Source organism: Mytilus edulis, chromosome 6 (genome assembly GCF_963676685.1).
Source record: "Mytilus edulis chromosome 6, xbMytEdul2.2, whole genome shotgun sequence".
NCBI classification, from domain to species: Eukaryota; Metazoa; Mollusca; class Bivalvia; order Mytilida; family Mytilidae; genus Mytilus; species Mytilus edulis.
Window position 1 is genome coordinate 32,318,347 of NC_092349.1, and position 144,179 is coordinate 32,462,525.

The 144,179-nt window shown below is 31.5% G+C and overlaps 3 protein-coding genes and 1 long non-coding RNA gene across 5 annotated transcripts in view; 3 read left to right on the forward strand and 1 right to left on the reverse strand.

The window, feature by feature from the left end:
* Window positions 1-16,061: 16,061 nt before the first annotated feature.
* LOC139526351 (uncharacterized) lies at window positions 16,062-91,900 on the forward strand. The gene is made up of 11 exons (XM_071321486.1): window positions 16,062-16,166; window positions 21,485-21,622; window positions 68,263-68,361; window positions 79,659-79,757; window positions 83,530-83,729; window positions 84,258-84,603; window positions 86,069-86,260; window positions 86,581-86,843; window positions 88,704-88,953; window positions 89,331-89,655; window positions 91,827-91,900. Exons 1-11 carry the CDS (start codon window positions 16,062-16,064, stop codon window positions 91,898-91,900), a joined length of 2,091 nt encoding a protein of 696 aa, XP_071177587.1.
* Window positions 91,901-95,335: 3,435 nt separating this feature from the next.
* On the reverse strand, window positions 95,336-100,940 carry LOC139526352 (uncharacterized). The gene is made up of 6 exons (XM_071321487.1): window positions 100,929-100,940; window positions 100,548-100,677; window positions 98,856-98,885; window positions 98,074-98,151; window positions 97,641-97,785; window positions 95,336-95,348 (listed from the first exon to the last, which is right to left on the reverse strand). Exons 1-6 carry the CDS (start codon window positions 100,938-100,940, stop codon window positions 95,336-95,338), a joined length of 408 nt encoding a protein of 135 aa, XP_071177588.1.
* Window positions 100,941-105,634: 4,694 nt separating this feature from the next.
* LOC139527525 (uncharacterized) lies at window positions 105,635-128,059 on the forward strand. Of its 2 annotated transcripts, XM_071323030.1 has the most exons (13): window positions 105,635-105,738; window positions 115,443-115,557; window positions 115,767-115,865; window positions 116,215-116,313; window positions 117,208-117,407; window positions 117,945-118,290; window positions 119,456-119,647; window positions 119,956-120,218; window positions 124,700-124,949; window positions 125,544-125,868; window positions 126,461-126,502; window positions 126,848-126,889; window positions 127,666-128,059. In XM_071323030.1, the coding sequence occupies exons 2-13, from the start codon at window positions 115,468-115,470 to the stop codon at window positions 127,965-127,967; spliced, it is 2,250 nt and encodes a 749-aa protein (XP_071179131.1). In that variant the 5' UTR covers window positions 105,635-105,738; window positions 115,443-115,467; the 3' UTR covers window positions 127,968-128,059. The 2 variants fall into 2 exon arrangements, with proteins under 2 accessions (XP_071179131.1, XP_071179132.1); XM_071323031.1 differs by lacking the exon at window positions 126,848-126,889.
* An 11,917-nt stretch (window positions 128,060-139,976) lies between these two features.
* LOC139526060 (uncharacterized) overlaps window positions 139,977-144,179 on the forward strand; it is an 8,585-nt gene continuing 4,382 nt past the window's right edge. Inside the window, exon 1 of the long non-coding RNA XR_011665109.1 lies at window positions 139,977-140,088. This is a non-coding gene — a long non-coding RNA (uncharacterized lncRNA). The remainder of the gene's footprint in view (window positions 140,089-144,179) is intronic.

The following is a 144,179-nucleotide window of genomic DNA, read 5'->3' on the forward strand; positions in this document are numbered from 1 at the left end:
GCTACATCCCAGGTCCTTGACTGAATTAAAGCTTATGTTAAGCCTTGCTTTTTTGTACTCGTATTGTCATCTAATAAAAGCATGTTGATTATAAGGTGTTTTTTCTGTCTCATATCTTTCTATTTGAACCCGTCCAGAACTTCTTACTACAGCCGTAAACAACATCTTGTCTTGCATTGTATGTATTATTTTTGGTAAGGTTAAAACTTTCCGATAATAATACCTGTCACGGCCAGGCCGGGAAACTGGGTAGGCAAAACCCATATTTAATCAGCGAATAAAACAATGTGTTCAATGTCATTTAAAAAAAAGGGAAACCTAGTGTGTGAACAGGGTAATCGTCTCACATCATAGTGCAGTGACAGAAGCATATTGACAACAATAACAAAAAAGAAATTCAAAAGTATAATCATCCTAAGTTACATACGGTTAAACATTTTCTTACTTATAGACACACATGGCTTCTATATTTTTATTATATAATATACAAAGGTAACAAAAAGATAGGCCGGAAACAACTGTTGCCAGATAGATTTTATTCACAAGTAGTCAGGTCAAGTTCTGAGGCGATAGTCTTAGTGTATTTATATGAACTGTTATTTACTAGAGTTGTTTGGAAAAAAAATATTTATTGATGCTCAAGTAAATATTTTAATAAAAAAAAAGACAGTAAATATATCGGTGAAACAAAAAGTTCAAACCTATTTGAAATTTAAAGTGCCAATGAACTTATGTTTATGCAAGGTTGATTATATTCATAAAAAGAGTCCTGTAACAACTAAAAAGTATTCGTGAATCATCCAAAAAAGAGTCCGTGTAACACTCGTTAAAGTACTGATTTTCTATAGCTCTGTTTTGGGCAAAAGTCGTACAACAGTATAATTCCCAGTGCTAAATAATAACAATACGACTAATAAGATTTCAGATAGTTGACATAAGGTCAATTGGGATGTCCTGAAAAACAAATAGTTTGACTTTTTGTGATCTGCAGTTTTGGTAAAATTGTTAAAATTAACTTCATAGTTGATTTCAATACTATGTATATCAAAAGGGCTTAACAGGAGTTCATAATTGATTTACATAGTAAGATAAATACATTTAAAGTATGTGTGATGATAATAATCAAACCATGACAAATACAAAAGATTATTTAAACATAAAGGACTGTTCGACAAAAACTTTAAATGATTCATTATTTGCGTTGAAATTTCATACTGAAACAAACTCTGACGTATTGAAGTGAACAATAATAAAATGAAGTATGTGTTACCATATAATTTCTGTCCTTGTTAATTTATTGTGTACACTATTATGGAAATAGATATAGGAAGATGTGGTGTATGTATTCAAACATATTATTTGATGTTATTTTTTAATACGGTATTCAATATATCGGGGCAACTTGAGTAGTTGGAGATATATATTGCTAACACTGTATTTTGTTTTCTCGTAGTATAATTTCTATGCCAGAGCAATTGAAATGCCAACATAGTTTCTTTCCTCGATTTGTAATTGATGGTAATAATAACAAGTATCGTTGTGTGAAGCATGTTCAAGATGCAGAGTTAAAAGATTTAAAGTTAACAGTAACCTGCACAAAACGGTACTTATAAATATTATCAATTTGTATTTTATTTCATTTCTGTGATTCAATCAGGAAGAGTCACATGCAAATCTATATTTTCAAAAGTAAATTGAAAACGGCTGATACAGTCAGGGGCACTACTTAAACAAGTAACAATTAAAATTACCTATACAAGTAATGTTGAAAACGAGGCTTATTTAAATATAACTTATATAAGTTATTTTTCTGAATATTATTTTTATAGGTGTCCAAGAATACAGATTTTACTAGCTTTAAATAATTTTCACAGTTATCTGGTTATTTTTCCCTTGATATATAAAAACTAATTCTTCAGAAACACTAATTAACTTTCCGACGCACTTATCTTTCATACCGACGCTTCTGGGTCAAAGATTGGTCTCTCGGGACTATTAAATTATCATTTTCCTCTAAAATCTTGAAGGTAGACTGATATAAATAGATAGATACTTGTGAATTAATTAAGACCTGAAGTTATTTATAATTTGTAACCTAAATCAATTACATATGTGCCTTAGATAAGTGTAATTGCTATTTTTTTCAAAAATGTTTAAAATAACTTATTCAAGTAATATTTTTGTTATTATTTTCAAAGTAACCCTTCATCTCTATACTCCTCTCAAATTTGATAAATTCTTTATTTTATGATATAAAATGTAGTTTAAAATCATGAAAACTACATTTAGTCTATGTTTCTATTGAAAATTAAAATAACTCTATTAAGTAATTTTATTGTATTTAAAATAAAAAATTACTTACATAAGTAATTTAAAAAAATAACTTGTTTAAGTAACGCCCCTGACTGTGATAGAAAAGTGATATTACATAGTAATGTTTAGATTAACTAAAAATCGATAAATTTTGTGACGTCTTGTATATTGCAAGAGATTGTGGTAAGTTTCTTCGTTTCTTTTGAAGTGTTCATGCATGATTAATCATTTAACAAAATACTATTTTTCAATACATACGATATTTCAGATGTGCACAATGAAAGATAAATGAAATAACAACTAAATATTGTTACTGTCAATAGAATTCGTACAAAATTAAATGATCGAAACCAGAAACATACTTATCATGGTAATTTATCCTTGTAACGACCTGATATAAAGGCTGAAATTGTATAATACTAATATGCATTATAAATGTTATAAAGCAGGGTTGCCACGGTGATTTCCCTGTGATAGTTGAGAGTAAATAATAAATTAGATAGAAATGAAGAGGGTGGTTAATTACCAACCCTTAGACTACACTTTTACGTTAGATTCTTTACGACCAAAAGTTCACATTACTTAAACTGTATAACACGCTAATTATAACACGAAAAAACATGGTTTATATGGTTTGAACTTATATTAAAGTAGTTGTATGTTGACCTACAATCAAAGAGATCATTGTCAACTGATTCTTTATCGTGTTATTTCTATAAAAGATATTTTAACAATTATCTCGTTAAAGACGTTTAAATAAATCAGTAATAGTATATAGAGTTTTTAGATAAATATCATCGATCATTTTAAAAGGAATCTAATGTCATGTTTAATGAGAAGTTGCCAATTGATAATTAGAGTACTACAAACTGCATTCCAACACATAACTTCAGTATCTATTAACTTTGATCGGGCTTGCTACTAACTTAGGTAAGAAAAACTGAACATTTCAACTTGTTTTATGTTGTTGTCTTATTAAATGTAAAAACCATAATAAACAAAATGTCATCAAGACATGCAGTAAGAGTCATTGTTTCTAGTCATACTCGTGTATATTACTTATGAGCCTTATACACTTTTGATATTAAGTTTCTTGCGATTACCTCGAAGACAGCAATATAAAGAAGACTATTAACAATGCACAAATTATTTATATGCATAATGAAAAGTTGCCTTATAAGTATTTGCACCCATCCACCACTTGAATCTCTATTTTACGAATATTCACAAGAAATTAAAAAAAAAAACAATGTAGGTTCATTTTGCTTTCGACAATAAATAAACTTGTACCACTTAGGAAACTAAAAATTATTCCGACGAAAATATATGAAGCTATAACAAGTATGGCATTATGAATGATAAAAAAACGAAATTCATCTATATCATGTATACTAATATGACAGACAGAAAACAACGACATCCATAATACTACAGACCATAGACAAGCACATATATTTTGATAATGTGAAAGGATTACACCTACGAACCTTACCTTGGACAATTTGAAGAACTATGGTTTTTGACTAATGATCGATGAGATTGCAGGATATCACAAGCCCTTGAATGCCCATGTCTGTTGCTGGTTGAAATGTTACGTTTTGACATACAATCCATTGAAAATCTCAATTTTGTTAATGTACTAGTTGCTAACAATGTTTAAGTATGTGGAACACCAATTGTAGTTGCAGTCAAAGTTTCAGAACCATATCCATATTTGGCACAATTATCAATTGCTTGTATTACGGCCTTTTAACATTTTTAATAATTGCTCACTTGAAGACTTCCTAGTATACAAAAGGCACATGTGATGCATTTATATAATATTACCCTTGATTTAAGCACCACTGAATGAATATTATAGTTTATCTTTTTGACTACAGTTTCAAGAACCCCTAAATCGACAGTTCTACGCTAGTGAGTTTACTGTTTATGACATGTTTATAATTCTTTTCAATATAAAGGCACGAATCGCATTACCAGATTTTGAAACAAGTGATCACGGTTTTTTTTTTAATTTACAATGGTCTTCTAAAACTTTGTATTTGATTTTACCTTCCCACTATTTTGATGTTAGCATCATTCTATACTAGACAAAACTGGCCTGTATTTCACATGAATGTTCGGTATGCCTAATTCTAACCTTTCAAAACATGTTAAACTTGACATCACATGTTTCTGTCTTTGATTCATTGTGTCAATCAGTGTCTATCTGACTATCAAAGCATTTACAGGCTGACCGGTGCAGGTTGTACGCACACTTAAATGTTTAATGTTTAATATGTATATACAGTGATGAAGACATGCACATCTGATTTTTCTTACTGCATTATAAGCTAATGTCCATGTGTTTTGTTTATATATAAATGTCATACCGAGGCATAATTTTGAGGCAATTTGTAAGATTATCTGTTTATCCATCTGCTTATTGTACATAGAAATGAACACGACAATTGCAAAAACAATATTTTTTTTTAATATCACGATGCCTGAAAGGAAACTGTTTGCACATACATTTTGTACTTGTGGAGGCGCAAGAAGATAAAATCCAGGAATCTGTTTTATCACCCTCAGATATTGATGGCACCAACATGTTTGAAACTACTGGTGTAGTCGGCTTTAATGCTTTTTTGTTTTATTTTGACTTATGATCAACAAAGATTTCAAATCGAGCGCCACAAACAAGTCATATACAGTTGAATCGCACAACTTGTGTTATATTACATGAGCCAAAGTATTGATACCACTTAGCCGAATACACTGTAGAGTTGCGTTTCGCCCACGCATGTAACAAATGTTCAGTATTCTGCTTTACTTTTTCGATAGGTTAATTTTCTTTCATAATAATAACTGTTCCAACTGTTTCAAATGAGCGCTTTAGTGATACGTATACAACCGTAACACGCAGAAACGTGTCCTTTCCCCCCCTACATTTCCGATTCTTCACAAATGTTATTGATCTGAAAAACTTGTCTAGATTACATAAAAGCGCTAAAACCTTTCTTTTAAAAAATCCCCGATCGTGATCTTTAATTTTAAAAACACAATGCCACAAACGAATATATGGTCATACCCCTTATGTGTGACTTGAGAAGAACAACATCGTTTAAATCCTTTGTATTTGTAATTTGATGGATATATGTCTTATTGGTAATCGTACTATATTTGATTGGGTCTTCTTCTGATCGACAGTACAACCAATGATCATCAACGGAAACGATTCGTCTCTATGTAGCCGAGTCAAGTCAGAACGGGAATGGTATAAACAAAACAAATACACAGTGGCCTGTAGTTTGTCCAATTAAAAAAAAAAACCAAAGCTACCACTCTGGCATTGAACGGACACCATATATGACAATGTTTGCAGTAGATGCAAAGGTTGGCCTTAAAACATCCTGCTTCCAGATGAAATACTTTCGCTCTTACAGAGGATGATTTTTAACACAGAGTTTCGAGATAACAAAGAAAAAAGCGAAATCAATGACATAAACATTCCTAGTGATAGCCAACCATTTGAATGTATCGTTTGTCAAAAGCTAGCGTCAAATGCACATGCATGTTATAATTGTAAATCAACAGTGCATGTTATTTCTGGTAAAACAAATGGCGAAGTAGGTTATGGACATCTGTTTTGTTTTTTTGTGTTCAAATGAACAAGAAATTTAAACTGAGAGGACTTATACAACAACATGTACAGGAAAACAGGCAGAACGAATGATCGACAAATCGAACAAAATATTAGAGGAGACCGATACTGATTTTATTGTTCTGATACCAATTCCAAAATTCCAATTGTTCACCAAAAGACTGAGAAATATATATATATATATGAAATTTAGTACCCCCGGAAGTAAATTAATCCACAGTATTCTTTAATATTAAATAAAAAATTGATACATCATCTGAGTGATTTATGTAAGCTCCTTCCTTGATCTGTTTGATCGACTCCTTGACTTTTCGTAACTTCACTAGTTATATAAAATAGCGTTTAGTGGTCAGAGGAAAATCAAATCGGAAAGTCCCTAATCACATATCAAAATCATATGACACAACAAATCAAAAAAGAATGGGCAAGAACTGTCATATTCCTGACTTGGTATAGGCATTTTCAAATGTAGAAAATGGTGGATTAAACCTGGTTTTATAGCACTAAACCGCTCGCTTTGTTGACAGTCCCATCAGTGTCTTCAATAATATTTTACAACATTTGATATGTTTCCAGACATATGTTTACTGTATCTAATGCGCAATAGGATATTTTAGTAATTTTATTTATTACTGAAGCAAAAGGATTTATAATTCCAAATCTGAAACACACTTGTCATCTATGAATATACAAAACAGCCGTCTAAATTTACAACTGCGAACCCTAAACAAACTAAGAAACAAAAAAAGGAAGATACGGCTCTTTTCACATTTTTATATTTTGGCACACAGTTGTAATGAGAAACAAATATATATGTTTGTCAATACTTAAACCATGTAATAGACATGTTTTACTCCTCTCGTTTTGATTGCTATGAAACCTTTCATTGATGAGTTTTGTTTGGTATTATTTTAAACTTCGAAAACAAATTTGAAGTGCCGGAGAAAAACAAAAACACACACTTTAAGCATGGTTAAGCAAAGACAATTTGAAAAAATAAGAAAAAAGTAAAATCACTTCGAGGAAAATTCAAAACGGAAAGTCTCTAATCAAATGGCAATATTAAATGATAAAACACGTGAAACGAATGGACAATAACTGTCATATTCCTGACTTGGTGGAGGCATTTTCAAATGTAGAAAGGGATGGATTGAACCTAGTTAAATAGCGCTAAATTTTTACTTGTATGACAGTCGTATCAAATTATATTATATTTACCACGATATGTGGACAAAACAGATATATTATGTAAATTGTCAAAATATTGGTACAGCAGAAATATGGGTACAGCAGAAAAATATTTTCAGTTTGCCCCTGATAAATAAGACTAATCGTGGTGTTATTGGTATGCTTAAAGTTACTTGGGAACAATCCAATACTTTTTTTTAATCCATTCGTGTGGGTAATTACCAAATGGTATTTACCAGCTAGTTCTAGACACGTCTAACACAGATCACATATCTTAGGCTTAGTTTACCTCAAATAGATTTGACTGATCTTTGTATGGTCCTCTTTTGCATACACCTAACTGACTCTGATATCTGAATTTGAAAAGTTTAGTCTTTCATATATTATATTGGTTGATCGCGTTTAATCTAGTTGTCATTAAAGGTATTAAACAACACCATTGTATATGTCAATCGTTTAAAAATTAAAATGGTTACAATACAATCATTTGGTTTAATGTCAAATAAATAGTTTTGGTTACGATATGATATACTTAATTTAATAGGTAATATCACGATACGTTTTGGGAATTGTTTAGCAATTTGTATTTTAGTCATTCAAAACCAACCAAATTCTCTTACTATGGACTTCCGTATTTTGACTAAAGTGTTATATATGTAGGTTGATTGCGGTCAAGTTTTAGCACGCTGCAATTTTTTTCAGTGGAAATATACAAATTTAGAAAACTACCGTTTGTAAATTATGAAAATTAATTCTTTATGTTAATATAAAAAGTATTTTGAAATGCAATAACAAAAATGTAGGGCTTACTGCAATTGCGGTATATGTATGGCCTGTGGATTCATTTATATTTGTGGGTATCAATTTTCAAGGGTTGCGAAAAATCTGCATATTCGTTGATATTTTATTTCGTGGTTTTGGCAACGACTGCATACATTCCTTTGAAACATTTGCAATTCGTTGAAACTCTAAATTTATGGATTCCCTGTTGCCACAAAATCCTCGAAAATTCGTTTCCAACGAATATTAATGAATTCGGAATGTTCAAAGTGAGAAATAAACTTATCAAAGAAACCAGGATTTATATCGTAACACTTAAACTGCAAAAGGAAAAAAATGTACCTTGTTATGAATTTGAATGTGGTTTTTCCATGGTTTTATGAGTTAGAGCTTTTGCTTTTACCATATGCTAAAGGGAACTTCTGCTTTAAAATTTCATTGGAGTTCTATATTTTTTCTATTTCACATTATATAAAAAATTGAACAAGTCATTTGAAAACTGAAAAATGAGAAATATGTCAACGAGCAAACAACCAGACCAAAGAACAGGAACAGGCTGACGGCTACCGATAGGTCTTGAACACAGATAGAAAACAAAAAAAAGAACTAAACAAAGATATGTACAAGTTCTGTCTAGACGTCATACTAAACTCTAAAACATATATACGAACTAAATTAAAAAGCGTACAATGCTAACAAGAGGAAGAGGCTCCTGACTCAGGAGAAACGCAAAGTGTGGCTGATCAAACATGTTTATGTGCTCACACCCCTCCCCCTATACCCCTAGGCAGTGAAGAAAATAAACACACAGCAGCATGGACATTTTTCAGTTTAAAATAAGTCCGGGTCCGATGCCAAGAAGGCTAAAACAAAAAAAACAAGCCAAATGTCAATGATACATTAATTAACGAAAGGATTACTAGCAATTACTGCCATGCCGGATCCAGACCTCAGTAAAACTGATATAATAGTATGTCTTCATCATATGAAAATCAAGCACATTCCCTTTTGTTAGGGGTAACGTTGCATACAATCATCACTTTTATGAGAACAACATGACCCGTATCCCGCCAACAACTAGTTTTAGAATATTGTTTCAATATCTTTCCGATGCAAGATGATAAAAAAATATGTACAATCTTTAATGACCTGACAACAATATTATAACTATATACCTTGTGAATTAGCAGGTTTAAGTGACATATGAGCTCTCGAGGTAGATGCTGACATTGTTGTGCTTTGTTTACAATATAGCCATACGCCAATGAATTTGACATACCTGAACGGAGAAGGTGTCTGCATGTTGATTTGTTGTACTACTTTTATGAAAAATAATCAGCATGCATGAGTTCGATAAATTTTTTTTTTACTTTCTTTCCAAAACATATGTAAAACAAGCAAATCGTTATGAAAAGAAAACTTCCATGGGTTGTGCTGATTAGAAAGTAAAAATTACTGTTGTTTCATTTAAAAAAAAAGAATATAAAAAATTGTGCAACGCATACTTTTTTCGAATTGTTGTACTTCATGTATGTATTACTGTTAAAAAAAACTTTTCAGAGAAATACAATTTTTTTTTAGATTAATTGATTCAGAATTTTTATTATTTTCTGATGTTTAAAGGATCTACATTTCAATATGAACAAAGACTATGTTTTTTTCCTGTTGATGAGGCAACGAGGTGAAACAATCACTACAAAAGTCTAAAAGTCTGAAAAGACCAGTTTTTGTCTTAATTTGCATGAACTTTTACTAGACATTTCTTGACAAATTCCTGACATATGAATACTGTCTTGAAATTTCCCGACATATACTCGACATTCTTATTTTTTCTCAGTATGGCTTGACATATTCTGAACATTTTGAATTGTGTCTTAAATTTACTTGACAGTTCTGAGCTTTACAAATCATGCCAAAATTATGAAGTTAATTATTTTAACATAAAAACAAATTGAATAATTCCCAAAGATTAAAAGAAAATTATTATCTACTCCAGGAATAATGAAAAAACAAATGTATTTATAATGGGTCCCATCAATGATTTCTATAGAAATTATTGGTCTCATGAAACGGATCTCAAACAGACAGGAATAATATAAATCTAAACATTTTTTCTTTTGAGGAAGGAAAATCACAAGTATTTATTTTTGATAAAAAAAATATAAAATTACCCCCCCCCTTCTTTTTTTAGCCACAGAAACCCAAAAGATGAAGTGTTGGGTCCAAAAGAGACACATGGTCACATTTTAAAACTGCCTACAAGACACTTATTTTAGTAAAGCAAATTTGACTGGCAGTTTTGTGAATGGCAAAAATCTAAATGCTGTTTGTCAGTAACTTAGATTTATATTCCAAGTGAAAACAATTAATTAAATGTTAATTCAAAATAAATCAAAATTAAACTACATGGGGGAATATTCAGGGTATTCCAACTTAGTTGCAACTAAAGAGTATCTTACTATACAAAATTAATCCTTGATTCTTCAAAGTTTAGTTTAGCCATAATAAACAGGGGCCTGGTTTTCGAAAGTATCGTATGACTAAGACATGTCTTATGATGGTCTTAGGACATGTCATAGTCGTAAGATATGTTTTCGAAAGTGTCCCAAGTTACGATTTGTCATAACTTTTCTCGTAAACTTAAGACCCCTCGCGACATGACTTATGATGGTCTTATGATTGTCAGCTAAAATTTAAATTACTTTTCATGTATAATTTCATGTTAATTGCAATACAAATATTTGTTGTGTTTCTCAGTTAGATAAATGATAAAGATTTTATTTTTCTTAACTACGTTAATTAAAATTTGAATCTCCTGCGACACACAAATTGGAATTCTTTTCTAACTCATGGTTTTGTATAATAATATACATATTATTTCGTTCCTAGTATATTAAAAAGTACTATATTAACGTATTGCACGGTCATTTCGTTAAGCCGGTACTCGATGTACCAAATCTAAAAAGTATTCACAGTTAAATAACAATGCATCAGGCGCGGATCCAGAGGGGGGTAGGTTCCGGGGGTTGGAACCCCCCTTTTTTTGGACGATCAATGGATTTGAATGGGGACATGTAATTGGAACCCCCCCTTTTGTCCTGGGTTAAGACCCCCCCTCTTTTTTAAAATGGCTGGACCCGCCCCTGTCCATGCATAATAATACACAAAGGCGAAGTTCAAGATTTATTATACATTACAAACTATACTTAATCAAATTATCAACTCATATTTCAATTCCTTTTTGTATAAAATTTCATGTTCCTTATAATGAAAAAAATAAAATATTCGTAAATATTAAGAATGGTAATGATTAATATGTTCATACTATTCATTTTCTTGTTTATATTTATCCCTTTTTAATCATTATTTAAAATAATAGAAAATAATGTTCACTTATGACAGTCATAAGAGCAGCATAGCTATGACTCTCTTAAGACAGCTTTGATTTACATCCTATGACATATCATATGATAATCATAAGATAGTCATAAGATTTGTCCTAAGATATATCTTATGACATATCTTATGATACTTTCGAAAACCAGGCCCCAGGAGTATATACCAGAAATAGAATGTCATAAACAGTGCAGAATAAATCTGTTCACATTTCAGGCGAAATTTATACTGTTGAGATAGTGTCAAGACAAATTCAAGACTGTCAAGAATGTGTCGAGATATATTCATACATTATTTAGAATGTCAAGAATATGTCAAGACATATTCAGACATTATTAAGAATGTCAAGAATATGTCAAGACAGATCGAGACAAATTTAAGACAGTCAAGAATAGGTCTAGACTAATACACTCTTGTCACATGATACAGGAAGTGTCGAGAAATTTTAAACCAATGTTAATACTGTCAAGACACTTGTCAAGAAAAATCTTATTTGAAAAATTCATACTATGTCAAGAATTTTTTTAAATTGTTCAGACAAATTAAGAATGTCGAGTCAAAATTCATGCAAATTCAGATTACAGTCGCTCGTTGATTATCGTTTACGAATCCACTACTTCTTATCAATTCTCTACTACATAAACATACTTCAAGAAAAAAAATTTATGTGTGTTAAAGAGAAAAAAAAAACAACAACTGTGTTGTTAAATCAACTTTAAATCTTACATGCAACTTACCCTTTTACACATTTCTATCAAGTATTCGGTTACACAAATTAAACTGAGTGAATATAGCCTATACACACACTACACAACTTAATGGTAGGAACGTGAAAAACACTAAAGATTTAAACCATTTGTCAGACATAAAGCAAATACAATATCAAATTGTCGTATATTACAACGACGTTGACACATATCAAAAGGTATAGACATATTGATAAAGCAAATATAGCCTTTCAATGCAGAAATCGATTGAAAGATGTCCAACTTTAATTCTTAAAACAATATAGGTATATAACTGTATTGTTACTGCTTGTTATACATTAATGGAGATTAATCATGTTTAAGAGTATTCCAATTAAAATTTAAACTATTGACATCATATTAACAAAGATATAATCAAGATACGATTAAAAATGAAAAAACAATTAACTGACATATCGCATGTACAACATCATAATTCAACCATTGTTTTAATTCATGATATATAAAGAAACAGCAAAAAAAAGTAGTATTGTATTTGTATATTACGTTTTATAGCTATTAAGTGATTGGTAATAACGGAATGTGTGTCATAGTTTTATTTCGATGCTCAAAATGATGTTAAACATGTTTAAGTAACAGTTGACAATCATTGTTCGTGGTTCATTCAAGGTACAATAAAACAGGGACTACAACTAACGTGTTAATATTTAATATGCAACATATTCTGCATACAAATCTAAAGTACCTTGACCATTCAGAAGCTCGTGATGAAAAAGGGGGATGATTAGTTTTCTGTTTTGATTTTTAAATTGTTTGTCTTTAGATTATATATAATGCATCAACCGGTTCGATACTAATGTCTTGGTTATTGATATGCTTATACCAACTTGATTTGAGCTGATTGTTATATCACAGTCAAAAATACAATTCACTATAAAAAAAACTGAAAACACAATACATAACCACCAAAATAAAACAAAAGCTTATTATACAGATTTAAACACTATTGTTCATGGTAATGAATTATTATTGTGGCGAGCAGCTTTAACGTCCTTTGTGGTGTCCTGGTGTGCTTTTGTAAACTCATTTGAAGTATCCATTGGTTTTCTTGCGGTCTAAATGTTGTGATTAACAACTATCTTATTTACTTTGTGCTGAGTGTTCTTGTGTTTGTTTGTACAGTATTTCAATCAAATAGTGATTTCATAATAGCGGTATTTTTAACATGGCCTTCCATGTATTAATGATATACGCAGTAGTTTTGGATAACCATATAACCATGTTCAATATACCGTATAGCGGGTTATTTTCGCGGGTGTAAAATTTCGCGATTTTCATTGAATAAGGTATACGAAATATTTTGGCGGTTATTATTTTTGGTGAATTGAAAACTTATATCAATACCTTTGCATATGCATTTTTAAATTGGCGGAATTTATTTTGGCGATTGAGTTTATCCGCAAAAGTAAGCGAAAATTTACATAGTGATTTCATAATAGCGGTACAACATCATAATTCAACCATTGTATATTAATCCAAGTCTATGTATATTAGCGTTTGTTCCTGTGATAGTTGATAAGTTTATTTATCATACGTTGTAAACCGGATTTTTAATCGTAAATGATTCCGTACTTATAGTACATCTCGCCATCATATGATAGTAAATTTTTGTCTTCTTGTCATTTGTTTCTTCTTATATGCTTTTGTTATGTTATATATGTAAGACTCAGATCGATGTCCGGCCTCTAATCGACGTACATTCCTCAAATCCACGTCCGTTCCTTAAATCGACGTCCAAATCTGACGTCACATTCTCAAATCGACGTCCAATATTTTTATACTCTAATCAGACGTAATGTATTGCCAAAGCGTCGTCCGATTGATTGTAGTCGTCTTTAATTCATGTTCAATATCAATAAATAATAAATTACTGGACTTGATTTACACTTATACGTATACATGTTTTGTAGGGTTCTTATGACAACTAAGTTTTCAAACATTTATACATACTTTCCATATACATTTCTTCAAACTGTTACCTGAGGACATACATGCTCCCTTGATGAAGGCGTAACCTTGAACCATAATGGTTTACTTTTATAAATTGTTATTTGGATGGAGAGTTGTCTCATGGTCACTGATACCTCATTTTCCTATATCTACATTAGTGTTTATCTTGATAAAAAGTTAATACAATTGATCCACATTATAGTGTGTGATTCCTATTCAAAATAATAAATTACATGCATGTGAATATATGGCAATTAGTAAGCAACCCAACGACAAAGAAAACCAAACGAAATCTAGAATCTTTATTCAGTCTTCAACAATAGACAAGAAATTGTTAAGATGAACAGCCAATTGTTTTGAGAATATTATAATTCGGACTCTGTAAGGTTTTTTTTTCAAACATATTTTTTGAAATTTACACGGGAAATGAAACGTAAACGCAAGAAATTGGCATTATGTTTTGCTGTTACACCACTGTGTTAGATTAAATGCGGTGCTCACTTATATGTTTAACCCCGACAGATTCTGTATGGGCCTGCAGTGCATTGGTTTATCGATGGTTTATGTCTGTCATATTTGTTTTTCGGATTTTTTTTATATATAGGAGACCGTTAATTTTCTATTTTGAATTGTTTACATTATTTATGTCGCGGCCTTTAATAGCCTTTGTTGTATGGGTTTTTATCATTGTTGAAAGCCATATGGTTAATAATTGCTCACTTTCATTTTATTTGAAATATTGTGTATAGTTTCGAAATTCTCTCTGCAAATCAAACCAATCTCTAAAATTTATATAAAAATTGATATCACAACCTTTTTACATCCTTAGTCTAGTATGTATTAATTTGGAAGAAAAAAAACAACACACATTTCTTTTTAAATAGATTTTATTTGTCTCACATAATTAATATGTTTAAAGGTTTAAATGTTTCAGCTGCCATCGGTTCACTTCTGTTTTTAAGTTTGTGTCCAAAACGGACGTTGATTAGAGAAGCTCGAGATCGGACGTCGATTAGAGAATGCCAAAAAAAAGGACGTCGATTAGATAGACATAAAATTGGCCGTCGATTTGGAATGTTATTTCATATTGACGTAGGATTTGGACGTCCATTTGAGAAACGGACGTCGATTAGAGACCGGACGTCGATCTGAGTCTTACATCTATATGTTTTTTTTCTTTGTTGACATATTTTGTTTTTGTTTAAACTGAGATTAGGATCATAACACAATGTTGACTGCTGTGTAACATGTATAAAATTGAGAACGGAAATGGAGAATGATTCGAAGAGACAACAACCCGTTCAAAGAGCAGACAACAGCCGAATGCCACCAACGGGTATTCAATGCATCGAGAAACTCCCGCACCCGGAGGCGTACTTCAGCTGGCCCTTAATTAAACAAAAATGTATACTAATTCAGTGATAATGGACGTCATACTTAACTCCGAAATATACACAAGAAACTAAAATAAAAAGCATACAAGACTAACAAAGGCAAGAGGGTCCTGACTTTGTACAGCCTGGGTAAAACATGTTTTTGAGATATCGACCAACCCCCTTTACATCTAGCGTGAATCTCAGTTCAAAAGAAATCCAAGTCAGATGTCTGATAAGTAAAAAAAAAGGAACTACAGCCCTTGGATGGTATAAACTTCCAAAAACAACGTGTATGGTGTAATGGGGTATGGCATATAGTGCAATGGTGTAAGGTGTATGGTGCTATGGTGTATGGTGTAAGGGGAATGGTGTAGTGGTGTATGAGGAATGGTGTGATTGTGTAACGTGCGATCGGGAATGATGTGAATGATAGTGTACGACCTTTCATTGTTTTTTTTTATTTCATTTTTTCGGATTGTAAGCATAAACATAATAAATATTTTAATATTTAAAATTTAATAGCATTATGGGTAATTTCGGATTGTGTAGATAGAATGGGGAATGGTGTATGGTGTAAAGTGTAAGGTGTATGGTGCAAAGGTGTAACGTGTATGGTGTAATGGTACAAGGTGTATGGTGTAATGGGGTATGGTGTATGGTGTAATGGTGTATGGTGTTAGTGGGAAGTTTACACCATTCAAGGACTGTAAACACAATGACAATGATTCACAAATTAACAAAAGACCACCAGCAGTTAACTGACATAGCAGCTCAAGACTACAATTAAACATGTTAAATTGATTGAAGGATTATGTTTTCATCACATCAATATCAAGTACAATCCCTCCCGTTAGTATTATACAATCATAACATGTATGAGAACATAAACCGTATCATACGGTCGACAACTGGTTTTAAAATAAATGCGTTGGTTATTTCAGATGCAAAAACAGTATAAGTGAATCAATATTTAAGCCAAAATATGCAATTTGCAATGAATGACCTGTATCTTTACCATATCTCTTCTTAATAAGTTTGTATAAAGGTGTTGTTAGCTCTTTAGGTGAATGCCACATTTTCGTGATTTGTAAAGAATATAACCATGAAAAATAGGATGTGAAATACCTACTTATAAATGTTGAAATATATTTACAAATGATGTCCTTGTACCGATAATAATTCGTAAATGTTTTGACTAGTTTGTGAAATCGAAATCCCTGATGTAATAATTTTTCTGTAAAACACTAGTTCAGTGATAATAGACGTCGTTCTTTACTCCGAAATATACACAATAAACTAAAATAAAAAGCATACAAGACTAACAAAGGCCAGAGGGACCTGACTTTGGACAGGCTGGGTAAAACATGATTTTGAGATCTCGACCAACCCCTTTACATCTAGCGCGAATCTCAGTTGAAAGAAGGTTAAGTTCGATGTCAAATAAGTAACAAAAGAAACTAAACACAATGACAATGATACACAAATTAACAGAAGACCACTAGCAGTATACTGACGTGCCAGCTCAAGACTACAATTAAACATGTTAAACTGATTGAAGGTATATATATTCATCACATGAATATCAAGTACAGTCCCTCCCGTTAGTATTATACAATCATAAAATATATAAGAAGAACATAAACCGTATCATACGGTCGACAACTGGTTTTAAAATAAATGCGTTGGTTATATCAGATGCAAAAACCGTATAAGTGAATCAATATTTAAGCCAAAATATGCAATTTGCAATGACCTGACAACAGTATCGTTACTATATTAATTCTTAAATAAGTTTGTTTAAAGGTGTTTTTAGCTTTTGAGGTGAATGCCACATTTTTGTGATTTGTAAAGAATATTACTATAAGAACATAGGATGTGATATACTTACGTATAAATGTTGAAATATATTTACGAATGATGTCCTTGTACCGATAATAATTCGTAAATGTTTTGACTAGTTTGTGATATTGAAATTCCTGATGTAATAATTTTTCTGTAAAACATTAATTTCTCTCGCTAAAATTTAATTCGTTGTTACATACACAAACGAATCTTACACGGTGACAACGGAACGTTACTATCTAAAAAGGAAAAATTAAAGATAGGAATTGAATTAAGAAGGACATAAACAATGTTTTTGGGAATAGGTAAATAACTCTTATAAAGTAATTAACAATTATTAATTGGAATGAGTGTCGTAATATCATCCACGACTCACTCCATACTTACTGTATGAAATAGATAAAACGGGAAAAGGCTGACAAAAAAATCTTTAGACTCTTTTTTAATTCAGTAATGAAGATAGTTGATATACGTATTCAACATTTTAAAGAACATTTTACTATTAACAATCACCACAATAAACCTATTTCTCGTATCAAACATAAACTAAAAGAACTAGCCAAGGTATTTGTTTTTGTCCCGGCCGATAAAGCTGCTAATAATATTATTATTGTTTGACGTAAATTATACATTGAGGTTCTGAGAATGAAACTCACCAATTCACCAACATTCCAACTGACTCCATTTTCAGAAAACGAAATCGGTAACAAACATTAACTGTTAGCCACCGCTTTACAATCAGAGCCAAATACAATGAAAGTCTCAACTATGTATTGGCTTCCGAAGCTACACAAAACCCCTTACAAATATAGATTTATTTCGTCTTCAAGCCATTGTTCAACTACTAAGTTGTCTATTCTTCTTACCAGCACACTTGGTACAATTAAAACCCTGATAATAACTTGTTCAAATAAGGCCTTCGAAAATAGTGGAATAAATTACTTTTGGAGTGTCAAGAACTCGTTGGAAGTACTTGATAAATTGCATGCTTATATTAGTCATTTTGAATCTGTTCAAAGTTTTGATTTTTCTACCCTGTATACCACATTGCCTCACATTCTCATTAAGAAACAAATCACACACCTAATTAAATGGGCATTCAAAAAATCAGAATGTGAATATATATGTTCAAACTCTTTTAGGTCATTTTTTAGTAGCAATAAACAAAAAAACTATGTTATTGGACATGCTTTGATACTCCGTATATCGTCAGATTATCGGAATTCCAAATGGGGACTTACTGTGCACCACTTATTGCGGACCTGTTTTTGTATTGTTATGAGTTACAATTTATGACAAAAATAAGCAAAGACCCATCGAAACACCATCTGATAAACACATTTAATAATACTTTTAGATATTTGGATGATATTTTGGCTCTCAATAATGACGACTTCAGTATGTATATTAATTTAATTTATCCTGTTGAACTTACTTTAAATAAAGCTAATACTAACAATGACCACTGCCCTTTTCTCGATCTTGATATCTATATCACTAAGGGAAAGCTGAATACTAAAATTTATGATAAAAGGGATGATTTTTCATTTCCTATCGTTAATTATCCGTTTTTAGATGGTGACGTTCCCTTGTCACCATCTTACGGTGTTTATATAACTCAACTTGTACGATTCGCTCGTGTATGTAACAATGTTTTAGATTTTAACGAGAGAAATTTATGTATTACTGAAAAATTATTACACCAGGGTTTTCGATATCACAAACTAGTCAAAACATTTAGTAAATTTTATCATCGGTATAAAGACATCATTCGTAAATATAGCTCAACATGCAGACTAATACGTTCAGGTATTTCACATCCATTTTTTTATGAAAACATTCTTTATAAAGCACAAAGGTGTCAGTATTCACCTCAGAAACTTACAAAACCTTTGAATAGACTTATTAAGAAGGGATATAATTACGATACTGTTGTCAAGTCATTAAAGATTGCATATTTTGGCGTTAATATTGAGTCACTGATAAGGTCTTTGCATCGGAACTAAACACGTTTATTCTAAAACCAGTTGTTGGCATGACACGGGTTATGTTCTTCTCATATATGTTATGATGGTATGATACTAAACCCCTAACGGGAAGGATTGTGCCTGATGTTCATATGATGAAATCATAATCTTTCAGTCAGTTTAATTGAAGTCTGGAGCTGGCATGTCAGATAACTGCTAGTAGTCTGTTGTTATTTATGTATTATTGTCATTTTGTTTATTTTCTTTGGTTACATCTTCTGACATCAGACTCGGACTTCTCTTGAACTGAATTTTAATGTGCGTATTGTTATGCGTTTACTTTTTCTACATTGGTTAGAGGTATAGGGGGAGGGTTGAGATCTCACAAACATGTTTAACCCCGCCGCATTTTTGCGCCTGTCCCAAGTGAGGAGCCTCTGGCCTTTGTTAGTCTTGTATTATTTTAATTTTAGTTTCTTGTGTACAATTTGGAAATTAGTATGGCGTTCATTATCATTGGACTAGTATATATTTGTTTAGGGGTCAGCTGAAGGACGCCTCCGGGTGCGGGAATTTCTCGCTACATTGAAGACCTGTTGGTGACCCTCTGCTGTTGTTTTTTATTTGGTCGGGTTGTTGTCTCTTTGACACATTCCCCATTTCCATTCTAAATTTTATTATTTTAGTACGCTTTGGTTTCCATACCACAATACATATTTTAACAACCCGCTACTTAATACAACAGATCTTTTCATTATGTTGTTATATTTGACTTTGGAATTTTGACGGAAAACAAAACATTATTATACTTAGTCTATTAAAAACTAAATGTAATATGCTATTTGTGTTTCAAAATGAATAAAGACGATGGAAGAATATTCTCAATTAATAAAAGTAGAGAAAGTGCTATCGTTTATAGTGATTGTATTGTTTCAAAGTTTGGATTAATATCTATCAAATGTGTATTCAGATATGTTTGATTTCAGCGTGTATTACAAAGAGGATGTACTTATAGCAGCTTATAATAACGGCACGTGTTATATGATTATATATTTCAAAAGCAATGCCACCATTATTCGAATTTAGTATGTCTTTAGGTATAATAAGCATTGAATAAACGTTGCAATACATGTTGTTGTTGCAAAGTAAAGCCAGAGAATGAAGTGCGCAAACTTCCTGATGTTTCCACTTATATTGGGACCCTACTGTAAAACATTGAAAGTGACGCCAACCAAATTCTACGTTGATCTGATGTTTGTGGTAAAAACGATTGTGTTTAAGTTTCTTTTTGTAAGGTTAAGTCCGAGAACAAAAAGACATTTTTTGGACGTATGGATGGACAGTGGTAAACCATATTGATTCCGGGTAATTGCAATAAAAATTATATAGTTGGCCATTCACGTTACCTCCCTTTCCTGTTTGCACTCCGTATATCTCCACTCTTTTAGAAGATTATATTTGGGAAAAAAAATATAGTATTGCTTCAATGAGTGGATTCCTATTAAAAGATAACAAGTGTTTAAATGATTTAAAAGGGGTAAACATTGCAAACTGTGAACGGTTTTTGTTTTGTGATCAATTTGACATTATGAAAAATAAAAATTGTCACGATGACAGAAGGTTAAGTCATACGTCTCTAAGCCTTGTAACAGAAAGGCAGAATTTAAAACTACCAAACTAGTCATAACGACAACATCGAATAGGTGACATGTCTGTGTCTAAACTAGGTAAGGACAATTTTACCACGTCTTAGATTATGGTTAACCATTTACGGCGTCTGGTCATTCAAGTACAAAACGTGACCTATTCCCGAATATGACTGTTTTGCTGAGTGTGAATTCGCATTGCTATAAGATATGTTTCACTATTTAAACATCCAACATGTATTTAGTTATAATGTTAGGATTGATTTTTTTTTTTTTTTATTATTATCGGATATTGTTTTATGTCTTAAAGCGCGAGGTTTTGGCGAGCAAGAACACAAGGTTCAACCCACCATGTTTTTTTTTTTTTCTTGAAATGTCCTGAATCAAGTCAGGATTGTGGCAGTTGTTATCGAGTACGTCGTTTCTATTTATGTTGCATTGTCGTTTGTGTTTTATTGCACTTCGTCGTTTATGTTGTTTTCCTCTTATAGTTGATGTGTTTCTCTGGGTTTTAATTTGTGACCCAGATTTGTTTTCTCTCAATCTGCTTATGATTTTTGAATTATGTTATACTACTGTTGCCTGTATTTAAGTTTAATGCCTTTGTATCTTACAGTCGACTAGCTATCCCCCAGTGTTAAGGCTGAATCTTTCACTGGTTTTATCAACATTTGTTAATCTGGCTATCCCACCGCCGAGACAAGGCCACAGATTCTCTTGTAACAGTTCATCAGAAGACACTCTAAAAGGCACGGTAAATGAAAACAACGGAACATTTTATAACAAAAGTAAATATTTTCTCAGATTTGTGAAAATTGAGACTTCATTTCATTTGTTGTTGTTTCTTTTCTTCTGCGATAGAGAAAATAATAGATTAAGGACTCCAATTGAGAGGTATTGCTTTGCTGACATAATCTTATATGCATGAACAACCAAGCAGTAATTAGTCTATTATAAAGGCTGATTGATTATGATTCTTCCAAACAACTTTAGATAATATATAACATGCATGATCAATGCATCGAAAATTATAAAATATGAACATAAAAGATTATTATAGAATAAGAATAAAATATGTTTATTATAGTGTCACATATTGATTATAACAAGGCATTAACATAATGTTCGTATAAACTCAAACAACAAGCAAAATGCAGCCAAAAAAGGCTTATGAGACATTGATTAATTCTTAAAACCAAAACGTTTGCAATGTTAAATGTCAAGTGCTCGCCCATACCTACACCTTAGTATTTGTAAAGTTCACAATAATGAATGGTATTTTTTGAACAATTGAAAATCTGATCTGACCTTGCGATTGATTGATTTCGGAAATGTACTTTTTAAGTTTTGTTAATTTTAATTTTAATAGCTAAAGTAGCGCAACAGTCCGATACGACATCTAGCATTCGTTGTAAATTATTTTCGTCGGGTACAATCAAAACATGTCGTCTGCATATAGTAAAATGCTCAAATTAAAATCGTCAATCTTCACTTCACATAGTCTAACGCAGTAATGCGGTCCGCTAAGTCATTTATATATATATAAAAAAAAACATGTCGTTGAAATTATACATCCCTGTTTCATTCCGGTTTCAACGTAGAACAAGTGGTTAAGTCATTATAAACACGAACGGCACAGTTACCACCTTCTAACAGTGACTGAATGAGAACAAAAATATATCCCTAACTCCTGCACGTTGCAGTGTATACCATAAACAGTTTTAATTGCTCAACCGTATCAAAGGCTTTTCTCATGTCAACTAAGCATGTAATCTTGGATTTTCATGATGATTTACGATTATTGACGATTGAGTAAAGCAAATGTGTATGTTCCTGACAGCTTCTATCATGTCGAAATTTATCTTGTTCGTCCTATAACATGTTGTTATCTTCAAGCCAATTACTTAATTGATAATCTAAAATGTTACAATAAATTTTACAAGGCACCAAAATCAAAGATTTTCCCCTGTGATTGAGCGGGTTTCTATTGTCATCAGATCCGTATTTGAAAATTGGATTTTCAATACAACTTTTCCACTGAATTGGAACTTTGACGAAATTGAAATAGCTCCTAATAATTTGATGTAACAAGTTAAAAAGCTGTGTCATTCTGTGAATTTCTGTACTTTTTCGTGATTTGGCACGTATGACTGCTTCGAGAACATCTGCTCTTGGAATAGATGAATTAAGCGTTGATATATTAATTTCAGTATTTAAGAACCAAGAATCAAGTTCCGTTTCGGCAACGGTTTTAAATAATGAATGAAAATTAGTCTTCCACTTATTCATAACATCACTTCTGTTTGTATAAACTAAACCATTTTCATCAACAATTACCATCGAAATTAACGTTTTATTACACATTTGATTTTCGTTCATTTTTTTTGTACATAAATAATGCCGTTAGCTTTCTCGTTTTGATTGTTTACATTATCATTTCAGGGTCGTTTATAACTGTCTTTGAGTATGGGCTTTGCTCATTGGTGTAGGCCGTGGGGTGAACTATAGTGGTTAATTTCTGTGTCATTTTGGTCTATTGTGGGGAGTTGTCTCATTGGCAATCATACCACATCTTCTTTTTTTATAATCATCATAGATACCAGAATTACATATTGTATTTACGCCAGGCACGCATTTCGTCTATAAAAGACTCATCAGTGACGCTCGAATCCCAAAAAGTTAAAAAGGCCAAATGAAGTACGAAGTTAAAGAGCAGTGAGGACCAACAATTCTAATAGTTTTGACTTTTTCTATTAATATATTGTTTTGATTGGGTATATAAACATGATACAGTGTCTTGTTGCTAAAGTTGTCTTCCTGTTGTATTTTTGTTTTCTTTTTGTCGCAAATTGATTTCTTCTTGTAACTGAAATAATTTTTATCGCTAATCAATGAGTCGCCCGCCGTTATAGATGCATTACAGTTCGTAAATAAAAGTCAGTTTCATTCAAATGTGTGTTAAATTATTGAATGTGCATTTGTATTTTTGGATGTATGGAACAAACATTAATACTTTCATGCATATTTTGGGGTGATTAGATGATTAGATAATAAATTTATATTATTCATGATAACTATTAATTGAACTTACAAAACTTTTTTGGTATTATTTTAATGTGTTTGAAATGACTGTAGCTGATATAAAGCAAAAGTAAAAACAAATAGTTAGCTCGGTAGATGTTTCAAACACTAGAAAATATGAGCATGATGAAAAGCAATTGTTTTTGACAGCTTTACCAATATTCTAGGATTATTTGGACAAGTATAATATACTACAACACCAAAAATGTTAAAGGGTCTTGATGTTGGGTCCTTCATATCTGTTTTCATTAATTGTTCTCTATTCTTTACATGTGTTATTTATACTATACATATTTGACAGAATGGACTGTAAGAGACTTATATTGTACTTAAAACATTGTAAAACACGTCAAAAGGATGAACAACTGCAATCAAATACATTTTTTTAAGTTTGAAAATTGTTTTGTGAATTAACTTTCTTTACATTAAAATATATCCTACATGTTGGCCTCTTCAAACAGTAGCTCAACTTAATCAAAAACATCATCAACATGTATTACGAAATGTTGTTTAAGACTCAGGGTATAATAATCATGATTGTTGCGTGCGAAAGGACTATTCTAAATATGTTCCGTGATTACATTTGCATTCGTTTTGTGTTCCAAATTGGATAAAAAATCGAAGAAAGTGGTATCGTTATTACTGACTGTGCCGTTTCAAAATTCGGATTAAAATTTAATGTGCATTCATATATATTCGATTTAAGTGGGTTTTTTTTTTTATTTTTTATTGATCTTTTTGGTGTTCAAACTACACTGCACACATACGATTTTACAAGACATAAATGAATGACATGACATGTATGGCATTGTTATACTATTGATATTATGCAGATAAGACACAGTAAACATTTACAAGTTAGTTGTGTGAATACTCAGTATATGATACGTCTTAAGAATACTTTGGAATACATTATATTATAACCATATTAAAAAAAAAAATTAATTAAATAGCTTTCATAAAACCCCCCATCTGTTGACAAATGGCTCGTGTTTGTCTTTAGAAATATATAAATATTCTAATATCTCCAGACGTCTTTTCAAAATTTTAAGAAAAGCTTGCACATATATGAACAGTCTGTCTAAGTGTGTGTTCTTTACATAATATACATAAATGTAATATTTTGCCTGTAGAATGCAATAATTTAAAACTAAGTTATCAGAATTCAATACACCAAAAATGACACTGTCTTTATTCAAAAATAGTTCTACTCCAAATACTGAATACCACCAATTTGAAAAATCTCTCCAAAATTGTTTTATTTCTGTACATTCAAAAAATGTATGCTCTATAGTTTCTATTTCTTTACAACTGGCACATTCATTAGTTAAGGAAAGTTTATATTTTTCATGAAGATAATTTTGTGAGACTATTCTGTGTAGTAGTTTATATTGAAAAGCTTGTAGTTTGCTTTCTATAGTACATTTGAAAGCTAATGAATACATATTTTTCCATTGTTCGTCCCTAATTTCTATATTAAAACTTTCTTTCCATCTTTGTTGCGAACACTTCCCCGATCAATAAAAAGTGAATATACATCTTTAGTAAATAATTTACTAATAGGCATTTTTTTTCTCATGCTCAAAAACGACTCAAAATGAGTTGCTGTTAGGTGACATGTGTTGTTGTAATAACAAATCTTTCCAGTCACGTGGTAAAGCAAGCTTAATAGATAGAATGGTACAAAAGTGACATTCGGGTTATATTTTTTGTTAATAGCGTCATGAGACTAAAAATCGCCTTTATCATCCACAATATCATTTATGAACCGTATGCCTTTCATTTACCAAGATCTGTAAAACATACTCTTTTGATCAATTTTGATAAACGGATCGAACCAAATAAATTCTTTTCTAACATGAAATGCATTAAACGGGATGAAAATACCCTTGAAACGTTTCCAAGCAGATAGCACTTCTATATAAAAAAGAGGTGTTTTCAAATTCAAAAACTCAAATTCACATCTGCTCATAAACAAGTCCTCTAAATCAAAAAGGGAGAAGAATGCTTTGGAAACATGTTTACATTTGGAGTCATGTTCTGACAAAAATCTTTTTACCCACATAATACGAAAAGATAGCAGCTGTACTTCAAAATTTGTAGCTTTCAGTCCCCCCTCGCTAGGAGACTTTTGAATAACTTCCGATTTAACTTTCGGAGTACTACCATTCCATCAAAAAACTATTAATATCACGTTGTATTTAAATTACATAAGATTTTGTTACATGTGTAGATGAAATGACATAAATAAGCTTTGATATTGCAAGTGATTTAAGATTTACAATTTTTTCGATCAAGGAAAGGTTTCTGATCCTCCATAGTTTAATTATTGATTCCATTTTTCCTATGCATGTATCTAAATTAAAACAAACCATTTCTTCAAAAGCATTAAATTTTAAACCTAAGGTTTTAAAACCATCTGTCCATTTAATTGGAAGGGAACCTTCTTTGTTAAACATATTTCTTCCAATCCATGTTGCTTCGGTTTTAGAAAAATTTACTTTTAATCCTAAACACCTCTCAAAATCGTTTAAGGAATCTAATAAAATATGCGCGGAGAATACATCTTTCACAAAACAAACAAGTGGTATCATCAACCAACTTTGAAATTTTGATTTCAGTATCCCCAATTTTTATACCAGATACCTGATTGTTCTTACGAATACTTATTGCCAGCAGTTCAACGGCCAAAATAAATAAAAAAGGAGACAAAGGACACCCTTGTCGAACACCTCTCTTAATTGTGAATGGACTAGAACTAAATCCATTATTAATGACTAGACTAGATATATTGAGTATAAAATACATCTTTCAAAAAACAAGAGGTATCATCAGCTAACTGTGAAATTTTGATTTCAGTATCCCCAATTTTTATACCAGATACCTGAGTGTTCTTACGAATACTTATTGCCAGCAGTTCAACGGCCGAAATAAATAAATAAGAAGACAAAGGACACCCTTGTCGAACACCTCTCTTAATTGTGAATGGACTAGAACTAAATCCATTATTAACGACAAGACTAGATATATTGAGTATAAAGTTAAGACCCATTTCCGGAAATTGCTTCCAAAATTAAAACAAACCTATGCTTTTTGAATAAATTTCCATTCTAGCGTATCAAACGCCTTTTCGAAATCGACCAGTGATATATACCCTGGATAATTCTTTAAAGTAGTTAAAAATATAATACAGCAATGAGTCGTAGATTTTCACCAATGTATCTACCAGCCAGATATCCCGTTTGGTCCGGATCTATAAGCTTTGGAAGAAATAATTTTATTCTTTTCGCAATAACTTTGGCTAATAATTTATAATCAAAATTTAAGATAGAGAGGGGACGCCAGTTCGACAAGAGTGTTCTATCTTTATCTTTCTTTGGAATAAGAGTAAGAATATCCCGTCTTTGGTCTATTGAGAGGGTTCCGGTTTCAAAGGAATATTCATAGCTTTCTAACACATACTTTTTTATATCAATCCAGAAAAATTTGTAAAACTCAGCAGTAAGCCCGTCTGTTCCAGGACTTTTATTATTTTTAAATGTTTTTAAAACTTTAACGCACTCAGATTCTGAAATATCTGCATTGCATATATCCTTTTCCAGATCTGTAAGCTTAGGAATAAAATTTAAGTCAAAAAAATTAGAATCACCTGAATATATATCAGGGTCTTCTTTCGAGCGTCACTGATGAGACTTTTGTAGACGAAACGCGCGTCTGGCTTTTATACAAAATTGAGTACTGGTATCTATGATGAGTTTTTTTTACAACCACTGGGTCGATGCCACTGCTGGTGGAGATTTATTTCCCCGAGGGTATCACCAGCCCAGTAGTCAGCACTTTTGTACTGACATGAATTACCATTGATATGGTTATATTTATAAATTAACTGTTAACAAAAGTTTGAATTTTTGAAATACTAAGGCTTTTCTTCCTCAGGCATAGGTTACCTTAGCTGTATTTTGCAAACATTTTTGGAATTTTGATCCTCAATGCTCTTCAACTTCGTACTTTATTTGTCCTTTTTAACTTTTTTGGATTCAAGCGTCACTGATGAGTCTTTTGTAGACGAAACGCGCGTCTGGCGTATATACAAAATTTAGTCCTGGTATCTATAGTGAGTTTTTTTAGATGCGTACAAATTTTCATTGAAATGTCTCTCTTCGTTTAGAATTTTTTCTTGTGACATAATTTCAATGTCGTTTACAACTAATTTGTTTATACATTTATTTTTATAATTGCGTTTTTCTAGTGATAAGAAATATTTTGGATTTCCTTCATTGCCTTCACAGTGCTCGGCGTGTGATCGTATAATAGCCCCCCTTGTTTGATTATTTACTACTTGCTCTTTATCTTCTTTAACAGTGTCTAATTCAATCAAAAGATTATTTATATCTTTATCTAAATATGTACAAGAGAGAGTTTTCTGAATTTCGTCTTGTCCTTTTTTTTCAAACTAGACTCTCTTTCCCGTAATTTCATGTTTTTATATTTCGAATATTTGAGCGTTGCGCCTCTTATTTCACTTTTTATGGAATCCCATTTCAAATTTTTATTTTCTAAATTGTGATATTTATTATTACATTCTGAAAAAACATTTTTTACTATATCCACATAATTTTTATCTGTCAATAAACCCGAGTTGAATTTCCAGAAACCGGGACCTCTCTTACTAAAGTTCTCGCCGGACAGTGTCAATTAGTAAGACTATGATCAGTTTTTATAGACGGAAGAATGGATGTTTCGGTAACACTGCTAGACAAAAAAATCGATTTCAACCAAAAATCTAAGCGACATTGTATAAGAGGGGTTCTTTGACGCCAAGTATACAATCTAGAATCAACATTTTGTGTCCTCCAAATATCACATAACTCAAATTCTTCTATAAAATCTTCTAATTTACTCGTATATTTGGCAGGTGTGTTATATTTTGAACCACCCATTTTGTCTAAAAATGGCTAAAGTATCGTATTAAAATTTCCACCCAAAACGAGATTTTGATCTAACCTTTCGTTTAATAAAATCTTGATTTTTTCACTATATATACTATTTGTTCATTTTCAAAATTTTCCGTGGCCGCATAATAATTTACAAAAACAAAATCTGTGTTATCAATTTCAACAGTTAGAATGAGATACCTTCCGTTTTCATCTGCTATTTTTTTCTTCAATATATAATCGGTTGAGTAGTTAAACAAAATAGCAACACCTCTGGAGTTCGTTTCCTCGTGCAAAAAATAAATATCTCCACCCCATTCCTTTTTCCATATAGTTTCATAGGATTCAATACTGTGTGTTTCTTGTAAGAAAATGATGTCGCTCTGAAAATTTTTCAACCAAAGAAACATGGATTTGCGTTTAAAATCGTTTCCAAAGCCTTTTACATTAAGAGACGTTAAATTGATAAAATAATTAGCCATTATTTAGTTTTGGCTTTACAGTCTTATTACTTTCATAGTATTACACGTAACATAGTTGAACATTATATAACTAAGTAGAAAAAAATACAGAAAAACATATAAAAAATACAATACAATACAAAAAAAGAGAATTCTCTCTGTTCGGTCTGCCTGACCTAAACCATATGTTTAATATTAATGTTTCTAATATTCATTAATGACAACAATACACTAGTTACGGTTTAAAGTTCATGTAACTTTCATTCATACATAAAAGCAATACAATTTACAACCTTTACTATAGATGACCCAATTACGGTTTAAAGTACACGTGCACAAGTACATGTACACAGACATTCTTGTCTCATTATATTCGAAGGTTTATATAACGTATCATATCACCAAATGACCAACTCGGATCGAATCCACACAACGCGCATGGCCATTTTAGGAAATATTCTAAACGACGCTCACTGAGGCAGGTAAAAATAAATCCACACGATCCTACACAAGCAACTAGCAATGCTGATATATATAGCACAATTATCAGTGGATATAAAATTAGCAATATGACAAATATGACATTGCTTTTTGTGAACAATGGACCAGATAATCTATCTTCTAAATTAACACAAATATGACATTTATGTCGGTATGCGTTAAATTCAAGCTCGAAACAAGACACAGCAGCACAAAGAATGAGTAACTTATGCAGAGTTGAAATTTTCTCCAAATCTGAATATAAAAAAAAGATAAACGTCTTATTAAATATACAGTTATAATTTTGATGTTTAATTAAATACATTGATACACATCGATTATTGTAGATAATAATTAGATTTCTACACTGATAAAGAACAGAGACTACTTTAGTCAATTGCAGTGATTACGAATTCTTACAACCATGTCTGTATCATTTGTCTTGTTTGGTTGTTATATTGAGTATGGTTTTAACCACTTTAAATTGTCTGTCATAGTCGGGAAACCACTGTCGAAACGTTTCAAAGACATTGATTAATCAACACGTGTAATATTCAGCTAAAACTATAAACACGTTCTTAATTTGTAAATAACTTACTACCGTGTAAATCAATTCCGAGAGTTGAAAAAGATTGCAAAAAACATTGTAAAGATTGTTTCAGTTATATGATGACTACACAATGAGGGAGAGACTTCTATTAGACATGACAATACTCGGCATTAAAAACCCATCTGGGTGTATATCGGTCTAAACTTTGCTGCAAGCGAAGACTGCATGAAACGCTTGGTCGTTGTATACATTAATCTCTGACTTATATGTTTTTTTCTTTTTTCTTAATCGAATCTGAATTGTTATCTTACATCCTTTGACAGGTTGATAATACATACTGATTGATTTGAGTGATAATATTACTTTAAGTGACTTACATTTTTAGTTACACGTTATCCAATTCACCGATTTAATTGTTATTTGTATTCTTTCTTTTTAATGATTTATGACAACTATTACTTCAAAAGTAATGACAACTACATATAACGTATTTAACGTGATATACATAGTATACATGCATATTATCATTCTTGATTTATAAGTTATAAACATGGAAAGGCATGATATCTCAGTTCAACAGTGTAGACGACTTTTTTCCATCGTTTTATAATCAATTTCAACTTACTACTTTAAGAGTCAGAGACCAACATTTAGATCAGTGATACATTTATAAGTTGTTATGTTTTTTTCTGTATTTTCAAGAAACAAAAGTATTATTAACACATGACATGGGTAAAATCTCTCTCTTCTTACATGCTATAATCTGCATAATGCTCAGCAAATATGTGCATTAACTACCGCAGATATACTGCTATTCGAATCTATTTTAACCTTTAGGGGCGGTTCCTGGATTTTGAAAGGGGCGTTATTCTATAAAAGTAAAATAATATCACCGAGTGTAGCGAGACTTAAAACAATAATGAGATTTTATGCTAAACCAAGATATTTTTTCCTAACCTCCCGAATCTGCCATCTGCCTTGAAATTACGACAGAGATAAACTGTGTACAAACATTGAAAATTAAAAAAAAAGAAAATTAAAACAAAACAAAGGTTTCTCATTCCTTTTTTTTAACTAAGCTGGGACATCAAATATTTTATATGTATTGTGTGTAGAACGTTAATCTTAAATCAGTATTTTAAAGTCAGAAAGATAGTTAAAAAACAATTTTTGGTAATTTCTGGTTAATACGCGAGTAAAATATTTTTTCTGTTCAAAGTAATTTCAAATTTGTTGACGCCTTTTCTATTATATTCATGTGTTATGGTAAAGAAAATTAATCACCGCCTTCATTTATTAGATTTGATTTTGTTCTATATAATCTGTACGATGTTTTACGTTTGAAGTTAGATTCAAAACAAACCAGACACATATATAATATAGTTAATTGCTATTAATAAGTATTGCAATGTGTGTTTAAATGTAATATCAGTATTTAGTTCAATTATAATCTTAAATCAATCCTTATTCTATCTTATTTTTGGGATACAGATTTTCAAATGTGACGTAATTTTTGTGCGTTTCAGAAATTCAAATATGACGTAATTTTTGTACCTTTTCACCACTTCGTATGTGACGTCATTTTTATGACTTTTTGCGTTGAGGCCTGCCCTAAGTCGGTGTCTATTTTCTGTGTTGGTCTTTGTATTATGTATCCGGGTTTTGTTTTCTGTAATTAGTGAATACTTCAATTCTATCATGTATATCTTTTATATTTATTTGATAAAATTTACTGTTTGCAATAGCATAAATTGCTCTAAATAATAAGGATGTTCTTGTTCCAAGCAGAAAACCCTAGCCGCATTTGCCACAACCTTTTTCAACTTTTGATCATCAGTGCTGTACAACTTTGTACTTTTTTTTACTTTCGAACTTTTATATCTGGACGTTACTGATAAGTCTTGTGTGGACGAGTCGCGTTGTTGGCGTATTGAATTTTAAACCTGATGCCTTTTGTTATCTATTATTCATGTGTTTCTTTGTCTGTTTGTCTAATACGTTCCCCTATTTATTTGTATTGTAGTCCTGAAGTATTATGTTGTCATTTTAATGTTATTTTTAACATTTCCATTAAAGTGCGAGGTTTGGCATGCCACAAAACCAGGTTCAACCCACAATTTTTTTTCTTTAAAAATGTTCTGTACCAAGACAGGAAAATGATCATTGTTATATCATTGTTCGTTTCTGCGTGTTTAACATTTTAACGTTGTGTTTCCGTTGTGTGGGTTGTTTTTTCTTATATTTGAGTGTGAATTCACATTACTATAAGACGTGTCACGGTACTTTTCTATCCCAAGTTCATGTATTTTGGTTTTGATGTGATATTTGTTATTTTCTATCCCAAGGTCATGTATTTTGGTTTCGATGTGATATTTGTTATTTTCTATCCCAAGTTCATGTATTTTGGTTTGATGTTATATTTGTTATTTTCTATCCAAAGTTCATGTATTTTGGTTTTGATGTGATAGTTGTTATTTTCTATCCCAAGTTCATGTATTTTGGCTTTGATGTTATATTTGTTATTTTCTATCCCAAGTTCATGTATTTTGGTTTTGATGTGATATTTGTTATTTTCTATCCCAAGGTCATGTATTTTGATTTTGATGTGATATTTGTTATTTTCTATCCCAAGTTCATGTATTTTGGTTTGATGTTATATTTGTTATTTTCTATCCCAAGTTCATGTATTTTGGTTTTGATGTTATATTTGTTATTTTCTATCCCAAATTCATGTATTTTGGTTTTGATGTGATATTTGTTATTTTCTATCCCAAGTTCATGTATTTTGGTTTTGATGTGATATTTGTTATGTTCTATCCCAAGTTCACGTATTTTGGCTTTGATGTTATATTTGTTATTTTCTATCCCAAGTTCATGTATTTTGGTTTTGATGTGATATTTGTTATTTTCTATCCCAAGTTCATGTATTTTGGTTTTGATGTGATATTTGTTATTTTCTATCCCAATTCTTTATTACACAATTCTTAATGCTATCTATCTATTGATATTATAGAAAATATGGCAATTTTATATATGAACTTTGGTTGTTGAATTGTGACGTATAATAGAAAAATTCAACTATTTAGTTTGGGCTTCAAAACAGAGAAGATAACACAAAGTATCTTTGTATTATATATTATGTAGTACGATGTAGATTAAATATTGTATTAATCAGACTTATGAACAATTGGTCAATAGATAATTTTTATATGAGCCCGTGTAACAAATATTGTGGTTATTAGATAAAGCGAGGCCTTACTTTAAATGTAATATATTTTCACTAATAACACGATGATAGTCCGTCGGAAAGGAACGACACTTGACTCACCAATGTTAATAGAAAGTCATATCTATTGCACGTAAACATGGTAAAGGACACCCTTGTAGATTTCGAAAAAGAGCAGGATAATGCCGCTATAATGCAACACTCGCACTTGCAAAGTGGAAAGGGATTATCATAAGTTGCAATAACTTCTTTCCCAAACCACTATAAAAAGAAATATGATAAACTAAATAAAACACCATCAATGAGAAAGTAAGCATGCTCTTATAATATACTAGATTATGGAGTCTGTGTCCGAGCGAGAACTTCACTAGTTCATTACTTTAGGATGTCTGCTCTATGGTCGGGATGTTGTCTTTTTGTCACATTCTCCGTTTGTATTCTCAATTTTATGTTACAGGCATGTTAAAATACTGAAACCAATGACAAATGTAAATTTGTGGCATGTAGGCAGAAATGTGTATCAAATTTCTATCAAATAAGAATGACAGTCTTTAAGTTAATGTATTTTGAAATAATTCAGGGTTGATGTAAAAGTACAAATTAAAAATTTTGCCGAAATGCACCTCTAAGTTCACATAGCAAAGTTCCTTGTCCAAGCATTGTTTCAAAATTTTTGGTAGGTGTAATATACAATTCATATCGCACATTTTATGCAACTTTTTGGACAATACCTTCATTCAAATTAAATTGGACAAAACACATCAACACTAGAACGGACAAGTCACGAGATGTTCTGAAAACTATAAATGACATAATCCCCCATTTCCACTGCTAAAGGGTAAAAAAATACACCTACAAATTATTCAGCAGCTCTTCTTTCATTTTTAGCCTATAAAAACTAAAAAGGAAACAGAAAGGAAGGGGACAAAAAATAATGAAACAAAACCACTATACTAACAAGGTACATGGACATTGATTGTGGTCATGGGTTAATTGCATCAAGGGATTGTTTCAACATTATCGTTTCATTGTCATTGAAAACAATATATGTTGTCAATACTCATTCGGTTTCGATTATTTGTGTTGTAATGATTTGAGTAAAACATATTATCTCTTATATACGAACTCTTACGTTCCGTAAAATGTATTGTATTGTCTATTGACATGATTTAAAGATTCCATCTTGCAGAACAAGGAAATAAGAATGAATATAATTTGCAAAACAAAGTTTACCTAATCAATTCCAATGAAAGAAAATTCAAATCTGAGATATGTTAGATATCTATATCATTTACGGAAAGCTTAATACTTAAATAAAGGAGATGATTTCTCATTTCCTATCGTTAATTATCCATTTTTAGATGGTGACGTTCCCTTGTCACCATCTTACGGTGTTTATATATCTCAACTTGTACGATTCGATCGTGTATGTAACAATGCTTTAGATTTTAACGAGAGAAATTTATGTACAACTGAAAAATTATTACACCAGGGTTTTCGATATCAAAAACTAGTCAAAACATTTAGTAAATTTTATCATCGGTATAAAGACATCATTCGTAAATATAGCCTAACATGCAGACTTCTTATACGTTCAGGTTTTTCACATCATCTTGTTATGTTCTTTATAAAGCACAAAAATGTCAGTATTCACCTAAGAAACTAACAAAACCTTGAAATAGACTTATCAAGAAGGGATATAGTTACGATACTGTTGTCAGGTCATTAAAAATTGCATATTTTGGCGTTAATATTGATTCACTTATAGGGTCTTTGTATCGGAACAAAACACATTTATTTAAAAACCAGTTGTTGGCATGACACGGATTATGTTCTTCTCATATATGTTATGATGGTATGATACTAAACCCCTCACGGATGGATTGTGGCTGAAATTCATATGATGAAGACATAATCTTTCAATCAGTTTAATTGAAGTCTGGAGCTGGCATGTCAGTTAACTATTAGTAGTCTGATGTTATTTATGTATTATTGTCATTTTGTTTATTTTCTTTGGTTACATCTTCTGACATCAGACTCGGACTTCTCTTGAACTGAATTTTAATGTGTGCATTGCTATGCGTTTACTTTTCTGCATTGGCTAGAGGTATAGGGGGATGGTTGAGATCTCATAAACGTGTTTAACCCCGCCGCATTTTTGCGCCTGTCCTAAATCAGGAGCCTCTGGCCTTTGTTAGTCTTGTATTATTTTGAATTTTAGTTTCTTGTGTAGAATTTGGAGTTTAGTATGGCGTTCATTATCACTGAACAAGTATATACATTTGTTTAAAGGCCAGCTGAAGGACGCCTCCGAGTGAGGGAATCTTCGTTGCATTGAAGACCTGTTAGTAACCTTCTGCTGTTGTCTTCTCTATGGTCGGGTTGTTGTCTCTTTGACACATTCCCCATTTCCATTCTCAATTTTAGAAATAATATGCTTTTTGTATAAGTATTCGATTGAAAATTTAGGAATCCCTTTATTAAGTTTATCGAATGTCAGTTATCATTTAGACAAGTCTCTTTAGAATAACATGAACATTTAAAACGCATCTAAATATTATTTGACACGGACGATAAAAAAAGTGGGTAAATATTGTAATCATTTAACAGTCAGTAAAAACTAGAATTGACATATTCTTAGATTGGCAATTATCGGTTATATACGGTTCGTAAGCGGAGTTACGCACCTGTTGTATTTTATTAATAGTCTCTAAATATTTTTTTGATTTTTGTTGTTATCTATTGTATTATTATCATTTGTTTAAAAAGATACATGGTCTTTGTGATAAATGAATGAATTGCAGTACTAATGAACCTGACAATACATTAGAAAACTGAATCTCATACCATGTATTTATGGGATCACGTACGTATTATACTGCACAGGTAAAATCCAACAATTTAATGTTGTTAAATACAAAGTATAGTAATTCTTATTTTTCAAAGACTATAACAATCATGCAACTAAAGTTTCTTCCATATTAAAGATTTTTTAAGAGATAAACAATTATAAAATCATGTATTCAAATCAAGAATCACTTGACTCTAACCAAAAATGGTACTGTCATTACATCACGTATAAACACATATCTATGGCATATGATTGATTTGCGGTATCTTCCATGTTTTTGATATGACAATTACTTTTAGAGAATATTTTTTAATAAGTAAAAAAAGTGTGTTACTTCTAATAAAAAGTTGATTGATTTAAAAAAAATATCCGGGTATCTGTGGTGATTTAATCTATAAAGAATAACATTATAACATCCAGAAATACGACCTTTTGCATTAAACATGTCCACATGTGTGTAAACCAACTCCCTTTATCCTTTAGGAATATTAAAAAAAACAAGAACGTGTCCTTAGTATACGGATACTATTTCCGCACTATCACTTTCTATGTTCAATGGACCGTGCAAATAGGATAAAATTAAAATAAAAAGAAACCATAGGGAGCATGTATACTTTGTTTCAAGTTGATTGGACTTCCACTTCATCAGAAACTTCCTCGACCAAAATCTGTAACATGGAGCGGGACAGGCTATTCGTTAAGTTATTCCATCTATCTAGTGCAACGTTATAACATTAACGGTACCAATTTTTTCTGCATCAGATGCGCATTTCGACAAAACATGTCTCATCAGTGATGCTCGTGGCCAAACAGGATATTGATTTAATTTATATATCCGTGTACTGTATCTTAACATTTAGAGAACATTTGATCCACATATTTTAACATTAACAATTATGAAGTAGTAGATCCTGATCAAGTTAACTGTAGCCTTCAAACTGCTGCAGCTTTTAATCAATAGGGGATAATAGTATCGTTCTTTTTATTTATATAAAAATGCATCCACAAATGATACATGGTAAAAGGATTTAGGAAACATTTGCATTTTGATAGTTGATAACCACAACAAAAAAATATTTAGAGATACACATTTTATACAGTCATTTATGATATATGTGTTGCGAAAACATTGGATATTTCATATGTAATGTCCTCAAAATAGTGCTACTCATATTGCTGTTCGAGGAAAAACAAGCGACTATCAGTAAACGGGCCTTATTTCAAATACTTTTTCGTCATTCCATTCTAAACAACGACAATGTTAAACAATAATAGTGTTTGTATTTAAAAACAATTATAATTCTGCTACAAAAGTCACAACTAGTAATAATTTAAAACTAACTCTTCCGAATTTAGCCCAAGTTCTGCTACGTTTTCGCTTTTGTCAATTACCATATAACAGATAAGTGGGAACATTCCAATAAATGTGTATGCAGTAAACATGGTAAAGGATAAAAATTAATAAAAAATGTGATAATTCTTTTTTTAAACTTTACCAGCTGAGGTTATCTAAATAGTTATAATTGAACTTGTTTGTTTTTCTCTCTTTTCTACAGAATTTAAGTTCATACGTTACAATTATATGGGAGGTAATGACGTTTCTAACGTTAAATATTATGTTTGCGACGTCAAACTGTGACATTTTGGGAAAATAATCATTTTTCGACTGATTTATTTCTTTCATACTGATATTTACTTTTAAACAAGTTCATGAAACCTGTTTTATTAAAATGACATTTGGCTTGATTACGTAATAAGATTAGGTGTACCAAATTTCATGAAAAAGTCAATGATGATTTTTTTTTTTAAATTTGATAGATATACAGAAAAAATTGACGAATTTCTATATTCATGAACATTTGATAAATTTCAGTTACTTCGTAACAAATTTTTTTATAAATTTATAGGACACTAATATCAAAAAGAACTTATGAATAATTTAACAAACAAAACAGCTCGTGTTGATATCTTAAAAATAAAAGTTATGCATTTCTGTTGAGAGAAAAATACGTCCACAAATCCGAATTTTGAGCAAACATCTTAAATGTCGACCTCATTTAACTAAAAAAGTAGATAGCATGAAGGTATATTTTTATAACATACTTGATTTAAGCAATTAAAATATAGCCTACGTTTCTTCAAGGGAAAACCTTTTCACTGTCAGAAATAAACTGTGCCCTTAAATATGTGATAAATTGATTATAACATGTATTGTCTGTACTGACTCTGGCATCAATGTTATAACATATAGTCACATGTCTTTAAAGACCGTATGTTGACCTGCAGCTGTGTGGTTTTTTTTTGTTTTTTTTTTTTTTTGTGTGTCTGTCGCATTTCCTTTAAATATTGTTCATTGTTCATTTGTTATTAATATCATCAAAATGCAACTATAATTACAAGTTATGGTGAATATGATTTCACTACTATATCTGCTATAGCCGTAATGTGACGAAGATACCTCAGCAATCCATTGTCCACTATTGCTGTGAGTTACCTGCGAAAATAGCAAATAGCACATGTTTTGAAATTGCTGTCTACAGTTAAATATGAATTATGCCTTTTCCATATTAATTTTTTAATCGATTTGGAAGGCAACAACGGATGTTTGCAAACACACATTTTTGGGGTACCGAATACAAAAAATTGTTAATGACATAGAAAACCGAGGAGATTTACAATCAAACTTAACTTTTCATGAACAAAATCTGATTGCTGTAGTTATGCAGTAAATGTTTTTCTTTATTCTTCTCAAGATAACCAGGATTCGGATCCAACTTTTGAAGGAAAAAAAAACAGTTGTAAATGTTTGTATGAAGAACGACATTACATTATGTATTTGTTGCTGAGATTTACGATTACGATATTTAAGTTTTCTTAATTAAACTGGGATCACACATTCATGATTTTTACCGTCGGCATTAAAAAGCCCATTCCCGATTAAAATTTGCCAAAAGCCTGATCATTAATTGTAACTGAAAAAGAAATTTAATCAAAATTATAAAAACATTTATTTAATCACGACACCAATCATATATTGTTCCAGAAGCGTCTAAATATGGTCGTTTCAAGCCGAATTTGACCAGATTATCCCAATTTTCAATCTGAATATAATACGATTTGTATCTTTCGCATGATTGAAAACGACCGAATATGTCCCGACAGCGTCCCGAACCAAAAAAATGAGATTCTACAGAGATCAGACAGCCAACATACAGCCGACGACGTTTGAAAATTCCACCATATTCGGGATAATCAGTTTTTGAAGGAACACAATCCTACAGTGGAGATCACTTCTACCCTCTCACTAGAACTGTCAGAATATTCTGTAATAGAACTGTTCTAAACTGTCATATAACAGTTCTACCATAGAACTGTTCTAAGTAGAACTGTCAGAATCAGTTCTAGGTTTAACTGACTAAATCAGTTATAAGTAGAACTGCCAGTATCAGTTCTAGTGTAGAAAGAACTGTCTAAATCAGTTATAGTGTAGAACTGTTTAAATCAGTTCTAGGTAGAACTGTCCAAATCAGTTCTAACCGTAGAACTGTCAGCAGAACTAACTAAATCAGTCAAAACTTAAGAACAGTTCTTAATGACGTCACTGCAGTAAGGGCATCTTAGAATTTAGAAAATAAAATCAGTTGAAATTACTATTATAGTAGATTTTCTATATTTTTACTGATCAAACGTTACATGCAATATCAAAGCTGATAGAAAGGTTATCCTGTTTTAACAGGCCCTTCCTAAATATAAACTGCATTTAATTCATGAAATTTTAATCGTAATTTACCTTGTTTATATATGATTTAAGATTCTTCTGTAACAAACGTTCAAACGAAAACTGTACAGTGGAAGACCTATGGAATATTAATGAAATACGTGTTGTATATTAAAGTACATTTGGACCATCTCGTCAATTTACACAGACTTATCCATAACGACTATAAATAATACCTGGGACGTCCGAAAAATATACTCTATATGAACAAGAATGAAATAACTGCCCTTGGACGCAAGGCTACAAACAAAATCAATCATTCTACAAAATATAATAAAAGTATACTATTCCAAGAAGAGATCTTCTCATACTTTTCATTTAAAAGTATATGAATCAGTCATGTGAGTGTTGGATTATGCCGTTATATAGTTGTTAAAAAAAACCACCACGAACCACTGACTTTAGTGACAGTTTATTATTATGAACATAGAGAGGAAAAAAGAGCACTCTAAATTGGTGTGGATAAAGTTTTGTAGTCATGTTAGTCAAATATGTTCAGTTTTGGTTGATGCGGTTGATGGGAGTCTGGGACGTCAGAATTATATACTCGATCTGAGCATGAATAAAATAGTTGCCCCTGGACGTTAGGCTACAAACAAAATCAATCATTCTTCAGAATATTAACAGTATACCATTCCAAGAAGAGAACTTCTCATACTTTGCATTTAAAAGTATATGAATCAGTCATGTGAGTGTTGGATGAGGCCGTTATACAGTTGTTTAAAAACAAACCATCACAAACATATATATTTACATGATAAAAGTGTAAATATGTTCAGTTATGGTTGATGAAGTCAAAGAATTTTGTTAAAACAACTAAGTCTGATATATCGAAACTACTGAAATTTGGTTACGGTTCAATATTTTGAAGAAAAAAAAGAGGACATGCTGGTACTCTACTTTGATGTGGAATTTTTTTGTTGTCCTATATTGCTGTCATTTGTATTATTCAATCCAACGTGATATGTAAATATAAGTGATTTATTATGCATCTATATCTTTTTTGAGATTTACATACTAAAGTCCAAGTACAAAGCATGTATGGTCAGTTTTGGATGATCGTGTCACATACAAAACGTATGGTCAGTTTTGTTAATGCTGTCAAATATGGTCAGTTTTGGTTGATTCGGACAAATAATTTTGTTATATGAGTCAGTTTGAGATATTAAAACTACTGAAATTAGTGTACGATTCAAAATTTTGAATATAAAAGAGGATACGCTGGCACTATAAACTGATGCGAGTATAATTTTGTAGTTCTTGTTTTCTAATATTGCTGTCATTTGTATTATAAATCCATCATGATATAAAAATATAAGTGATTTACTTTACTGCTATTAAGATTTACATAATAAAAAGCAAATATTGTCAGTTTTAGATGATGCAGACAATTAATTTTGTTATACAAGTCAGTCTGAGGTATGAAAACTACTGATATTTGTTTATGATGCAATATTTAAAAAAAGGACATACTGGCTCTCTAAATTGATGCAAACAAAAATTTGGTAGTCATTGTGTTCCAATATTGCTATCATTTGTATATATAAATAAAAATATTACAGATTTACTTTGCGACTATAACATGTATAAGATTTACATAAAAAAGAACAAATATGGTCAGTATTTGAAGATGCGGTCAAATATGGTCAGTTTTGATTGATGCTGTCAAATATGGTCAGTGTTGGTGGACGCGGACAAAAATGGTGTTAAACGAGTCAGTCTGAGGCATGAAAGCTACTTATATTTGCTTCTGGTACAATATTTTGAATAAAAAGAAGAAATGCTGGCACCCTCAATTGATGCGAAAAAAAAATTGTGGTCATTGATTTCCTATATTGCGGTTATGTGTGTATTACAGTCCCTCTTGACCTTAAATTATAATTGAGTTACTGTGCTGCTATATAGATTTACATAGAAAAAGCAAATATTGTCAGTTTTGGTTGATGCGGTCAAAAGATATTTGTTAAAAGGGTCCGTGCGAGGTATGAAAACCACTCCTTAACATATATTATATTTGTAAAATTCAATATTTTGAATAAAAAGAGGACATAATGGCACTATTAATTGTTTTCCAATAAAATTGCTGTCATTTGTATAATCCATCCTTGCCTAAAAATATAACTGTATAGCTGAAGTGTGCGGCTGCATGCATATAGATTTACATGATGAAGTGCAAATATGGTCTGTTTAAGTTTAATTTAAAACATTTTTGTTTATAGTGGATTAATGGGAAACACGTTATTGTATTTGGTAAATGAGTTCAAATGTTATACGAGTCATCCTGACTCCCGAAATGACAAATGTGAAAATTCAAACTTGAAAACAAACGGCCTAATGTATGTACAAAAAATGAACAAAAACAATAATAACTTTTAAATCAACTCTAGCCGTAGAATTCATCAATCAATTATAGCCTTAGAATTTATAAATCAATTCTAACCGTAGAACTTTTCTAGTCGTAGAACTGTTCTTGAAGTACAACTGACCAAATATTTAGTCAGTTCTAGGTAGAACTGTCTAAAACCGTTCTAGGTTAGAACTGTCAGGATCAGTTCTAGGTAGAACTGTCCAAATCAGTTCTAGGAAGAACTGACCAAATCAGTTCTAGGTAGAACTGACCTAATCAGTTCTAGGTTAGAGCTGTTCTAGCAAGAACTGTCTAAGAGGTGTCAGGCTGACAGTTATACAAACTGTCCTAGAACAGTTCTCCTGGCATATTCTAACAGATTTAATGAGAGCTTATGACTTATCTCCACTGTATCACAGTCTACTATGTGATGTTGCAAATGGCTTTGTCTTTCTTAGTAGAAATGTAATTTGTAATTATCGGGGCTCTGACGAGGGTACAATTGCCGAGTGTCATACTGATAACGGAACTGTTCAGGAACAGTTTTGGTAAAGACGATTTGCATTCGGTAAGATCTGATTGCAATTTTGATTCAATTGGCAATATTTTTTGCAAGTCATGTCCGTTCCACATGACACATTTCATGAAACACAGAACATTGTAACGACTTTGATTTGTTAAAGCAAAACCTGTCACGACATAGTCACGATAATACGACTAGACAAAATAACGTATTTGACTTCGTTCCGACAATCATAAGAGATCATGGACTACTCAGGAAAGTAATCTGACGTTTCACTTTCCGTGACCTTGCGCTGTCTGATCTTAAACGGGAGCAGCAGTCAGCTCTGTTAATAAGCCGCATTTTACAGTAGAAACTTGTATTTTGCATGCTTTCAAGTTTTTATATGCTAATTTACTAACGAATTTGTTTGCAGTTAAATAAGGAACCGTTTTATAAAGATTTTGTGCTTAATCCAGCAGTCCTGGTATAATTATATTACCATATTATTGAATTGTTCTTTACTTGCACTTGTTTTTTTGTTGTTTTCAAAAATGAAATGATACTTACTTTAATGGTCATGTTTTTTGCGTCAACTGTTACAAGATATAGGATAGTTTGGTTTGCTGTATGTATCTCATAGTCTGCTCTGCATTTAAAACGTCTAGTCAGTAAAGAAACCAATTGCTAATATGTATTTAACAATTAAGTTCAGTAAAACATTGTTCATTTTTACAAAATTTAATTTGACAAATTTAAACGATCTAATAAGGAATTTCAAAGATTTATTGACACTATCCCAGGTTATATACCATATAAATTGTTTTGACAGTCATTTGAGTTAACTTGTAGTGTATCACTTTTAAAGTGCTAAATAGTCAATCCTTATCAAGAGTTTCAAAAATGTCACAGATTGATTGGTTGATATATATTTGGTGGTCAGTTTTAAGAGGAAGAAGACGCTTTAGTGTTCGGCAAAAACAATGACATACGGACATATGCTACAACACATTTTGTAGTTAGATGTCATTATAAATTTGTTTTCTCTTTTAGCATCATGTAAATAATTCAAGCACCAATATGTAGTTAACAACTTCAATTGTATTCAATAAGAAGGAAATAGTCATTAGTAAAAAGAAAACACTGACGAATAAAAAAAAAAAATTGGTGAAAATAATATTTTATCTCATAAAGATAAATGCACCAACTTTAGAACTATACGGAAGTGAAGTTATCAGCCGCTTCGTTATTCGAAAGTCGATACCCAAATTTTGTTGAATATATTCCATGTTAAAAAATATAAAAACATTAGAAGCATGATGGTCTGTGCAAAACACAATTCAAAATTTCGAAACATTTTCAAATTTTTGAGTTTTTACCATTGTTGATCAAAGTTTTGAAATATCAAAACTTCAATTTTATCTAATTTTGAAATTTGACAAAAATCAATAAATTCTTCATTGAAAATCTAATAGTTGAGATATTCAAGCCAACTTAAAAAAATAATTTGAAAATACGGTTTTGATCATTTCGCCTCTTGAACCATTGTTGAAAGTTTATTTTTTTGTTAAAATATAGGAAAGGGGAAAAGATTAAAAAGTCGATACCTCATAATAGTCCGCAACGAAAACAAATAGAAGGGAACGAAATGAAATTTACCAAAACGATTCAAAACGAAAACATTGTTTTCCTGAAATTAAATATAATAAGAATTTTAAACTAGAGCCTTACTTGTGATCTACAGAATTAATTATTACCAGGTTTGTTATAACATGAGGAACACGATGGATTCAATATGACGAGACGGGTCTGCTTACCCTTCCGGAGCAACTGATATTACTCCTACTTTCTGTGGGCCTCGTGTTGCTCAGTCTTAATTTTTCTATATTTTTTGTGTTCACTATTGTTTGTCTATTGGTCTTTTTCTTTTTTATCCATTGCGTTGTCTGTTTATTTTCAACATATGACTTTGAATATCCCTATGTTGTCTTCCGACTCTTTTTTGTTTTATCTACAGGGTGAAATGTGTTTCTAAAAGTCTAAAAAATTATTAGTCAGACCTGATTTTTACATACTATCTGAGAAAATGAAAAATATGCAGAAATAACATGTACTTGTCGACTTTGTGATTTCTGCTATTTTTGAATAGCGAATTAAAGGAAACGAATATTCGATTTTTTAAATAATAGATAGTTCCGTATTTGTTATTTTCGCTTTTGTAAGTCATTTTCCAACAGTAAACTTTTAGCAAAATAGAAGTGGTCAACTGCTTTCAGACATAATTGAGCCTATATAGAAAGTGTCACACTATCTACTCGTTATGCACCGTTGCTATAACTCTTTGAGAGGTTCTTTGTCTGTGTTTTTTTTTCTGTCCCTATCCAATATACCCTCATTTTCCAGTGGCGATCAACATTTGCCGACCTTCATTCTGAACAGACTCTACAACATGACCTTATCATTGTATTTTTTGTTAATTTTGTTTTCGTCCTGAACATGAATGAAATGTTTGCCACTGGAAACCACCAATCAATAATTCGAAAAAAAAGGCCGTTTATAAATGAATGATCAAGAAACTCAGGTTTCTTTACAATTTAAATGGGGTTCGTGTTGCTTATTCTTTCGTTTTCTATGTTGTGTGTACTATTGTTTGTCGGTTTGTCTTTTACAAACTAGCCAGGTTTCTTTTTCAATTGATGAGTATGAATTTTCCTTTTGATATCTTTCGTCCCTCTTTTTTCAAAGCCCTCGGGCAAAGTTACGCTCAAATTGATTTTGCTATATTGATTTCCCTTTTGGCCATAAAGGTCTGCAATTGTGTCAATTCTTATATTCACATGGCTTCCAAATAATTGAGGGTTCCGGATGTCGGTAAATACAGAAACTCGCTTTGGACGTATACAGTCGTTTTGTTTAAATGTTCATTGGATATTCCATTATCTTCAAGCGTTATTAGTACATAGGCACATACAGATTTTTGTAACTGTAATATAATTTACTAAGGGTAATTCTCTTATAGTAGATTTTTTTTAAGATTATTTTTGTTCTGATTTTTCAGTGCTATACTTAAGTTTTATTATCCTTAACATCGGAATTCATGAGTTTACCTCTGTGATATGTACTAACCATTTCATAATGTTTATTATTGAAAATGTTAGCACGAGACTGAATTGAAAAGATTATGAATCCCCTGAACTCGGAATTAAACTGTTTTAAAAAGCAATCAGAGTTTACTTGTATATCGTGTTACAACAAGGTAAGTGTATAATATTTTCAGTACAGAAGTTTATCGTTAAATCGTAAAGGGTTAAATTTCACCACTAGATAAATATATTTTGTGACGTCATGGGAATATATAAGATTGTTCTTCACTATAGACAACAATTGAAATAAAAAAAATAGCGTTTTTATTCCAAAGAATGCGTTTTCGTTTTCACATTTTTCTTTAAAAAATTGGACCATTTGTTTAAAAAAAGAAATTTGCTCTTAAAAAAACCAGAGCAATGTAAACATGGTAAAACGCTGATTTTTAAGTTAAAATTCAAAGAAACAATTTTGTCGTTAACATTTATAGCAATCAGATTAAAATGGTCAGTAAAGCTAGTTTAACACTGCCTATCAGACCAACTCGATCAATCTCGATCAAAACAAATTAAGGGATCGGGAGACTGGTCTGTCTCAATCGACAAACATGTTTGGGGTGGTCTACATTGGTCGTCATTCATCAAACTTTCTACCCGAGAGTTTTTGACATATCAAACCATTCAAGTAAGGATCGAGAAGCCAGTCACTCGAGAAAAGATCGATAATTCGTCGAATGGCGGTCACATTGCTCGGTAAAGGATCGTGTAGAGATCGAGTTTGGTCGGAATACAAATAGTTTACCGATCAGTTCTCGATCACTTCGATTTTTGCTCGACTGATATCTGCTCATTTTCCGATCAACGACAACCTGTACGATATGTGGTCAAGATACCTCGACCAATGTCCGATCGCTTCATGATCACTGCGACTTCTACATATTTTTCATCCCAGACCAACTCGACCAATACCCTATCTTTATGTGACCACATTCTACAACTCTTTGATCTCTACTCGGCCAAACACGAGTATACATGACTGCTACACGATTCTTAAAAAAAAATAGCAGCTCTGATTAACTCTGATAATTTCGCTTCTGCAAAAATATATTGTCACTATTTATTTTTAACTGTACTCAAATTCCATCATATACAGTACGCGTCTGTACTTTTGCAAGGAGGCGTAAAATTTTAAAAGAGTATCTGAGCTGTAACCACCTTCAAAAAATCAAACTGCTTTATTTCCATGTAGATACTTTAAATGTAAAAATTTGTTCAGACCTTCTGTGAACTACTGAACCTAACCAAATAAACGGGGAACGTGTCCATTGGACACAGATAATGCCCCAGATGGCATATTACGTTATAAACAGTCATTACTCAAGAACGGTAAAAGTGACCCCCCCCCCCCCCCCAATTCGCACTTGATCTGTGTGTTTTGATATTGCGTTTCATAAAATTTAGTTGAGGCAAAAAAAAATTAGAGAACGGAAATTATACGTACTTACGGACGGACAAGGGTAACACTTAATGTCTCCTCCGCTGCAGCGGGTGATATAAAAAATCAGATATTTTATACTGACATTTTACATACCCGACCATTGCCCGACTATCTCTACGATCCCTATACGATCAAGTCGATCTGGTCTGGTCGAGATCAGGCTGATATCGAGTATAGTTGATTTAGTCTAGATAGTCGAGTAAAGATCGTGTAGAGATCGTGAATTGGTCGACATAATGGAATATGTATTCAATTAGTGGTCGGTTTTGAGTCGTGATGGAATCGTTATGGAGACGGTTAAAGGCGTCTACAGTCTGATAGAAGTCGGGTAGAAGTCGTTAGCAGGCCAGATCAAAAATTTGTTCACACTTGGTCGTGGAAATTTGGACAATCTGGATCATCAAGTTGATCTGATCGGCAGTGTGAACCTAGCTTAATGAATTTTCAAAATAGCAATTAATCGAAAATACTATATTTCGACATGACGCTGTACCTATAGTTTAAATTTACTTGACATATTGAAATAGGACAACCAATAACCAAAATTATGCTAAATCAAAAAAAGGAAAATTATGTATAGCAAAAACGGACAAAGGAATTTACCATTAAAATTGCTCACTACAACCTTCTAAAATGTGTATGGAACTGTGTGGATGTAAACTTATAATACCTTAGGTTTTTTGATTTGTAGTTTTGTTTAACAGTGTTTTTTTCATTATATATTAAATTGGACTGGAAAACATGCTCAGTATCTGCGTTCAATAATTTTTTAAGCCGGTATGGATTAAGTTACTGTGGATTCGTCTATTTTCAGGGGTATCAATTTTCTTGAAATTTGCATTTTCGTGGATATTTGATTTCGTGGTTATGACAATCTCTGCATATTTCGTGGTTCACCTATATTCACGAAAATCACAAAAATTGACATCCAACGAATAATAATGAATTCACAGTAGCGAGAAGCCGAAAAGTACAAAACACCAAACTGATATGACTTCAAATTTAAGGCAGTTCACGTTTATTTATTAACCATTTTGGTTGAATCAGTTTTGCTTAACATACATAGACGTATTTACAAATCCAATCCTACCACATTATTCAATTTACCGTCAGTGTTCACTGTTATCCAAACTTGATGGGCGCTGTATGAAGCAAATGACGTTTGGGCAAAGGTGTAGAACAAAGAATATAATTTTTAAATGGGAGTAGATTGTCCATTAAGACTAGAAATCGAAAATTGCTGTTGTCTTTTGATTGTTTGTAATATCAAATAGTTCTAAATAAATTATCTGAAATGCTTAGATTCTGTTGGAGATTTTTTTATTGAAGGTAAAATTCACGTTTGATGGAGTTTGAAATAGGTTAGGGAATTGTGTTAATAATAGTTAAATTGAAAATTTTAGAAAAACTGATATATCAAATAATATCCGATTTGTTTAATGAAATAAAGCATCTTCCTTAAATATTGTTTTTGCAATTAATACTGATTCAAGTTTGTTGGTTTCTTTTTTATTTCTACTTAAGAATTACCTTACTCAAATGTGTCTTTCTTATTTTTTAATTAAGTCTCCGCTCTTAAGAAATACTAATTTGTTTTATTCAATTTTCTCCGCTTTTTTGTTTTATTTTTCACTTTTATTGGAAACTAAACATGTTGATTTCATTTCCTTTTATTCGATATTTAGAAATAGCAGAAATTTAAAAGTCGACAAGTACCTATGCATACTATTCATTTAGTTAGAAAATCAAAGAGTGTAAAAAGCAGGTCTAACTAATTATTTTCTAGACTTAAAGAAACATATGTATCTTGTTCACCCTATAGATCAAACAAAGGAGGGTGAAAGATAACAGAAAACTAAAATATCGAAATAAACAGAGAACGTACGCCAAGGGTAAAAAAAAACATCACCAATCAACAAACATTACTACACAATTCCCAACATAGAATACTAAAGACTGAGCAATACAAAACCTTTCAAAACCGGGGATGATCTCAGTTGCTCCGAAAGGGGAAGCAGATCCTTCTCCACGTGTGGCACCCGTTGTGATTATTATGTTATAATAAACACGATGATAAGTGATTCAGAAAGTGACAAGTTAGCCACTTATTTTATGATTTTTTAGAAACTGTTGCTTTCGCTTTGATTTGTAGAAGTAATTTTAATGTAGTTTCCTTTCATTTGTATTCCGTTCTTGTAACAGATGTTGACTTTTTAGACCACCTTTCCCCCTTTCCTGTATTCTAATAAAAAAAAATGAAACTTTCAAGAAGCGATATGATCATAACTGTACGTTCAGTTTAGTCTTCTTAAAGATTGCTTAAACATCTGAACTATTTAATTTTAAAAAGAAGTTAACTTATAATTTAAAAAAAAAATAAAACATTCAATTTTGATATTCTAAAACTTTGATAAAAAATCCAATTAACTAAAATTCAAAAGTTTTTTAGGGATTTCTGAGTTGATAAGTGTTACACTAACCCATGATACTCGAGTTCATGGTTGAAAAGAGTAAAAGATGGATATCGTGTTATGATCCTTCAAGCTGTCGTAAATTTTATGTTAGACTATATATATATACAGATGGTATCAAACGAATCTTTTAGAATAATGTCATTTTCGATATCTACGAAGGGCTTAAATTGTCATTTTTCAGCTAAATATCGTCAAACATTCAGGTCAAAAGGTACAGGACGGTGGCTCTACCATCTGATCTCTCATTTTTTTCTGATATATATATTATACAGATAGATAGCTAATATTCAGATACAAACTAGACTAACTTGAATTTGGTAAGACCTCTTGTTTTCTATGTTTAGAGAGATCTCAAAATTACCTTGTGCCCTTTGTCCTGATTTTTTTTACAATTATAATCTGAAAAGTTCAATCTTAGCACTCCGTAGATACAAAGTTGAGGTTATTGTGGGAAATCCTTTTGTTACAATTTTTATATATACAGAGTTGATGATTTCGTCGAATTTTCTGGATATTGAAAGATCAGGGGGCTCTCACACTCATTTAAGCGGTCTCCGGTATGTTTTCATTATACATTTCTTTTGTTGGTGCTTTCAATAAGTATATCTATTTATATTCCTTAAAGTTTATAGACTGATCTGGTTTTATTTTGTTTTAAGAAAAAGTATAATTTTTATGTAAAATCTAATCTTCGATGTCGTTTTATTGATAAAAAAATATATATTACATAGAAACAAATATGCAACTTGAACAGGGGTTTGCATTCGAGGACAACAAAAATTAACGTCAACTTAACGAGTTCATTAACCAGTTCCTACGTAATTGTTCACTCCTCTTAACTATGAATATCATGCTTGATTCATCATATATTTGCGTTGTTTAAGATTTTCATCTAAATTTGAAAAGACGACGTGCCCAAAGTTGACGGCTACAGTTAAATTTACTTATAAAGTACTTTTAAACAACCGTTTTTATTTTTTTTTAAATCGGAAGTTTTTGTTATGGTATAAGGATGAATGCTTTTCTTTAAAATCCACATTATTAATAAAGTTATCAAAATTGAATCTATAAAGTATGAAACAAACATAGAGAAAATGGTATAAATATGTAAAACTTGTAACACAAAATGTAGCAAAATGAGTTTTTGACCTTTAATTTATAAAAAAATCAGCACATTTTGCTGCATTTTCGCATATTACTCTTTTTTTCTCTCTTTAGATTCGTACTATCAAGTTATACAAAATTCACAAAAAAAAAATGAAGAAAAACAACCATGGTGGATAAAAGAGTTTGGAAAGTAGGTTTTTATGTGTAAGAAGTAGTATTTCGGAAGGATAAGTACCCGAATATGAAAGAATCGATAAGAAAAATGTGTATTTTTTTTTAAATTTCAAAATAACTTGATATTCCTAATCTGCATAACAAGAGGGTTAAAAAATCTGTAAAATATTAATGATTTTTCAATATGCAGCTATTCTGTTACAGCCTAAAGAAATGGCGTCTTAAAGATACATTAAAAAAACGGGTCCACGGTATAGTCGCTTATTATTTCGATTGCACTGTTCTTAGGAAATATCTATTTATGTTTCCAGAATGTGCATTTACTGTTTTTTTCTTCCGATATGTCAAACGTCTATGTTTAAAGTTACGTGGTAAAATAAGTCATGAAAGCGTTCAGTGCCTTTGTCAAATGATTAGTAACATAATGTATGGTTGGAACAACTATAGATAAAAGCGTAAGAAGAAAAAATTGATATGTAAATGGATATTGCATAATTGGGAATATTAAATAATTCAAATTATACAAGTATTTTGTTTCAGCATACTATGGTTTCAAATTGTAGATGACGACATCTACAGTACGTGTACATGTAGACCAGTAGCAATTATGATGCACGACTGTCTTCGCTCATAATATTATGGTCATGTTTTTTGGAAGAAACGTTTCGTCACACATGGCGGTCAACGGTATAGAACGATTATCGTAGAAAGTATTGATTATTGGCATTATCCGCGTATGCACTACATCCAGGTCAGGTGTTTGATAAAATCTGTAATGAACATATACATGTCTATGAGTATTTACAATTTCCTCCTTAGTATCTTTGACACACATGTTTGATGTAGTATACATGTTCCGTTATGAATCAATATATTTTCACTTATTCAAGGTTGTTTTCGAGGCCGAACAAGCATGGTTGTGGGTCATCTAATTCTTACTTTTTTTTATCATAACAAACGTAGGTTAACGGTCATTGATTAAACAAAAGACATCCAACAAATTAAATAAAAAGATAAAGGTCAACCTTTTAAGGATCCTTCTTTACATATATCTCAACGACATTGATTGCTCTTTATAATGTTAAACTTTTAATATATCACTTCATTAAAAAAATTTCCGACTGTATCATTTAGCTAAAATTATGACATGCATGTGTATTATACATACTTTTCTCTCATACTCCCAAGACTAAAACCAGCAGGACTAGTAATATTCAAAACTTTTCTAGACCATTTCTGTTCAGTGCATGTGCTGTCTAGTAGGATCCTGCCTTTATCATCCATGATAACAAACTCCCCATGTAGGGGGTACTCTGGAGAAAAAGTGGAATGATATTGGTAAAAGTGATCGCTGAAAAGCTTTGAATGAAACGAATTTGAAACATCGACAAATAATGTTTTATCGTTTCGACACTTAGTTGTATAATCTATTCTTTTTTTTAAACCAAAGTAGTCAGATGGAAATCATGCCATCAACTGCATTTAGGAGCATTACTTTACAAAAACACAGCAGTTTACAGTATTAGCCAGTGAAAAACCAACAAAATAAATGTCAGTACACTTGCAGTGAATCACTGATAGCTACGCCTTACAAGTAAGAAACCTTTAAATCAGAAAGTAAAGTTGTAGTTGATTGAACACCAAGTAATACTTATCTGAATAGTTAAAATCATTCTATCGTGAGACATACATGTAATTGTACAAAATACAAGTTGTCCAGAATTATGTTTTGTTATCAAGTACATGCATTATTCATATAAAAAATTGTTGACATCGATGTATACGTCTTATTTATTTGGTTTATTATTCAGTGTTATCATCAGACATCAAAAGTTAACAATTACTTTGAATCGGTCTTCACTTTCTACGATTTGCGTAAGATATGTAATTGAAATATTGTAATTTTGTTAGGAAGTGTAAATTTGCAGAATACTAAGGTGCCAGCAAAACGCCCCAGAACCTATCAACTCACTGTGTCTTCCCGTCCAGTGTCAGGAGCCTGTAGTTCAGTGATGTCGTGTCTCATTTTACTTATATATGGTTTTCTTATGTTACTCTGTACATATGCCATGCTGTTACTTTTCTCCTTAACATTGCTTAACATTTGTAATTTACAAACCTTATATACATGTATATGAGGTAAGAGTTTCGCACATAATTTAAAGGGTGAACAGTAATTTATAGTGATTAAACTACACGTCATTTGCATTGGTTTCTAGTGATGAGTTGTCTCATAGGCATTTTACCTTCATATTTTATCTTACATAACATATAATAGTTGAAACAACATTAAAAGTACATTCTTTTAATTATTCTCGGTAACTTGTTGTTTTCGGTTCGTCAAAAATGTATTTGGAACAATGCTCCTATAACATTATAGCAATCCAACCTGTTCTGTTTTTTGTGACCAAGCCACTCGGATATAGAAAAGGAAAGTATACATCGAATTATATTTGTTATGTTTTTTTTGTTTTTTTTTTTAGGGGGGGAGGGTCAATTCCACTTAGTTGATTGATTTCATAGTAACAAAACAATAATAGTAGCATACCATCATATGTTGAGGTAAGTTGTGCCTTCTTACTGTAAACATCCACATGAGTGATTTTGTATGCACCTGTAATTTAAAGAAAGCAACAGAAATCAGTATTTCAAAGGAACCGACAATAAATTGGACGAACGTAAAAAAAATCATGCAAAGCTAGTGACGACGTATGTTGTTTGAATATTATTGCACTCTTCTGCTAAATTCTACAATATTAAATCAATAATTATAACAGACGAAATTTGATAAAAGTTGTTATAATGTATATACCTATATGAATACAAATTAGTTCTAATACTTCATCATTTTTTTTATTTATTTATATTTTTTTGCCATTCACTTTTTAACGTCGTTGGTCTTATCATCAATTGCTTTACTATTTTCACGAGCAAACACATGATGACATAGGTTTTACATATTTTATAATACATACAAACTTTATAGACACTTTCTTCGTTATAAATATTTGCAAAACTAGCAAAAGAGAGTAAAAACATAACGATACCGTTCTTAAATGTAAATGTATGTTGGCAATTCCTTGATCAAGTCGCAAACTCAAAAATTTTAACATAATATATAAATGAAAAACAACTTTCATATTCTGAACTTGGTCCAGTATTTCCGTGTCGAAAATATTGTAAATTAAACCTTGCTTTAAGGCTAAACCTTAAGCCTATACGTCAGATCATCAAAAATCCATTCCACGGTATCAATGTGTCAGCAACACCAACAGACATTGTGGTCATTAGTGCGTTATAATTTTGATCACTTTGAAACATTTATTTATTCTAACAAAGAATATTAAAAGTGGCATATATACATTCTATAGACAAAATTTATGAGCACAAATATCAGAACAAATTACAAAAATAACCATGGCACACTATACCAAAAACCGGATGCATAAATACCGTGCCACGCCTAGTATAATGTAACTATACTGCAATACCCTCAAAAACCGCCTAGGTGAAGTCATGGTAGCAGACTCGGTGTCAATAAGAAACTTCACTTGTTCTTTTGCATTGCATGTTTTATATTGTTGTATACTATTAACTAAAATGCTGCATGGAATTTTAAGATCAATGCGTTTGCGTATGCTACAATTTTTGTATTTAAAAGCATCATGGCTCATTGTGTTTAATATCAAACATAATGTTCTAGAAACAATGCATGATACTCATTCTCTGTAACCACTAAAACTTTTTCGGCACACACAGTCACATAGCTTTCTGAAAATTAGCTGATATGTAGATCCTTCTAGCATTGTCAGAAATATAATGCCAACCGAAATATCTAATATATAAATATATACCTTGGTTGGTTACCATGGTAACAGCGGAGAAATTTGGGATTCTTGAGAAAAATGCAATATTTGGTGTAGTGCTGTGAAATCATGCGGCTACATTTTTTAAAAAGAAACACAACATCGATTAATTCTATTCTTGTTTTTATCAAAAATTTAAAAAAGGGTTTTTGGGATCTACCTAGGAACAGGTGAAATTAATTTCTAAAAAATGATCATTGTGCAATATTCCTCAAAATACGAAGTATCTCGCTTTGGTGGGTTACACTTATGACTGGACCAAAATAAAAATGTTAATAACTTTTTTATTTCTCGAAAGATTCATGTCAAATTCAAATGTTATAAATTTAGACCAAAAAAAAATAGAACACTTTTTTAACTCTTCATCAAACTTGACCTGACCAATGCATCGCCGATAATAACAGGACCAAAAGAAAATGTTAATATCTTGTTTTATTTCTTAAAAAAAATATGTTAAATGTGAAATTATAATAAAATTTTATCACTTAATATATAAATATAGGAGAAAAAATTAAAAATTCCGAAAAAGTTACCTTTCTAACGTTGACAATCACCTGGCTAATAACAGCAATGACCAACCTTTTATCTGTGTTATTTAATATTATGAAAAAAGGGAAAATATAAGGTTTAAGGTTTTTAAAAAAATACCTGACCAACGTTGACCATGTTGACTGTGTTCTGATTGTTGTACTACCTAATACTTATTTATATCGTAAAATATTTGCCTAAAATGAATTAAAATAACAACATTAAGATTGAATGGTAGTTTTGTATCAAATAACAAGAAGACCCCGCGGAAAACAGTTTAGGGTATTGTGACAAGTACGGGGTTATTTAAACTTTTTATAGTATTGAGCAGTATATTGTATTTTACTTTATTGAAAATAATGTCGTATATTACCGGTTATTTTTTGACACGTTTGATCACAACATTTATATAAAGTAACACACAAAAGCTGTGAAGTAGGCCATACATACATGTAAGTTAATAAATCAAATATAGTTAGTTTTTTTAATATTTTCTTAACAATAAAAAAATATTTCCACGCAATTATGTCTTGTGCAGGATATTTTGGTAGTTTGAAATATTTTGATAACACACACATAATCATTTTGCGGACTACTTGATGTATGCCCGAGCCCCTGTATGAACGATATCTTGGTAGTTTAAAATATGTTCATAAAATATAAGTAAACATATTTGCAGAATTAACTTAAGGAATGCCAGAGCCTTGTCTTAGTTTAAATGTCCTTGAAAATCAATTCAGGTATTGTTTGTTAATATGTTTGAAAATCATTTTTTTTCTTGCTTGATAAAATTAATTGTTCATTAAGGCAATATCAGTGTTTCCTATAAACTTGATGCAAAACATACTCATATAAATAGCTATAACGTCATTTTTCCTGGTCGCGATAACGGTCAGAATGTAGGATAGAAAGTCACCGATAAAAGTCACGGACAAAAAGTCACGGGAAAAAAAAGACGCATGTTTAATATGTTATTAACATTGACTCCTGTTCAAATCAAAACCTACACTTTTTTGTTAAAAGATAAAAATCATCCAATAATACAAATATTATTCAAAACGTATAGCTATATATGCTTTGCCATTTCAACATTGAGTTTAAGAATGAATACAAAAAATAAATAGCTCACAATGTAGGTATATTTTTTCCTTTTCTAGAAACAAAGGTTAGCTAGTCAATAATCATTTACTTAGATTATCAACGTCTGACTCAGTTTGTTCTATTTTTTTATTGTGTTTAATTGTATCAATATTATTACTGTTAATTAAATTAATTGATTCTTCTCTAAAATATGCATGAAATGTTTGACACTGGACATAAAGCAAACCACCACCTATCAGTCATTTCTGTTTTTACTAGTTTAAGAAGTTAGGAGCTTGAAACTATAATTCCAAACTGTCAACATCAAGTGGCACTTTGATCTTTAATCTGTACTACATCATTTGCATAATTATAACTGATGAACTGACTTGTAAAAAAAAACATCGTTATTAGACACTGCGTTTAATTAAAAATTTTCTGCAGAGAGTTTTTGTATAAGAAGTTTATACTTTTTTAAAGCCTTTTCCAAGTTTATGCATATGATTTGTTGTCTCTATTGCAACACTATTACTGATACTACCTGGATATTTTTATTTTTTTTAAATACAAGAAAACCTGCATAATGTATGCAAAATGTTATACATTCAATGCATATATGCAACGAAGTTCATTAAAACGGATTTTTAAAAATCAGCACTCATCAGTTTTTTTTTTTTCATTTTTTTTTTTTTACGCTAACAAATATTTTTATTCAAATTTTTCCTGATATATAAATTCCTAATTAGCCTAGGTCGCATATCTAGGGACATCTGTATTTTAACAGCATCACTCGACCAGGGAAAATTTCAAATGAGTTTAAACTTCCCATAGTTTTACATAACTATATTTCTAAAAATAGCCAATACAATTGATTTTACCTGATACTTTAACACATAATTATTATTGTATATCCGGTTCACTGACTTACATTATGCATCTGTTGATTAAAACGTGAAAACTATATATTTGATTGAGAAAAAAAAATTTATAGTAAAAATCGGAAATTATTGACTAAGTGTGAATGAACAAAAATTGAAATGATCCTGTGACTTACGTACGGATTATTACCATATTAATGAATGGGTGTTTTTATAATGGCCCTGTTATATGTCCAAGGTCTGTAATAATGGTCGAGGAAGTCTGTAATGGCCCGTGGCAACGCCGAGGGCTATCACAGACATCCGAGGCCATTATTACTGACCGAGGACATATAACATGGCCATTATAAAAACACCCATTTCTTAATACATTTATTAACCAACTGAACAAAAGTGTATGTGTTGCTGCTAACTTGATGTACTGTACTGTCTTACTCTTTTAATGACAGTTTAGGTTGAACAAAATAATTTGTACTTCACCATTATAAAGCTTTAAATATACCAAATATCCAAGATATTAAGTTGAAAGAGATATGTGTTAAAAAACAGGATGAACAGTGATCCCTTTATATGGTTCTTAAATGTTGGTTGCTGGTTACTAAATTAAATAAAATGCAAAAAGGTATTATACTCTTTACAACTTAGTTGTATAAACTTTATCAAAAACCCAAACAGGGCTTAATACAGACTAACTGGGCATTAATACAGGGCCATTACAGAAAAAACAGGGCCATTATAGAAAAAACAGGGCCATTACAGAGAGTAGCAAGAGTAGTTTTAATTCGTTTGTCATATGCAATTTCGACAATACAATGTACCCGTATAGACTGCATACTCAGTTTTTTTTCTTCGAATTTGCATTTATTACGTATTTTCCAAATAGCCAATTTGAAATAAAGTATTTTTGTGTTTAAAATTATATTATTCGAATGATCTTAACAGATTCCTCATAGAATATTTTTTTAACGAGTGCATATTTACTTACTGAGTTAGAATGTTGTAAAATGATACAGTAAAATTATGTCTCCAATCGTGGCTTATATTATTTAACTAAAAGGATGTTGGATGTATATGAAAATGTACACCAAAATATTCTGCTACATGATTGTAATAAATTAATATTTCTATGAGCGAACAATTCAGCACTGCCTGTATATGGTGGGGAAAACATGTTGTGTTGATATTATTGTCCATATCTTATTATTTTCATATTGTGATGTCCTCCATATATGATGTGTTGGCAACAGAGACTTTTTGAAATATAATACAAGCCATAAGGAGCAAATCTATATTGTCCTGAGAAAAAAATATAGGTGATCACAAATGAGTGATAATTGTCCTAACATTAATATTGTCTGCAGTTATGATATCATCATTTAATGATACTTGCCCCTCCACTTGTTAAAACTATGGGCAAAGCTCATGCCGGAATAAAAGGAAATACTGTCTATTTACCGGCACCTCAAAATTTTCAACAGTTTTTGATTGGGTTGGTAATGTTTATCGTCTAGTGTATTTATGCAGTATTTTGTGGCATTGGTAGTATTTCACTTGCGTTTGTATTTGACATGGCGTTGTCAAGTTATATATAAATGCATGTCCATATTTTATCTCCTGCTTATTTTAGATGATGCGATTAAAACTTGCACACTTACAGTAACAAACCACACTGCAGATTCAAAAAGCTTCATTGTGAAATTTGAGAGATCTAATAAATTATAAAAACCTGATATCTTTACTTTTCCATTATACGAATCCTCTGAAATTAAAACAAAACATTCTTGTCAAAATCATGAAGCATTTAGGCGTTTTAATATTTAAGGCAAATACATCATCCTATGTTTCGTTGTATTTAAACAAAAAAATATGTTTTTTTTTTTAAACTGGAGCTGTAATGATTAAAGTTTTTTTTTAAATTGTGACTTGCGTGTACTGATACACATGCGGTAAATTGTATTGAAAAAGTTGTCATTGTTGCGATAATCCACTATCTAAGAAAAACAATGTGTCATACTTGACTTCAGATAACGCGTTTAAAGTGGAAGATATTAGCATGCAAAAACGAGCGAATTGTGCAAATGATGATAAAAGCATGAAAATTACCACAAAGCATCATTATTATATACTTTTTAAGAAATAACTGCTGTCCATTAAAAAAAAATATTTCAAGATGGCCACTGCCATTTTCTAAAATGGCTGTTTTCATGAGTTTAAAAATACTGATTTTTCTGGAAAAAATTTCTTTGAACTCCTTTTAGTAAAAAACAATTATTAGGTTTGACAGCTATCTTCCTTACATCACATACATTCCACAGAAACATCAATTGTAACTGCAGATCAGTCACTTTTGGAAATGCCTAAGCAAATTCACTGGGAATGGCCTGATTTGTACGGAAAAGATAAGTTTATCGTCATGTTTGGTGGATTGCATATTGAAATGACTTGTTATAAAACAATGGGTTATATATTGCGTGATAGGGGATGGACATTTTGTCTTACTGAAGCCAATAATGCAACACCAAGAACGGCAGATTCTTTTTATGTATGTACCTAGGACTAAACAGGCGCATCAGACAACTGCATGTATTTTGCTTGAACTGTTAGTTTCGGATTATGAAAGCTAAACTCAGAATATATAATTATGTCATGACTCTGTGACGTTCAAAGATTTAAAAGACTGGTGTAAGGAAATAGAGTCAACTCGACCACAGTTTCATTCCTGGCGTTCAATTATAAGATAAGAACTTCTTCTTATTTTGGTATTATGCTCATTTCATGAGTATTATGCTCATTTCAAGAGTGAGATTTCGTACTTTACAAAAATTCCATACTGTAATATTTTAATGTTTTGTAAATATTGACCTTTAGTAAATTTGGTTTTATAACTGTTTATTTGTGTACAGAGAAAATTAATGACGCAAGGCTAATTTGACAAATGGCTAGTTTTATTATCTGCAGTAAAGGTTGAACTGTCAGATGTAATTAAGACAAGTACTGATGTCTTGGGGTGTAGGGTAATACAATTAATTATGCCTATTTTGTTTGTCTAGAGATGAAGAAATTAAACTCTATGGGAATTTACCACAGGATATATTGTCGTGCCATAGATGGCTATGTCCGTCCGTCTGTGTCGGTGTTGACCTCCCCTCGATCAACTTACAATATAAAACATGATAGCGTATTGTTGTAGGTCTTGATCGAGTAAATTATGCTCGATCGTTACAGACCCATCTCCAAGATATGACTTCTCTTCCCGAACATCACCCACAGGTGGCAAAGAAATTTGAAAATGATAATTTCAATGTACGTAAGACCAGCAAATTTCTTTCTTATAACACAATTAATCAAAACACAAAAACAGAATAATGCAATTGTGTCAGGATTATACAGTGCAAACACAATAAAAGGTAGGACAGTAGTGAATATTTGGACAGGATTTTACTTCCGCTAAATGAAAAACATGATCTTTAGTAAACGCGGTGGATATTTAAGTAAATTTTGACAAAAAAAAACATGGTGCCAATTTTACGTGACGGCGACTGTAGTTGTAGTTTGTTTATTGGTTAATATTCGTTTTTCGTTATTTTTGTTTAAAATAAATAAGGCCGTTAGTTTTTCTCGTTTGAAGTATTTTGCATTGTCATTTCGGGACTTTTGATAGCTGACTTTGCGGTATGGGCTTTGTTCTTTGTGTACGGTGACCTATAGTTGTTAATTTCTGTGTCATTTTGGTCTTTTGTGTATATTTGTCTCATTGGCAATCATAACACATCATCTTCTTTATATGTTTTTTTGATAGTCCTAAATATAAAGCTTTCTTACAGCTATCACTCAAAATGATTCAAGAAAATAAATTCAAGGTCTTATAAAGCAAACGAAAAAATACATGAACACCTTATAACCATTCATTAAAATGGGTCCAAGGTCAGAAGAACCATGCACGGCAGACACGTACAGATTATCATTCTTCCATACAAAACATATAGTTGAACGCTTACTTAAAGTTTGAGAAAAAAAGACAAAGAAAAATAACAAAATATACTGAGCAATGAGCCGTAAAAATGAGGTCAAAGTCAAATAAAACATGCACAACTGACATGTACATCATAGAATATTTCTGTTCATCAGATATAGTCGACCTTTTGCCTATAGTATTAAAAGAATAACAGAACTCAAAAACTTAACTTTGACAATTGAACTGTGAAAAAAGGTCAAGATCAGATGACAGCTGACTCATGGACAGGTGGACCTATATTCCATAAACCAAATAGTTTAGAACTATTGCAGACAATAAAGAAAAACAGAACAAAACACAAATAACAAACTATAACCATTGAGCTAAGAAACCGATGTAAAGGTCAGATTACACATTTTAGTTTACAAACTTATACCTCACAATCCTCCCATACACCAAATACACTTGAACTGCTGTATTTACTATCTGAAATATGGACTTTGCAACCAAAACTTAACATTGTTCACTGATCCATGAAATGAGGTCCAGGTCATGTGCATACTGTCGGACGGGCATAAAGACCTTGAGAGGCATGCACATATTAATTAAAGTTATCCTATTAAGCATGATAAGAGAGAAGTTAACATTACAAAACTTATTTCAAGTAGTCCCTGAACTATAAAAATGAGGTCAAGGACAATGACTATGTGCCAGGGGGAACTTTGTAACATGAGACATCTATATACAACGTATGAAGTATACATTTCTTCCACGTTCAACAATATAAAGCTTTCATTAAGTAAGTTGGTACCGCCGCAGCTAACATCGTGGCCGCAACCGCCGCCACCGCTGGATTATAACCCCTATATCGAGCTTTCTGCGACAAACGTCACAGACTCGACAATAAAACGAGTACAACATAAAAAGATTTCTACATCAGTTGTGCCTTATTATGATCACTTGTACACTTGTATGTGTATGTCTTATTAACTATATTTTGTTATAATTTACAACTTGTTTTATTTCTCATCATCATGTATTTATTAATTTTGAAGGATATTTTCTATACATATTGTATATTAAGGATTACTTGGCCGATCAATGCTGATAGTATCCACTTTATCAATTGTGTTGAAAACTTCTGGAAGCGTTCTGTTCAATTTTGTCATCTTTACTACACAAATCAGATATCAGAAGTGATCAATGAAACATTATCTGAAACATAGTTGGAAAAATAATTTAAAAAATAGGCTACAATGAAATCACTGATCAAATACTTTTCAACCTAAATTGCATTAATTGAAAACATCACACCATAAACCGGAATGAAAGACATGAAGAAATATACGCAATATTATTAAAAAGGGACGAGGAAACATCATTGTCTAACAAAAATGTCAAACAGATACTTCTCATTATGTGGTACCCGTCAAATTGATCATGTAAAAAAAAAAATCAAAAAAAAATCACATAACTTACAGTTAAAAATTGACAATGAGGGTCGACTGAAAACAAAACTTTACGATAAAAAAATCATCTTTTTTTATCGTAAAGTTTTGTTTTCAGTCGACCCGCATTGTCAATTTTTAACTGTAAGTCACGATATGATGCAGACATATAAGTTTCTGTTTTTTTTTAGCTCTAGTTGATGGGATATATTCGTCGAACTTACCGGCAGTCCCCAAATTTTTAATTATTTAGAAGAACATCATATATACTAGTATAGCGAAAATGTGAAAAACGTGGAAATTTCGCATGTTTTAACACTATAATTTATTGGAAAGGTAAAAGTCTTAGATTATATGTTCTGTAAATGATTTTTGGATTTTTTTAGAAACCACATCTGATTCACGCCACCACTAGCATAGGCAATGTCACAATAGCTGTATAGCCCGGCTTTTATTGCTAATAAAATAGATATTGATGTTTTAGAAAAAGATTCTCGAAGCACTTGGGCAACCAAGCAATACACCGTTATGGTAAGTGTTTTTATCATTTGGATCTTGGCATAGCATGGGTATTGATAAACACATTCAGCTTCTTTATTCGATTTGTATCGACGACTGCACAGTCTTAATCTATTCGGAAAGAGTACCCTTGTCTTCTTTATCGCTTTTAGTCCATCGCCTGTCAAAACCATAGACTGAATCAATCAGTATTTTGAGGTGTATTTACAATTGATGGATTTCTGCTCACGATTTTTCGGATTGTTGGATAATACATTTCGCCGGGAAGTGTTATTGACAATGTTGAGGTCACCGATAATAACGGGTTGAACTGCTTTATATATGATTTTGTAACTATCACAGGTGCAAGCAAGTGGTTAAGACTTGATGGGAACAGAATGATCTTTAAAAGAGGGAGGTGGTTTTGATTAACCTAATTTATGACGAAGGACAGTGCCCAAATTGACGACTTTGGGGCTTTTGTTGGCAAAGGTCTTCTAGGCATTTATTGACAAAGGAAAGTTTTTTTCTTTCTTTTTCTTTTTCATCTTTTCTAGTTGTACCTTGTTCGAAAAGTCTGTGTGACATAAAATACCAGTCAAACTCATCGATTGAAAATAAACTGACAAAGACATTGCTAAAAACAAACAGACACATAATTGTACAGAATACACCACATTAAAAACTAAGGACTAAGTACCACGAACCCCACTAAAAACTGGGGGATGATATCAGTTTCTCCGGAAGGGTAAGTAGATCCTGCTCCACATGTGTGTGTATTCGAAATGATGGTTGAAGGTTTGTTTTGGTTTGTAACAGGAGTTTACAAACATAAATTGAACAGAACGTTAAGTTTAAAAAGGGGTAAAGAATAAAGTTTTAAGCGAATGTAATGAACACTTTACGGCTTTTGAAGAAATGACAGCAAGTCACTGAAAAAGACAACATTCTGAACCTAAGAGAGTTTTACGTTGAATTGTTAATGTGGCTGTTTTGAACGAAGAAATACTGATACCTTTTTTACTTGAAAACACTTGATATTTCTCCTTGAACTCCGCATCCCGGTTATGTTCACGATAAACGATATATTGTTCTTTGTTTGAAGTGATGTCGTATGAAAAGGAGAAAATGAAGTATATTCGGTTCACTGATGACCAAAGATTACGACTGTGGATTCATTTATTTTCGTGGGAACCATTTTTGTGGTTTGAGAAACACTAGCATATTTTCGTTGTTTTGGCAAAGTTAGCATTCATTCTTTCAGAAATTTATATAATGTTGAACATTTAAATTCGTGGTTCTACTGTACCAATGGAATACATCAAACAAAATTCCAACGAATATTAATGAATCCACAGTATTTGAACATGATCTAGTTTTCCCTTTTCTGGCATTGTTCTTAAATATTTCTGAATAACCACGTGCATTGTTATTGAAACATCTACTAGAGGCATTGCATCTTGTCAAACAATCGTGAAAAAGGTCTTTGAAACAGTTAAATATATCTTGGGAATGCCACTGTTAAAGAACTTGGATATTCGTAAAGGGTAGATTCACATTTGTATACATTTTCAGTTTATCTGTATCCACTATCTTTTAATTAAAATTTTCAATTTAAACTTTTAGAAACACTACAAAATATATAAATGTAAATGCTATCATGTATTACCTGTTTTGACAAATGACTCTAGTCGTTTGAATCATTCATTGTGGTCAAGAACATTTACAACTTAGCTTGCATTGTTAAAGATTTTTTGGTAATACGTATGTAGTCACCCGTTCAATTTAATAGAAGCAATATTGATCAGTAGTTTATTAATATTTGGCAAGGTACACATGGTCTTTATAAATGTGTTAATGTCCTTTAACTGATTAATGTTATAGTATGTGAAGGTAATCGTGCAAATATAGATGTACCTGAATGTAGAAAAGATAACATGCCGAAACGTGTGAATTACATTGAAATTTAAGATTCATTTTTTTCAGTACAACTTTCATAGGGCTGCTGCTTTCGTGTTGTATTCAATATTTAAAGACCTGCCTAACTTTAAAAAAAAAAAAAAAATTAACTCTTTTTTTTAATTAACTTCTGTTTACAATACGGATAAAATCTTATGTTTGCAAAACAACAATTTATACAGTCTTGTTTTTTTCAAATTGTTTTTCTCGGTCAAACAAATGTGAGATATCACATAGAATTTGATACAAACACTTTAGAAATAAAAGGGTTAATTGAAAATTGGATTTTTCAACGTTAGATAGTAAACTAGTATGACCAAACAGTTATACGACATAAAGGAAGATAGACCAAAATCAACAATTATATGGTCATTTTTATATATTTTCTGTTACAAACTTTGCCTTAGCCGTCTTTGGCACATCTTTTTGGAATTTTGGGTCCTCCATGCTCTTCAACGTTTGATCTGAGCGTCACTAATGAGTCTTATGCAGACATAAAGCACGACTGGCGTATTAGATAATAATCCTGTTACCTCTGATACCAACTGTCTACAGAAATTACAAAATTTGAGTTTTGCAAAAACTTGTATAGCAATGTTTACATCAAATTAAAGATACATCGTGGATAAATATTTTTCTTCTAAATAAACATACATGTATTAAAAGAGATGATGTAGAATTAGTAAAATGTATATATTCATTCAAAGCGAACTATTTGCTTTTCAAATTTAAGATTTATTAGACAAAATTCACTATTTCTTTCATAATTTATTTACTGTAGATAGTTCGTTGAATAATAGAAATAATGTGCGTAACCGTAATTCATGCAAACATAAATTAATTCACCAATAAATAAAACTAGACGAGTGGTATGGTAAATGGCAATGAGATAGCAATCTAACAGCAAACCAAAGACTTTCAAATATCAAGTTATTCGTCGAATTTCCCAAACATACAAGTGTATTTAAACTATTATAGATTTGTTAATACACATACAATGACAAATGTGTAATATAAATTCTTGTTTCGTTTAAAGTGTGTTAATTTACGTTTTTGATTGAGTTAAACCTTCCAATTTATATTTTATCGTGTGTTTTTCTATGTTGTGATGTTATAGTATTGTTTCAGAAAAAGGGAGAAGGTTTGGTACCATTAAAACGTTTAATCTCGCTGCAAATGTTTGCACCTGTCCTTAGTGAGGAATCTGATGTACAGTAGTTGTTGTTTGTTTATGTAATTGATACGTGTTTCTCGTTTCTCGTTTTCTTTATATAGATTAGACCGTTAATTTTCCCGTTTAAATGTTTTTACACTAGTTATTTTTGGGACCTTTATAGCTTGGTGTTCGATGTAATTTAAGGCTCCACGTTGAAGACCGTACATTGGTCTATAAAGGTTTAATTTTATAAACTTGTTATTTGGATGGAGAGTTGTCTCATTGGCACTCATAGCACATCTTCCTATATCTATTGATTTGAAGTGAACAATCACATATCGACAAGTAATATTTATTTTTTCTGCGTTCAGACATGCCACCATATAGAGCTGATGAGAAACACTTTGGCACGCAATCAAAGATCTCCTCTTTCACTGATTGGATCGGTTTGTTTAGAACGCTTATTAACTCAAGGTATTGCCAAGAGAAGATATGTTTGCTTTCATTTTTATTATCTGGCGTAATTTTCTTAATATCTTTGTGTTGTGTTTGAACATGTTGTAAACACGGAACATGGTATAAATTTCCTATCTTGTCTACATGTAAATAATAAAATCAGTCGATAAAAAGGCTTGCAAAACACTCGAATATTCTATGGAAAGTGTTCGTGGTTATCTTTACCTAAAACATGTAAAACAACTTGTGTTCCTATGGTATTATTTATTTTTTTATCTTAAAAGTCCCATATCTCTTGTTCGAATGGTAGCGCATTACTAAAGCTATACATGTACATAACAGTGATACCTCTTCGCTAGAAGTATGTATGTTCATGATTGAGCTTATATTAGCATTATGAACCAATTCGAGATACATTGCGATGAACACATTGATTAATACCATAACAAATTATCGTTTATAAATTAGTAAAGGTGCCTGTATTTGGAGAACTATTTCCTTAAAAACTAAATGATTATCAGCTGTGTAAGCGATTGAGATGTTGTTGTTAAAGATGGTGCCACTATACGTTATAATAAAAATGTAGATTTTTAAATCATTTTCCCCTTTTCAATTGAAGTTGATGCTTTACTATGTTTTTAATGTACAAATGTATCATCATTTTTTTTACCTTTTGGATTTATAACTGATTTCGGATACATGGTATATGCCTTAATTTGAAAATGGAACCGATATCACTAGTAAAAGAGAAAAAATGCAAAGAGTCAATTGAACGGATTAAAGGAGGATGTGACTTAGACTAAGTGGATAAGGTATAAAACTTCCAGGGCTATACCTTATGTTTTATTAAATGAGGTCGTATTAAAAATCATTTTTGTCCAAAATACTAGACGTTATGTTGATATTTGTTCAGTAGTTACATATTAAGACAAGTTATATATCATTAAATTCTTTGAGTGGAGACAATAGACATTTATTGAATCAATTGTAATCATGTTATGATTTGTACTTATTTTGATTTTAGAATGGATGTACATGTCTGCATTATCCTAGTGCTGAAGGATTGTCGGATGTTATCGTCACAGCAGCACATTATGGAGTCGAGATGGAACAGAGAGATATGGTAGAAATTCAAAACAAGAAATGAAATAAGAATAAATTTAAAAATCATGTGTGAACAGCACAAGTCAATCTTCAATTTCCCAAACACAACTGTAACTTGGTCCATACAAACAATACAGACCAAATACATGTATTTGACAAAAGTGAAATCGATAAACAATGCCAATAAGGAAAGGGAATCTGATCGTATAAAATAATCATGATAATTGAAAGCACTTTAAGTGTTAAATTACTGATATGTTTTATGGTTATGGTCAGCCCAATTATACTTCATTGTAACCAAGCAACAGTGCACACATGTCCATTTAGTATACCTTTGTACCTGACCCGACTGGCCAAGTGAGCATTTCTCATCACTTGACGTCCGTCGTCCGTAAACTTTTTACAACAAAAATCTCCTCTGCAACAACTATACCAAAAACAACCAAACTAAACCATAATGATCACATGGGTATCTTGTTTAAAAATGTGCCAGAGGATCCCGCCTGCTAACGAAGATGTCCGACATGGAAAAAAATAGAACAGAGGGGTAACATTACGATTTTGGCTAAATCTTTGAAACTTAAAAATATAAGACAAGAGGGATCAGGTAATGATATATCTGCCCTGACATTTTTAGATGAATTAGACAACCTTTGTTGGGTTGCTGCCCCGGAATATGTTAGTTAAGGACATTTTGCAGTTTTGTGTTATCATCTTGAATATTACCATAAAGAAATATAAATTGTTATAAAAATTGGTAAATTTTTATAATCTTTTACAAACATCTTCCCTGACATGATCGCTTAAGTAAGGTCTAAAAATAAGTGAATGGCCAATTGATCCCATTATGAGTTATTGTCCTTTTAGGTCAGATTGAACAATTTTCTGTGAATGTTTGTAATCGTTTATAAAAGTCTGCACTTGAAACATATGAGACAAACTCAATCGAGCTTGGCAACAAGAGTTTCTTTTTTTTAAATCTGATCGATGGCACTGCTTGCCAACTATCATGGCAGATATGGCAAAATAAAGAACTTAGGGACTTCTATATTTGTTTCACTAATACTAAAGCAAAAGTATAACGGTTTCATTATTTCATGCATCAATGGTAAATACAATTATCAGTTGTGCAACACAGGCTACTTGGAGCCTCTAGTTTGTTCAAATAACTGAATCATCACCAAAATACGGCAGTTTTCACAACTGAGACTGGCTCAAATATTTCAAAATTATTCAACTACATCAACCAAAACTGACCATATTTGCACTTTAGTATGTGAATCTTAACAGCCAGCATACCTCGGATAATAGAAATGGCTGCACTATTGGAACAACATGACTGCAAAAGATTGTCTGCCTCAACTAAAAGTGAAAGCATGTCATCTTGTTATGCAATGTTCCGTGAAAATACTTTTTTTCCTCGTGGGTACCAATTTTTCTGGTTTAAGAAAAAAGTAACATGTTCGTAGGTTCTTATATTCGAAGAGTTTTCTGTCGAAAAAACAAAAAAATGAGAGATGAAAATTAAATCATCGGAAAAAATAAGCATATGTTTACAAATTGTTTCGATTGAAAGAAATTGCAAAATAACCATATTATTGGTAAACACGTGTGACTTAAAGACATTTTTTATTAAAAAAAAATAAAGATTTTCTTTGATAGTAGAATAACTCATTTAATTCCAACAATTAAAAAAGGAAGTCCAAACACTTGTTTTTGTCGAGAATTATGATAAGAAATGAAAACTTCATCTTCACTAGGGGAATTCTGAACAAAACTATTTTTTTTATGTGAAATAGCATGGTAAATAGTGGACCAGTTTATGTGTTTTGATAATTAAATAGATTAAATCATGTCTAAAGTTGTACATAATGAGTTTGCATACAGTCGATGTACAACAAAATGTATTCTCTAAATTAAATGCTGTATTTTTTTTTTTGTATTCTAACCTATACAGGGATCTCTCCGTGTAATATGGAAAAGAAGATTTGGTATGGTTGTCATTGATACAACTCTCCACAAGATACCAACGTGACACAGAAATAAACAACTATATATCACCGTATGGCCTTCAACAATGAGCAAAGTCCATACCGCATAGTCAGCTATAAACGGCCCCGAAATGTCATGATTGTAAAACAATCCAAACAAGAAAAAATAACGGCTTAATTGATGTACATGATTTGGACAAAAGTTGTTTTATTACGTTTGGCACTTCAATTTGTGGATAATGCGATCGAAGAAAACCATTAAAATCGGTACAACTCACGGAATTGTACAACACAAATGACAACAATATAAGAACATAATAATTCTGTCCGCATTAATTTAGAGTGTCAGAATAGTGGAAGATATTAGCATGCAAAAACGAGAGAATTGTGCAAATGATGACGCAAGCATGAAAATTACCACAAAACATCATTATTATATACTTTTTAAGAAATAACTGCTGGCCATTAAAAAAAAAAATTCAAGATGGCCACGGCCATTTTCTAAAATGGCTGTTTTCTTGAGTTTAAAAATACTGATTTTTCTGGAAAACTTTTCTTTGAACTCCTTTTAGTAAAAAACAATTATTAAGTTTGGCAGCTATCTTCCCTACATCACATACTTATTAAAAATGAATATTTGACATAACCAGTATTTGTGCATGCGCGAAAATGTTACAAAATTCTTTCAAAAACATTTAAACTATTTACTATATATTTAGTGTTTTTGGATTTTTAATGATATTATGAATTGGTTTAATAACATTTTTCAAGGTTATGATACACATGTGTTTAACACTTTTGCGCATGTGCCAGCTATTTATAGACATCAAGTGCGATTTGTATGCACTACCAGGCAATTTTCAGGTATTCAATGGACAAGGCGAAAATGTGGTGAATTCCACAGAAACATCAATTGTAACTGCAGATCAGTCACTTTTGGAAATGCCTAAGCAAATTCACTGGGAATGGCCTGATTTGTACGGAAAAGATAAGTTTATCGTCATGTTTTGTGGATTGCATATTGAAATGACTTGTTATAAAACTATGGTTGATATATTGCGTGATAGGGGATGGACATGTTGTCTTACTGAAGCCAATATTGCAACAACAAGAACGGCAGATTATTTTTATGTATGTTCAAATGTACCTAGGACTAGACAGGCGCATCAGACAACTGCATGTCTTTTGCTTGAACTGTTAATTTCGGATTATGAAAGCTATACTCAGAATATATAATTATGTCATGACTCTGTGACGTTCAAAGATTTAAAAGACTGGTGTAAGGAAATAGAGTCAACTCGACCACAGTTTCATTTCTGGCGTTCAATTATAAGATAAGAACTTCTTCTTATTTTGGTATTATGCTCATTTCATGAGTGAGATTTCGTACTTTACAAACATTCCATATAAAGCATGATAGCGTATTGTTGTAGGTATTGATCGTGTAAATTATGCTCATCTCCAAGATATGACTTCTCTTACCGAACATCACCCACAGGTGGCAAAGGAATTTGAAAATGATAATTTCAATGTACGTAAGACTAGCACATTTCTTTCTTATAACTCAATTAATCAAGACTCAAAAACAGAATAATGCAATTGTGAAGGGCGATGTTGGTGTAATAGGATTAACCGAAGATCCCATTTAGACAAATGGATGGTAGCTGGACCGGGAGTCAGTATACTAGAAGATGAATTTGAAAGATCTTGTGGTTTGGGTCATTCTCTAACAGATAATCGACCTCATGAAGACTCTACGAAAACACAAAAAGATGTCTTAAAACAGCTGTAAAGGCTTTGCAAAGTGATGAACGAGTTTAGAAATTTATTTCTAGAAGAGTCGTCAGATTTGTAAAAGAAATACTCCATTTAGGAAATTGTTGAACATGTAAGATATGTAGATTAAACTCCAAGATGTTGGTCCTAACAATACGAAGATCTTTTGAAGCAAATAAATTACGAAGGAGAACCTGCTTTTTATAACCAAATAAAAAATAACAACTTCCTATTCTGGCCGCAAAAAGAAACTGGAAACGTCTTTGTCAAAAACAAAGCTAGAGAACCTTAAAAGCGATTGGGAAACTTTTCTAGACTTTTCATTTCTTGTTACAGTAGACAGTTTCACATGGAATATTAGTTTATCCATAAAACCAAACTGCTCCTCCGTCTTTATCTCAGGATGTTTCTTGAAATGATGGTATTAAATCGCTGCAAATGGGTTTACTTGAAACATTCTGCGATTTGCTTATCCAAACTCCGACGCATTTGTTGTTGGTTGGGCATCATTGGTTAATTCCAGGTGACAAAGTTTGGCAAAAATAGTTGATGATTATTCAAATAATGTCATACTGCCTTACATATAATCTTGCATCGATAAATATTCAAGAGTAGACATTGTATTTGATGTTTCCTGAATGAATAATTTAAAGGCTGTGACAAGACAAAGGCACGGTTTTTGTGCCAGAAGGAAATGTGTTGGTTCTGGTAAACACCAAGGGTTTGGAGTAGTTTTCTCTGTGAAGATGACAACGGAACGAAAGTTTTCAAGTTTCTTGCTGACAAAATTGCTTCTTAAGGGACTTTTAAAAATGTGTATGTTCCTCATGGTGAAAATATTATTTGTAATTTTGATAAAGATACTTCCTATCTACCCCTTGTGATCATGAAGAAGCAGATACACGAATGTTTGTCCATGTTCGGCATGATTATTAGAAGTGTTGTAAAATGTAACTTTAGGTAGTACTGACACAGATGTAATAGTATCATTAATCGCAAAACTAGGTAGAACACATTGTGGATAGGTTATAGAAGGAATAAAGACTTTTAAAAGCTTCCTGTATGTGACATATCAAATGCGTTTGGTCCTTGTGTAGCTGCTCTTCCTTTCGTCCATGTATTCAGTGGATATGACACTTTGTCGAATTGACGTGGGAAAGGGAAGAGGTCAGCTTGGCTAACAATGGAAGGTTTTCCAGATGTAAAGAATGTTTTTTTTTGTCTAGAAGTATGAAGCGAGGCACGATGTGAATTGATTGCCATGAGGCAGCGGCATTTTGATGCAATTCCGCCTACAAGAAGTTCTGTTTCAGAGCACATCAAAAGAGAAGTAAATCAAGGGGGAGTTGTTGGGGCTCAGCCTAATTCGTGTATTCGACAGGTACATGTACCAAGTCCTGAACACTAAGGTTGGATGAAAGAAAGAATCAATGACAGCTGGAAATCGAAATGGACTTCTTGGACTGCCGTTACATCCTCGTGTCAGGAACTTTTGAAATGCGGAGGCAAAAATCCAGCTGTGTTGGTGACGGTAAATGCTACCGTTCTGGCCTTCCTTGTATGGGTTGTTGTATAGGCAACTGTTAGACAATTATAAGACGAACAACCTGTCTTTCTAACCAAACTAAGCATTTAAACTTAACAAAAAGTGCTATCCCTTGTTAAGTTGATGAAAATTATAAAAATATTTTCTACGTATTTGCCTCAAATTTGGAACCGAAAATTACTATCTTTCTTCATTTATGTGTTGTTTTGTCGTACTTATTAACTGTTTTTAACGTTTTATCATAACTTACATTGGACTATTCCTATAACACATCTTTCAAGGATTTACATCCTTTGTGAAATTGCTTGAAAGTATAAAAATAGAAATTTTTGGGATTTTTTGCCGGCATTTTGAAACCGGAACTCACCTAAAGTTTTATTAATGTATTGTCTAGTCGTAATTTAGGAACTGTCATTTGCTTTTTATCAAATCTAACATTGGATTTTACATACAACACACCTTTCAAAGGATTAAGGACTTATTGCCAATTTGTAATGACGCCAGTTCCAAAATGTGTGGTGGCCATCTTTTTATGTCTGGCCAGCAGTGGATTTTTTATAAGTATCATTTAGTCAACCTTTATATCAAATGTCATGCTTGTATCACGATTTGCACAATTAAGTCCATAATATCTTCCACTAGAATGACACTTTTTCAATATATGGATACGTCACAAAATTTCAGTAGTTTTTATACCTCAGGCTCTGTTTAACAACATTCTTTACCATGATAACTGACCATATTTGCAATTTATCATGTTAATCTATAAAGCTGCATAATAAATCTATATGGCAGGATTAATTGTTTAATACACATGAAACCAAAATTACAACACAATGGCCACAAAATCTTGTTCGCATCAATTTATAATATCAGCATTCGATCTTCATTCTCATAATAGTAAACGATATGTCAAGTCAGTAGTTTAGGATGATGTGTAGTACAGAACTACCTGTCCGCAACATCCACCACTGATATGACGGACTGCATAATGAAAAGTATGAAAAGTTCTCTCCGGGGAATATTATGCTGTTAGTAATGATGCCGTTGATTTATTTGTTCTCAGCTAAACGACAAGTGGTATATATTTCCATTTTATTTTTGCAACGAGTACAATTTTTTGGAAGTCCAGTTATAACATGTAATAGGTAAAGTTAAATCTCTCGAAATTTATATAATGGATTTAAGATAAACAACATCTTATATATACGAACATTTCGCTTGGACATTTTGTCGATAAAAGAAACTTAAATCCAAGGCAAACAATGTGCATTTGGATGCAAACTATATGTAAGATTTACATATTTAGGAAGTGATTGTAACCTTTATATCTGCCTTCGTATTAATTTTTTTTTACCTTTCTTCATAATAGCTGCATGTGATCACAAGTGTGAAATTTTATATTCATAATTTGATATTAATAAAGATACGATTTTTTTATGTTTAATGTCTATACAGAATAAAACGATGATTGTAAAAGCGCTTCGGACGCAATACATTACTAAACATGTTTTTTTCCCTCCGTTTTTACATCACTTGGTCGATACCTCTACTGGTGGACTATCAGTCCCCGAGGGAATCATCAGCTCAGTAGTCAATGCTTCGGTACTGACATGATTTAACAAACTTTACTAAAATTGTCCGTTTATAAATTTTGAAACTATTATGAAACTAAGTTTTCAACTCCATTTCTTGTAGTTTGTAATATTGGATAAAAAGAACAATACGATTATGGTTTACACAAAAACAGTTCAGGTCTAATATGAAAAAAAAACCAATAGTCTGTCATAAGCAGATCTGACCTCAGATCTGGTCAGTAGCAGAGGCAGACCTGTTAAAAATGGTAATGGCAGTCATGCCCTCAGGACTGATCCAAAGCAGACATGTCCACTGATCCTGTCTAGAAAAGACGTTCGTTTGAAGAGTCGTCTCATTGGCAATCAAACCACATCTTTTCTTAAATATGGTATATTGCCAATAGGTCTGCGGCAGTCTAACAAAACACACCCAGATCCGGTCCAACGACGACGTTAAAATTCTTGTCCTAACTGCAGATAAACATGATTTCACGACATTGACATATGCTATCTGTCCCTTTATATATATATATATTTTATGCGTTCATTTATTTCAATTTTCATAGGATGGTGAAACTGCGTTATTCAAGGTTGTGAAAAATTCAAACATTGAATCAATGGTGGCACTTGTAGCCTTTAAATCAACAGTAAATGCTGTTAACAATGTAAGTACTACTTAATTTTGTGTCTATATGATAGTCAAACACCCCAAATTGTGACGATGTAGTATGAGTGCCAATGAGATAACCTCCATCTAAGTCTCAATTCGTAAAAGTACACCGAACCTCAAGCTATAAATGGCATACACAATCACTTTTGTAAAACTATCGAGAAAGGAAACCAAACAACACCTGGCCGATCATTTACTTTTACTAAAGCGAAGCTTTTAAGGAAAAAAAGATATTTCAATTCTAATGCCAAAAATGGCATGTTTGTACAAAAGGGAGATAATTTTGAATCAATTTCAATGATATCTACATTTTAAAATTCATATCGGGCCAACACGAATTGATTTTTTAAAAATTATTTTTGTACCATATGATTTAGTAACAACTACTTAAGGTAGCACAATACAAAGATTTTTTTACTTCCAATCACTAACCTTTTAAATGCTGTAACTTTCTTATAAATGCATAGAAAATAATAAAAGAGGTATATATAAATAGATAAAAGATTAATCTTTTAAATGAATGCAATATTTTTATTATGCAATCATTATGTAATCAATTATTATGTAATTAGTGGCAAAATCTGGGTAAGTTCACTTGAATGAATTTAGCTCTATCATCTCTTTAACTATAAAGAAAATTTTAACGAAATCTCAATCAACACATCATGGGCTTCAAAAGGGTGTCTCAGATTGTCTCTATGGCATTCCATTCTCTCATAAATCTCTAATTAGTGTAAACATCCTAACCACATAAAAGAAGATAATGTTTAATTAGGTGTAAAATTTGTTCTATTCATTCTATCTGAAATCTGAGACACCCTTTTGTAGATAATGGCCATAGGAACAACATATAATTAAATCAACCCTCTAGGGATACCTATGCAGAAGCTAATTTCATTTGAAAGTGGAAATTTGGTGAAAAATATTTTAGACACAGTTAACATTATAATTGGTTACATAATTGTTGCATAATACTAACATTGCATTAATTTGAAAGAGTAATCTGTTAGCTATCCAAAACTACCTCTTTTATAAATTTTCAAGCATTATTAAGAAAGTTACAGCATTTTAAAACTTGGGAGTTGGAGTTCTAAAATCTTTGTATTGTGCTACCTTAAACAAGTACATAAAATTTGTAATGAAAAATAAATGTTTATTTTTTTCTGAAATTTTTATACCCTCGAGCCTCCTTAACAAGTCAAAAGTCGAAGCATTACATAGTTGTTTCAGTTCCTTAATTTAAATCTTTTGAAACATTACGAAATATATTAGCGTTAATGCAATAATTTCTTACCTTTTCTGACAAATGACTCTAGTCGTTTAAATCAATCAGTACATTGATGAACATTTACAATTTACTGTGTATTGGCTTTTGTAAATAAGTATGCAGTCACCCGTTCAATTTAATAGAAGCAATATTGATCAGTAGTTTATTATTTTTTTATTTTTTTTGGCAATGTACACATGGTCTTTATTCATTTGTTAATGTCTTTTAACTGCTTAATGTTATAGTATGTGAAGGTAATCGTGCAAATATAGATGTACCTGAATGTAGAAAAGATAATACAATATATTCATGATATAGATAGTCTTGGTTGCCGAAACGTGTGAGTTACAATAAAATTTAAAGTAATTTTATAAAATAATAAGTTTACTTATTTATTTATTTAATTTCTATTTTTTTTTGTGCTTTTTTGTAATTGAAATAGCGAACTGTTCCCTTTTATTTTTATTTTTTTTTTGCATTACAGTTTTTAGTCTAAATGACGTGTTTTTATTGTAGAATTATCTTCAAATAATTAAAATTGTATAAATAAATACCTTTTTGGTATTAATATGATAAATTATTGTTGTAAAGAAGCTTTTGGAGTATCTTGTTGCATTTCAAAGATTAAGATGTTCGCCACTCTTGTTTTTGACCTTGACTTATCCTTGTAATGACAATGATTATTTAGCACAACTTTTTGTAATTTTGGGTCCTCAATGCTTTTCAACGTTGTGCTTGTTTTGAACTGAACGTCACTAATAAGTCTTATGCAGACGTACAATAGCGGCTGTCGTATAACATTACAATCCTGGTACCTTTGATAACAACTGTCTACAGAAATTACAAAATTTGAGTATTGCAAAAGCTTGTATATCAAGGTATACATCAATTTAAAGATATATCGTGGCCAACCGTTTTTTTTTTTTGTTTTTTTTTATGTTTTCTAAATAAACATATTAAAAGAAATTCTCCATTTCCAATCTCCATTTTATTATGTAGGATTAGTTACATTTTTACTCTCAATTAATACTTTTTGATTCCCTGTCGAATATAAGATATGTAAACAATTGTGTCTTTCATTTAAAGGGAACAGTTCGCTATTTAAATTACAGACTTTCATAGATAAAGTTCAACATTTATTGCAAAGTTTATTTACTGGATGCAGTTCGTTGAATGTTAAAAATACAGTGCGTAACCGTGCACACATAACTATATTTCATTAATAAATAAATCTAGACGCGGGATATGCAAATGGAATAGCAATCTGACAGCAACCAAATGACATTCAAAGATCAAGTTATTTATCGAATTTCCCATATATACTGGTGTTCTTAAACTATAACTGATTGGTTAATTAACATGCAATGACAAATGTGTAATATAAATGTTTGACTTTAAGTGAATAATCAAATATCAACATAATTTTTGTTTCTGCGTTCAGACGTTCAACCATATAGAGCTGTTAAGAAAAGGTATGGCACGCAATCAACGTTCTCCTCTTTCACTGATTGAATCGGTTTGTGTGGAACGCTTATTAACTCACGAAAATGCCAAAAGAAAAAAAAAGATATTTTTATCTTCCCTTTTTTATTATGTAAGTAATTTGCTAAGTATCAATTCATTTTAAGTTTTGAACATAACAAATGGTCAAAATCTATTTTGTCTAAACGATAACATCAACCGATAAGTAGAGGCTTGAAATACACTCGAATATTTTATGATAAGTGTTCGTGGCAATCTATTGCTAACATATGTAAAAAATACATGTACTCCTATGATTTCTTTTCTTTTTATAGAAAGTCCTTTATCTCTAATTCGAATGGTTGAGGATTACTAAAGTGATACAAAGCAATCATACCTCTTCGCTAGAAGAATGTATATCTGAACCTATTTTATAATAGTGGATCTATTTAAGATAAATTGAGACGAACACATTGATGAATACCATGACAAATCATCGTTTAGAAATTGTAAAGGTGCCAATATTCAGATAACTGTTCCTTTAAATACTAAATGATTATCAGCTGTGTAAACGATTGAGGTTTTTTGTTCAAAGATAAATCATTTGCACCTTCCCAAATGAGGCCGGTGCTTTATTATGTTATAAACGTACACATACATCATATTTTTTGTTAACCTTTTTTGTTTTATTACAGATAACGGATACATGGTAGATTCCCTAATTTGAAAATGGAACTGATATCACTAATAAAGAAAAAAAAAGCAAAAGAGGCAATTAAACTGATCAAAGGAGGGTGTAACACTCACTTCGTTGATGAGGTATGAAATGTCCAGGGCTATACCTTATATTTTATTATATAAGGTGGTATTCAAATTTATTTTAGTCCGAAATACCACTATTTTTTTTTATATTTTCAATAGTTACATAATTAAACTATTTATATATCATATAGATCTTTGAGTTGAAACATAGACATGTATTGCATCGACTGTAATTGTGTTATTATTTGTACTTATCTTGTTATTAGAATGGATGTACATGCCTACATTATGCTAGTGCTGGAGGATTGTCAGAGGTTATCGTCGCAGCAGTTCAGTATGGATTCGATATTGAAAAAAGAGATAAGGTAACAAATACAATAGGAAAATATTTGAAAATCAAAATATTATGTGTGACCAGTCCTAGGATCACAATCAAGAAAAACGGACTTAGTTGTTTGGTCATTTTTTTTTTATAAATTTACTGGTTGCAAAAGTATGAATTTTTTGAAATACCAAGAATTTTCTTATTTCAGGCATAGATTAACTTACCCGTGTTTGGCACCACCTTTAGGAATTTTTAGGTCCTCAATGCCCTTCAATTGAGCGTCAATGATGAACCTTATGTAGATGAAACGCACTTCTGGCGTATTATTAATTAGTCCTAAGTCTGTTATTATCACTGCCAAAAAAGTAACTATGAAACAGGTCCGCTACTATTATACAATAACTTCAAAACCAGTCCTGCCATACGTTAAATCTAAGTTTGACAACTCCCATCGAACCAGACCCAATCTCATGTTATTTTCAGCTGATCTGCTCAACACTAAATTAACCTGTAACCGCTCTACGTCAATTAAAAAAAAAAATTAAATGTCCTTGATTTTTAATATACACACAAAGAAATATAAAAAAGTCAAAATAAAATTTCCATGATATGAACAATACAGACTAAAAATAATATAAGTTCTGATCCGTCTTTAAATGTAACATTAATCTTATACACTTGATTATCAGGTAAAATCGACAAACAATGCCAATAAGAAAAGGTACTTAGATCGTATAAAATAATCATAATAATTGAAAGCACTATTAGTGTCCAATTAATAAGATGTATCATATTAATGGTCAGCTTACTAATAATTCTTTTTTCTTACCAATCAACAGTGCAAGAATGTCCCTTTTAGTTCAAATAACCGAATCATCACAAAAAACCACTAACAACAGTTTTCACAACTAAGAGTGGCTCAAACATATCAAAATTATTCGACTGCATCAACCAAAACTGACACTATTTGGACTTTTTTTATGTGAATCTATACAGCTGCATAATAAATCAGTACTATATTTATGTCAGATTGGAATGAAGAATACGAATGACTGCGATATTGGAAAACAATGACCAAACAATTTCATCCGCATCAATTTAGAGTGCAAGCATGTCCTATTTTTATTCAATATACAGTGAACGTACTTATTTTTTTTTCATTGGTACCAATTTTTGTGGTTTTCCAAAAAGTAACATGTTTGTAGGTTAAGTTTTTGTTAATGGAATTTATAGTTTTTTGAAGAAGAACAATAATTCTAGAGATGCACATGTATTTAAAGCCATCGGATATGAAACTAAGCATACGTTAACAAAATTGTTATGATGGAAGGTGATTTCGAAGTAAGCATTTTATTGTTAATCACGTCTAATCAGAAGTTATGACACTTAGAAACTAAACCAAATGAAATGTTCAACAGAGTAAGGACGATTCTAACTACATGTGCTTTAAAGATATCAATTTAAGAAAACAAATCATAAAAAAAATACTTTGAAATATAGATTAATTCAAATAAGTTGACAGTCGATGCACAACAAAATGTATTCTCTCAAATATGTATGCCGTATTCATGTATTCAAATATTATGTCATGATTTGGACAACAGCTGGTTTTTTTTTTCATTGGACACTTTAATTCGTGGTCCATGAAAATCGATACCCTTCAAATACAAGTACTTTTCAGTATTGATACGTAACAACATTGCAGACGTTATGATACCCAAAGCTTACTCGTATAACAAATTTATTTGACTGCACTAACCATAACGACCACGTTTGTATTCTCGTATGTAAATCTATAAAGGCGCACAATAAATTAGTAATATTTTATTGTCAGGAGCCATTGCATAATACAAATAATGACGGCCAAACGGCAATATTAGAACACAATACATGCAAAACGTTGTCTTCATTAATTTAGAGTGTCATTATGTTTTCCGTTTATTCAATATATTGATACGTAACATAAATTCAGTAGTTTTAATACCTTAGGCTGACTCGTACATGTATAACAACATTATTTAACGACATAAACCATAACTGACCACGTTAAACTTTGCTATTTATTATGTAAACATATAGCTGCATATATTTTCTTTATAGCAGGATTGATTGTATAGTACAATGGCCACAGAATGATATCCGCATCAATTTAGAGTATCAGTATTGCATCTTCGTTCTAATTATAGTGACACATCATTAAATTTTGTATCACATTACTATTTTGCCGCATCATCCAACACTGATATAACGGATTTTATTAAAAAGATTTTACACTTTATAATGAAAAGTATGACACTTCTCTACTGGGAATAGTATATTGTTAGTATATAAAGCCGGATTATTGATTTGTTTTTAGCTAAACAACAACTATCAAATAATTCTTTCTTATTTACAATAAGTGTATTTTTTATGGAAATCAAGTTATTATATACAACTAGAATACATCCGCGAAACCGCGGCCATTTAGAGCTTGTTTAAAAGTATGTAAACTGTTTGTTTGCGTCCATTTATTTCAATTTGAATAGGATGGAGAAACTGCGTTATTCAAGGCTGTGAAAAATTCCAACATTGAGTCAGTTGTAGCACTTGTAGCCTTTAAATCAATCGTAAATTCTGTTAACAATGTAAGTACAAATTAATCGTTTGTCTATATGATAGTCAAACACCTCAAATTGGTACGATTTGGAATGAGTGCCGATGAGACAACCTCAATTTTAGTCACAATTTGTAAAAGTACACTGACCAGCAAGCTTTAAAGGGCCCCACAAATGACTATTATAAAACTATTCAGAAAGGAAAAACAACAACAACCAGGCTGACCATTAACTTTTACCAAAGCAAAAAAACTCATGTTTTCTTTTATACTTCATTGTTATGTAAGGTTAAAGTAAAGGTATACCATTCACTATATTCTATTTATCAACACTTTTTTATGTTAACTTGCAAACTGGGAAAAAAAAACATTGAAAGTAAGAAAAGGCAATTGTTTTATTCCGGTATTATTAAAAAGTTGTGTATCTTAATATTCATGAAAAACCTTTAATGTTTGCTTCGATATTTTTGTATTTGCTTTGCTATTGTTAGTGTATCTACGCATACATCAGTTTAATTGAGGTCTGGAGCTGGCATGTCAGTTAATTGCTAGTAGTCAGTTGTTATTTATGTATTATTGTCATTTTATTTATTTTCTTTTGTTACATCTTTTGACATCGGACTCGGACTTCTCTTTAACTGAATTTTAATGTGCGTATTGTTATGCGTTTACTTTTCTACATTGGCTAGAGGTATAGGGGGAGGGTTGAGATCTCATTAACATGTTTAACACCGCCGCAGTTTTGCGCCTGTTCCAAGTCAGGAGTCTCTGGCCTTTGTTAGTCTTGTATTATTTTTAATTTTAGTTTATTGTGTATAATTCGGAGTTTAGTATGACGTTCATTATCACTGTACTAGTATACATATTATTTAGGAGCCAGCTGAACGACACCTAAGGGTGCGGGAATTCTCGCTACATTGAAGACCCATTGGTGGCCGTAGGCTGTTGTCTGCTCTATGGTCGGGTTGTTGTCTCTTTGACACATTCCCCATTTCCTTTCTCAATTTTATTGAAATCTCATGATTCGACATAAGAAAGTATGATTAAGCTGCTTAACGTTATATTACATACATGAATGAAGACAAGAACTTCTTATACAATGAATAAACAGATATATTTTAATCATTTTGAATTTTGATATCGAAAGATATTCAATGTACTTTCTTGCTAATGCTAAAATGATTTGCTAGATGTTTCCACAAACTTGCTATCTTTTCAGAAAGGACAAAGTCTGTTAGAAATAGCGGTTGCAAAGAAAAACGTTACGGTTATTGAGTTACTTTGTAGTTTTGGATCATCAGTTACAATTGATGATTGGGCACTCGTAGGTGTTGATGTTGATATTCTTAACCAAACAGACCAGCATATTATGAGAACATTGATAAAACAGATAGAACGAGAAGCTGAGAATACTTACGGGTATTGTAAAGAAGAAACAATTTGCCAACGATTATAGATTTGCAATGCGTTCTATCATACTGAAATATTACTATTTTTAATGTAAAATGCCTTTCATCAAGTTAAAACTTTTATAAAGAAACACCAAAATATACGATTTTAATGAATAAAACAAACTAAACAGACAAATTGTTTTAACTTATATTCGAAGTATGTATATGAAACGTAAAGTGGGTCAACTGTTTTGTAAGTCGATTGTAATTGCCTGTCATATGATATAACGTATTCTTTTTTTATTATTTTCTTTCACAAAAATACGTTGTCAGTATAGCAACATTGTGTTCGTATTATCTTGAGTATTGCAGAGATGTTTTCTTTCTAAGTATTGTATCTTCGTTTTGCTCTGCACATCATGCTATCTGTTAATCGTAAAAAAAAAAGATTTATAATTATGGCAAAAATGGGAACACGTCAATAATATGAAAACATACGTATGTATGTGTCTTTTAGCATTCAAAAAATCATTTTTGTTTTCTTTTTGTTTTGAAGGAACAATGCTTTTGAAGTCTGCTACGTAAATCCTGGTGAAGATATTTCGATGTGTTCAGACATAACACTGAATATGGACAATATAAGGAATGGCTTTTTCTTATATTGTTCAAGAGTTATTGCAGAATACACTGATTACACGATTTATCGAGGTTCTGAAGACGAACTTTTCAGCGATGTTTATGAGATCAAAACATGGGGCGATATTCCAAGATATTTAGATTTGCACATTTATGTGCTAGGAATAGTTCAAAACAACCAAGTAGTAAATATTTTGCCTTTAGAAGGTTTTGTTAAAGGCAACATTACATGCCAGGCATTATCAAGTGGAGATTATAGAGAAGAGGTTAGTTTGTTTGATTACACGTTGCACAATGAAGTCTTATGTGTTATCCTTCCTTTGTGTACTACTGCCAAATAAACATAATCGTTAAATGTAGCAATGTAAATAAGTTGCGTTACGCGGTTTTTTAACAGTACTTCCTCTATCCAAATTGAAATCGCAATCCGATAAACTCTTATATTATAATGATGACAAGGAACTGTTATTTATTTATCTACATATATGTAAATAAATTGTTTTGCTTTTATTTCTACTTATGTATGTTTGTGTGATATATTTGTAATTGAATAGTGCTGCACATTGTTGAAATCGATGCAACAATGTTCATGTTTTCGGAATAAAATTCATGACAATAAAAATCGTGAGACGTGCATATAGTTCAATTTGACACAGTACCTTATGATTCAACGCAAAAGCATCATTTGAATATTTATTTTCATGTAACACTACGACAAAGTTGTTTCAATATACGCACTTGATTTCCATAGACGTTTTTCTGTGTAGCTCAGTCAATTTCGTTAACTGTTGAATTGCTTAAACTGAGACATTTTCAAATTTAATTTGATTAACAGGGTTCTTAGTGAGACTCAATTTCTGTTAATTAGCATATTCCGATAATCCTTGCATGATACAGCTCCTCGTGATAAAAACATTTTTTTCACACGAAAATTTCTTTGAAATACTTTGTATACATTAATCACGTTAATTACTCTTTAAATCTTACAAATTTTTCTCTCTGGACCTCTACACTCCGAATCAACAGACAGTATTTAGCACAGTCACTTTGTAAATTGTAGAAACATGTCCAATATCTCTACAAATAGGTTGTTTGTTTACGCACATCTTTTTATTTCCTCAATTTGCGGTGCTTTATGGATATTACCCCGTTATCAAACAGCATAATTCGTACAAAATAAAGCAAAAATTGTCTTAAAAGATTGAGCTTGATCTTGGAAGACATGCATGACATGAGATTTCAGACAATATATAGCATATAAAGTTCATGATGCCTTTTTGTTTAACTTAAAACGTAATGCTGATATTTGTATCAATCAACTTTCAGACACATGTACATTACCGAATGTCTCTTGTGTTGTTTGAGCAATCTTACTTATTTAGTTCATTGAAAACTGCAGTTACCGATCAAATAGTATTCATTCCTTTTTTTTTTCGTTTGCTTTAATTTTTCTGTATTTTATAGTTTTCCATTATTTTTCGTATTTACTGAGCAAGTTCTAAAAAGCATGAATATATAGTATCATTAAAATTGTTTTACAATTTGTTTATAATCAAATGTATTATAATCTCGTAAAACTAACTTTAACAAATTTTACACGTGGGTCTCAAATCAATATATCATGATTCGTTTGGCTAAAATGCAATATATTTACATCCCACAGATGTATGTATTTTGACTGAATCCTAGTTTGACCATGCATGTATATGAAAATCATTTCAATTGTTTTAGTATACAACATTTGATATCAAAGTTGACCTAAGAAGAATGAAGACGGCAAAATTTGTTATATTATCACAGCTTCGGCAAGAAAAGTTTGACGTTACGACGAAAGCAATTAAGATTATTCCGCAATCAGAGAGTAGTGCAGAAATAAACATACCTGAGGGAGCATTCAAGTCAACGGGAAAATTAATGCTTAATGTAAGATATCTATACAAATGAACAAAACATGTTTCAATTATAGTATTTTATCATCAAGATTATTTGTATGATTCTAAATTGTAAGCATATATATCTGTTGATTTTTCTTTATTCATAAAAAAATGGTTGCTTTTTCATTTGTTTTTTTAAAAGTAATATTTGATTCTTTGAAAAAAAGAAAACTGTTATTGTTGGAAAAATTATGCTTTAATTTGCAATTTTTAGGTGATTTTCAAAAAAAATATATATGTTGAAACAATTTTTCATAATTATCCTTCTATCCTTCTAAAAAAGAGATGACAATGCATCATTTTTTTTAGGTTGCTGATACGAATGACTGGAATGGTGAGGAAACAGTCTTATTCAGCAGTGCACTAGATTTAACAATGCAAAACAATGTTCAGCCAAGCAAACCGGTGAATATGAAACTTCCTCTGCATTCACTGACTGTATCTGCTGATGATCTTATAATAATAGCCTCCCATAAAGATATTCCAGAAACAGAGAAAGATTGGGAAATATGTTCAACAAATATAAATATTGAAGGGAACATAGTGTCATTTGCTGCTGAACATTTCACACGGTAGGTTGTTCTTTGTTTTCTTTGTTTTCTTGAAGAATGAATTGCAAGTGAGTGAATGTAAAAGAACAAAATATTATTAACTATGTCTGAAACCTCATTTAAATCAAAACAAAAAACAGTACAGACACTTTCAAAGATTAACCAACGAATAAATCGTACTTTACACAATTATTTTCTAAAACTAATATTATGTAGATACCTGATTTCCTGTTTGATCACATATGTGACCAGCTATAATGATTTTAGGTTGATGGAGGTACTATAATTGTAAAAAATCACTTTTATTTTTTAATGAAATATACATCGATTCATAACACTGTTGAGATGGTGCTTCACTAGATTTAAGAAATAAACAAAATGATTATTTTTGTTTCTTTCAATCGTCCACGTCAATTTTCATCTACAATAGTTGTTTTTTAAACTTAATGTTTAAAGGAAGGGTGCGGGTTTCTAGTTTTTGTTTTGTTCATCAACATGTAATTGTAGCTTGAGAACTCAAAACCTAGAAGTTGTATTTCTCTCTGTCAAGATGTCTTTAGCAACATTGCACCGGAATTCGCATTCTGAATTATAACTACTTAAACACCAAACTGCACCAATGCTAAGATTGTGAATACCACGTTTATGAAATTAAAGCATAAAAAATGTAAATTATTTAATATGCATTCTAACCTTCATCTATTGTCATGGTTATCTTATTGTGAATACATTTTGCAGATGCATAATTACACTAGCATGCTCAATAATATGATGCATGTAGCTTGGTAAAAGAGATGCAAACAAAAATGTCAATGACAAATACATGTTGTTTGTATAGTTATAAGACAGGCATAGATAAAAAAAAAAACGAATCGAAAGTAACTCATGTCCTCTTGTTTTGTTTTGTTTTATTTTGATGAGTGACAAAAATTACAAAGAAGAATGAAAGAAGCTAGCGTTGTAGCATTAAATTTAAACTTGACGTTCCAATATATGTTTGACTCTGCTCAATAGATAATTTAAAATTTGTTGAAGGCATTTTTTCTATCGAACATACAATAAAGGACATAATTTAGTCTCCTTCATATTATGATTTACACCAAGAATTTGACAAGAAGGGTGTAGTGAGAACGAAAGAGATACATTCAGCTTCCCGATTGTGATCTTTATACGAACCTTCCAGTTGATAAGACATATACGAAGTTATTTGCATTTCCTGTTATGATTTCTACAATATAGGGGTTGTGTTTACAATGTAGCTTTCGAACAAAACGTTTCAGGTGTTGAAGTTCAAAGTATCCCTTTGAAGATTAAAAGCGCCATTTAGAGTTAGTTAGTCGTGATGAATATGACGGAAATGCTTTTACTGTCGAAAGCGCAATCGCGTTTTTTTTTTCTTGAATTTGCCTACCTAAATTAACTTATTACAATTTACTTCTTTAATCTATTCTATATGTATGCAATTAAAAATTTCTCTCTCAATTTTAAATGTTCTAATGTGGGTGTCATATGTAGACAATGATATATTAACTATTTCGGAGCAGATTTGAGTGTGTGCTGTTTTTATTGGGGTTCCTATTATCATATTTTTATGGTATGTTTATTTATTGTTTTTTTCCATTTTTTTCTGTGAAAGCAATGGCAATTTGTTTGCTATAAAGCCTGGACGCGTTAATTCATATCAAAAAGTCTAAAAGTTTATTATTTTTTTAAATAGCTACTATTGATTTATAACCCTATTGCATAGAAAAAACAAAACAATGTTTGTATTATGTAATCGTTGTAATTTGCAACATAAATTTCTTCTGATTTTGCAATATGCTATGTACTAGCGATGATGATCGTTGTTTTTAATATTGAATGATTTTCCACTGGATTCAGATTTGCTGTCGGATCAAAGAACACTTTCAAGAAAAGTGCAGAATCCGCAACGTTGGCTGTTCTTCGTTACAGACCGGCAGAGATATTTGCTGGTCTTAAGAAAGAGGCCGACGATAAATTGACTTTCATAGTCGAAATTGCTTTAAAACATTATGGGAAGAAGAGAAGGAAATATTGGAAACAAAATGGCTTTCGTCTACAATCAACAGAATACAAGGACGGTATAGTTAAAGATGGTGAACCGCTAGAGGTATATTTGTTCTATTAAGTACTTTATTAAAATTCTATTTGTTGATCACGCAAGAAAAAAATGTTATGATTTTAATATAAATATATTATATAAACGTTTTTACATTTCACATTTCAATTTTCTTTTATATGTTCCAATCGGATGTTGCGGGAAACTGTTTCTAAATTTTTCAAATGTGTTTTTGTTTCAAGAATTCTAATTGTAATACCATCTTGATGTGCTATCAAACTACCTGATTCAGTATAGTCAGGAATTTTCTGATAAATAATATAATAGGAATTTATCAGATGATAATGGAAGTAGCTTTATTCTAATACGTAATAAACGGAATTTCCTTGTTTGTCATTATTCTTAACTGTTAACTTTTTTCTTCTTAGATTTCTTTAGAAGGGAATTTTCAGATAGACACTATTGGAAGTTCAAAAGAACCCATTATATTTAACCATAACAAGAAACGGAACTATCGTACTTTTCGCATTGTTTCTTGTCAGCATGAACCACCAATAGGTGACGTCATTGTATTCAGGACTGCCAACACAATCAAAGAACAATCAGTTGAAGAAACAAAACAAAACACGCCGAAACTTAAATTTTGTCATAGTTTATGTAATAACACTGTAGAAGTTGCAGCATCTATAAATGTGGTCATTGAAAATGGTATCGAAGAACTGGTCAGATTACCAATCGATGGACAATTGTTTGGTAGTATTTTTTTCTATATATATATATATGCATCTGTGTAAAAGTGTGGGTATGGGTGTCTTCACAAACAGAAACATACACAAAAAGATGATCGCTAAACGTAACATCATCAAAATACTAATATAATTTCTGTTTAATCATCCGATATCTATGAAACAGTTTGGTAACAACAAGAAAACGTGTTAATGGTTGTTTGAAATTATTAATACAGTATATTGAACACAGTTACTTTTATTCATATTCACGAACTGTTTGAAAAATAATATACAAACATTACAATTGGCTCAATTTTAACGACTGATACAATATATTAAATGGTTGGTGATACTTCAAAAAGAAACATGATAGAACTGTTATCATAATTCCCATTTGAAGTGGTTGATTTTGTATCGGATACAACCTTACGATATACAAATATTCAAACATGTAAAATATAAATGAATGGTATCTGTAATTATGTAAGTAAATGATAGCTTGTCTATATGGTAAATGATATACAATGTAAGCAATGGTTACATATTTTTCTTTTTTTCTTTTAAGTAATAAAGAAAAATCATTTCATATAGACAACATGTACAATCATTACAAAACAGTAAAACTGTCGTAGCAATCTTTAGATGATATATTTCAGATGAAAATCAAGATATTAATGTTGATATAGAGATGTACATAGAGTAAGTGTATCTTAGGTGTATTATATTGTAAACGAAGTCGAGTTTAAAAAATGAAATGTTTTAACTAAAGGAGTTTGGCCTGCAGATACAACAGTAAATAATGTATTTCACTAAATGTGAAAATAAACGTATACTGGACATGAAAAGGTTGCCATCAATAAGGCATAAGAGTGTATATGATTGTCTGGAATTCCGCCAAAACAAGATTATAAAGATATGAAAGAATCTTATATTTTACAAAACTCTCAGAACAATCAAAAATGTTTGATTTTCAAAAAGTATGGTGCAATCATTTGAAGACCATCTTTAACAAACATCTATCAGTTTAAAATCAAGACATTTTAAAGCAACGAGCTGACGCTGTCTTGCATTACACCTATGGTGAAAATATGCAAAACTTTAAAACAAAAATATGTCGGACTGATTTATAAAAAAAATATAAATATATCAAGATTTTTTATTTACAAATATTTCCCGAATTTTTTTAAAGTTCAGTCTGTACCAATCATTTATAATACTGATATCAAACCAATTGTAATTACAACGTTATTAAAATGTTCAATTACAAACACCATGAACACGTGTTGCCGGATCTCAATATTGATGACTACAAGCCTAAACATCCAGATTGCTTTTTTGCTAGTTCACCATTTATATATAATCCGGCTAATCACGTTAGTACTGGTGATCTAACCATTTTCAATAAGACCTCCAGGCAACACATGTTATAAAAAGGTTCGAAATAGTTTGAGCCTAAATCCATCAATTGGAAACACAACTTCACAAAAATCATAATAGATTTAGTCGAGGATAATGTGTCGTTTGTTTTCTCTTATTTTTGAGTGTAAATTCACATTGCGATAAGACGTGTCACGGTACTTGTCTATCCCAAATTCATGTATTTGGTTTTGATGTTATATATATATGTTATATTTGTTATTCTCGTGGGATTTTGTCTATATGTGTTACATTTTAGTGTTATGTCGTTGTTCTCCTCTTATATTTAATGCGTTTCCCTCGGTTTTAGTTTGTTATCCCGATTTTGTTTTTTGTCCATGGATTTATGAGTTTTGAACAGCGGTATACTACGGTTGCCTTTATTTATAATGCCAGGCAATGTGTTATACTCGAACAAAAAAGGGAGATACATATACTCTTTCCGAATGGAATAAGGCTTTTAGGTCGTTAATGCAAATCAGAATTAACAAAATGAATGGGCCAATAAACACCCATACTACATCAATCTTTAAAAACCAAAATGTTGCAAAACACTTGATCTACCTTCAATCAAATATGTTGTTGAATCACATTACATAAACTGCTTGATAAATGAAGTACCTATTGACAATTTACCTGGAAACTCCATATATAACCCCATCTTCCATCACTGTATTGGATAACTAAACACCATTAGTGTCCCTACAATATAACGATATATTATTGGTTCTACCAACTGCTCCACGAAACATCGTTTTAATCTATTACCATATTTTTCAGCGACCAAAGCCAGGCTTCAAAGTGATCTTGAAGGTGATGTGAACCAGATGTGGATACTAAACACATGTCTGTAATACACTTCAAACAAGTATTACCCATTCTAAAAAACTACCGTGGATTATTTTGTTTTGCGTGGATACCATTTGTCGTGGATAATAGAAGTCTGCATACAATCGTATTGACGATTTGTTTTTCGTCTAATATTTAATTTCGTGGTTCACCTGTACCCAAGAAATCCACGAAAATTGATATTCAACAAATACTAATGAATACAAGTTTCTTGTCTTACAGAGAAAAAACATCTTATTTTTTTTTAAATATCACTGTAAATCAAAATGCTGGATTTTATATTGACACCATATCTGTAACGTTTGGAGAACATTTCTTTTTAACAAACTATCGGAATTCACATGAAAACTAACTGTGCCCCTGTAATTTCCGACTTGTTCATCTTTTTACATTCTACGTTCGCTATTTAGATGATGTTATTTTCTTTAATAAATCAAAATCTTTTTCGTCTGCAAAAAACTCGGCAATAACGATCGATTCCCCCCAAAAAAGAGAAGGTAAACACGCCAAATAAAGTTTTCACATCTAATCGTATACGGTGATATTCAATACAAAACACCGATGGTTGTATTGGTTTTAACCATTGTGCAAGGGTCTCATAATTCCAATTGACGGTTTGTTAAAAGACATTATAAGGAAAACCTATTAAACCAAATATCATTGAATCATCGAGTCTTTTGCAGTTACATGAGAGACATTGAACTTGACAAAGGTTACAAGGTCAAACATCAAGGGCATGTGATAGATATAGAATTGTGTTGTTTAACCTTGTGTCAGCTTTTAATTCGTTGACCATGACCTCTAAACGTTTCATGGCATATCTCAAATACCGTTATAATTCTTAAATCGAGAATACTAAAAACGTGTTTGGGTCAATCGAAACGATTTCCTAACTAATGATCAGCAAGCAGAAACTATTTGTCAAACTTGTGATTTCTGCTCTTAATGTAGTTATATATAGTATATGTCTCTATTTTTTATTTTAAAAACCTTTAAGAGGGTTTCCAACAATGTTCATTATTCAGATGTGGATCCAGCAATTTCAAAAGATGGGCCCTATAACTAGCCCACATTTGGACGGATTATTGTAAAAGTAAAAATGTATGCATTTAATTTAAAAACAATTGTATATGTTAGACCATTTTACTTGGTCCACTTATTTGTACATCAGTGAAGCCCTATTGAAACCAATTTATATGTTCCTGTCTTCATGAGGTGGGTTGTTGTTGCTTTCTCGTGTTTCAAATATCTAGTTACATTATTAATTATCCTATAGATATAATGCATGTGCTGGTATTTACCTTAATTATGCTTCCTGTCTCGTTATTTTCATTAATAAGTAAGAAAAGGAGTTCCTGATTTCCCGCTCGAATCTCAGAGTGTGCCTTGCTTTTGAGACATCTAGAAGTGAATTATAAAAAAAGGATGTTATCAATAGCCCTTATTGGAAAAAGAAATAACGAATTGCGCTTAAGTAAAAGGTATATTATGAAAATGGCTTAATTCAGATATATACTAGTTCGTTTGGCGCAAATGCTGCCCTTAATAGTAATTTCCTTGTACACATCTGTTTGAATAAAATTAGTTGGTATAAAATATCATGAATATAGCGTTTGCAAAACGTCCTTAATGTTAGGAACGCATATCAATTCCAATAATAAATCTCACAACTACCGTTTTTATTGTTTGACAGCATAGCATATTATCTTTAGTTGATTGCAATTACGAGATAAGGTAAAAAGTACTTTTAAAGTAATATCAAAACAGTTGTTGCTTATGTGTTCCTAGAGCCCAATCAGATAGTGTCATTACTTTTCCTATTTCATCTTAAAATCAATTCGTATCGTCAAAGGATTATTTCAGAAGAACTGATAAATAGGAATCAAATATTTTCAGAAATATATTTCGATCGGAGATCCAAAATTGATTTTCAAAATTATAAAAAAGGGAGATGTGGTATGATTGCTAATGAGACAACTTTCCACTAGAGACCAAATGACACAATACGGCCTTCACCAATGGGAAAAGCCAATACCGCATAGCTAGCTATGAAAGGCCACGGAATGACACATGCAAAACAATTCAAAAGAGAAAACTAACGGGCTAATGTATGTACAAAAAATGAACGAAAAACACATAAACAAACGACAACGACTACATTACATGCTCCTGTCTTGGGACAGGCACATACATACAGAAGAAAAAGGGGAAAACATATGAGAGGGATCCCAACTCTCCACTAACCTGGGACAGTAGTTTAATAGTACAACATAAGTTTTGTTTGCAAAAAGAAAATAATTGTCGTTCAGACTTTCGAAGAGTTATTGTCGTTAGCTTTGTCTGTCCGTCTGTATATAATGCTTGGTTAACGCCTTACTGTTTCAAGCGTATAATTTGTGCAAATATACATAGTCTTGAAAGCTAAATCAACAAATACAAATACAAAAAGTTCCGACCTGGTGAGCGACACAGCGCACAACTTATACTTTGTTTAGGATCTACATTTTCTAAATGTATGCTCTTCTCTTTAAATGCATGAATTTGCAGGCAATTTATAAAATGACTAATATTGGCAGGCATTATATGAAAAGTCTAAAAATACCAAGCAAATTACCTGTTCGGTTTCAGGTAAGGAGACAAATGTATGAATGTTAAACGGAAAAATATTTCCTGCTCCTGCAATAGCTGTTGTCAGTGTAAAAATGTTATGTTGACTGTTCAAAGTTATTTCATTTATCAGTAGAATACGGTTAAGGTTCAAGTGGACCCTATGGCTAAAATGGCCGTATTTTCAATACAGACAAACCTGCGCATCTGTAAATTTTTTCAGGCATAGCATGCCCTAGATAAATGAATTTTAAATAGGTTTTATGTTTTAGAAAAAGAAAAACTTACCAGGATTTTGCCGTGCACTTTTTTCGTTCCTCCAGAAGGTGCAAAAATAACTAAGTTGGGAAACAGGTTTGAGAACTTCCCCACAGGTAAAAATTAAAGTGAGCATTTCTAATTGACATGGACACTGGATGGACAATAGATACCTGACAATAATTGGTTATTTAAACTGTGTACCTGAGTGGACCATTGCAAGGTAAACTCAACTGTTTGTTAATTTTATCATCTTCTGCAGAGACGAAAAAAAGTGTACGGTAAAATCCAGTTAAGTTATGAATTTTCTAAATCATAAAATGCATTTGAATTCTATTTATCTGGGGCATGCTTTGCCTTAAAACTTTTCCAGATGCACAGGTTTGCCTGTACTAAGAGAAAATTTTGAGGTGAAAATACAGCCATTTTAGCCATAGGGTCCACATGAACCTTAATAATACACTTTTTTTCTTAAGAAGCTTTTTTATTACCATGAAGATTATCATCTGTCCAAGTTTTATAAAAATATATACGGGTTTCAAAATAAAGAATTTAAATTGTGAAAAGAAGCAATGTTATCTAGGCTCCCTAGAAAAATAAAATCTATAAAAGTGTAAAAATTTTAAACGTTTAAAGGTTAAATGTCTGAACATTGAACAAACATAGTTTCAAAATTTTACCTCAGAAATTATCTCTGATTTATTAAAATAAAACTTCTGTAAATAATCATGAAGTCGAGGAAAGTTTCACACAAGCAGTTGAAGTCCTTCCATAAGTAAAAAACTTAACTAGAAAATATTTTTTTTCAAAGGAGTATGTCCGGTAAGAGGCGATTTTGGCCTCAAATTTCAGGTTCATCTAACGAAAGATTTTTGACACTTTTTAAACACTTAAGTGTCTATTTCAATTGATTCAATTAGTTTATGTGAAAGATTTTAATAGATATAGTCATTAAAAACGCTCCGATTCTAACTAAAATATAAAAAATCTATCAAATATGCCAAAAAAAGTCACTTTTCAGATGTTTTTTGTCAAAAATGAAAGTGGCCGCATCCGTGTTCATCCTCAACCTTTATATATGTGATGTATAATCATCAAATACAACTTACATTTCAATATCATGAATGAACACGAATGCGGCCACTTTCATTTCAGACGGAAACATTAACTAAAATGCTAAAATTATGAAGATTTCAGTAAATTAGCACGACTTAATGATGCTAGTACCCGATGTCTCTGCATTGTATTGTCAAAAACAGCCCATATGTATGTAGCAGAAGCCTTCTACTTTCAAGTAAATAGCTCAACGATTACATTTTCACAGTTTTCTAAAACTGCTATATTTTGGAGCCAAAAAAGGGTCTTACTGAATTTTCTCCTTTTTGCCCTGGATACTGTTTTTTGGTTATAACCAATCTGCTGTTCAAATTTCATAATATTAAATGAATCAAAATGATTAACACAAAGGGTGCGACATATGGAGCATAATCTGATTGTCCTTCCAGAGCACCTGATATTACCATCTGTTTTTTGTAGGGTTTGGGTTAGTCGTTCTTTAGTTTTAGATGTTATGTTTTTGAACTATTGTTTATCTGTTGATATTTATCTGTTGATATTTTTCTTTTGTGTTTCGAAAGCTGAAAATGTATAACACTATTGTTTTAACTCCGTTAGGTACTATTGATTAAAATCTTATTGTGTCCATCTTGGGTTTTTTTTAACAGTGGTCAAGTGTATAGAATAAATGTATATAAGGGGGCTATAGGGTCTAAATCAATTTTTTAATTTAATATAGTATTTCTCTATATTTTTCTAGAAATGAACTTTATCTTATACTTAATAGAAAAATGAAATAAAAAAATGGGGTCATCGTTCATTTACGCTCACAATCTTCCTCCGACAGATGCATGCATTTTCGTAAATGTCCTTTTTTCTGTTGAACTAATAGGGAAAATAGCGGTAATATCGAAATAAAAAAAGAACTAAATTACAGAAATCGCTTAAATTTTACAATTATTTAGTTTATGTACAGCTTATTCGAAAACAACAATAAAAAATATAGGTCACCGATGAGTTAAAAAAGATATTTCAATTTAAATGGCAAAAAATGGCATTTTTGCACTAAAAGGAGATAATTTGGAGCTTCTTCAATGAGATCTACATTTTAAAAGTCACCTAGGGCCAACACGTACTGATTTTTTGGAATGATTTTTTTACCATATGATCAAGTAACAACTACTAAAGGTAATAAATAAAAATTTTAATGAAAAATTAAATGTTTAATTTTTTCTGCAAATCTTATACCCTCGAGCCTGCTTAAGTAAGAAATAGCATAATTGTTGAAGGGTTAATCAAAACTGTCTTCTGAAATAGATTTGCTGAAATTGTGTTTTGCTCCTGAATATTTTTAATGACTGTGAACATGATTTAAGTTTTGATAACTATTTACACCACTGGGTCGATGCCACTGCTGGTTAACGTTTCATCGTAGAGGGTATCACCAGCCCAGTAGTCAACATTTTGGTGTTGACATGAATATCAATAATGTGGTCATTTTGATAAATTTCCTGTTTATAGAACTTTAAATTTTTTCGAAAAACTAAGGATTTTCTTATCCCAGGCATAGATTTCCTTAGACGTATTTTGCACAACTGTTTTGCATTTTGGATCCTCAATGCTCTTCAACTTTGTACTTGCTTGACTTTATAAATATTTTGATATGAGCGTCACTGATGAGTCTTATGAAGACGAAACACGCGTCTGGCGTACTAAATCATAATCCTGGTACCTTTGATAACTAATTGCAATCTATAGCCTAAGAAGTCTATTAGATGAAAACATAGTCAAATATACCAATGTATTATTACAAACAGTGTATACCTTTCCCTCACGCTTCCAAGAATAAAACCAGCAGGACTGTAGATATTCAGAAACGTTCGTAAGCATTTCTGTTTGATGTGTACGCCCTTCAGTAAAATGTTTCCTTGATCATCCATTATGATCATATGTGCATCAAGATGGTGACCTAAATATAATGTTTTGCCAATATTGTTAACATTTATGGGATCAACTTCATATCAAAGTAAGTATTTTTATTCAAATTTTATATTTTGTAAAGGGTCAAAGTAAATATTTTGTCAAAGTTTTTTGAAAATTAAACGAGCAAAATTAATTATAGTCAAGGTATTTGGTACCACCTTGATGACAAATGTTTGAGGTATAGAATTACTAAACTATTTGCTTATTTTATGATAATTAAATAATTTTAATAGTAATTGATATCATTGTACTGAAAAATTCGATATAAATATACCTTCATCATGTTCATTATTTGGTGAAATCTTTACTATTCTGTTATCGCCAATAACGCCATCACTAATTATAAATTCACCTATAAATTGTACAAATTAACAAAGTGATATTCACATAAAACCATTTGAAGGAGCAACGTTAATAGTCCACAAAAACAGAAAGACAAATAACTATCTATAAAAATTCACTTGATAACTGGACAAAATTATATCCTGTCTACAAAAAATGTAAATTATTTACCTATTGGCATATCTTAGCCTTAGTTGTTAAAAATATATTCTGAAAACAATTTGAACAGTTGCATGTATGAGAGCCTTCCGTTGTTCTGAGAGCATGGATAACATGGAGTTCGTCGTGTTGACAAAAGAACATCATGTTCCATTTCGCTTTTAGCATTTTCAAAATTAACTAATAACAGATTTAAAAACACATATTTCAAGTAAAATATGATATGATTGCAAAGTATATTACAATATCACCATAAAAAAATGCCTGCATCAAGTCAGTAATAGAACTTTGTTAACATTCGTGTCATATATTTGAGCTTTTAATTTTTCCATTTGATTAGGGACTTTCATTTTTCAATTTCCATGGAGTAAAGAATATTTATAATTTTTATCTATAAAATTATATATAAGTTTTGCAGTAAAACAGAATACATGAACAGTCTACTACAATGTGGTTTGAACTCAATTAGATAATGTAAAGGGTCAAAATGCCGATTTTGATATTTGATCTTATGATGTGAACTTGGAACTAACAACTTAACAAACATGCACAAACCTGATGACGAAGTTCTTCCATTGCCTGCTTCTGTAAATAAAGAAAACACTGAAGAAATAAGTTTATGCTTTGTAGTATTTGAACAGTATAATATTAGTTGAATATTGTTCAAGAGACGATACCATATACATTTGTACATTGGGTCAGTAAATTTCATATTGAATGAGAGCACATTGTGTAACGAATTGATCTTATCGACTATCTCAACATGTGGAATTAAGGCTAGTAGTATATCAAAGTATACAAGTCTTCAATACTTAATTTCACAAACGAGTACAAAAACAAGCGCCAAACATATTAATGTGTAATCTTAAATTTTGTTTAATTGATGATCAGAACTTATTTTGCTTGATGCATCTATTTTAATCGTTCATCATCATTTTTATTTGTCTATGAAAACCTTTTAGATTTTCCTTAATACCGTGTTGTTTTTTTTAAAAAGGGACGTAATATCACGACTTAGCATGTTAGAGAGTCTCGTTTAATAAAAGATAACTGAATATATACTCGAAGAATTTAATGAAGATAAAAACATCCAAACAAAGGTAACTTATAATCAATTAAAATTTGTCGCAATAAAATTATACTTAATAATTCAGATATCTTTTTTTTTCATCTTTAATGCAAAATCTTTTTGGTTAACCGCGTCTGGCGTATATTCAAAATTTAGTGCTGATATCTATGATGAGTTTATTTATTCTAGAAACTTTTTGCAGTCGTAGCACCAGAAGAACAAACATGTATAATTTTATTTTCACATTTATTGATAATTTTATTGGCATTAACAATCCAAACTATTTTTGAGTTTGTTCCATTTATATATCCTCTAGAACTATAATTAACAAAACAACTGTCTCTGCCTCATTTATAGACTTTTACTTTCAATTAAATATCAGTGGTAATCTCCTTACGGGAAACTTTAGCACAAGACTTTATTTTAATTTTGAAATAATCAATTTCCAGAACCTGATATAAGTAGCAATATACATGAACATATAGTTTAATAGTGTGCTATGTCTAATTTTGACATATTTCTTTTTATCATAGTGATTAAAACGCAATGTTGACTGCTGTGCCCTTATTGTGACATTTTAAAACTACACTATCTGTTTATTTGGTTCACATATCATTACACAACGTTTAACCAACCATTTTCTACATCAGAATATGCCTATACCAAGTTAGGAATATGACAGTTGTCATCCATTTGTTTGATGTTTTTTAGCTGTTGATTTTGACATTTACATAGGAACTTTTTGTTTACAATTTTCCTTGGAGATCGTATTTTCAGCTTTTTTTATTTTTAGAGGATTAACATTAAATTTAAAAAAAAAAAAAAAAATGATAATGCCAACTTTCGTTTTGTCATGTTACTTTTTTATTTGTTTTGTACATTTTATTAATTATTTGGTTTTTGCGATGTATTAATATTTGTTGTTATCATTTTTATTTTTTTTTATGATTTTTCTATGAACGGATGAGTTCGATTGTTTTTGAACAAATTTTTGTATAATAATTTGACTAGATGCTATGTGATATATTAGGGTTATTTGTACTCTGTGTGTGTGTGTACGTCACATTCATGAGTACATGCCATATTGTTTGACTTCAAAACGTTTTTATAGTTCTACTAATTTTTATCCTGTAACTTTGGAGGATGTTTTTTTTCTGCACATTGTGTATCAAATTTACCCGTCTGATCAATGATGATGGTATCCACTTCATCAACAAGATTGATTATGTGTGGAAGCTTTCTATGCAGTATTGACATCTTTTGTCTACGCAATACACCTGCCAGGTGTGTAATCAAATAAACACTTATCTGAAACATAGTTGAATCAATGATTAATAACAAATTGAATAATAAAAACATGTAAAATCCAAATTTATTTAAGATAATCTTGAACAGATAGACAAAAGAAAAAAAAACAATTAACATTACTTTTATTCGAAAAAAAATTACTTTCAGTATTTTCAAGAATAAATACATGTATATGTACATTTAAAAAAAAAGGATTGAAATAGTATTTAAACTAGAAAGAAAAATCGAACAAAAATTTTAACCATATATACCATTTCAGTCATAGTGGCTATTTTTCTTGACGTACGCGTACCACATGTACACGGAAATACAATACAAAATGTTATATTATATTCCTTTGAGATTATTTTGTGAAGTTAGAAAAACAAACAAACAAATTGTGTAAAATTGTCCGTAAAGAGCCATTACTACTCATGAGGTCAATGCTTGACTTCTTTGTAGATCTTACTTTGCTGAACAATTTTGCTGTTTAAAGTTTATTTTTATCTATAATAATATTCAATATAATAACCAAAAACTGCAAAAAAAAAAATTCACATGGGGAATGGCTGTATACAGGGTTAAAAAAAAAGTTTTTGAAGAATAGACAAATTGTTAATGCAAGAACATGAAGATGAGACGGCAATCAACCATAGTGTGTCGGAATTTTGTGAAGCTTAGGTATCCAATTCAAATAAAGTCAGTACTAAAATGTAATGTACAATGAGATGTTTATTGACGCCCTGAAGAGCTTATGATTCGCAAAAATCTCATTCTTGTCAAATGATAGGTTTTTGTATGTGGACATACCTAAGTGTTCATTTATTCCTAATACTTTTACAAGACAGTCTTAGAAGTACGATTTACATACTAAGACGATTTTATTGTCATTCACACAGTTTTTCAACTAGTGAAATTGACGTTTTGATAAGAGAGCTGATTGTTTTGACCCATTCTGACAAAGTGTATAGTTCATAACTATCAACAAACTCGTATTGGCGCCCGTCAAAATTAAGAAGAGAGGATATCAACTTTTCCACATAGACATGGTAAGTTCACAATTGAGGAACTAAAAACATCTTGTTTGTTGTACAGTTTTGATTTCAACCAATCGTCATTGTCAATTTCCAGACAAAAGTCAAGATATCAGGCAGAAAAAAACGTAAGACATGTTGTTATGTCCTGCAGTATTAAAACTTTAGAAATCTACAGTTTTGTAATTGATATGCATTAACGGGCATTACAAAAAACACCATCACCGTAAAATTGAAGATAGGAATTCGTGATAAAGAATTCACAATTACAGCTAAAATTCCAAAAATGTCTTACGTTCATTGAACACGTTGCAACAGATGGGCATAACGAACATGTAGTGAAATTTACACATCGTAAAACGGGTCGATATACAATGTTTTCATATACATTACGAGTTTAGCTGTTTGTTAGAAAACTGCTCCTACTTGTTCTTCTAATAGAAACTGCATCTTGTTTAAATGCACGATAAACGATATATGATTCTTCAGTTTTTCAATTGAGATGTCATATGAAAATGAGACAGAAAAAAAAATCATCGGTTAACTTATGACCAATGTGCCTTTGTCAGTGTACGGGAATATTGTTTCATGTCCACATCCATTGTTACTGAAAAATCTAGCTGTAGCGACATTGCCCCTTGTCACACAATTGTGAACACTTTTCATTTTGTGATAGTTGAATTTATGTTTGCAATATCATTTTTATTTAAACAAGTGGATATTTGAATAGTGATGAGGTTATTTTTTTTACTTTTTCGTTACTGAATAACATTATAAATGTTTAAGTAAAAGAGGCCAAAAGACACAACATTACATAGTTAGTTGTGTTACTTTGATTTAAAATTTTAAAACGTTACAAAATATTTACATGATATCTGTGTAAATGCTCTAATTTTCTTACCAGTACTGGTAAATAATTCAAGTCGTTAAACTCATTCAGTGTGTTGCTGAATACTAACAACTTACATGTACTTTATATTTCTAAAGTGTTTTTGTAAAATGCAGTCTTCCGTTTAATTGAATAGAGGCAATATTGATATTTCGTTTATTAATGATTCTGCTGTGCACACATGCACACATGGTCGATTTAAATTTGTTGATGTACATTTTATGTACTTTAACTTGTACCTGAATGTAGAATAGTTGACACTTAATTTATATATTCTTGTTTGCTGAAACGTATCAGTTACATCTTAATTCAAATTGATTTGATTATATTTTCTTTTATTTCCCTTTTAACATCACAATGTGTAGTCATGCAAACTTGTTATAATATATTACTTACCGTAAACAAAATTATTCACGTGTTTCTGTATTTAGCTGTGTGATTGCAATATAAATAGTACTTGAGTTTTTTGTATAATATCTTACATTTTAAAGTTTGCATTTTCACTACTTTTGTTTTGACTTTTGTCATATATTCGGCATCAGAAATTGATCCATGTAGCGTCATTTGATATTTTTCTTACTAACCCCTGCTTTTCTTTTCATAATTTTATTAGATATGGTACAAAAAGCCATTTTCTCTAGATTCTATAAATCTTTTCATATATCGTCAATTTGTTTTAATTTTTATAGAGGTAAGCACATCCTTAAGAGTTGTTTGTTTGTTTTTTTGTGTTTTTTTTTTTTGTGTTTTTTTTGTGTTTTTTTTTTATTTGTGAGAGATATTTCATGCATGAACATGTATTGTCATTTGCAGCTCTTTGTTCTAGTTGCTTTTCGTTTATTGTTTCAGCTTAAAACATGACTTTGAGTTTTGCATTTCAGTCTTACATTTCGTCATGTCTAGGTTTGTATAGCTTATTTTACGATGTGAGTTTTGCTCATTTGCAAAGGCCTGACGACGACAAAATGTTGCTTACGTCAACGTCATTTAATCTATGATAGAAAGTTGTTTCATTGACATGTATCCGGCATCTTCATATTTTTATTATTCAGAATATTTGAATGCATTGTCAAACTTTGACTTTTTATTAGTGCACAATTCATCCTATGAAGGCGGTAATGGTAGCATATTGTAAAAGCGGATATGCATGATAAGTCGTTTTGAAGCTTAGGATTTCTAGCACGTGTGTTGTTTTCTGAGTACAAAGTGAGATTCATATTTGTAATTTCACCAATCCCGAAATCCCTTTCTGATGCGTCTTCTCGATCAACAATCGCCAAGTCATTTGCCTTAAATTGCAACATGTCAAATACCATTGCACAAAGATTTGTTTTTGTAATTTCATATTATATATCAGTATCTCTATTTGAAGCGTATCAGGGATAATAACCAAATTTAAGAAAAGCGGAACTGGCACAATACTGGTACTTGTTGTATTTTCTGATTTGTGACCAATGAATCGTCACCCACCAATTATCAACCATTCAACAATCAGACATCCCAATCACGTTTGGAAAATTGGTACAGTAAATGGCATAATTACACATTTTTTTTCTTGCAATCGTTTCATTGTCAACCTTTAGGCATGTTTAATAGGAATGCATATTATTCCAGGTTCAGTGTAATAGTTAATATAAAATGACTGCACATAATGCATATTCATCTAATGCAACTGTTTGGGATACTGCTGAAGCATGTAAATAAAAACGAAAAAAATGAATCAGTGTAGTTTGTCTAACTATGAATTTTGTAAAGTTGATGGAAAGTCATTTGAAACTTAAGACTTAAGAATAGCAAACACATCCACAGTTTTTCAATTTATCACTTTTTGCATCACGTTTTACAGGTGTTTTGGACTCCTGCGTTTGAATTTTCTTTGGTATCTTTCAAAACTAAGATATTGTTTAGACAAATGTGCCGAGAAATATGGTACGATATTTGAGGGATACTGTAACATGCCATGATTTAGTTTAAATAATGCTGCACTTTACAAGATAGCTTCGCGGTCATTTGTTCCTAATTGTACCAACAATGACTGAGGATTATATATTTGGACCCTTTTGATTCCTTCTGACTGGCAGTAAAACTCTCATATAAGATGAAGGTCACTGCGACTATGCTTTCTGTACAAGTACGTAGTCACGTTTTGTCAGACTGTTAACGGTAAACTTGATGTTTCGAATGAATGGAACACCATTCTCATTGCAGGTTTTGAACTTTTTTAACAACTTGTTTTTGTGTAAATTTTAAAGATATTTATATAAAAGCCAATTTCTTAATTCGTCTGTTAATTTTAAGATAACTGGTGCAACTTGTTTTACTTTGGACCACAATGATATAAATAAAGGCAACGTTAACAGTAGTATATCGCTGTTCGAAATTCATAAATAGATTTAGAAAAAAACTAATCCGGTTACAAACTAAAACTGAGGGAAGCACTTCAAATATAAGAGTAGAACAACGACACAACAGAAACACTAAAATGCAACACACACAGAAACGAACTATAATATAACAATGGCCATTTTTCTGACTTGGTATACAATTTGATATTTTTTTATTGTGTCGGTTTCTTGTACTGAATAAATGATGAGCTTCTGATTATATATTGTAGAGAATATGACACACTTAATTACAATTACCACCAGACAATGATTCAGAAAACACGATTGCCTCCATCGGGAGTTTGAGATAAACAAAAAGTTTTCAGAAGAGATTCTATAGAAAACTTTAAAAGATAAATCACAATCAATTAACTAGAAGAAAAACATTCATCCCGAGATAAATACATGATTTTATAGGAATACTTTGTGAATGTTAGAATAGGAATTCTAACGTGTAGCTTTCATATTTGTCTTAGTGTTTTTAGTATGTTACAAAATCAATGTAAAATCATAGATGTATACGGTAAATTTATACTCTCTGTATTTATTACCTTCAAAACTAAATAAGTATCTTATATTCCCTTTTTGTCGTATAATTATTATTGCTTTTCTATGTATACATGCTGCTTCGTGATCACTGAGGTCTTTCAACTTCCTTAACAACATTTTTATAACTATCTGTCAATTTAAACATGTTAAAAGAACTTGAAGTCTACAGATTATGACTTGTATAGTAGGTGATTACAACGTAAAATATCTACGTGTATTTACAAAGGTGAGTAAGATGTACATTTAAATCCAAATGATTTCAAATTAAAACCTTAAAGATAGTATAAAATAAATTCATTTAAAATATACGCTCTTACATGTACCGGCAAAACAGACTAGTTTCTGTCTTTAACATATTCACATTTTTTTTTATTCTATACAAGTTTGTAATTTGAATTGATGTATGTAATATTTCCTAAATTATATAGACTTCGTTGAATAGTAGAACATTTATTTTTTTCAAATTCAGTTATTGCAGTTGTGAATCACATTATCATGCGTTTTCTACGTCACAAGATACAATACACCGATGGTATAAAGTCTATTATAGTTGTAAATATTAGGATGACACAGTATCTATAATGTGCTGAAAAGTTTGTCTACCTTTGAATCTTCAATATGTCTGCCTTCAGATACAATTTCTTTACTCTAATATATGCAGTCTTTAATTTTGTATGTTGTGTTTAATACACAGTTTTTTGTCCTTTTTGTAGTTTTCGTTGTTTGCCATGTCGTTGTCAATTCGTCTTCGACTTCTATGTTTAAATTTTGATTAAGGGCATACGATACAGTTTTGATGCTGTATTTACAAGTTCGTGAACATTTGCATATAGGCTATTTCTTACCTGATTAAATCAAATATGTAATAAAAAATATACCTTCATGTGCTACTTTTTGAGTAAAATGAGGTCGAAATTTTGTATATTTGCTCAAAATTCAGATTTGTGGCCATAACTTCTTTTTCGAAAGAAAGACATAACTTTTTTGTTGTAAAAGATAAACACAAATTGTTTTTTGTTAAATAATCGGTAATTTCTCTATTTTATAAGTATCCTAAAACATTATGCATTTTTTATTCAGAAATAACTCATATTTCATCAAATGTTCATGAATTGAAGAAAATACGTCATTTTTTGCTGCCTGTTTATCAAAATTAAAAAAAATCCTCTATTAACAGTGTTATAAAATTTGGGTCACATAGTCTACCTGCATAATGAAACAGATTGCTGTTTTAAAAAATAGGGGTCCATGAACTCGTTTTCAAATTAAATCAGTTTGAATGATAAAAATCAGTCGAAAAATGCATCTTTCCCCGATATTTCACAGTTTGACGTCGTGAAAATAACATTTTACGTTAGCAACGTCATTACCTCCCCTGTAACTGTATCGTATGCCTTTAAGTATCAGTCGTTTATCTTTCACAATACAGATCTAGAAATCTTAATTAAAAAATAACTTCATTATAAACAAGAATAAGTGCAGGTTTTGGTTAATTATAGTAAACACGTAACACTCTTGCTGTTCAGTTTTTTTTGGACATCAATAATTGGGTTGTTTACATTTTGAAACGCAGCTAAATTTTTATATAAGTGGTTTTATAAATACATTACATACTTTTTCTATGAGGTCTTGATTGATTGTTAACCTAAATATACTTTGGAGTACTATTGGCATCACCAGAGTGCTTGACACAGGACGCCATAAGTAAATTTACTATGTCTGACTTGATTCTATTTTTTTCGATACAGTGTTATGATATTGTAATTATTATGTTTATTTATGTTGGCCTAATTTGTGTTGTATGGCCTGATAGTTGTTTACCAAATAATCTTATAACTGTGCAGTTTAGGAATCACTGGAACAATCACAGAATGATTGGAACTTTCTAGAATGATCCTTATAAAAGATGCGTAATTTAAACTTCTACGTTATTCCAGAAACTTCCGTTGTAACTTTCCAGGATTTTCCACAATGTTCCATTATAGAGTGTTCCAGAATTTTCCATGACAACACTATATATACAGACACTAAAGTTAAACTCTCATAATTAAACTTGGACATAGACATTGATAGACATTAGTATTCACAGCATTTGGATTGACACTTTTATTCTACAAACATCATACTGGATTGTGACATTAGTAGTGAACGTAATATTCAAATTGGATTCCGAAAGATTTCCGGATACAGATAAAGATAACAGATTGGACTCATATTTTGACAGTTAAGTTAACAGTAATATTTGTGTAATACCTTTTGTAAACTTTTGTATATTAAATATTGTTAAATTTTACTATTGATTTGTGTCTTTTGTTGGCTACAATTTAAAGGCGATTTCTGGCCGTAACAGAAATTGGGGGCTCGTCCGGGATACTGAATTATATTATTCAAAATTTGTTTAGTAATTTTTATTATAACTAGCCAACAAAATTCTACAAAATGGCATTTGATGCCGGTAAATTTTTGAAAACGCCTGACCTTGAGGGGTTTGATAATTTAAAGAAAGAGGAATTAGTGTTGCTTGCTAAACATCTGAAATTAGATTTTAAAGTATCTACGAGAAAACAAATTATAAAAAATTTGGTTATAGACAAATTAGTTGACGCAGAAATTTTAGGTGAAGAGGCTCTTGAACTTAAGGTCGAAAATATTGACGCCTTTAAATTTAAACAGCTTGAATTAGAACATGAACTCAAATTAAAAGAACTTGAGATAAGAAAAGAAGATGAACTTAAATTAAAAGAAGATGAACTTAAATTAAAACAAGATGAATTAAAGTTAAAACAGGCAGAACTTGAAATGAGGGAAAGACTAGAGATGGAGAAACTAAAACTTGAAATGGTCAAAGAAGAAAGCAACACTAAAGTCCAGTCAAAATCAGAATATTTTGATGCAGCAAAAAATATACGTTTGGTTCCCAGATTTTGTGAAAAAACAGTCGATAAATATTTTCCACAGTTTGAGAAAATTGCTCATAATTTAAATTGGCCAAAGCCATATTGGACTACAATGCTACAAAGTGTTTTGGAGGGCAAGGCCGCTGAAATATACTCCGCACTTCCATCAGAAAAAAGTTCTGATTATGACACGGTGAAACAGGAAGTTTTGAAAGCTTATGAGCTAGTACCAGAAGCATATAGACAGAAATTTAGATCTTATAAAAAGTTTGATTCGCAAACCTATGTGGAATTTGCTCGGGAAAAAGAAGATCTATTTGATAAATGGCTTACTTCAAAGAAAACAGATACCAATTTTGATAACCTAAGACAATTGATGTTATTAGAAGAGTTCAAACAATGTGTTCATTTAGACTTAAAAACACATTTAGACGACAAAACTGTTGGGACAATACATGATGCAGCTGTAATTTCAGATAATTATACCCTTTCACATAAAAGAAGTTTCAAGGGTCAAAATGTTAATACTCCAAGTGGAAATTACAAAAACCAAAGCACTGAGCGTACTGATAGTAAGCCTGTTCCACAGAATAAGAGTCAGTCCAGTTATAATATGTCTAGTCCAAAATATGATACTTTTGAGAAGAAGTCACTGACTTGTGCTTATTGTAAGAAGATTGGTCACCTGATGGCTGATTGTTTTAGACTCCAGAAGAAGAATGAACGAGATAATAAGCCGAAGACCAGTGCTTGTACGACACCTTATATTACCAGTACATTGGAATGCCCTGCGCGTCAGGCTTTTAAGTCCAGTTTTTGTGATTACATGGAGGAATACAAACCCTTTATGTCTGATGGGTTTGTTTCTATTGTTGATGATACCACTCTTCAGCCTATTAAGATTTTACGGGACACTGGAGCTTCTCAGACTTTATTGTTAGAAGGTGTGTTGCCTTTGTCCGAGAATACTTCTGTTGGTGCCTCCGTTTTGTTACAAGGTGTAGAGTTAGGTTGTATAGATGTTCCTCTCCATCGTATTTATCTGAAGTCAGATTTGATAACTGGACCAGTTGTTGTAGGTGTTCGTCCTAATCTCCCTGTTGAGGGTGTTACCTTATTGCTAGGAAATGATCTAGCTAGGAATAAAGTGGTTGCTGAACCAATTGTTACCAGTGAACCGGTGGTGGATGTTAAATCACCTGAAGATGATGCTGAATTGTATCCAGCTTGTGTTGTTACTAGGGCGATGGCTAGAAAACAACAAAATGAGAATTTGCAAGAAGACAAGTTTGATTACATGGACCTTTCTGACACTTTTATAGCTGATATTGAAGATCCTGGTAACTCAGAAAAGGCTATTATAAAACCACCTAGTGTTAACAAAAATGTTATTATGCCATGGCCAGATGTAAACAGCCATTCATTAGACCGAAATAATTTACTCGAAGAACAACATAAAGACCCTGAGGTTCTTCAGCTCAGCCAGAGGGCTCAACCACAGGAGGAAGCAGACAAAGTGGCCGAATGCTATTACTATCAGGACAGTATTTTAATGAGGAAGTGGAGGCCTCCTGATGCTACCCCAGAGGAGGAATGGAGAGTGCTATACCAAGTGGTGGTGCCTAAAGTTTATAGACAAGAAATTATTGGTCTTGCCCATGACACCCCCTTGGCTGGACACTTAGGTATAAGGAAGACTTGCCTTATGATCTTGCAGCATTTTTACTGGCCTAAACTTAGAAATGATGTTGCAGAATACTGCAAATCATGTCATATATGCCAGGTTGTTGGTAAACCTAACCAGAAAATACCACCAGCACCACTTCTGCCTATTCCAGCCTTTGACGAACCCTTCAGCAGAGTTCTAATTGACTGCGTTGGACCTTTACCAAAGACCAAAACTGGAAATACGTATTTATTGACAATCATGTGTACATCCACACGCTTTCCTGAGGCTATTCCGCTAAGAAATATCAAGACACCTACTATTGTCAAAGCTCTTATCAAATTTTTCACGTTAGTAGGACTTCCTAAGTCTATACAGTCCGACCAGGGATCAAATTTCATGTCAGGTCTATTTCAGCAAGTCGTGTACCAGTTAGGGATTGCTCAGTATAGATCAAGTGCGTACCATCCAGAATCTCAAGGTGCCTTAGAACGTTTTCATCAAACATTGAAGAACATGATTAGAACTTTTTGTCTTCAATTTGACAGAGACTGGGATGATGGAGTTCACTTTCTACTTTTTGCAGTTCGAGAGGCTGTTCAAGAATCCCTTGGATTTAGTCCCTTTGAATTGGTATTTGGCCATACTGTAAGGGGACCGTTAAAATTGATTAAGGAAAAATGGCTAACTGAACCTACTGACTTGAATCTTTTAGACTATGTATCTAGATTTAAAGAAAAATTGTATACTGCTTGTCAAATTGCTCAGAAAAACTTAAAAAATGTACAGAACAAGATGAAAATATGGTATGATAAAGATGCCAGGGACAGAGTTTTTGAGCCTGGTGATAGGGTACTTGTATTTTTGCCAGTCCCTGGACATCCTTTACAGGCTAAATATTGTGGTCCTTATACAATAGAGAGTAAAATCAATGATTTGAATTATATTGTAAAAACTCCAGGTCGGCGTAAACAAAACAGAGTGTGTCATATTAATATGTTAAAACCATATTTTGAGCGTACTAATGAATGTGAGAGTAAACCAGTTGCCACTTTAGGCATGGTTAAATTTGAGAACAATCATGGCAAACCAGATGTAATTGAACCACCTTTTAGTTCTAAAACTATGGAAGAGACAGTTAGATTGAAAAATTCAGAAATTTTGTCAAATTTAGACTCAAAACTTGCACATCTGTCTTTTGATCGTAGAGAAGAAATAAAAACTTTGGTATTTTCTTTTACAAATCTTTTTCCAGATGTGCCAAACAAAACCACTGCTGTTTGTCATGATGTTGATGTAGGAGATGCTTCTCCAATTAAGCAACATCCTTACCGGCTTAATCCACTCAAACTTGAAGCTATGAGAAAAGAAATTAAATATATGCTTGATAATGATATTATTGAGCCGAGTAACAGTGAATGGAGCTCTCCTTGTCTCCTTGTGCCAAAACCAGATAAAACCTTTCGTTTCGTGACTGATTTCAGAAAAGTAAATTCAGTCTCAAAATCTGATTCCTATCCGATTCCAAGGATAGACGATTGTATTGACAACATTGGTCAAGCAAAATTTGTGAGCAAATTTGATTTGTTGAAAGGTTATTGGCAAGTTCCACTGACACAGAGAGCTCGTGAAATATCAGCTTTTGTTACACCAGATGGCTTATTTCAATATACTGTAATGCCATTTGGCATGAAAAGTGCTCCAGCTACATTTCAAAGAATGATCAATAATGTTATAAAAGATTTAGACTGTTGTTATGCTTATATTGATGATCTTATTGTATGTAGTGATAGCTGGGAACAACATTTAACACATTTGTATGATACTTTTGATAGATTGTCACATTCAAATTTGACTGTTAATCTTGGTAAAAGTGAATTTTGTCAGGCCACTGTTGATTATTTAGGGCATACAGTTGGCCAAGGTCAAGTAAAACCTATTATGGCTAAAGTGGAAGCTATTTCCAAATTTCCACCTCCTACAAATAGAAAACAATTTATGAGATATTTAGGCATGATAGGATTTTACAGGAAATTCTGTTCAAATTTTGCTACTGTTGTTCAACCATTGACTCATCTTTTACGAAAAGATTCTAAATTTATCTGGAGTGAAAATTGTCAAAAAGCTTTTGAAAATAGCAAATCACTTTTAATTAATAGTCCAGTTCTGATTACTCCAGACTTTGAAAAACAATTTAAACTTGCCGTTGATGCAAGCGATGTAGGAATAGGAGCTGTTTTATATCAAGAGACAGATGATAATGTTGAAAAACCTATATCGTATTTTTCTAAGAAATTAGATAAACATCAGAAAAATTATTCAACTATTGAAAAAGAGTGTTTTGCAATGTTGTCAGCACTTCAACATTTTGATGTATATTTGAATCCCACTGTATATCCTATTCTTGTTTATACTGATCATAATCCTCTCACCTTCATGCATAAAATGAGAAACAAGAATCAGAGGTTGACTAGGTGGAGTTTATTGTTACAGGAATATGATGTAATTGTAAAACATATTAAGGGTAAAGATAATGTAATAGCTGATGCTTTATCTAGAGCTTATTAAATCACTTTGTATATATTATGTATTTTTGTTCATATTATTCATGATAAGTTTTTGTTACACTAAAACTTCTTTTAAGGGGGGAGGTGTTATGATATTGTAATTATTATGTTTATTTATGTTGGCCTAATTTGTGTTGTATGGCCTGATAGTTGTTTACCAAATAATCTTATAACTGTGCAGTTTAGGAATCACTGGAACAATCACAGAATGATTGGAACTTTCTAGAATGATCCTTATAAAAGATGCGTAATTTAAACTTCTACGTTATTCCAGAAACTTCCGTTGTAACTTTCCAGGATTTTCCACAATGTTCCATTATAGAGTGTTCCAGAATTTTCCATGACAACACTATATATACAGACACTAAAGTTAAACTCTCATAATTAAACTTGGACATAGACATTGATAGACATTAGTATTCACAGCATTTGGATTGACACTTTTATTCTACAAACATCATACTGGATTGTGACATTAGTAGTGAACGTAATATTCAAATTGGATTCCGAAAGATTTCCGGATACAGATAAAGATAACAGATTGGACTCATATTTTGACAGTTAAGTTAACAGTAATATTTGTGTAATACCTTTTGTAAACTTTTGTATATTAAATATTGTTAAATTTTACTATTGATTTGTGTCTTTTGTTGGCTACAATTTAAAGGCGATTTCTGGCCGTAACAACAGTATAAAATTGTTTTTTCTCATGGTTTGATTTCATTTTCGTGACGGTATCATGAGATGTCACATATCAGTGCTTCTTATTCTATATGTATCTTAACAACATAGATATAAATATTTTCATATCATTCCTAATATTGTATTATTTCATATCGATATCCAAAGTTTGATATCCAAAGATTTGAAATGTCTCTTAAGTGTGTATACCTACCAATTACTATTTGACAAGCTGAACAACTCACATACAATGTGTATACTGAGAATTTCAGAATCATGCATGAATCATAAAAATGCATTATATCTTTTATAATGTGAATGGCAACTGGAAATGAAGTAAGCGCTTAAGTGAACGTATGACATTGTAAACGCTACTCTTCCGAAAACCTGTCCCATTTGCTGTAGTTTTGTTCTCTGATTTTAGTTAAACAATCATTGCATAGATAAACAATTTTTAAATTTAACCTAGGGCCACCTTTCGCTTATCTTATTAATTGTATCTTCACATTACTTAAACAAATTTTAATTAGGCAAACCTTGTCAAGGTGATACATAACACTACAGAGAGATAACTCTGTAAAATCATCTAAACGTTATAATCACGTTGTGTTGTTAAGGAAATAATAAGCTTCTCAATGATCATCCTTAGTGTTTTTCAAACTGCCATGTATACCATGAAACTTATCCGTGAAAGTAATTGGTTCAAATTTTTAAAATGTTTTATATTTTTTTCAAATGGTCAAAGTAAATATTTTGTCGACATTTTATGAACATTAAACATGCCAAATTGATTTTAGTCAACGTGTTGGGTACCACATTCAAACACTTCTCTAAACGGACTAAAATATTACTTACATGTACATGATAAAGGATGTCTAAATCCAAAGAATGATATCGTTTTAATTTGCCGCGTATTTGAAAATGTACTTTGTCCTTATATTTAGATATAAGAAGATGTGGTATGAATTCCAAGGAGACCAATCTCTATACAATTCACAATTTTAAAAGTCAGCAATTATAGGTCCAAGTACGGTCTTTAACACGGGGCCTTGGCTCACATCGAGCAGCACATGTTCGTTGTACATTTCATCTCGTCGGTAGGGTGTGTGTGGAAATACTTATACCAACAGATACAAATTTGGTTAGTAAAATCGCACCCCTTTATATTATTCCTTTTATAAGGTAAGACCATTATCACTAGTTGAAATTATTGAATAGTATTCATTAACTTAAGGTTTGTATATATAAACAATAATAGTGCAATGACTTGACATATCAACGATATAAGGATGAGGCTTAGAAACGGGGAAATGCGAGGCTCTGAAGAGCATTTCCCCCGTTTCTGGCCGAATCCTTGTATTGTTGATATGTCAAGTCAATGCACTATTATTGTACTGCAATCTCGAAAAAAAAAAACCATTTTTAAATTGTTGTTCGATGTGTAAATTTATTTTACTTAAATATTGGGAAATATCACCCTTTAGAAAGGCCTCATATTAGACAGAGAAATATACAAATATATGAAACCCGCAATCGATGGTGAACGATCTCGTTAGAGTATGGACTAAAATATCAACAAACAGCATTATTTATAGGTTTCAAACAACAACAAAAAATAACAAGCGAAATATGGTTTTCGTTATATGCATTGAAAAAAAGAACAAATTGAATAGGTGGTATGAATAATTAAATATAGTTTAGGCAACTACTATTTGAATATTCATGAGGAAAAGTGATATCGGGTTAATGACTGTATTTGACATAGAAGTATGCAGTCAACGCATTATGACTGCTTAAACAGAACGAGTGCAGTATAAATGAGCTTATATTGACATTTCTCACCAATAAAAAACATGAAAAATGAAAGCTGAATGCTATGAAAATTTTGCCAAATAATCGTTTTACATTTGTAAAGATGCTTTTATTTGAAGAACACGGCCCGTACATAATGTATAATTATGAGATATTTTAGCGGTTGACACGTTTGATGTCAATATCAGATACAGTGCAAAAGTTGAGTTTTAAAGTATGTGTCCTCTGCAACGTGAAGTTGATGCTTTACTGTTTTATAAAAGTATGAATATATATTCAGTTGTTATACCTTTGGATTTTATTACAGATAACAAATACAACTGTATTAGAACATGGAGCTGATATCACTAGTTAAGAATAAAAAGAGCAAAGAGGCAATAGAGCTGATCAAAGAGAGACCTAATTTAGACTATGGAGATGAGGTATAAAACGTATAGCAATACATAAAATGTGTTTTTTTTTAATAAGGTCATAAAAATCCGCAATTACACCAATTTTGCTGATTGATAGGTTATAATTAATAAGATTCAATAGTAAAATAATAAGACAATTTAAGTATCGCTGCAATTATCTGAATTGAGACAATAAACATTTTAAGACTGACTGTAATTAAGTGTTTGCTCTTATCTAGAATGGTTATACATGCCTACATTATGCTAGTGCTGGGGGATTGTTAGAGGTTATCATCGCAGCAGCTCAGCATGGAGTGTACGTTAATCAAAGAGATAAGGTAAATACAAATTTGGCAGAACAAAAAGATGAAAATTCTATCAAGATTAAATGTGAAAATCAAATATATTGTAGGAGAATAGTACAAGTCAATATAAAGAAACGATTTACAAACTTTACAATTTTCGAATATTTTTTGTAAACCGGAAGTAGCACGTTTCGTTCAAATTTCACATACAAGTATGAAAAAACGCAAGAAACCCCGGAGAGACATTATCCTTGTTACATGAAGAAATGTACATATGTTTTATTTAAGATAAAAGGACATTGAAATATGTTTTGAATATGTTAAAAATGTACTATCTTTTCCTTTGTTTTTGAATTGCGTTCATTTATTTCAATTTGCATAGGATGGTGAAACTGCGTTATTCAAGGCTGTGAAAAATTCAAATATTGAGTCAATGGTGGCACTTGTAGCCTTCAAATCAACAGTAAATATTATAAACAATGTGAGTAGTTCTTAATGTGTCTATATAATACCTAAATCATTTGTAAACACCTCAAATTATAAATATCTACAAAAAGAAGTAACGAAGTAACTAGTTACCACATGTAAATAGTTCCATAAATGTAAACGTTTCATCCAGATATCACGTTAAAAATACTACAAACATATACACAGCAATACTTTAACATGTTATTATATGATCATCACATGTACTCATAACATTATCTGTAATTTAGCAACATTTGAACAGCTCGTTGAACGCTTAAACATTACTAGATTTGTTGATATTAACATATAAGATATATTTAGTAATGCATTATTACACACAACACTTTTTAAAATGATAGGATGTTTATTCAAATTTTTAAAATACGGCTGTAATAATTAATTTAGATATTATTTTAATTAAATGATAAAATATGAAGATGAAACGAGAGAAATTTAAGTATATCATTGTTACTGTATTGAACAGTTATAGTGGTTTTTTTATGTTTTCTGTGTAATAAATGATTTAATTTCCTATCCTATAAAACACGGTTTTTCTGTTAGATATTTAAAACTGCATTTTGGGTTCTCAGATAGTAATGAATCGTTGATAGATGCAAGTAATAGAACATAAACAATTACTCATAACAGCCTGAATAAATGAATGATTAATAACAAGAATTGCATTTAACGGTATAAGGAAGTAATTAAGATTAATTGCAAAGTTTATTTTGGATTTTCTGACCGTCACTTGTTTGTTTATTTTTTATACATTCTTGCTAATGCAAACCCATATTTTGAAATGTTTACAGTGTTTCCAAAATATCATTTGTTATCAAATCTCAGTGGTTTATTAAATTTGTTTGTGCATTTATTAATCTATTGTATATATATTTTTTTTCAAATACAGAGTTATAAAAGTCCTTTGGATATAGCGGTTGCACAGAAGGACGCTGTGGTTATTGAATTACTTTGTAGTTTTGGATCATCAGTTACATTTGGTGGTTGGGCACTTGAAGGTTTTGATGTTGATACTCTGAACAAAAAGGACCAGAAAATTATGAAAACATTGATAAACCAACTCGAACGGGAAGCCGATATTAATTACGGGTATTTTTCAAAAAAGCAACACTTTGGAAGTGAATAAAGCTATTTTTTTTAATTGAAAGATATAATTATCAAGTCTTAACTTGTATATGAACAACACACATGATTTTGATGAATAAAACAAAGATAAAAAAAAATTCAAAAAAAAAAATATACAGACCGACTATTTTATCTTTTAAATTCAAAATATAAATTATCAATTGTTATTGTTATAATAAACAAGTACACAAATCATTAAGCGGTCGAGTGTTTTGTAAGTTTTCTGTTATGCGAACTGATTTAACGTACAAGTCTTTGTTTTGTCTATATTTTATTTTGCAAAAAAAAAGCAAACCATTATACATGTATCAACATCTTCTTTGTTAAGTATCTTAAATGCGGCGGAAGTTTTTTGGCACTTTACATCATGGGATCTGTTCAGTATAAACATTATAAGATTTATAATATCAAATATGGTAATGTTGTCAATCATATTGAAATATGCTTGTATAGGTGTTGTTTCGCAATTGAAATAGCATATATCTTTTTTTTTTCTTGTAGAAATTATGCTTTTGAAGTCTGCTACGTGGATCCTACTGAAGATATTTCAATATGTACAGACATCACACTAGATACGGACAATATAATTAACGGCTTTTTCTTATATTGTTCGAAAGTTATTCCAGAACACATTGATTTCGCGATGCATCTTGGTTCTGAAGACCGAATTTTTAGCGATGTTTATGAAATCAAAACATGGGGTGATACTCCAAATAATTTAGATTTGCAGATTTCTGTGTTAGGATTTGTTCAAGAAAATCAATTGGTGGTAATTATGCCTTTAGAAGGTTCCGTAGAAGGCACTATTACTGGCCAGGCATTTACAGAAGGAAATTATAGAGAAGAGGTTAGTTTGTTTGATGACCAATTGTACAATGTACGACTGATAGGTTTACCCTTTCTTTTGTCATTAGGATTAAATAGGTATACTAATTTCAAAATAAAAGTTGATTGAACGGTGAAGTATTCTAAATAAGGTTCGATATGAAGTTTGTTAACGGTTTTAGCTATCTTTAATGTGTCGTCACGTGCCTCCTCTAAATTAAATCGCTTATGGACTAAAGACCTCTTTTGCTATAATAATATCGAAACAATGCAACAATGTTTATGTTATCTGGATAGAATTAATGGTTATATAAATAGACTTCCTAGATGTATAAAACTTAATTTGATACAATAACTTATTAATCAATGTAAAATCATTACTTTAAAAACATCATAGACATATCTTATTTCATATATTAACACGAGAAAGTTGGACAATATACGAAATTCATTTCTCATATGGGGAAATGTTAACTTTTTCTTCAGTAGCTCAGTCCATATCTTAAACTTGGATACAAATGTATGTATTGTTTAGTTCGGTCGATTGTTAAAAAAAAAGAAACATGTCCAATATTACAAAACATCTATTTTTTTGTTCGTGTACAACTTTTGAATTCCTCACTTTAAGGTACATTATGGATATTAAACCAATTATCAAATAGCATAATACGTAAAACATGAATGAAATAATATTTCAGATCATATATACCATGTTTAGCTTTCAATTTCTTTATATTTAACTGAAACATGTTAAAAGTTAATGGCAAGCACAGTTAAAAAATGTCTATTGTCTTTTGCAAACATTCTTACTTATTTAGTTCTTTGAAATCTGTCAGTACTGATCACTTTTTTTTTCTTAGGGGGGATTTTTCATTGTCTCTATTGTTTTGGACTGTTCTTTTCTTCTTGCGCTTAATTGGTAAGTGTCCAGGGGCACCAACATATAGCATGGAAAACATTGTTTTACAACATGTCTATAATCAAATATATTTTAATATTGAGAACTCAACAAAACCATTGTTTCCTATACAATATATACACTGTAGGCCTGATTCAGGTCTCAACTCGATGTATCGTAAATTGTCTGGTTGAATACAATTGATTTACACAAATATATGCGTTTATTTTAAATCTTTTATTGTTAAATCATGCATTTAAATGTGAATAATTTCTTTCTTTTTTTTCAGTATACGAAGTTCGATATCAAAATTGATATAACAAAAATGAAGACGGCCAAGTTCGTTATTTTATCACAAATTCGGCAAGAAGAGTTTGACGTTACGCAAGAAGCGGTCAAAATTATTCCGCAATCAGAAAGTAGTGCAGAAATAAACATACCTGAGGGAGCATTTAAGTCACCAGGAAAATTAATGCTTAATGTAGGACATCTATACAAATAAATAAAACATATTTTTATTGTACCATTTGATTTTTCGTATTATTCAAAATTGTAAACTAGCAGATCCCCTGCATATGTGTATCCTTCATCTATTCATTATCTAAATTGTTTCTTTCTTAATTTTTTGGGAAGTACTGATTGGTCAGAACATGATGTTAAATGCACAATGTTATTTGAAGATTTCAGGAGAACAAATATATAACAAAACAATTTTGATATGATTTGTTATTATATTCTCAAAAATATCCAATTAATTAAACGATGACAATGCATCAATTTTCGTTTAAGGTAGCTGATACCAATGACTGGAATGGTGAGGAAACGGTCTTATTTACCAATGTCTTAGATTTAACAATGCAGAATAATGTTCAGCCAAGCAAACCGGTAAATATGAAACTTCAACTGCATCCACTGACTGTATCAGTTGATGATTTTATCATACTAGCCTCACATAAAGATATTCCAGAATCAGAGAAAGATTGGGAAGTCTGTCCAACAAATATAAACATTGAAGGGAACACAGTTTCTTTCTCGGCAGAACATTTTACAAGGTAGGTTTTTTTTTAAATATTAGGGTGAATTGCATTTTTGTTATGTAAAGAACAAGTTAATGTTAACATGACCGAAACATCATTCAACTAAAATAACATGAACCTGCTGACTAGTTAAAAGAAAAGTAGTATTGTACTTTAAGCGCGGAAATCACTATGTGAACCGTGTAATGTCATCGAACCTTTAAACAAACTTATTCGTAAGCGTTATCGTACCAATTATGTAAATAGATCTCTGAATATGGTTTACAACGACACTTATACTGGTACTTTTGATAACTATTTACACCACTGGGTCAATGCCACTGCTGGTGGACGTTTCGTCCCCGAGGGTATCACCAGCCCAGTAGTCAGCACTTAGGTTTTGACATGAATTTCAATTATATGGTCATTTTAATAAATTTTCTGTTAACAAAACTTTGAATTTTTCGAAAAACTAAGGATTTTCTTACCCCAGTAGCAGATTACCTTAGCCGTATTTGGCAAAACTTTTTTGGAATTTTGGATCGGCAATGCTCTTCAACTTTGTATTTATTTTCCTTTTTCACTTGTTTGATCTGATCTGATGAGTCTTATGTAGACGAAACGCGCGTCTAGCGTATACAATTATAGTCCTGGTACTTTTGATAACTATTTACAGCACTGGGTCGATGCCACTGCTGGTGGACGTTTCGTCCCCGAGGGTATCACCAGCCCAGTAGTCAGTACTTCGGTGTTGACATGAGTTTCAATTATATGGTTATTTTAATAAATTTTCTGTTTACAAAACTTTGAATTTTTCGAAAAACTAAGGATTTTCTTACCCCAGGAGTAGATTACCATAGCCGTATCTGGCACAACTTTTCGTAATTTTTGATCCGCAATGCTCTTCAACTTTGTATTTATTTTGCTTATTAACTTTTCTGATCTGAGCGTCAATGATGAGTCTTATGTAGACGAAACGAGCGTCTGGCGTATAAAATTATAATCCTGGTACTTTTGATAACTATTTACATCACTGGGTCGATGCCACTGCTGGTGGATGTTTCGTCCCCTAGGGTATCACCAGCCCAGTAGTCAGCACTTCGGTGGTGACATGAATTTCAATTATATGGTCATTTTAATAAATTTTCTGTTTACAAAACTTTGAATTTTTCAAAAAACTAAGGATTTTCTTACCCAAGGAGTTGATTACCTTAGCCGTATTTGGCACAACTTTTTGGAATTTGGATCCGCAATGCTCTTCAACTTTGTATTTATTTGGCTTTTTTACTTTTTTGACCTGAGCGTCACTGATGAGTCTTATGTAGACGAAACGCGCGTCTGGCGTATAAAATTATAATCCTGGTACTTTTGATAACAATTTACACCACTGGGTCGATGTCACTGCTGGTGGACGTTTCGTCCCCGAGGGAATCACCAGCCCAGTAGTCAGCACTTCGGTGTTGACATGAATTTCAATTATATGGTCATTTTAATAAATTTTCTGTTAACAAAACTTTGAATTTTTCGAAAAACTAAGGATTTTCTTACCCCAGGAGTAGATTACCTTAGCCGTATTTGGCACAACTTTTTGGAATTTTGGATCGGTAATGATCTTCAGCTTTGTATTTATTTTGCTTTTTAAATTTTTTGATCTGAGCGTCACTGTTGCGTCTGATGTAGACGAAATGCGCATCTAGCGTATAAAATTATAATCCTGGTACTTTTGAAAACTATTTTCACTATTGGGTTGATGCCACTGCTGGTGGACGTTTCGTCCCCGGGGGTATCACCAACCCAGTAGTCAGCACTTCGGTGTTGACATGAATTTCAATTATATGGTCATTTTAATAAATTTTCTGTTTATAAAACTTTGAATTTTTCGAAAAACTAAGGATTTTCTTACCCCAGGAGTAGATTACCTTTGCTGTATTTGGCACAACTTTTTGGAATTTTGGATCAGTAATGATCTTCAGCTTTGTATTTATTTTGCTTTTTAAATTTTTTGATCTGAGCGTCACTGATGCGTCTGATGTAGACGAAATGCGCATCTAGCGTATAAAATTATAATCCTGGTACTTTTGATAACTATTTTCACTATTGGGTTGATGCCACTGCTGGTGGACGTTTCGTCCCCGGGGGTATCACCACCCCAGTAGTCAGCACTTCGGTGTTGACATGAATTTCAATTATATGGTCATTTTAATAAATTTTCTGTTTATAAAACTTTGAATTTTTCGAAAAACTAAGGATTTTCTTACCCCAGGAGTAGATTACCTTAGCCGAATTTGGCACAACTTTTTGGAATTTTGGATCCGCAATGCTCTTGAACTTTGTATTTATTTGGCTTTATAACTTTTTTGATCTGAGCGTCACTGATGAGTCTTATGTAGACGAAACGAGCGTCTGGCGTATACAATTATAATCCTGGTTCTTTTGATAACTAATTATATCGATTTTTTATAGCAAATTGAAACATAACTTTTGTAATTTCTATTCAAACGGGGTGTATAGACACACACACACGTTCATTTCTATCTATAAAAAAGTCACTCCAAATTATCCTACTGCCTTTCGATACATTTATTTTTGGCATTGCACAAGTCATGTCTTCTTTGATTGTTCGTGACGTTAAAATACTAAATCCCTGGGATGTGTATTAGTTGATTTAAATCTCTGATGCATGAATTAATAGTTATTTATTGTTTTGGCTTTTCACTAGCTGTCAGTAACTGCTAGTGCTCTCAAATCGTACGTTATTGTTATTTTGACCTGTTGATTTGTAATGTATTTTTTTTGTTTTTCAATGTTCACATGGATCTTGTTTATACACCAGCTTTGATTACTTTGAATTACTACATATTTTGACTTTTTCGTACTATGAACATCAAAATTATTTCATTTCTCTTTAAATACTGATCTTGTTCCTGTACAGTATTTTTATCTAGCACTAATCATATAGTTTTATTGTTGCTATTAACCCCATACGTGCCAAGTGTTAGATTAGTTCCATTGATATTAAAGAAATTTCTTTGTAAACCTAAACGGATGATTTTATACACACAGACGAAAAAGTATACTTAACAACAACATTATTTCATTAAACTATGTCTGATATGACTCAGAATCTTTCTAAAGTGAGGATTTTCTAAAATTGTTTTATATCTGACAGTGGTATCATACTTTGTTTGAACCTGTTTGATTACTTTGACCTTAATTATTTACCCTTTACATTTGTTATGTATTTGCATTCTGGTATCGCAGATCAAATGCATTCTTTCATTATGTGTTAATTTAAGTTTTGTCATTGAATTTAGGCTCCCAATTGATATCTTATATTGTGTTTTTCTATGTTGTGATGTTATACTATTGTTTCAGAAAAGGGAGAAGGTTTGGTACCATTAAAACGAATAATCCCGCTGCAAATGTTTGCACCTGTCCTAAGTCAAACACCTGATTTATATTAGTTGTCGGCTGTTTATGTAGTTCATACGTGTTTCTCGTTTCTGGTTTTTATATAGATTAGAACGTTGGTTTCCCCGTTTGAATGATTTTATTCTAGTTTTGGGGGTCCTTTATAGCTTGCTTTTCGATGTGAGCTAAGGCTCCGTGTTAAAAGCCGATTCTTGACCTTTAATCGTTTACTTTTAGAAATTGTTACTTTGATGGAGAACTGTCTCATTGGCACTCATACAACATCTTCCTATATCTAGTCAATGTAGATGTTGTGTAAGGGTTGAATAAATCGTACTTTGTAAATATTTCTCTAGTGTTAAGATTATGACGATTTCAGATTTCGTCTGCGTCAACATATGTGTTGCTTGTGTTTTTCTCATTAGAATTTTCTGATCTCTTCGTCTAAATGACTTGTTTGTATTCATATGATGCTGAACTTAGACAATATACTCGTAGGAAGAATGAAAAGAAGCGTGCATTACCCTTATACTTCACGTTCCGCTAGATTTTGTTGCCATATACCTCAATAATTAAAAGTTTTATGATTATGACGAACGAATCGATCTCATCGAACTTGAAATACAGGATACAATTAACAGTGACAGTCTTGTATCTATCCGACGTTTTAAGTTTTTTGGTAGATCATTATCGATATAAAAAGGGGATTTGGTATGATTGTCAATCACACAACTCTTATCAAGAGACCAAATAATATAGGAACTAACAACTATAGGCCATCGTGCGGCCTTCAATTATTGGCGAATCCCGGACGCAAAGTCAGCTATTAAAGGTGGTTTTCAGGTAAGTACAAATGTAGCTCCGTTGGAAGCGTTCATATGATATTCAAACCCTTATCCATTTATCCTTTAGTTAGTATTTTTGTTGCGTTGCTGCTTTTTTTATGCACAACCCAATTGCCTTCTATTAATAGGCTTTACTAATAAATGAATATTTTCTGTTTTCTTAATTTGCAAAACAAGTGTTCCTGCAATATATAATAAACAAAATGTACCAACGATTATACATGTTTTTTTTAATATTGAATCATTTCCAATCGAAACTAGCTTTGCTGTTGGACTGAAGAACAATTTCAAGAAAAGTGCAGAATCGGCAACATTGGCTGTTCTACATTACAGACCAACAGAGATATTTGCATGTCTTAAAAAAGAGACGAATAATAGATTAACCTTAATAGTCGAAATTGCATTGAAACATTACGGAAAGAAAAGAAGGAAATATTGGAGACAAAATGGCTTCAGATTGCAAACAATAGAATACAAAGACACTATAGTTAAAGATGGTGAAAAGCTGAAGGTATATTTGGCCTATAGAGTACACTAATGAACTGCTATAATTGTAACTCATTTCTTAGTTGCATGTTCATACATTATGAAATGAGATGTCGTATATTGAAATCTAATAACATATACATTTTAATCAGAATATTATTTTCATTTTTCTTCCTTCCCCGGATATTCATTTTATTTATATACAGACAGAAATCTTTTTATCACATCTACGAAAAAGACAAAGTTCCAACGTGTGTTGTTTCAAAGACGCTTCGATGCTATTAAATGATTCTCTGATATCATCAAGATACTTTCTGTATCTAAAAGTACAAGTAACTAAATTGTTATTAGGTAGTTGCCCTTAAATACAATATATATATAAGCTTACTTAACTTTACATCTAACAAATTAACACGTGCTATCTATTAAACTCAGTAAAAGGACATTTCAATATTGTGTTTATCAATATTGACATTGATATTGTAGTCAATAAATCAAAATCATTAGTTTTGTATATCTAAATATTGTAATTTACTTTTAATCAAAATGGGACTATATCCCGATAATATTGATTGTATCATTCATTATCATTTTAAATTGTCTGTGTTCTTCCTCTTAGATTTCTTTAGAAGGAAATTTTCAGATAGACACAATCAGAAATTCAAAAGAACACATCATATTCAACAATAACAAAAAAAGGAACTATCGTACATTTCACATTATTTCTGACCAGCAAGAACAACCAATAGGTGACGTCATAATAGCCAGGGCTTCAACACAAATTGTTGAACAATCAATTGTAGAAACATTAACAAACAATCCCAAACATGGATGTTTTCATGGTTTTTGTAACAACGTGGTGAAAGTGGCAACAACTAGAAAAGTAGCCATTGAAAATGGAATCGCGGAACTGGTCAGGTTACCAATCGATGAAAAACTGTTTGGTAGTATCTATTTTGTACTTATTTATGTGTACGTGTGTGTACTGTATGTGTGGGTTCTGTATTCAAAAGCAGAAACGTACACAGAATTGTTAAAGATGAACGTCATTAAAATACTACTACTAGTTACATTTGAAGTATCCATTACAAAAGTTTGAAAAGTTTTTTAATTTACTTATTGTGAACGCAATACCATTTAATTATATTCACAAATGATTAGAAAAAACAAACATACATCGTCCTTGCCTTAAGCAACTGCCACAATACATTAAACAGTTGTGCTTCTTGAAACAGATATGATGACAACATTATAACCACAATCGTCAAAATTCAAAGTTTTGTTAATTTTATAGTTATGAACAGATCAATGATAACTCATGTCAACACAGAAGTGCTGACTACTGTGCTGGTGATATACACATTCTCAAAAATTTACTCTATAAAGGAATGGTAATTGTACAACCAAAGAACGGTAAAAGACATATTCAATGGCGAGACAATTTAAAATTGTTTTTCGTATCAAATAATTGTAAACGCATTTACAACCATAACAATATGTTTAATATTAACAATTAGAGTATATGATGTATTTTAGATGAAAATCAGGATGTTGGTGTTGATATAGATGATCCACAATGTAAGTTTATTATCTTCAGTATATTTTATTGGGTTAATTGCAATTGGGTAGAAAAGCCTTAGTGTTTCAAAAATTTAAAGTTTTTTTAACAGTTACCTTTAAAGTTATGAACAGACCAATGATAACTCAAGTCAACACAGAAGTGCCGACTACTGGGCTGGTGATATACACATTCTCAGAAATGTACTTTATAAAGGAATGGTAATTTTACAAGCAAAAGAACGGTCAAAGACATAAACAATGGCGAGATACATTTAAAATTGTTTTAGTATCAAATAACTGTCAATGCATTTACAACAAACACAATTATACATTTTAACAATTAGAGTATATGATGTATTTTAGATGAAAATCGGGATGTTGGTGTTGATATAGATGATCCACAATGTAAGTTTATCTTCAGTGTATTTTATTGGGTTTATTAGATGACAAGTTATATGTAAAAATGGTTTGACCTACTGTTAAAACTACAAATATTTTCTTATAATTGTAAACAGCAATTGTTATGGTTTATGAATACCAGTTTAATAGTTGTTTCGCTGGGAAAAAAAAGGTAAAATATTGAGGAATCTTATATTTGACAACTTATTTTTAGCAGATATACCAAGTTCTATCTACAATCAATAAAACAAGATACAAAATTTTCCACAGATGACGTAATTGAACTGCAGTCAATGCAAGGCCATCTTTAACAAACATCTATTCAGTTTTCAATCAAGTGATTTTTTAAATAAGGTGCTGTGGCTTTCTTTAAAGATAGCATTTGATCACACCTGATGTGAAACTATGCAAATCTTTTCTGTATGATTAAACTTGAAAATGTATGTGTCTTTATTTTATAACGATACATGAATAGATTTAAAGGTTTTATTGATAATTATCCAGTATAAAAGGATATTTTATTCTACTGTACCTTGAAAAAACACACATTCAAATGTCTTTTCTTTTTGTTTAATAAATATAAAAGAATGTTTTAAATTATTCGATTTTACATATTTTTTTTATACTATGGAACTTTATATCAAAGGAATAAAACTATGTCTTTGCTTATAAAAATATTTGTTGGTACATAGTATGAAGTAACCCAATGCAACTGTTGTATGATTTCTATTGTCAGCTTAAAATGGATCTTTATCTATTGAACATTTTTTTTTATCTTTAAGGTACAATTCCTGTTCTTCGAAAATCGTCACTATTTAGACTAGCAAAACAGCTCAATGAAGATGAATGTTACAAACTTGCAGTACAATTGAATATTTCCGAGAAGAAACTATCAACCATAGAGTCCAAATTGGAATTTAAAACTGCAATGTTTAAAATATGGAGACCTTCACGGCCTAATGAAACTTTAGTTTTTAATTTAGTCAAAGCACTCAAAACTATTGACAAATGCAATGAAGCCGATGCCGTACAAGGAGCTTTTGCAGACAATGTTGAATTTAAACCCGAACTGTTAGACCGTTAAATGCAAAACAATGAAAACACATATGGCGTATATCCTATTCAAGTTGTATTATTAGAAGCTTCATGTATATGAAATAAATATTATCTAGCTATTACTCTTCTACTATACAAACACAGGAGTATAATATATATGTTCCCGTATGTTTAAGTTTTCGACGTTTTTGAGTACAACCTTTTAGTCTTCTTCGCCATCATAATTAAACGGGATTCCTATTTTGTTAACGTTGTGTTGAGTATAGTTGAGTCAAGAATTGTATTTCAGATAGAAAGGAAAATATGGAAAAAGAACATAATATAAACAAGCCATACCAATGACGTTAAAACCAGCCATAATTGACGTTACCAAACTTGCTCTGAATACCCCACTGCTGATCCAGTCAATTTCGTAAATTGTTGAAAACTTTTCAACTACATGATAGATCATTGTAGAATATATCTTATAATTGGTTAAATCAACACCACCAGACGACTTTCAAATCGGGTATCGATACATGTACATGTGAGAATGAATTGCCATAATAATAATTTCATATTAATATTTTGAACCCTTAACTTTTAAATATGCGTTTCCGTCAAAATACAATGATCATATCAGAATCACTCATAAATATGAAACGAAGGTAATATAATTACCTTGACATTTGTTACTTCGACCGTCTTTAACGAGTAAACAAATCTTGAACAAAGTCTTCATTTGACCAAATCTAAAATGAAAATTAGCGAACCGTCTATTGTTTATAAAAGACATTATGATATACATTACATGCTAGCAGCTGTACCGCGAACACAGTAATCGTCCTTTGATTTTCGGTGTCCACGAATATAGTCCCTAAAGTTGACAGTGAACGGTGTGTTACTATTTTCATACCCCTTCCAAATGTATTTCTTCATGTTTTATGCCTCAAATAGCAATAAAGGGGATACATATACACTTTAAAACAAAATGGGTCATGCACTTGTCCATATCTTGAGCTGTCTATAGTTTTGGTATAATTTGTCAAAAAGGTAATACAACACACAGTAAACATATTATTGAGAAAGCGCAGGTGGAATTTTTTTATTCATATTTATTGTCTAAAAGAAATGCACAACGATATAACTGTGTCCATGGACCATCTCATATTTTGAAAGAAAAACAATGTATATCAGCTACACACGAGACCAAAAATGTACAGTGCGATAAATGTTAGACGTTTTAGAAATAAAGTAGAACCTACAGTATCAGTTGTCTAAAGCAAAACTGCCTTTGGCACTATACTCAATTTATCATCTATAAATGTTCAGACAAATTGCATTCGTAAACATGTTTAAATTATACAATACACACACATTGGATTTGGGAAAGAAAGGAATAATTATTAGGCCAAAGGCATATTTAACATGTTTAATCAGTGTAAATTTCAGAGAAAAATGTTAAATTGTGAAATTTGCTATGAAAAGTTTAATATGTAGGAAGTAAATACCGTTTTGAATCTTTTAAGTTTAAACATATAATTTTCAAAAGCAAAAAAATATTTGCGTATCGTTCAAAAAATATCTTTAAATATTTGCAGTCTGCAATCAACCGATATAGTTCATACATCTGTTGATGTATTAGGCTAAGCTTATATAATATTGATATATATTTATACATCTGTTATTATGTTGGCGATACAGTTTTGACACTAGATTCATATCCAAAACATAATGTATTTAATATTATGTAATAATGCTTTAATAATAGGTTTTATTTATAAAATTATTATGACAAAATATCAGCTTATTATTTTATTTTGTTTATAATTTTAACATCTTAATGCAGAAAATACATTCTGTACAAATAATAGACGCAACATCAACAGTGGCTGCCTTTCGTTATAGAACATTTCAAATAGTTCGTTGCGGTTATGATTTTCTTTTAGCTTGGTCAGAGCACAAAACGACTTATTGAACGACATCTCCAAACTATTCTGACTGCAGAGCTATGTAGAGATTTTAATAACATTACATTCATGCTTTTTTTAAATCTTTTAAGAACAAACGTGTGTTTTTTTGATATTTCAAAATAAGTTGAAAAACAAAGTCACATTTGGTGAAAGTGAACCTTTCATTTGTTAAATGTTAATTGAATTAACTACCACTGATTCGATGACATCACCAAACATAAAGAGTATTCTGACTTCCAACCGTTTGTTATAGTTTTCTCGGATAGTAAGTTCAAACCAAATTAAAACAGAAATATGTGACGACTCCATTCATTCATTATTTGATATTATTGACCTAATTGATAAAATTAGAAAAAAAACCAGCATGTTCATTTTAACAAAAAAAAAAAGAAAAAAAGAAAGTATTAATCAATGACTTGAAATTTAAATCTAACAGTATTTCTCAATGCCAAACAAAGGTACAACACATAGTCGTTATGGACTTTTAAATGACTCAGTATTTATCTAACACACATATATGAAAAGATATTTAGAATATAAAGATATGTATGTTGATTTTTGTAACGAGGTAGTTGATAAACGAATAAATGCTCGTGTGGTTCAAGTTTCAAATAACTGTAGTAACACAATAGAATAAAAAAAGTGAATTAAAGCAGTTATTTACTAAATGCAGTTAACGTCAAGACGTGTTTTCTGAATGGTAAGGAAATTTTACAATTTCTCCATATATACAATTTTTTAAAGTTTATATAGACGAAACTATTATTATAAAAGCGATTGTTGCTAACGGTTTTATATTGCCATATATACAGATTGAACAACATTATAAATATTTTTATAGAAAATAATTAGGATATAAATAAATTTTCAACATAAAGAAGTAGTTCATACTCCCTAGACATTTTACGTTTCGTGTAAGTGTAATGTACCATTACAACAATAAACGATCGCGGATGTGTTTTACCTCGATTTAAAAATTTGTTAAAGTGAGAAAACGATGCATAATGATACAACTTCTGTTTAAAAGATTTGCATTCCATTTCGAAGTTCCCAATGAACATAATAAAACAAAGACGAATCAGTTTAATCAAAATCCATATTCATTTAAGAAATTTTTTTTATTCATGTTATCTGAAGTTCCGAATTCACTTGAAATATGCCAAAAGGATAAATACACTACTTCTTTTTAGTCACTAGTGCATCAATGTACATGGCAAAATTCAAGACAATGAAAATTCACAACAAAACACTGAAAAACGCTTTGAACAACAGCCATAGTGGATTATATTCATACAAAACTCGGATGATTAAAGAATACGTGTTGTCTGGTCAACGGAGACCACCCATGTATGTGCGAAAAAAAGGGTCTTATTACAATTTTGAAAAAGTTAACGTAGGCATAAAATAAACGGAGGAAAGGATGTCATAATAAAAAAAAATCGATACTAGTCATTGCATCTTTCAAGTTTAATAATCCTTTAGCATTATCATAAATTAAACCTAAATTGTCTCAATAAAACGGTCAAGCTAAGACTGCACTCATTAACGACTGTCTCAACAAGGACCAAGAGCTCTCTTGTCCCTTTTAAAACTATTTTTATAATATCTTTATTGATATACACAACTTTATTGTCGTCTTCATGATAGTAAGGCTTGGTTGATTTTATCTCATCTTGGATATAAATATTATACAATTACTGCCTTTTGATGAGGTAAATGTGTAGTTTTATTGACTTTTGAAAAAACTGATATTCACTGAGGCCAATGGCCGAAGTGAATATCAGTTTTTCAAAAGTCAATAAAACCACATATTTACCGAAACAAAAGACAGTAATTGTTTTATTCCATATTCGTTTTTTTTTACCAAAATAGTGCAGGTGAAAGCACGCGACGTTATGCGCGGTGAATATCCTTTTCCGCAGGTGAATTTGCTTATTCATTCAAAATCCCATTCATATAGAAAAACCTATTTAAGTTTTATCAATATGGAATAAATTGTTTATATCAATTTTTTAAACGTAGATACGCGTTTTCTTATAGTTTTACTTGTGCTGAGCCTTGTCATGTATGTATGCTTGTTTAAAGAAAATTCTCAATCTAAAATTATGCAAACTAATAGTTACATATATTCAGTTTACGTGTATAATATATATAACATTGTTTATGTCTATGTAAAATTAAAGTAAATCAAATAGGACATCTTGCATTGTAGTATGTTCATGATTTACTGTATTGGCTTGGGATTAACTACATTTGAATTTTCCAGAATAAAGATGTTATACTGCTGGATTCTATGAAATACAACATCTGCAAGAATGGTCATGGATGTGTATGATTGTAAGACATGAATAGTTTGTACCCATATTTTTACTTTTATTTATTATGTCTGTTTTGTTTACGAATCGTTGTAAATATAACGGAATTTGATGCTGTCATATAAGTGAGAGGTTAAGCGCCGCTTAACAACCCGGTGCAATCAACCATTTTCTACATTTGAAAATGACTGTACGAAGTAGAAATATGACAGTTCTTGTCCATTCGTTTGTTATTTGATTTTGCCATTTGATAAAGTACTTTACGATAGAAATTTCCTCGGAGTTAAATATTTATCGTTTACATTAGTTGTTTAGTGCAGACAAATTGAAGAAGGTTCTTAAAATTGAACACTTGAACACTTTAATACAGAAATAAGAAGATGTATTATGATAGCAAATGAGACAACTTTAGTCTAAATTCAACACATAAAGATAGTCGGCAAGATAAATTCGTTACATAGTGTGCTAGTGACCTAATATGATATATACAGGGTAAGTAAATTCCATATGTATTTGAACAGCCCATCCGAGCTCACCCATGAGCATGAATGTTAGGCCCGGTGTTTCTGCTGTGTTTGGGGAAAAGATCCCTGAGTCCGGCTTCATCAGTGGTCGACTCAATAAGTTGTATATTGGTGTGTTATTTATGTTTTTTGTTATATTCCGTATATTATATTGGACCATATACCGGTTGTCTTTGAATAACATATTAGTGAATTATGATTTATTTTTTGTGAGATCAGTATCATATTGTGTTGTGAAAGATTGAACACACTATACCCACTATTGCTTGGATTAAAGATCTTGTAAATTTGTATGTCTTTTATAAGCTATAATAGGCTGGTGATTAAATATGTTCAAACACTTAAGGTTTAATAAAATAAGGTTCCAGTGCTTCGCTCTCACCCCATATGGAATTTACTGGACCTGTATATATCATAGTAGGTCACTAACACACTATGTAACTAATAATAATATATATATACTAGTTCAGTGATAATGAACGGCATACTACATTTTGTAAACTCCAAATTATACAAAAGAAACTAAAATAAAAAATAATACAAGACTAACAAAGGCTATAGCCTCCTGACAGGCGCAAACATGCAGCGTGGTATAACATGTTAATGAGATCTCAACCCCCTATACTTTTATCCAATGTAAGGCATAACAATACACACATGAGCGTTCAATTCTAGAGAAGTTCGAGTCTGATGTCACAAGATTTAACAAAAGAATTTAATCAAACTGACAATTATACATTAATAACAACAGACTACTAGCAGTTAACTGACATGCCAGCTCCATACTTCAATTAAACTGGTTGAAAGATTATGTCTTCATGATATAAATATCAGGCATAATCCCTCCCGTAAGAGGTTTAGTATAACGCTGTTACTGCTCTTGGTAGAATATTTTTGCATCGTATTACTTGTTTAAAGTTACTGGTAGAACGCATTAAGTTAACCCTTGTGACAATTTAAAGAATGCTAGAAAGTTAGATCCGCTTTTTTTAGTAAGTTATATATGTATGTCATGTATGATCTGTCAAATACATATACATCCTTTAATTAAGGCAACTCTATATCTACCATTTGAATATTTGGTTAAGTATTTTTCCTGTAAATCTATAACAATACCAAAAACAAATCCTGAATCAACACAAGAAGCCATAGTAGAAGGCTAAACCTACGTGTTAAACATCAAAATTAGAGGTGATAGTTCAACATTGACACAGTTTGATAAAAAAAAAAGTGTTACGAAAAGAGCATTAGTTTACGGTAAATGGATCCGATGCACTTTTATTTATCCTCTTCTCGGTCTTATGCACATTCTGAGGAAGCGATTATGTTGATAATTTCGTAACTACAGCCCATTTCCTTCTCCCCTTTTTCATGGATGTGAACAATGGAATTAAACTTTCAAAACGGGACTAACATCATCCGCACGAAAAGTGTTACATGTGAAGCATAATCATCCTATTTTCCGTAGCACCCGAGATCAATCCAGTATTTGATGGAGTTTTGTTGCTCAGTCTTCATTCTTTATGTTTTGTTTGGTGTCCTATTTTTTGTCTGTGTTTATTTCTTCGACCATAAAGTTGTCAGATCGTTTTTGACTGTTATTTTTCGCCTCTCTTTGTTTTTTTTTTTGTCATTGATTTGGCACTGGTGTAAATGTTGACAAAGACCTTCTTTTGAATTCCTATTTGATGCAAAAACTCGTCAACAATTGACGAACTAACACATCCTTTGGGTTTTAGCATCTCTAATGTAGGTTAAACTAGACAAGGGCTTCGACATTCAATATGATTAGGTATAATTTTGATATTTTTTACCTGTTATACTCTTTTATAGTATTGTATCTATAATTAGACAATATACGTATAGTGTCTTGAAAAATGAAATTTATTTGTATGGGGCTAAGAAACGGTGAGACACGCGAGGTTTTACCGAGCATGTCCGCGTTTCGTGCCGAATACAATAAATTTCATATTTCAAGACACTATACGTATATTATCTTTATACTGAAATCGATAAAAAAAAACATTAAAAAATATGCTACAAATTTATTATTGAAAAAGTGTTTTGAATTTCCCTCTTGGAATACCATTTTGGGGATTTTTCTGTAAGCGGTAAGACATTGGCATTTAAAGGAATAAGAAAGGGAAAATGAACTTAATCAATAACATTTAATAAACATGGTGTGTAAATTACCAATTTGAAGACGTAAAAGTTTGAATTTAGAAAAGTTTGATAATTGTTACTACACGTTTTCATGGTTGTGACGTGACATTGTTGATACATATGGTAGTTTCAGTAAGTAGGAGAGTCTAATAGGTTAGTTGAGGTCATTGACGTATAAAGATAACGTTGATACGTATAGCTTTATCTGTATAGTAAAATAGTTGATTGCAGTATAATTGTCCACTCGATAACAATCACATTCAACCTATGTTTTGCAACATTGTTTTTTTAGTTTTATTCCGGGTTATATATTGGACTCTTCAAATATTTCAGATCGGATTGAGCCATTTCTTCAAGTTGAAAACCGTACTTTGACCTATATGTATTTGATTTTAGAAATTTTGACTTTGATGGATAGTTGTCTAAGTGCCACTTATACCACATCTTCTTATATCTATGTATGTTTTTTATCATTTAATTTGTAATGTATGCATCCATGATAGGAATCACTTTATACAACTATGAACTTAATATTTGTTTGACTATCTACATTTTGTCTATGTCTAGTTTTAGAGGAGTTTAAGATTGTACAAACTGCTGACATTCATTTCCAAAATTTACAACAAAACTGTTTGTAAAATGAAGGTACAACTTATGCCCATTAAATTATTTATAATTTGACAGATTAGCAGAGATGTCGACAATTCATAAAACGGTTCCAAAAATTATTCAACGTTTGACTGCTGTGAATACTTTGATTATAAGTCAGAAATGTAAGTATGCATATCAATGTTTATTTATTACTTTTATCTCGAACCGGACATTTGCAAAACTCTCCACGTTCTCTTTGAATGACATTTACCTTTACGTTTCTAGCAATAAAGTTGGTGGTTAAAAGCAACTGCATGCAGACCACGAATATTTCATACATGTTGATGGTATGTAAGCTTGGCATTTTTCAATGCACGGTTAGTATTAGTGTAACGTTCCTATGTAAAACCATCTCGGTGTTATTGAAAACTATGACAACTTTCCAAAAGCGAAATATATGATAAAGAACGTTTGAAAAACAACGCAGACATAGCATAACGGATTAGGTTTCAACGTGAATGAAAAAGCCATCAAATAATAAATAAGGTGCACTTTTGAAACAAATTTTTACTGAAAACATTATAAATAATGAACAATGATATGTACCTTATATTTCATTGGCTTTGTTTGCTTTGTTTGTAGTATCATCTAATGGAAAAGTAGTGGCAGTAGGTTTGTTTCTATTAATAACCAAATATGTTGTTGGCTTATCATTATATGATAATATTGAAAAATATACATAGATATGAGTTTTGTTTTCTTCGTTACAAAACCATTATATCCAACGTCATGTTGACTCGCAATGATATGCTTAAAAAAACATTACACATGCAATACAAAATATTTCATCAGTTTGACTATCGACATTGTGATACATCTGTCAAATCGAACACATTTTGTTGCGTAGATAATTGTTCACGAACACTGGTTTTTTTTTGTCTTTTTTGAGAGGTTCACCACTTATTCCTTATTTTATAATGAAAAACACATCAGCAATTTTAACATTTATTCTATCATTTATCAAACATCATCCATACAGTTAAAGCTCACATATTCCAGTTTAATTCTTTAGTAGCTAGATCAGATCATTTTTCAAATCTTCTTTATAGGGACAAATAAAGCATAAAGTACGAGAATTTAGTAAATGTCAAGTTTTCTATAACAATTAACGGAGATATTCAAACATAGATAACGGAGAAACGTGTAACAATTAAAGGAGCTAACTAACGGAGACATAATGTGTGATAAAAGGAGCAAGTTTTTTGTAAAACAAAATGTCAAAGGAGAAATCTGTTTAAACAATTATAATGCTAATCACAATTCGCGACACCCTTCGAACAATTTATTTTGTAGCATTTCTGATTTATATATATATATATATACAACTCGTCTAAACATCAACCCAACAATGTTAGATCTGTAAATTTGCTTTCGCAAATTTTTTGTTCTTCCCTCGCCGGGATTCGAACCCATGCTACTGTATATATATATATATATACATGTTCCATATTTTTAAAACCAAATTCCATACCGCAAAACTTTTTTAAAATCTTTCACACAAAAGATTACGCACCATAATAGATACCAGACTTAGTATAAAATTGAGAACGGAAATGGTGAATGAGTCAAATAGACACCAACCCGACCATAGAACAGACAACAACAGAATGTCACCAATAGATCTTCATTGCAGCGAAAAGTTCCCGAACCCGGAGGCGTCCTTCAGCTGGTCCCTAAACAAATATATATATACGATTTCAGTGATTATAAACGCCATACTAAGCTCCATATTATACACAAGAAACTAAGATAAAAAAATATACAAGACTTGCAAAGGCAAGAGGCTTCAGACTTGGGACAGGCGCAAAAATGCGGCAGGGTTAAACATGTTTATGAGATATCAACCCTATCCCTCTACCTCTAGCTAATGTAAAAAAGTAAGAAAAGTGAAAGCATAAAAGTTGACATGTTCAACATAAGCCGATACCGAAACCAAAATCGATTCCGATATCGAAACAAAAAATAGTAATGAAGTAAATGTTTAATTCCTTTATATTGAGTGACATTTGAATCAATAGATGGAGCATTACTTCAATTCAATAATTTACATAATTCTAGCCAAAAAATAAAATTAAATTCAACAAGTATTCAATGCACTATTGCAAGATGTATACAATTGAAATGTGGATACAAATTTATTAATTATGTAAAAGCTTTCGTCGAAAGGAATAAACTGTATAAAGACAAACATTTTTATGTCATTATAAATAAACAAAATTCTTAACATTCAAGTTGCTTCCTCGGTTCATTTATCCATCAACAGTACATAATTTTAATGAAGTATGTTTGATTCTCATGAGAGCGCTAAGAAAAATAAGTCAAAGGAATGAAGAAGTGGTACTCTTAAGTTGGCAAAATAAACTTTTAACGATTATGATTTGTCAACATACATTTGAAAACATGAGTTTTATTTAAGCAATACTTTTGTTCACAAAGTCATCCATGAAATTGGGTCAATTCTTCATTGAGCTTTAACATCAATGATAACATGGCATTCATCTGAGGAATTGGAATCTTCAAAGGGTCATTGGCCAGAATTGGAAGAATCAGTTAGATATATTGATAGTACCTCCCATAGAATAAATCTCACAAACTAAATACCAGGCATTTTTTATAGTGGACATGTTCATTGATTCCCTGTAATTATATGTAAGTCATAATAGACACAGTTAAGAAAATAATATACATCGGTAGATTAATTCTGGTTTGCTAAGTATTAACAATATATTGATAGATGCGATCGGTCCACACGATATATTACTGTTTTCTCGTGGATGTTATTTAATTGTCGATACCCTATACCCATCTGAACATCCTATTGCAACACCATATACTGTAAGGCAGCCCAAATAAAATATGCAATAATCCGCTTTCACATCTGGCGTACTAAATTATAATCCTGGTACCTTTGATAAATATTTACACCACTGGGTCGATGCCATCGTTGTTGGCCGTTTCGTCCCCGAGGGTATCACCAACCCAGTAGTCAACACTTCAGTGTTGACATGTATATCAATAATGTGGTCATTTTTATAAATTTCAACAAAATTGTTTGATATTGTTTCTAGTCAGGAATATGAAGGTTTTCCATTAGTTTCACTGATTACTTATTTAGTTTATCAAGTTTTAAGATGTTCGCTTCTCTTGTTTTTGAAATTATGCCAGATTTTCGGAACTCCCTGGTTTTATCTATGAAGTGCCTTAAATAAAATTTCCCCACTTACCACTACTTTTCTTTTCATAATTGCATTACATGTAGTTTAAAGCCAGTATTTTTAAATCCAAGAAAATCCTTGTTATTTATTTCATTTTTTTTTCTTCAAAGAAAAATGAGACCAATGTAAATGAATGAAAAGACCATAAAGAATCATTTCCCGCCATAATTTTGATAGCCTGTATCTAGAAAACAAGCACATGGACCCTTCTTGGTTTTTTTCTCTACATTTGAGTTTTTACATTCATATTCTATTAATTAAAATCAAACTTTTGAAAAGCTTATTATTTTGAGACAGAGAGGCGGACTTTTATAAAATTTTTATCATAGTCGTTATTTATGTTCATACCTAAGTTTAATTCTACTGATTGTCAATGAAGCTCATTAACATTTAATTCTTTTTACAGCAGGCAATGTTGCGGACCGGAGCAAATGATATAGATTATGATGGGAACTATACATTTGCCGGAGACAATAGTCCATTTTCATTAAATAATCTCCCATTTGGTGAAGGTAAATTTTATGATAATTAGCAAAAGCATATACACCATACGTCGATGAGACAGCAAATAAACAACACAAAAAAGAAGCGTCATCTACAGGACAGTATATGGTATCAAACAATATATGTGTATAAAAACAAATAGACTAATACATGTAATAATGATCATAACTTTTAAATTCAGTCCACAGCAAGATAAAAGAATAAAAACATAAAAATTATTTTTGGATTGTGACCTTCCGAAAAAGACTGAACTTCGGATGTGTACAATTTACAACCCGACATGTGCCTCTTGTTGGGCAGCATCTTCTTACCATTCCAGAGCACCTAATATCACCGCTTGTTTTTATATGTTGTGTTTCGTTTACTGTTCTTTTCTTTTAGTCAAACTCCGTTTTTCCCTTGGCATTGTGAATAGATATAAGATAATGGGGGTATAAGTCCCAAAAAAACAACTCTCAAGCCAAGTCACAATTTGCAAAAAAAATTAAACCATTATAGGTCAAAGTGCTGTCTCAACACGGAGCTTTCGATCACTCCGAACAACATGCAATCCAGTTTGTGTTCGGCTAACAGGTTTAAAACGATATTTTTGTTTATTTTTTTTTTAACGTATTTTCTAATACAATCAAAAACAATCAGAATAGAAATAGTCCCTATTGTGTTATTTAATACGAAATAAATATTCGGTTATTTATTTCAGTCGCTTTTGTTAACCCACATTCGTCCTGTGCTGTGAGATTAAATACCGTCGGCGGTGCTTCCTGGTTTTGGGAAATTGTACCCTGTAGCTTTACTGCTGGATACTACATATGCGAGTACAAACTGGTAAATTAACCCTTGGTTTAGCTTTTAATTTGAAAAATCGATGTTCCATTTAAGAATTTTATATATAACTTCAACAACATCATGAAAAAAATACAATACATGTCACAGACAGGTTACAATCGCCTGGCATTCGATACTACTATATAATGATTTATTTGTCAATAAAGTATTGATACATTTTTGTACTTGTACTGGCAAGACCAGCAAGTTTAAGCAGGATGACTATAATTTCACTACCAATCCAATGGTGAAAATCTGAAAATACAAATATAAATCATTTTACAATGTGTTCAATGATAATTTAAGTCCATTACAAATACGGATAAACAGTTCAAAGATATATAAAGCTGTTAATGTTCTTAATAATTATAATACATAGATGAATATTCTTGCACACGTCGGGTTATGTCGAAATTAAATTGTGTAATCGCAAATACGAACAGTTTGAACGGTTAAATGATCATAGTTTTTTTACAACATAGGAAAATATATTAAAACAGTTCATCGTTAATGTAAAGACATACTTTGCATGTTTTTAAAGTAACTCACGCTGTGGTTTGCCACGAATTGTTCTTTTGGACAACGTGTCCTCTGAATGTTCCATGCAGTTGTGCACACGGCCTTTTGAGCTGTTTGTTTTCGTCACTCAGAAAAGAGGGGAAGGTAACATAGGTTCCTACACTGTCCTGTATAAAAATCCTAAAACTTGCAGTGATGTACGTAATGAAACATAAACATTGATCACATGAAGAACAAATGATGAATGAGTTACAGAACACTCCGCGTCTGTGGTCTATCTGACATCACTATTCAATCATTAAAACAAAAAGAATAAATATATAACGACAGTCCAAAGTTCCACTTATATGAACTAAGAAGTAATACAACGGGACCTAGGTATTTGACCACTTCTATCCTAGACAAGGCGGTCTTTCCGACGAGATCGCGTCAATTTAAAATCTAGTTCTATGGCTGTAGTTCTGATGAAAGAATCTCCTTTCGACATCGATATGCAATCCAACGAGGACATCTCGCAAAACGGACACTTTCTGTTACGGTTACGGCATACAGTAGACCAGTCGATGCCATGTTCCTTTTCTCTGTGATTTAAGTCAGAATTGTCTATTCTATTTTTCTTTTGTCCTTGCATATCCAAAGGCGAATTGAAGCTGTACTTGGGATATGAATGTTTTCGGATGTATACACTTTTTTTTGTCGGTGTTCACTTGTTGTGGTGTCGCTTCTGAAATGGACATGTTGGTTTCTGAAAATCTGGCGATCGAAGTCGCTGATTTCGTTTTCGGTTGCCCATGTAAACGGGGATAATGTTCAAACGAATCTGTTTGAATTCCATTTGACTGGGCATTTGTTTTGTAACACTCAGGTAATGTCTTCTTTGTATGTGGTTTCACAACACTGCAAGTTGGATTTGTTTCCTTTGTAGTGAGTTCAGGGAGAACATGTTGCTTATCGGAGCGTATTTCACCAACGATAATCAAACCCATGTTTAACTTTTGCATAAATGTTACCCGTGGTGGTCCTAGCATTGAACAAGGACGTGATGTGCCTCTATTAAGTTTCTTCCAATGAACAGTTAGGATTTTACATTTTCCATCAATCGATAGACTATTTTTTTGCTGTTCTTGCAAGTGTTGATATTGCAGTATATCTTCAGGTGTAGCAATTTCGTTCTGATCGTTCAGGCAGATTGAATCTAGTATTGAGGAATTCAGGAGTGGGGAGAGAACGGTTGCTTTGGTCGTCAATAATTGCATACGTGTCATGATTATTTTCGTGAAAGATACTCACAATTATCTTGGCACAAGATTTACTACTGTTGCCATCTTTGCAGATATATTTGCAAGTTGAACTAACAGAGGTTAGCTTGGTTTCAGCTAACTCAAGTTGCTCCCAGACGTAGGGTGTATCAATAAGCTCCCCTCCGTCGACTGATGAAGGCGTTGAAGGCGATGCACCTTTAGGCCACTCCATTTGTGTGTAATGCAGTGATGTGTTTTAACTTCCGAATTCATTGCAACTGATAATTGCGTTGCAATTACGATTTCTGTGCATAGTCAAATCACAACATTTGTAACATAGATTGTTTTACTTCAACAGTTTCTTGTGTTCCTCGATTGATTTGGCACGGAACGCTCGGTGTTCGTTTGATGTATGCTTTGTATTATGCAAAATGCAACGACCCTGTTGTTCACTGATGTCTCCAGGTTGCTGATCAATTGCTGGCTTATGCACATAGAGGTTAGAATATGTGTGAGGTGTGAACTTTGGCGCAGCGTATTTTGTACTTGGTGTGACTCTTGACCCAAAAATGAACCCATGATCGTTCTTAATTTTGTTAATTTTCCTGATGAACACAGAGAATTCTGTGAAAAGTGAAAAGGCAACTTCATATTAGACTTGTATCTTGAAGCACTTGTTATCCTCTTTTCTCGGAGTCCGTATGGTAATTTTTCCACAATAGTATTTATCATGACGAAGAGTCGAAATAAGCACGCAAACATCCTAGCATTGGATTTTCCTTGTGATATTCTATTTCTGATAGAATATCACACAAGTTATATAGACGTGCGCTATCTCTGTTCATCAACGTAGGAAAATAAGCAAGTTTGCTTGTAAGAGAAGCCTCCAACATTTCTGGAGCACCATATCGCTCATCTAGTCTCTGCCATAACCTTTGTAGGTCTCTTGTTGAGTTGTTGACGTTTGATGCCCTAATTGTCATGGCAGGTTTGGCAGACTCTGACCTCAGCCACTTAATCCGTAGGTTGTGTTTCGAGTTCGAAACTTGTAATTTGTCTATGACGTTTTTAAAGCTTACTTTCCATGTACGGAAGGATTCTGCACGGTCCTTAAAGTTTGTTTACCGGGAACACAACAGGTCCTTACTCAGTAGAAATATCCGACGTTGGATTGACTATTGCTGGTGTGCAACAGTGAACTCTTCTATTACGCCTTGTTATTGGTGTTCAGCAGGGAACTCAACTGAAAGGCTTAGTTGTTGTATGCCGGTAACTTTTCCCAGATCTGGGATTATTATAACTTCCGGTGACTTAGTATCAGAAGGCAAGACAACAGATGTCTGTGACGGCAAGTTCAGTGCCACAGATGGCACGAACGCTGGTGCTTCATGATTCAGCTCAACCTTAACAGGAATTCGTTTTATCTTTTGAGGTCATGTTACTTCCTGTACAGCACGTGGTACATAATTCTTATTGACGAAATCTTGAACACGCTGGAGTGGGTCCTCTGTTTCGTCAGAAAGATTGCTAAATGCTTGGCTGCCAAAGTATTTCAGGATACGAGCCGCGTCTTCTGCGGCTTCAGCCTCACTCTGTGCTATGAGGAGGTTCAAATTGGCCTTTAGTTCCACCCTTTTCCGACTTACTCGTGCTGCCTCTTGTTCTAGTTGAGCTTTTCTGCGTATGGCCTCTCGTTCTAGTTGAGCTTTCCTTTGTGCTGCCTCCTGTTCCATTTGAGTTTACAGGAACGCAGACTCTTGTTGCATTTGAACTTTTCTTTGTGCAGCCTCTTCTTTCATTTGAACTGCTTTACGTATGGCTACTTGTTCCGTTTGAACTTTTTTTACGTAAAGCTTCTTGTTCTGCTTGAATGGCTTGTTGCTCCATTTCGGCTTTGATTTCAGTTTGTCTGAACAAAGCCTGTTCCTATTATAATGCCCCCTGTTTAATGATCAATGCATGTTTTTTCAGTAAAGGCTATTTTTGACTTAGCAGTTTCTGCATTGGTACGCTTCCTCAGTGCAAGGCTTGACATATCGGAGGCATTTGAACTTCCGCTATGAGAATTATGCTTAACCATAGATGTTCTTGTTTTGGTGAATTTAGCCTTTGTTAGTGCGAGGCGATACTCGCGTAGGGTTTCTATTCTAGACAGTCAAATTTCTTGGGATTGATTACATATGTGTCTATGTTCTTAAGACGTTCTGGTCTTCTTTATAAAGTTCAGGTACTCATATGTGCGCTTGCGGTAATGAGTACAGGCTTGTAAGATTTTGTCCTCTGCCGTAAGCATTTGTTGGAGCTCATTAATAGGAGTGGTCATTTCTAATT

Coding starts and splice junctions, on each gene's coding strand:
- LOC139526351 (XM_071321486.1), top strand. CDS start 16,062: ATGGTGTATGGTGTAATGGTGTATGGTGTTAGTGGGAAGTTTACACCA. Junction 86,844..88,703: donor GCTGCTGAACATTTCACACG/GTAGGTTGTTCT, acceptor CACTGGATTCAG/ATTTGCTGTCGGATCAAAGA. Junction 89,656..91,826: donor AATCGATGGACAATTGTTTG/GTAGTATTTTTT, acceptor CATATTTTTCAG/CGACCAAAGCCAGGCTTCAA.
- LOC139527525 (XM_071323030.1), top strand. CDS start 115,468: ATGGAGCTGATATCACTAGTTAAGAATAAAAAGAGCAAAGAGGCAATA. Junction 124,950..125,543: donor AAGATGGTGAAAAGCTGAAG/GTATATTTGGCC, acceptor TCTTCCTCTTAG/ATTTCTTTAGAAGGAAATTT. Junction 125,869..126,460: donor AATCGATGAAAAACTGTTTG/GTAGTATCTATT, acceptor GATGTATTTTAG/ATGAAAATCAGGATGTTGGT.
- LOC139526352 (XM_071321487.1), bottom strand. Junction 98,886..100,547: donor CATCATCATTGATCAGACGG/GTAAATTTGATA, acceptor CTTTATTTACAG/AAGCAGGCAATGGAAGAACT. Junction 97,786..98,073: donor AAATAATGAACATGATGAAG/GTATATTTATAT, acceptor CATTATATTTAG/GTCACCATCTTGATGCACAT.